We start from the raw sequence: 128,069 nt of genomic DNA, 5'->3' as shown, positions 1-128,069 counted from the left end.
ATGTTTACAATGCTTAAGTTTTATTGGTCTTGTTCTCTACTGTTTTGTTCAACTTTATAATATATAATGAGATAGACAACTCTTTTAAAGGAAACAAGAGACATTGTTGATAACCATTGTTGATAACCTTGTACTCTGTTTTACATCATGTGCTATGTCTATCCTTGGTTTGACTGACAGCTTTGTTTTGACATATTTGACTTTATTCTCCCCCCCCCAAAAAAAAGTAATAAGAACTAAGGAGTAATAAAACCCAAAATGTGTAAATATTGTTGTAAAAAAGAGAAGGAAAAAAAAAGAGTTCTAAATGATACAACAGCAAGAGTGTTTAGGGGTGTTAAATAGCTGACCATATTAATGTTTTTGGTTGGATCATTGAACACAACTGTTTGCAGTCTCACTGTTTGAGTGTCCACTTTGTATGCTTTGATACTGTGATTTGAGCAACTATCTCTAAGATGATAATATGTAATCTATTAACCGGTGATTTCTTACTGTTTTTTTTTTGTTTGTTTTGTTTTGTTTTGTTTTGTTTTTATAGTTCTGTATTACTTGTACCCTTACACTGCTTTGTTTTGTTTTGTTTTTTCTCTTTTTCCTTTTAAATAAAATTTTAAAAAAAAAGAATAGACTTTTTGGGGGCAGTACTAGGGAATGTTTAACCTAGAGATTTTGCACTGAGTTACATCCCCAAATGTTTTTAATTTTATTTTATATTTTTTTTATTTTGAGACAGGGTCTCACTAAGGCTGGGATTAAATTTGCAATCCCCCTGTCTCAGCCCTGTTTCCGCCTACCACAGTTTGGAAATTAGAGGCATGAGCCACTGGCCTAAGCTAAGAAGAGGGACTCTTGAAGAAAAGAAGATTTTCCACACAGGCTTTCTTTTCTCAAAAGACACTAAAACTGAGACACGAGACAGAGAGGTGATAGAACAGTCCAGGTTCAATTGCTGTTACAAAATTCTCCGCAATTATAATGGTCAGGTTCTCAGAGAATTTTAGAAGTGTAACACATTTAGTTCTATAAGAATAAAGAGAAAGGAAGTATTTCAGCTACATTAAATAGGAGGTGTTTAGTATTCTTTGCACATTAAAGAAATCTCATATTTTAATTGTGACTGTGTGCTGCATTGAGAAAAATCATAGTCTCACATAAGAAGTTAAATACTCCAACCATAAACTAATCTATCTACCTCAAAGATTCCAGGCTGAATAATTAATGCTCATAAAATGTTCTAAGAGCAAAATCACTTAAGAGCCCAGAGCATTACTGCCTCATTAATAATTTCCTGGACTTTACATGATTAGACAGCAAAGATGCAAAATTAATATACCGGGCATGAAACCAAACTTTTACTCTCAGCCCCAAACCCAGGAATGCACACAACGCGTGGTAAGCCTTCCAAATTCAGGCACCAAAGGTATTTTTTAAAGAATTTGAGTTATGGTACATTTCTACTCAAGTGGGTAGAGGATTCCCACAACAAACAATGCTCCAGTCCTCTGCCAAAATCACCTCGGTCACCTACAACTCAAGTCCATTCTGCCACAGTTGTCCTGGAGTTATCACTGGATCCCACATATTAAGACCTCAATCCCACAAGACTATGCCATGTCACAATTGGAAGTCCCAGGTTGCCGTCTGACCAAAAGCTGTAAGACAAAGATTCTGACCACCCCTTCCCTGTATCTAATAATTTGCCAGAACAGTTTTGCATTTGACCCTTTGGATGAACATTCTAAAATAATCCTATAAATTATGTGTCCTGTATGAAGCTGTTTCCCTTAGAAACCCTGACTACAGCAATATTCTACCTGCAAAGTGTATCCAGGACTGGAACAATTCTCCAAGAAGGGCCACTACATCCCAGGCATCATCATCTCTGAATAAACACAACAATCTCCTAACTGGCTTCCCTCAGAGCAGCCAGCAGGACCGCTTTAGAACCCTGTTAGACTACATCATTTCTTGGCTCAAAGCCCTGCAGTAGTAGCGCCCCAAATAATTCAAAGTAAAAGCCAAAATGTTGAGCGTGGCATGAAAGTTTGTAACCAGCAGCTCCCTGCCGGACCCTGCTCATGCCCTGAACCTGCTGCTCTCACTCCCGCCCCCCATTGTTACTCACTCCAGCCTTTGTATTGGTCTTTGCTGATCCCGAAACATCCAAGCCCTCTCCTCTGGTCCTTATCCTGATGCTCCCGCCAGGGCTGGCTTTCTCAGTGACCCCTCTTTGGCTGCCATTCAAGTGCACTCCATGTCCCCACCCGCACATCTTATTTTCCCACCCTGGGCTTTTCTCCATTCGATCTACCACTTTCTAAAATAGTGAGTAGCTTACTTTTTTGTGGTACTGGGGTTTGAACACAGGGCCTTCGCTACATCTCTTCCTTTTTTTTTTTTTAATAAGATAGGCTTTTGCTGGTGCTTTACTTACTTGGATAACTTTTGTTTTGTTTTGTGTTTAAAGCTTATTGGTAGAATTTAGGTATATAAAATGACCACACTCATTGTGGGGAATTTGTATCTGAGGATGATATATCTTGTTTCCTCTTTTGTTTTCCTATTTCCACCCCTTTCAAACCTCTCTCCCCTCCATTCACAAAAGTCAGTTTTCCTTTTATCCTTCTTTTCTCATTTTTTATTTCTCTTTCCTCTTTTCCCTCTCCCACTTCCATATTTCCCTTTTCCTTTTGAACAGTTTCTTCCTATTTCACAATATCTATTGTACATTTATGTTCTTGTTTACATCTTGAGCTTCTCATGCCAGAGAGTTAATGCAATATTTAAACATGTGAGTCTGATTTGTTTCACTTAAGATTATGGTCTCAAGGTTCATCCATTTAGCTATAAATGTCTTAACATATCTTTCTTTATGGCTGAGTAATACTCCATTATTTTAAAAAATATTGCTTTATCCATTCATTGATCAATGGGCATTTGGGTTGCTTCCAAGATTTAGCTTTTACAAGTGGTGCTGATATAAACATGAGTGCACGTATATAACTGTGATATGATGCTTTTAATTCTTCTAGGAAGATACCTAAAACGGGAATAGCTGGGTCAAATTGGACCTCCAATCCTAGTTTTTTGAACAATCTCCACACTGATTTCCACAGTGCTTGTACCATTCTACAGTCCCACCAACAATGGAGAAGTGTTTCTTTTTTCCCACAGCCTCTCCAGCACTTGTTATTGGTTGACTTCTTGATGGTAGCCATTCTTTCTGGGGTGAAATGGAATCCCAGTGTTGTTTTAATTTGCATTTCTCAAATGACCAGTGATGCTGGAGACTTTTTTTCTTTCCTTTTTTTTCGTTTGTACTTCTTCCCCTGAGAAATGTCTATTCATCTCAGATGTCCATTTTTGGATTAAGTCTTTCAATTTGGAGGGTCTAATTTGTGTTTTATTTTGTAGTTTCTCACTATGTGGTCCAGGCTGGCCTCAAACTCACTATGTAGCTCAGATTGGCACTGAATTTGCAGAGATCCTGCTGCCTCGGCTTCCCAAGAGCTGAAATTACAGGCATGTGCCACTATGCCTGGCTTCTTTCCTTATTTATTCTGTTCATTATCTGTCTCCCATATGAGATTATAAATTCCTTTCAGCAAGAATTTTTGCTGACTTTTCTCACTGTTTCATCCTCAGAGCTTATTATACAACATGAGAGATAGTAGTTTTCCCCAAAATGTTTTCATTAATTAATGAAACTGCTTAATTAATTAAATTAATTTCACCAAATAATTAACAGCCAATTGTGAAGACAGAAAGAAGAATGAAGTTGTTTGAAGTGACTGGAAGATGAGGAATATGCAGCTGATCATGAAAGCCAGTGCTTTTAAAAATCTTGGACGATAAAGGAGGTTCTGAAAATGTTGAAAGACCATTGCTTCTCAGCCTGTTGGCTAATATTGAGGGGAGAATGCAGGAAGAGTAAGGGAATGTTTTGTTTTGGTTTGGTTTGGTTTGGTTTGGTTTGGTTTTTTTTGAGCTATTATCATTGAACACTGGTGAAGGAAAGAGGTAACCAATGGAGACAGACTCTGAGGGCAGCAGGAAAGGCTGAATGATGGGAAGAAATGGGAGCAAACAAGATCAAAACAAGGCAGATAAGCCTTGATCATGTGAGATAATTGCTCCAGGTTCTAAGACAGGGATCAGCAGACTTTAACTTCAAAGGCCATATAGTAGATACTTTGACGTCTGAAGATTATAAACACATAATCTCTAACGACTCAACTTTGCCATTGTATTACAAAAGGAGCCACAGTCAGCACTCAAACAAATGGGTAGAGTTGTCTCCTCATAAAATTTTATTTGCAAAACCATGTGGCATGCCCAAGGGCTGTAGTTTGTCAACCCCAAATCTAGATTACAGAGATCGGACTGCTTTAAACCTACCTGAAAAGAGGTAAGAATTAGTGCAAGTGTAGACAAGTTTGTGAACATGATCGAGTGTAGAAATGGTACGGTTGAGTAATTACTTCTACTTTTTTTATACATCAGTGTTGCAATGACTGTACTGAAAAAAAGTGTGAGGAGTTTTGTGGAGAGCTACTCCCCGGGCCCTGAAATGCCAACAGAAAGGAATAGAGAAGTGAGAAAATACTTCCCAGCTGAGATTAAAACAGGTGCATGAGGCAGCAATCCATCAGCATTGGGAACAAAGAGGTCAGCAACCTGCAAAAGAAAGGAAGCACCTCGCTAGCATCTACTTTCTTCCTCCAACGGCCCCAAACTTTCCCTTTGAAACAGTTGTCGCTCAATCAGTTGTGTGACACCACTGACCTCACTGACCCCCAGCTCAGCTCTGGAAGTGGGCACCAGCAGTGTGGGAAGCCAGCAGGCCCTCTTTCTTCCCAGCTGTGATCACAGTGACCACTTTGGGGATCAAGAGGGAGCACAATTTGGGCTGAAGAGAGCATGAATCCCAAACTCTACCAGATGAACCACTCTCAGGTGGACAGGATGGGGAGAAAAGGCAACATCTAGAAATCTTGCCACCATTTTGCCATAAAGCAGAATCCAAAATAAAGCCAGTATGAAAGTCTGAGCAGTGATGGATAAAAACAGGACTCGGTGACATCCCTGTGTGAACCACTACATGACGGAAGAGCTAAGTTTTAATTTTGTGAGCCATGAAATTATTCTTTTCCTTTGAACTCATTTGAATTTTATTGTCTCCACTAGCTACATAAGAGTCTTAGTAGACATGGATTTCACTGTTTTAAACATGTTACCTGAAAATTATCCGCACGATTTTATCTGAGGGCCAGTGTCAGTAATTCACATTTTAAAACAAGTATTCCAGAGGATTCTTTTGCACATAACCTTTAAAATAAGAAAAGCCATGCCTGGCAGTATACACTACGGAGACTGAGGCAGGAAGATTGCAAGTTGGAGACTAGCTCACACAATACTATAAGACCTGCATCTCAAAAAACAAAGGAAGAAAGAGACAGAGGAAGAAGGAAGGAAGGAAAATATTATATAAGATAAAAGATCATTTAAGGGGCCACAAAGGTTGGGAATTCAAAGTTTAACTAATCCAGTATTTACACCAATATTTATTGAGCACCTTTGTACCAAGCATTGTTCTTAATGCTGGGAATACAGCAGTAAATCACACACACACACACACACACACACACACACACACACGGAGTCCTTCCTGTAAACAGTTTGCATTTGAGGTGGGGAAGATAAGGAGGAGGGAATGAACAGGTGTGATAGGACATGAACAAAACTGGCTTCCAAGATACAGGGCAAGAGGATGCTATTTGACACAGGGTAGTCAAAGAAATAACTCTAATAAGCAAAGAATTGAAGGAGACAAGAATGAGAGCTTTGCAGATACTGGAGAAAGTTTTTTCCAAGTAGTGGAAATGTCAAGTGCCAACCCATGAGCTGTGAATACTGTTGGAGATTTCAGGAAGATCAAGGTGGGTAGAGCAGAGTCTCAGGAGGAGAGAGTGGGAGGAAATGAGAGCAGGGACATAGCAGAGTAGGACAGAACCTAGAAAAGCTGACAGACTTTGATAAACTTGGGGGTTTAGTGATATCATAAAACTTGAATTTTAGCCAGGCATGGTGGTCCAGGTACATATTCCAGCACTCTAGAGGCTGAGGCAGGAGAGTGGTGATTTCAAGGCCAACCTGTGCTACACAGTAACTTCAAAGGCTTTCCAGACTACATGGACAGACCTTGTTTTAAGCAAAACAAAAAAACAGAAATCTCCTAGAAATGTAACAGAACATTTATACCACTGAGCTGAGGCCGGAGGAGTGTTGCAACACAAACCTGTACCTCCTGCTTTCTGGAAACTCCATCTGCAGCAAATAAGGCTAACAGTGTCTTGTAAAGCTATTAGTTGGTTGAGGTTGAAAAATAGAGCACTCAGATTTGCACAGAGGGCAAAAAATATGTTTGTACATTTTACCCTATTAGTCTAAAACTTCAATTCCATTGAGGCAAGTTGAAAAAGAATTTAGAGGCTGACTTGAGTCTAGGCTCTGTCACTAACTGTGTAATCTGTGCAAGTTTGCAAACCTCTCTAAACCTTGGCTTTATCATCTGTAAAATGGAGATATTACTCATTCCACACACTGGGCTAGAGGGATACAGTGACATCACGTGATTTGCACTCAGCGTTGGCCCTGGGTTGAAGGCTCAGTGAATGTCAGGCCTATGATGCAGGACAGACATTGAGTAACCTAGTCGCTAAGTCTACAGCCTTCTTTGGAGGTAAAAATCCTGCAGGTAGAATAGCTGACCCCAAAGCAGACAACAGAGCAAACTATGTTACATGCATGTCTGAAAATCCCACAAGGAAGCCAGTTTTAAAAAAAAAAGCAGGCCATATTTTTTAATTTTTCCTGTTGGCTTATGCAGCATGCAGATTGCAAACATTCTGGATAGAAGTTATAGTTCAACATATTGGGCAACTCTAAATTAAATAATTCTCATTAATTACAAGAAGTATGACTCTAATTAAATAATTAGTACACTGGCTAGCTTCCCAGCCCTATTTTTTATTTTAAAACAAGGTCTTACTGATTCACCAAGTCGCCAGATTGGGTTTGAACTTGAAATTCTCCCACCTCAGCCTCCCAGATTACAGGGCTCTGCCACCATTTCTGGTTCCTATTTGCTCCTAATAGGAAAAGGCCAGGACAGAAGTAAGCCTGAGATTTATCACACTAGAAAAATGTCTTCAACTGTGTGCCATTGGAAAATGTAGAACAGTGTGCTTCTTTTTAGAACAGCTGTGAAAAACAGAATCAGGACTTTACTGAGGAAAATTACAAATAAATAGATAATCAGCAGTATCCTGGAAGGAAATTTCATATTTAGAGTCACTCTTCTTGCATTTCATATCCCATTGCTCTTTAAAGGTCTACACATTTTTTCAGCTAAACCCTGATGCCAAGGACAGTCCTTGTTAGGACAGTGGAAAGTGTGGGTGATTTAGTATCAGCCGCCTGCATGCAGACCCAGGTACCTGCTTTCTTATCATTGTATGACCAACCTACATCATACACTGTAAACTACACTTGTCTCTTCTGTAAAATTGGCACAAATGAAAGAGCTGCTAGACAGATGAAGTGAGAGTGAATTTAAGGAGTCCAGCTCTGTGTCTGGCTCACCGCACATAAGTGATAGTTGTTATTATCACCATATCGTCATGCATTTGGACTAGAAGTACTTCAAGGATCAAGAAAGGCCTGCAGGCAGTGTGGAAGGACATTTCTGGAAGCAGGTTGAGTATCAGCAGATTCTCCACAAGCTTCAATTCTGAAGTTTCTAAAGTATGCAGCTACACTGCTGACCTAAACTAACCAGCCTTGGATTTTTGAAATATTTAACCTCTGTAATTCTTTCAAGACAGTGGAACTGTCACTGGAAATTGAATTCAGAGCCTTCTTGCTGAGCTGTGCATCCAATTTTCTTTTTTTGAGACAAGATCTATCCAGACTGGGCTTGAACTCATCATCCTCCTTTTTCAGCTTCCTTGAAGGCTGAGATTACACGAATGTGCTGCTATGCCCAGCTTCTTTGTGATTTATGAAGGCCAAGAAACACACACTCAGAGTCTCTACCGCTCCAGGGATTCGAAGAAGTTATGAGTGAAATAACAGCTGTGAGATGTACTGAATTATATGACAAAAAGTAACATATTAGTCTTAATGACAAGGATGTTTACCACCCAAAAAAACCTTCACCTGTCCATGTCCCCTCTAGATGAGAATCAAAAAAGAAAGAAAGTCAACATCCTTGACATTTAACCCACAGTTGTTACTGTCCTGCCATTAAAGGCGTCTTCACTCGCTATCAGCCAGCATTTCAGGTGGGATTGAAACACACTCACACTGACCTGTGATCTGTGGGGCCCATACCTCCTCTTCCTCATAAGGATATCCTCCTGGGCTACAAGGGTCCCACATATTCTGAGTTACCTTTTCATTCTTCTGGGTGGCACAGCCTGTCAGACTCAGGTGAGAAGACTGAAGAATTCTGCCCTGTCACATGGGCAGACACAGTGTTTGATTACCTTCTATCAGTTAGACTACCGGTGAAGGAACTGGATCAGATTATAGCCTGGAGGGTTCAGGCCCTGAAATGCAGGTAAAAGCATGGTGACAGGGGACTGCTGCTTTGCCTTCAGAATCACCAAGAGTTGCTGCACAGTGCAGTCTGATCCTGAAATCTTTCATCAGCTAAGAAGTGTAAAATAATGAAAGGTAAAATCAAAACAACAATGCACAAAATAATGAAAGCTGAGTGCATTAGCACCCATTAGCCTGCTCTGCTATTTATAATACTGTGGCTTTGTCTGTGTCAACACGGTGATAGCTGCATTAGATATGACTAACACTTTGAGCCCATTCTGTTTAATTGGATCAGATTAATGTGCCAGCTGTACAAGCATGTGGGTGAACCACTAATTAATTATATAAATTAGAAACATGTTTTAAAATGTAAAATTTTCTTTTCTCAAATTTAGGTGGCGCTACGCAATATAATGTCAACTCATCTTTTTCCTTAGGCTTCCAACAGAAACCTGTAACCTACCGAAGGACACTAAAGCAATTTCTGATGAGCTAAGGAACAACCATAAGGGAAGCCTGGTGTCCACACTCAGATGCTGCTTGTGGTGGTGAAGAGTGAGGCATTAGGCTGGCTTCAGAGGAATCGTTGCACCACCACTTGTTGGCAAAGAGATCTTTTGCAAGGTTTTTGTTTGTTTCTTTGGTTTCTGGGGATCAAACCCAAAGCCTCACACAAGCCGGACAAGTGTGCTACCACTGAGCTATATCCCTAATACTTGCACAAGTGTCTTAACCCATTAAACGTGTTTCTCCATCTTAAAATAGAGCCAACAATAACATAGTAAGCACTCAATAGATGTCAGTATTATTAACTATTAGGCTAAAGGAAACTTTCTTGATAGCAGCTCTTTTAGTTGGTTTGACATAGACAGCCAGAGATTCTCAGTCGTATTCTGTTGACATTTTGGACCCAATAATGCTTCAATATGGGAGACTTTCTTGTGCATTGTAGGATGATTAGCAGCAACCCTGACTTTTAGCTACTATGCAGCACCTGCATAGTTGTGACATCCAAAAACGTCTTTGAACATTACTATAGGGTCTCATAACAGGAAGAGGGCAACAGCAAAATGCAGTTTGAGAACCACTGTGGGGCTAACAGCTGCTGTTAAGGACACATCATCTTTGTCATATCACTCTTGCCTAAGTGACCAGTCAACTATTTCCACCATGTAACTGAATGATAAACCATGCATCAAAAAGAGCTGCCTTAAAATCATTTCTTCTCTTGTTATTAATTCAACAGTATCTAAAGACAGTGTCTGTCCTGTTTACTTCCCCATTCTTAGTGCCAGAGACATAATGAAAGAATGAGTACACCTCCAAGGTTTCATTTTGCTAGAAAACTGGGAGTTCCTCGCTCTTCAATTGCAGTCCCTATATGAAGGAGATAAAGAATGAGCCCACCCGGCTTCACATCTGTAAGGAACACAGCAAGCCAGCCCAGCCAAGCCCAAGTAGGAGGGAAGACATGAGCACCCTTTCACACAGCTACAGAGCACAGAGCAGGACCCCGACACAGTTCTCCAGCAAAGCACACCGAAGACCTGACCAGAGTCTCAGAACAGGATGTGGTCGTGAAAAACCCTACAATCAGACAGATACAGGTCTGGCTGTTTCAGATAACTTCCCTTATATGGTCAGGATGGTACAAGAGTGCATCCTGTCAACCATTTCTTGAATTAATCCCGCCAGTTTTGTGGCATTACAATTTTAATCTAAATACACTCTCTTTGTCTCAGACAATGATAAACATACTGAACAAAAGCTTTGCAATAGCCCATTAAATGAAAGCATTCAGTTATGTAGAGAACAATTTAAATATTGCTTTGAAATAACACAAGTTATAAAGTAACTTGTTAGCAAACAGAATAACCAAGTGAACATTACTTTAGCTATTTCCATATGAACCAAAACATGATGTAACTGTATCAGGTGATTGCAGTATTTCCAAAGCACACAAATGAGGGTTCTTAAATCCCTAGTTATTTGCTGCTGAGATATAAATTGGTAAACAAATACACAGTTTTGTAAGTTATGTCAGACACACAGTTATGTCACTGTTTCCTTCATAGCCATTGCACAAGTTAAGCTTTTACTCAACTTTGGTTACATTACAACTTACTTTCTTTTTGGTTTTGTATCCTTATGTAAATAGGATAGAATCAGTGGTGATAATAAAAGTTTATTGCCTCATGTAAGAAATTTCTTCCACGGTCATGTGTTTCCTCTCAGAAAACAGATGGCTTTGTCAAGGGTGACCCAGGCAGGGAGAGAATAACTAGTAACATATCATGTGTCCCTTTTCACTTTCACCAGGAATCCTAGACCAAAAGTTGAAACTCAATTCTAGTCATTCATTTGAGTTCTGCTTTTAGTCCTGGACATGACTTCCTCCTCTAGCTTTTATTTTTCTGGAGTTAATTTTTAAATTCTCAATTGTAGCATACTATTTTATGGCCTGTGTTTATTGTAAGTCATCTCAAATGAAATAATTATATAAATGACATTGTAAAGCAAGACACAATAAAAAAAACCAAAGTATTAGGAAGTTTGCAAAGCAATCTTGTCCGGGGGGTGGGGAATTGTGGGGTTTTGTTGTTTGTTTGTTTGTTTGTTTTCAGTGCTGAGGACTTTTTGATCTTTAGAATTCTGGAGAAAAACACAGAACTCTTGGGGAATTAACATTTAAGTGTTTTTTCCCCCTGCAGCTTGCTGAGTAGCAGCTGACATGCACAGGATTGTATATAGAAGATGCTGACAAGAAAAGACACAGAAAGGTAGGTAAGATAGTTTCAAGAATCAACCTCACTTTATTTGTATTTCTATTGTGGTACTGGGCACTGAACCTAGGTCTCCACCCTGAGCTACTTTCCCAGCCCTTTTTTATACTCTTATTTTAAGATAAAGTCTCAGTAAGTCACTAAATTGCCCAGAGTGGGATCAAACTTTTAGACCTCCTGCCTCAGACTTTTCAAGTGCTAGACTTAAAAGCAAGTGCTACAGTGCCAGGCTCTCACTTCTGAGTTTTGAAAGAGGGTTCCTGGGGGCTGGAGATTTAGCTCAGCGGCATAATGCCTTGCAAGCAGGCAGTCATGAGTTCGATCCCCGGTAACGATAAAAAAGAAAAAGACAAAAAAAAATTTACAAAAAAAAAGGGAGGGGGCTCCTGCAGTCACAAGGAGTAGCCAGAGAGTATTTTATCATTTTCTGTGTGCTATTCCAGACATGGCAATCCCTCTGATTGTCCACTCAACCTATTGCAGAAGCAACCCTGCTGTCGTGTTTTACCTCAGCAAGAGTCAGTCCTTGGCCCAAAGGCAATCAACATGCATGTCCATCCCTGCTTACAATAAATGAGAAAGATCTTCTATTTAGCCTAGTTCATCACTGATTCCCAAAATATAGGTGGAGTCATAGTTACAATTTTCTTGCCACCAAAGAACTTTTCCCTCATCAGGACAGCCACATATAAGCTAAATATAAACGTCTATTCTTTACCTTTTTTATTTTTTGAATGGATAATACATCAGAGAGGTCCAGAATTCTAAAGAGATAGTAGGAAGCATATTCCCTCCCTCTCTCTTCAAATCAGGACTGTTCAGGTCACTGAAGTCAGCACTGTTCCTAGCTTCTACTTACTCTTCCCAAACTTTTCTATTAATTTATAAAAACTTAGAGTTTACAAACCATAAAATCAAATAATCCCCAAGATTTTCCTCCCTTCAACCAACTGCATCCAGTTAATTTAAAAGTACCAAATTCAGCTTTAAAAGCTGGAGACCATTATAGGGGCTGGGGATTTAGCTCAGCGGCATAAGCGCCTGCCTTGCAAGCAAGCAGTCATGAGTTCGATCCCTGAACCAATAAAAAAGAAAAAGACCAAAAAAAAAAAAAAAAAAGCTGGTGACCATTATCACCTTTTTCTGTTTTTTCAATACTGTACCAATATCTTCATTAGCTCCTGACTCTGTAATCTACCCTTTTTACATAGCTACCAGAGTAATCCTTTCTGTTGTTGTAGAACATTTAGAAATATGTTATATAAATGTAAACATAAATATTTGTCCTTTCCAGCTACTCTAACAGATATTCCTTAAGCTAAGTAATTTTTTTAATTATGATTGAACTCAGGGACTTTACATTAAGCTATATCCCCCACCCATCTTTAATTTTTTATTTTGAGATAGTCTCACTAATTCACTAAATAGTTCAGGCTGGGTTTGAACTTGTGATCCTCTTGCCTCAGCCTACCAGAGTTCTATAGTTAGAGGCATGAGCTCTGTACTAGACAAGACAATTTACAAACAACAGAAACATATTGTTCAGACTCTGGAGACGAGAGTCCAAGAGCAAAGTGCCAACAACTTCGAAATCTGAGAAGGTTCATTTCTCATGGGTGGTGCCTTCCAGTTGTTCCTTCCTGATGGTAGGGGCAAAATAAGTTACTTCCCTCAAGTCTCTGTCTGTCTGTCTCTCTGTCTGTCTGTCTGTCTGTCTGTCTGTCACTCTCCCTCCTCTTCTCCTTTTCCCTCTCTCTGTCTCCCTCTCCCATGGGGAGAAGGGTGGTACTGGGACTTGAACCCAGGGCCTTCACACTGAGCCATATCCCCAGCCCTTTTTATTTTCTCTTTGGAGATAAGGTCTCACTGAGTAACTAAACAGTTGCCCAGGCTGGGCTGGAACTTCAGTTCTTCTGCCTTCTCATGGCAGGATTACAGGAGTGTGCCACTGTCTTAGTTACTTTTCTTTTGCTGAAACAAAATATATGATACCCAAAGTGAAAACAGAAAAGGTTTATTTAACTCATAGTTTGTTAGAGTCCATAATTGTTGGGCTCCAGGTTAAGGTGGCTTGGCAGAAGTTGCATTGGAGAGGAGAAACAGTTCATGGTGGGCAGGAAACAGCAAAAGCAACCAAATAAGAAACAAAGACAAGCCTTATGCTATGGGGTTAGGGCAGTGCCAAACCAATCAGCGGACTGATTTAACAGTCACACACCCTTAATCCCAGAATTGCACTATGAATCAGTCACACACTGTAGACCCAATCACCTCTGAAAAAAAACCACCTATGACCACATGAGGCTTTGGGGAGGGAACATCTAAACACAAACCATAACAGCTACTATACCTGATTGCTATTTCTAATAACTGACCTGTAAACAATATTATATTTGCACCCTCAGTGTACCTATACAATAATTCAAAGGTTGTATAATAAGCAGAGAAAATCTGGATTGTAGAACATGCACATCGTTTGTAATCCCATGGAAAAGTTATTGAAATTCTAGCAAATTAATTCTAATCTACCACTTCTGGTGCAACTCATGATGAGAATAAAGACCCTGAGGCATAGTTTGGAGGAGTTCTGAGTTCGGCCCAGATGAAGTTTCATTGGAAAAAAGGTTTCGACGCAGAGCCTAACCCAGAATTTATTAATTCATGAAGAGGGGAGAGGCTAGAGGATGAGTGACTGTGAGAATGGTGGGAATTATGTGAGTACTGTGAGCTGGGCTAGCTAAGAAGACAGAAAGTACCTCTGCAATATGAAGAGAGAAGCATATGCAGAAAGATTAACCTGCAGAATACAACTGAGGTAGCATTAAATATCTTGCAGGCTGGTGCTTTAGTTTCTGATGTGCAAACTTCTCTGCTCTGGGAAGTCATAGCCTCTTATTGCAAGGCTCAAATCCAGTCAACAGCCCTGGAGTGGTGGTTCTCACGCCGGCTCAACCATGATTAGGGAGACACTGGGGCAGGGAAACAGTGACTGTCGCCTAGCTTCAAAGAGTATGTGCCAGCAGCTCAGCCAGCCCTATTTACATTGCTTAGAGCCAATTGACGGGAAAAGGAAATGGCTCAGGCAGCTCTGTACATATCAGTGCATGGAGATACAGTTAGGTTTATCTAAAGAGGAAGTAATTGTTTTATGTTAAAAGAGAGTTGTCTAGGTGGTCTTCCACACATCATCAAACTTACTGAGTAATATTAACTTCCTTTCCAAAATAAGAGACTAATTTGCACTTCTACCAACAGCAGTATATGAGCATTCCTGTTGTTCCACATACTTGGTAAAATCTTCAGTGTTTGGAGTTTTTGCCAAACACTGTGATATGGTATCTCACTGGAATTTTCCTTTGTATTTCCATAATAATAGTGTGATCAAGCATTTTTTGGTAACTAAAAGAATTGAAAGCTTTATTTTCACATTTCACAAAACAAAAGAAAACAGCATCTTCCTCCACCCCCACTCTACTCCTTTTTCATAAAAAAAGAACTGAGCCTTCCTTGTCATGCTATTAGAAAACACCCAAAAAGCTGGATGTGGTGGCACACACCTGTGGTCCCAGGACTTGGAAGGGTGAGGCAGGAATTTGAGGTCAGCCTAGGCTCCATAAGCAAGTTCAAAGCTGAACTACATAGCAAGAACCTATGTTCAAAAAAAAAGTACAAAGGAGAAAGAAACAAAGGATGAAAGAAAAAAGATCCAAAGTCACAGCACCAAGAATTTTTGATGATGTGGAACAAGTAATATAAATCTGATCTATGGCAGCCTCCCCTCTAGATATACCAATTACCTGATCTGTACATTATGTACCATGCATACATACATTGAAATACCACAGTGTACTCCATAACTATGAACAGCTGCTACTTGTCAATTAAAAATAAAAACATTTTTTAAAAAGAGACCCCTTCCATCCCTACCTGTCTCATCAACTCACTACTGGGTATTAAGGGTGATACCCAGTAGTGGCGTCTTGTCATCGGGGAAGCAGAGATCGTTGATAAGTGATCTTCCATGGACTGCTTCATTCCAGGAGAGATACCATTGGCCTCATCCCAGGAAGAGGTGGGTTCATCACAAGCATCCTGGGAAGGACCCTCGTAGGGATGTCACCGTTATATCAAGGCAATGAGGTCCTGGGAAACAGGACATAAGAGAGATCATTGTCCCTGCAGGAAGAGGTACAGAGAGCAGAGTTGGAAGTGTATTTCCTGGTTGAGATGCAGTTGCTGCCTCGTCAATCAGGATCTGAGCCTGTTCTTCCACCCATTTCTGATAATAGTCTTTCAGGTTTTCTTTGCATTTACCAATGTTACAGGGTCTTTTTCATAGATAGAGAATCATAGGTGAGGCATGTCTGATAATAGTCACAATAAAAGAGGCTTGTTGCTCTACTGTTCATCAGCTACTGTGTTCTATGCTACCCACAAACCACCTCATCAAGCATCGTTCTGTGCCCCTTAAGTAGTGTTCTAGTTGCCTTCTACAAGTGTTTACTTGTAAACCATTATTAAGTTATAAGAAATTTTCTTATTTCTGTCATGATTTTTTTCTTTAAACTATGGATTAATTTCCAAACTTAGAACACTTTAAAAGTTCCCTTGTTACTGATTTCTAACTCAAATTCATTTAGTGAATGAACATATTCTATTTGGAAACAATTTTTAATTTTAAAGAATTTGTTGTATGGAAAAGATCATGGTTGATTTGCATACAGAACATGTCTATTTGAAGAGAATGAGTATGAGTATTCCCTAATAATTAATAGAATACAATAAACTGAAAACTTAATTTTCTCCCATTTCCAGATCTCTCCTAGCTAGAGTCAATCCCTTGATTCCTAAGGGCTCTTCAAACATCAGAAACACAAAAATGAGTGCTGCAGCTATACTCATCACTTGGCTGACGTCACCCTTAAAGTGAAACACCTGACAAAGAATGTCAGAATCAACAATGGGAGGAAAAAGGAGAGAGTGAGATTAAATAGAATTCAACATGTCAGAAAGGTGCTGAAAGGGGAAATGAGAAAAGGAAGCAAATTAATTTTTTCTATGTCACAAGTTCCTTTAGCTGTATCCCCCAGTCTTTCTGTTTTCTTATTTTTCCCAGGTAGCAACTAACTAACCTGAAAATTAAATAGAAAATCCTCAGAGATTGTACTGATTGGCTGATATGGCTTTACCCATTTGTCATTTACCTTTTAAACACAGCTTTTCTGCAGACTCAATGCCAATCTAATGTTATGACTAACCTTTACCAGTCACTTCAGTGTTTCCCTAATTACTGTTCACTTTTTCCCATAAAGTTGAAATTAAATACTCCTCTTCTATCCCAAACCCAAACCTGTCCTTGATTCTGTCCTCTGTGCCTTTGATTCTATCCTCTCTTGCTAGGCTGATGTAAGACCTTGACTGGTCTACTGCTAATTTAACTCTCCCATACCAAGAATCTCACATTTTTTACGGCATCTCTTCAGACTACAAACAAGCCAATCTCATAATCCACTACTTCAAAAATTTCTCCCCAAAGGGTGCCTCTTTTCTCAGAGGGATAATGAGGCCTTGTTCCCTCAAACTGCCCTTCAGAAAGAGATTTCCCTCGATGATTCCAGTACAGGGGAACCATGTGACAGAGACTCCCCAGAGATTCCAAGGCAAATCCTCCCCTGGCTTTGAGGAAGGGGGATCCCTTTTGAGATCCAAGGCAATTCACTGGTAATTTTTCTCCTTAATTAAAAAAAAGAAAACTTCTGACGGCCGCACCCTGAGCATTCACCTCCAGTACTTTGTGTTGTATGGAATTGTGAAACAGCAAAAAACAATGGAAATTGCTACAATTATAATTACTACTAGAAATAAGGTAGATAGCCTATCTATAATAAAACTAAAACACTGCTAAAATACTTTTCTAATGGGAAAATTAGATTTGATAGAAGAAAATAACCAGTTACCAGGACGCTGCATGAGAACTTTCCTACTTCCCAACCTTGGTTTTCCCTTGTATTCGGCGTATTTTATTATGCTTATCCTCAAACTGGACCCTCCCTGCAGACTTTCCCACATTATCACTTTGCATTGTTACCTGGAAAAAGATTTAGAGTGGGCTACTGTCTCTCCCATTGTGTCTATCTTGCTACTCTTAAAACACACACACACGCACACAAATAAGAGTTCTTTATTTGTAATTAGTAATTAGTAATTATTTGTAATTAATATTAGGGGAAATACCAAAACAAAAAAAAACCACAAGAGCAATACAAAGATTAAGAAATCTAGCTAAAGCTGAGTATGTTGGCAAATGTTTATAATCCCAACAATCAGAAGGCTGAGGTAGGATACGCAGAAAGAGTCTACAGAGAGAGAAAGAGACAGAGAGACAGAGAGAGAGAGAGATTCAAGAAATTCTCAACTACATGGTCCTTTCTGACTTTACTGCTGGAATGGAAGCTAGAATTTCTTTAATGAATCTACCAAATTTTCTTATCTCCTTTGTGCTCCTACCTAAAGGGGAAAAGTGTTTGGGTCCCTACCGTGTAATGCCCTTTTCCAAAATTCAATCAAGCTAACATAATAGATGATATTCTTTCTACTAAGCCTTCATATCTTTCCAGGATAATCAACTGCCATGGATGCCTACAACCTGACCACTCTGGAAAGATAAGGCAGGAGGATCACAAATTTGAGCCCACCCTCAGCAACTTGGTAAGTTAGCAAGAGTCTGTTTCAAACTACAAAACAATACAAAAGGGCTCAGGATGTAGCTTAGTGAGAAAGCCCTGGGTTCAATCCCCAGTTTTGTAAAATAATTAACTCATGTTAGCACTTGATAGCCTAGTCATGATCTGTAAGCAAAGCTCACAGAGGTAGGATGAGAGCATCTAAGCCAAGCCTCCTATTTCACAACTTAGTTTACCTCAGTGCTGTAAGTCACTTCTGGTCAGTACTTCTGCAGGTTTTTGGACAGCTTCTTTCAACTACATCTAATATAAGAGTTAGCCATATTAAAAAAGTATGCCTAAACATGAAAATCCTGGCTTTGCTTCTGAGCTCCTTCACTGCTCCTTCAATGCTATGGGTGATACATAAATTGTGCCTTGAGAGAATAAGAGAAATGTAGAGAGGTGAATTTGATCACCCTGATCTGTGGGTGCAGTTAAGTATTCAAGAGGGTGGGTTTTGGTGCCCCTCTGCTTGTGTGACCTTGAGCAAAGTACCTCTTCATTTCTTTATTTGTTAAATGGTTCATTGTGATGATTAGATGAATAAATATATGTAAACACTTCAAATAGTGATTGGAATATGGTAAGCACCATAAAGCATTTGATATTATTATTATTTACATTAGTATTAGCTTTATTTAATAACTACATTTTCTGAAACCCATTTTTTAATCTAAATGGATGTATTTCATGTGACAAAGAGACATTTTTTAATTAAAAATTTCTTTGAGTTTTTTGTTGAATAAGTGATCCTTATCAAATGAAATAAATTTTGCTTCATAGAAAATAAATGAAATAAGACATCTATCTTCAGAACTGTTTAACTTAAGCATCAATATCAATATTAAGAATGACTGAAATACAATACTTACTTTCTTATTTTGACAACCAAAATTCATTGGTTTACAACACAGGCATCTTTTCCTTGATTACTTACTATTCTTCACAGCCCTTCTTTCCAATGTATCTCTCTGTCTCTGTCTCTGTCTCTCTGTCTCTGTCTCTGTCTCTCTGTCTTTCTGTCTGTCTCTTCTGACAAGATGCAGAAGCAAAATGCAACCTCAGACCTCCAGCCCAGTTAGAACAAGTTCAGGAGACAATGAGATCAGGGGAAAAGGAAGAAACATACCTCACATTTCTGAAATGATAGCAACTGAAGTAAAGAAACAAATCCATGAGGCTACAGGGAAATCAGGTCAGAAATAATCTTTCAGGTTAAGAAATGTCAACATTTATAAAGGAATTGCTCAGCAAATCTAGAGTAGAGATAATTTTTTTAAAAAGAGATGATGATAGGAACAACGTGGAAATTGTGGATGGTCAATATAGGAAACAAATAGAATGTATGAAATGGTTTCAAATAGATATCGAGGAAATTAAAAACTCAGTTGGAAGCTGAAAAATCACTTAAATGAAAACAGACAGGATCTTGGCTAGCAATCATGAAAGGAAAGATTTCTTTAAAATAACCAAAGATCATGAAATAACAATCCAACAGTTGCAAGAGAATGCAAAGAAAAATAACATAAGAATAACTGATGTCTGAAAGAGTTTTGGCCCAAACAGGACACTGTAGCTGGTAAAGTCTCAGGTGGAACCAAGGAGCTCCATCTCCCCCACTCCTAGGAATCTACCTCTGGCACCAAACGATTGCCAATGGGCTACTTGTGCATCACTAATTCCCCTTAGGTTCCACCCCAAACCTAGGGTACTTATATGCCTCCACTCCACGTGTTCCACAGAGAGATTGCCAACCCCAGGGGAGATGCCACACCCCAGGGGATCAGGGGTGTCTCTCCCCACATTCTCAAAATAAAGGTCATTTATATTTCATACTTCTTATCTTTTCAGCCACCGCCGGTCCCCCACAGTTCTAGCATATGGTTCCCTGACTGGGAACGGCAGACGAGAGATTCTTGGGGCCCTCCCAGTTTGAGTCCCCTGCCATTCAGGACCAGGACTGGACTACATCCTGCATTAATTCCTCACTTCTACACTCCGGAGCTGTAAACTTGTTGCTGCTGGCTCGCAAACAACACCGACCCAATTTACCACAGGTGAGCAACCCCCGGAGATTGCTGCTGGGCCAGGCCCCAGGCAGGTTTTCTCCCCTTTCCCTGGGTTCCTGTGATGCTCTCATGTCCTTAGATAGCCCAAGGCAGAGTTTTTCTGGGCCAGCCTGTGTCCACACTGAAAGACTGTCATGTCCTTCAGAGCTTTTTAAGTTCTCATGGGCAGGGGCTGGGAATTTAGCTCAGCAGCATAAGCGCCTGCCTTGCAAGCAGTCGTGAGTTCGATCCCTGGTACTGATAAAAACGAAAAGACCAAAAAAAAAAAAAAAAAAAGTTCTCACAGGCAGAGCTGTTACTAAAACCCACGAGAAATCCACTCATATATACTGGTGACGATTATTACAATTATTACGAGCTTTGGAACCATATAATACCGATTGGTCCAAAATAAGTAAAAAGTGATGACTTACACTTAGTAAACCACGGTCTGTTGCCTCATCTGGCTATAACTCTGTGGGCCAGACCCCACACCAGATTTTATCTTGGGGACCACTTCCTGTCCCCCCCCCCCAAAAAAAATACCTATCTGTGGCTTATCACACTGATGACAAGTTTACAAAACTCTCTATCTTTAAGCCTTTAAGAATGTGTGTCCTTTCCCACCAGCATCCCTTTGTTTCCTCGATACTTTCTCTCCCCCCCGCCCACCACGCCAACCCATTCCCCGCTGAGATGGGAGGTACATCCAAACAGTGTTAGAGATAAGAGCGGCTGCTTTAAGCTTTCACGCCGCGCCGCAACTCCATGTGCTATCTCGCTCTCATGCCGTGCTCCGGGTCCGCGCAGGATCAGCTCTAACGCCGCGCCCTAATCCGCATGCCCCTCGAGCAGTTCCAGCTCCACACGGTGACTCAGCTCCATATCAGGCCGCCTCCCAGCTCTGCCCCCATGCGCCACCCCACCGCTGCTGCCGCCGCCACCACCACTCCCCCGCCCTGCACATTTCTGGGGCAGTCCCAGCCCGCCCCAAGCACTACCTCCTGGCGCTCGCCCTGCCTTCACTCTGTGTGCCCCACCCCCATGCTGGGCGTGCTCTGCCCGTGCGCTGGACCATAAATACAGATAAACAGCAGCTGGGCAGCTCAGCTCAGAGATGCTATTTTCTATATTGTCAAATCATTTAATCAAGGTTAAATAAGCTGGCAATAGACAAGACTTTGGCTGATAAACGGGGAAGTGGCCACCTGGTAATTTTACCAGCCTTGTTTATCAATTAAAGCCCTCAGTAATCTCCTAAACATTTAAAAACAAAAATTAAGAGGTATTTATAAATTCCTTTTGCTGTAAACCACCAATAAGGTTCTATGTTAAGCTTACTGCCTATATTATACTGTATTGTCACCAATCTCCTGTTTAACAACTAAAATTAAAAAATAATTATAATTTCCTTTTGCTGGGAACTACTGGCTGTTTTCCAAGACAAGGGTTATATGATATATGCAAAACAACAAGACCAACGCTGCGGCAGAAGCCAAACTTAAACCTTTCCCAGCCTATCTGCCTGCCCTGACTCAGCCCTTCACCGAGCCATAATTAACTATATTCAACTGATATTAAATGACACCATAGCTGATTTCTCTCTTAAATAAAAAGATAAAAAATTAAACAGGCCATTCTCCAAAAATCAGATGGCATTAGACATTTTAAAAACATAAAGAGATACTTATATATATGACATAAATAACATGTCAGTTCCTAAAATTCTCTGGACCTGTCCTCCTTATGAGAAGCCATTACTAAAATTATAAATACCCTGTTGATTATATTTAACTCCTGCCTACTTACTTAATTCTACAAATACCTTCTACTGTAGTCCAGATCCCAAACAAAAAGGCAAAACTTGACCTTCAAACCTCATAGAGACCTTAATATGGCTTTTCATGTTTTCAACAACAGAGATAACAATAACACTTGTGACACTTGGAGTTCTGAGACAGGTAAACCGACACAAGGTGGAGCTGCCAGGGCCCTCCTCCATGCACCATGCCTCAAATGCAGCAGAAGATATTGCAAGAGAGTGCCCCATCCTGGTGTTCCTTTGAGACCTTACCCCAGGGCTACTGGACTGTCCTAGCCACCAGAGAGTAGGTAAGCCATCCTAACTTCCAGCCCTCACAGGAAATGCCAATACTGCCAGATTCATTGCCGACAGATCTGCTTAAACTTGCTGCTGAAGACTGATGGGGCTCAGGGCCAACAGCAGCCCACTTTATGGGTGTCTGTCTCAGAGTCCAAGGCCCACTAAAAGTCTCAGGTAAGACATTCTGTATATTTGTGGACATAGAGGCCATATATACAGAGTTCTTCCTGAGTTTTCAGGCCGCTATAGTAAGTCCTCAATCTCTAGGGGGTATTAAATGTCAACCTATGCCATTTACAATCAGGGCCTATTTCGTGCAGGTCCCAGACTGCTTCTTTCCAATCTACCCATTGGTGCCAAATCTTCCCTCCACCACTCACTCTACAGTCCTAAATCTTAAAAATGCTTTTTATTCCCTTGTGTTTATACAGGCTGACCCAGACACTGAGGCCTCAACAGCTTACACCTGTTATCACTAGTAAACCTCTCCTCAGTGATATAAATAGCCCTCTTCCTTTCTTATTCACCAATTTCTCAGGCAACCCTGGTCAAGACTGACAGATAAATTTTGCCTTCTCACCTTTGTTTATACTTTTTCAGGATACATAAAAGCCTTTCACACAACCAGGGAGACTGCTGATATACTTACTAAAGCCCTGTTATAGCAAATCATTCCAAGGACTTCAACCAGGTTACAGTGACCCATACCTGATATTCTTGGCAACCTCAACAGGATCAAAGTTGCTGGACTGCATCCTGGCTTCACATCACTCAGGCTAAGTGGTGCCCTTCCAGCCCCAGATCTAACCATCCTTTTGCCTACTCATCTCCATTTCACCAAGGCCTCACAACCACAGCTCTCAGGCTGTCATGTTTTGTTATCCAGTTTGGTTTCTAATTTCTTATTCTTTTTACAGCAGGATTCTTAACAGTATTTCCTAAAGACTCCAATGTCATGCATACCAGAGACAAGCCTTACCTACCTACTGTCTTAACTTTTACCCTTCAGATGGGGGAGTAATCACCTCTCATAACTTCACTCCTCCTAACCTCACATTTATTTTTCAGAATTCTACCTTACTGTGGCAATAATTCTACCGCAACGTGGTCCTGATATAATGACATGTGTAAATCAAAGGCACCTTCCCTTCTACCTCACCTGGGTCCTTAAATATGACAGTGCCATGCCTCCTCATAACATCTTGTCTCTTTGTTTTTCCAGTCTAACATACGTGCATTCACCAGCAAAGTTGTCCTGGCTAGAACACCTGGCATCAGCTTTTACCTGGGCATCAACTGTCATCCCGTCAACTCCCCTAGACCCCAGTATAGCACCCTCTTCCAGCAGGAAGCAGTAAAGAAAGAAATCTTCATCCCTTCCTAATAATAATAGTCATAAGATGGATATGAAAGAGTTTTGGCCCAGACAGGACACTGTAGCCTGTAAAGCCTCAGGCGGAACCAAGGAGCTCCATCTCCCCCACCCCTAGGAATTTACCTATGGCACCAAAAGAATACCAATGGGCTACCTGTGCATCACTAATGCCCCTTAGGTTCCACCCCAAACCTAAGGTACTTATATGCCTCCACTCCACGTGTTCCACAGAGAGACTGCCGACCCCAGGGGAGATGCCACACCCCAGGGGATCGGGGGTGTCTCTCCCCACATTCTCAAAATAAAGGTCATTTATATTTCATACTTCTTATCTTTTCAGCTGCCACCAGGCCTCCACAGTTCTATCAATGTCAATGAAAAATCAGGAGTCAACACAAATGACAAAAAAAATTATTTACAGAGGTAGTAGCACAAAATTTCCCAAGCATGGGAAAAGAATCTGACATACAGATAAGTATAAGGCATATAGAACTCCAATTAGCCACAACCAAAATAAATCTACACCTAAACACATAATAATCAAGATCTCCAAAATTAAGCAGAAGAACAGAATATTAAAGGCTGTTAGAGAAAAGAAACAGATCATCTATAAAGGAAAGCCCATCAGAAGCATGGCAGACTTCTCAAACCCTCAAGTCAAGAAGAGTTTGGAATGAAGTATTTCAAATTCTGAAAGAAAACACCTTCCAACCCACAGTGATGTACCATGCTAAGCTATCTTTCAAAATTAATGAAGACATAAGATACTTCCTTGACAAAGAACAACTGAAGAAATTTCATGACCACCAAACCAACCCTTCAAAAGGTACTGAAAGGTATTCTAGACAGAGATAAAAATGACCATAACTCCAAGAATATCAACAGAAAGAAACTACAAGCAGAGCAAGCAATTAAACAGAGGGTAGAAACAGGGAGCAATAGGAAAATAACATGACAAAGGCAATCCATTACATATCAATTATAACCATCAGTGTAAATGGCCTCAATTCACCAATCAAAACAAACAGACAGGCAGGATGGGTCAAAAAGCAAAATCCAATAATATGCTTGTATACAAAACACATTTAACTTAAAAAGAAATTCACAAACTCAAAGTCAAAGGATGCAAAACAATAATCCATACAACAGGAATCCAGAAAAAAAGCAAGGATAGCTATGCTGTTTGTAGACAATGTGAATTTCAAACCAAAAATAATAAAAAGAGATAAAGAAGGTCACTACATACATTTAGAGGAAAAATTCTAGAGGAGGAAATAACAATCGTAAATATATATACACCAAATACAGAAGCACCCAACTATATAAAACAAATATTAATATACATGAAAAGTCAAATGAGCAATAACACAATTGTAATGAAGGACCTTAATACCCCACAGTTGCAAATATTTAGATTAACGAGACACAAAATCAGCAAACAAACACAAGAACTGAATTAAGCCTATGAACAAATGGACTTAGTAGACGTGTACAGTGTTCCACCCAAAAATATCAAGAATGCGCATTCTTCTCAGCTACCCATGTGATGTCCTCTAAAATAGACCATCTATTAGATCACAGAACATGCTTAAGTAAATGCAAAGAAACTGAAATTTTTCCATGCATATCTTCTGACCACAGTGCAATGAAATTGGAAATTAATGGCAAAATAAATCACAAAATCTCTGTAAATGCATGAAAATTAAATAACACCCTCCTGAGCAACCAATGGGTCACAGATGAAATTAAAGAAAAAATTAAACAATATTTAAAATTAAATGAAAATGCAAATACAACATACTGGAACCCATGGAACACCATGAAAGTAGTCCTAGGTGGGAAATTTTAAATGGTGAATTCTCACATCAGGAAAACAGAACAAGCACAAATAAACAACCTACAACTACAAACACACTTAGCCACCTTATCTTTGACAAAGAGGCCAAGTAGATTCACAGGAAGAAAGATAGACTTTTTAATAAATAGTGTTGAGGGCCAGGAATATAACTTAGTGTCACAAGTGCCTGCCTTACAAGCACAAGGTCCTAAGTAAAATTCCTGGTACCAAAAACAAATACATAAACAGTGTTGGAAAAGTTGGCTTTCCACATGCCAAGCCTAAAACTAGGCACATATCTATCATGATGCACTAAACTGAAGTAAAAAAGGATCAAGGATCTATTAAATCAGAAACACTAAATCTACTGGAAGGGAATATAAGTAGAAATCTTCAAGACATAGGTATAGATAGAGTGTTCATGACTAGAATCCAGACTACACAGGAATACTTCTAATAATCAACAACTGGGATCTCACCTTATTAAAAAGCTTTTGCACAGAAAAAAAAAAAAAACCAACAAAGTTATAAGACAACCTACAGAGGGGAAAAAAATTTTAGCCAATTATCCCTCAGATAAAGGACTTCTATCAGAAAACAAAGAATTGAAAAAAATCAGACACCTTAGATTCAAAGACCCAATCCAAAATGGGCATTTGAGATGAACACAAGTCTCAGATCAAGAGATACAAATGCAAATAAATATGTGAAAAAATGTTCTACATCACTGTTCACTCAAGAGATGAAAATTAAAACAACACTGAGATTCCATCTCACCCCAGAAAGAATGGCCACTATCAAGAACAAGCCATGGGGGAAAAGGAACACTTCTTCACTGTTGGTTGGAGTGTAGGCTGGTGCAACCATTGGGGAAATCAGTGTGGAGATTCCTCAAAAAAGTAGGACTAGAGGTCCCATTCAACTCAGCTACTTCTCTTCTGGGTATTTTCCCGAAGAATTAAAAGCAGCATACCATAGCAATATATGTGCACCCATATTTATAGCAGAACAATTTGTAATAGCTAAATCTGGGAAACAATCCAAATGCCTGTCAACTGAGATATGAATTAAAAAGTTGTGGCATTTTTATACAATGGAGTACTGCTCAGTCATAAAGGATAAACTGGAGACTTGTTATGAATTAAAAACTGGTGGTCAATTTAACACCCACTGAATTAAATCAGCATGGGGGTGAGTGTAGATTGCCCACCTGAGGAAAGTTGCCAGCATAAAAGAGACTTAGAAAAGAAGAGCAAGGCATTGTGCGTTTCCCTAAGTGTTGCTGTTTGAGCCATTGGTTTTCCTGGAGGAGCTTGTCATAATTAGCTTCCCCAATGTGAGTTCAACCATTGTCATTGAAGGAGCTTGGGACCGGGTTGGTGAGAGTGACTGTGGTTCACTTTGGGGGAACTCTGATCCTTACATTGAGCATCACTTCCTGGCTCCAGAGGGGAAGATATGTGCCATATAATCTCCAGAACAAACTCACCACACTGACTTCCTAGCATGTACATGATGTGCTTATCATTGGAGGAGCTCAGGACCTCTATTCTCAGGAGCTGAGGATGGCTGTGGTACTTTTTGATAGAATTGTGGGGCGGCAGCTAAAAAGATAAGAAGCATGAAACATAAATGAAATATAAGTGACCTTTATTTTAAGAATGCGGGGAGAGACCCCCGATGCCCTGGGGTATGGCACCCCCCCACCTCCATCCTCACCCCCTGGGCGATCTCTCTGTGAAACACGTGGAGTGGGGGCATACATGTAGCTTAGGTCTGGGGTGGAGCCTGAGGGGGCATTAGGGATGCACAGGTATCTCAATGGCACTCCTTTGGCACCAGGGACAAATTCCTAGGGATGGGGAAGATAGAGCCATAGGTAAATTCCTAGGGGTGGGGGAGATGGAGCTCCTTGGTTCCACCTGAGGCTTTATTGGCTATAGTGTCCTGTCTGAGCCAAAATCCTTTCACTTTTCAGGGAAACTTGGGTTCTTATTTGGAGCGTGACTTCTTGACTCCAGTGTAGAACCCTCAATGTACCAGCACAGCTCCTTCACACAGCTAGCATAGACTTTCTAGCTTCCACCACTGACCTTTCGGCCATACCAGCATGGATCTGTAAAACAGACTGGTGTGAGTTCTTGTTGTGGCTTCTAGACTTCCAGCTGGACTCATGGGAGGCACTGTCATGGGCTTTAGGTCTTCATCTGGACTCATGCAGGGCATTGCTGCAGGATCCAGGCCCTTGGCTGAATATTCTCAGTCTCTAGTATTGTGGATAGATTTCCTGCACTTTCTTGTGTTTAACTCTGGGTGACTATCATAAAGTGTTATAAATTCCGTGTCCTGATTCTAATTGCTCTCCTCACAACCCTTGACTACAGGACTTTTAAAGGTAAATGGATGCAACTTGAGACCATGCTCATAAGTAAAATAAATCAGGCTCACATGTGAAAACATCATATTGTCTCCTTTGTGTGAGAAACAGAAAGAGTAAATAAGGTCTAAAATGTACAATAGATACTTTGAAATGGAAAAAAAAGTGTTTAAAAGGAAAAAGTAACTAGAATGGGTGAAAGGGAAAAGGACAATAGGGATAAGGTAAAAAATGCTAGTCAATTATACTATCAGTGTCTATACTATCATTTCAATAAAAAGGAAGGTTTGTAATAATATTGATTGAAGAAATTTTTATGCCCATATCTTGTACCCTGAGCAACTACCTTAAAGATAACAACATGTAATGTATGAACTATTATTATTCTCCTGCTATTTTGTTATGAAATTTTTAAACTTTTTTCCCATTAAATAAAAATTGATTCTGGTTGTCCTAGGAAATGGGAACTATCTGAAAAGGCAGTGATAAAGGCAGAAATAGTCCAAGACAGAGAAATAATGAAAATAAAATCTTGAAGGCAGGAAAGAGAATGGTATTTTCTGGAGCAAAAAGAAACCACAATGACTTGACAGTTCTATGCAGATGTTAAGGAGGTTAAATAGTGAGGTTTCCAAGACCCAGGCGGAGAAACACAAACTCAAGTCATAGTCACTGAGTTCCCTGAGAATCATGTACAAGATTAAACTGTCACCAATGCTAGGATAAAATTAGAAGAAAACCTAGAGACAGAGGCACCAGAGAGGTCATGCTGTTATTCAGGCATGAAAGACCAGGGTTCAGTGTAGAATTCTGTCTAAAAAGTGGAGAGGAGGGGCTGGGGATTTAGCTCAGTGGCATAAGCGCCTGCCTTGCAAGCAGGCAGTCGTGAGTTCGACCCCCGGTACCAATAAAAAGGAAAAAGACCAAAAAAAAAAAAAAAAAAAAAAGTGGAGAGGGAGTTAATTTGTTAATTACATTTCGGACTTATGGATATTTTCTGTTCTCATAGCATAATTATATGTTATTGTACTTATTTGTAACCTGTCTCCTCTGGTACTCTCCAAGTCCTTCCAGTTCTGCTGTGAGTCCTCCAGGCCCACAGATCCTTAGCCCTTGTCTGGTACCCATCATCCAGCCAATCATGAGTCTTCCACACATGTTTTTAAATGAAAAAATAAAAATAAAGACCAGAATTTTGAATTTTAAATTTTTCATGGAGATAGAACAATGAATTTAATTCCAACTGAATTTGAGATGAAATGAACCAGAGTGGGTATTCTAGTGAATCTTGTCATCTTCAGTGTAGCTGCCTATACTCTCAGACTTGATACTATCATAACAGATTTGAATAAAATCAGTCAATACAAAACAGAAACCTAACAAGCCAGATTCAAATAAGATCAGTCATAATAAGACAGTGTAAGTTATACAGGGCTTCAGGTCGTTAATAAAAAATTAAGGATGATTACCATACTAGATCCTCCTGATCTACTCTGCCTGTGTTTCTTTCTTTCTTTTTTTTTTTTTTTTAGTATATCAAGGCTATCCATGTTAGAGATTATAACCAACCTTCTCTGCCTCATTTCTGCTATGCTAGTTTTCTGCCATTGGTCGTCTACTTTTCTCGTTCATTCCACTGTCTGCCCCATTCATTGAGGTCTCTGCTACTGTTCCTGAAATCCTGGGGGTTTTTTTCCTCTCTCTCTAGAATGTTCTTCAGTATTCTCGTAGGGTTGGGTTGGTGGTCATGAATTCCCCCAGTTCCTCTTTGTCATGGAAGCATCTTGTTTCTCCACTAATTTTGAGAGTCAGTTTTTCAGGGTACATCAATCTGGGCTGGAGGTTATTTTCTTTCAGGGCTTGGAATACTTCACTCCAAGCTCCTCTTCATTTGACTGTCTGTGTCAAGAAGTCTGCGGTGATTTTGATGGGTTTCCCTTTAGGGTGATCTGTTTCTTTTCTCTGACGGCTTTTAATATTCTGTCCTTATACTGAATTTCTGGGATCTTGATTATTATATGTCTGGGTGTAGCTCTGTTTTGGTTGTAGGTGGCTGGAGTCTCATACATCTGAGCATCATTTCCTTTTCCTATGCTTGGGAAGTTTTCCTTAATTATTTCTGTGAATAACCTTTGTATTTCCTTTGTTTTTACCCCTGCTTCTTCACTCACGTTTTTTATTCTTAAATTATAGATCCTATTATCATCTTCTAGCCTTTGTGCTACTGCCTATTTCCTTGTTATTTTTAAGAGATCTTTCCTTTCATGATCGTACATTGCAAACCTATCTTCAAGTTTTGATAGCCTATCCTTATTTTCTTTCAAGCAGTTTTGCCAGCTTTCAATGGACTTTTTAATTTCATAGTAATCCCTTTGAATCTGCTTCACATTTTCTAGGTTTTCTTTATATCTTCATTGAACATTTCTCTCCTTTTTTTGTGTTCCTCCATTCTTCCATCCATGTCTTCTTGAGAGGTGCTTAGCATTTTTTTGATTACTCTTCTTATATCTTGCCTTACTTGGATTAATATTTCAGTTTTGAGCTCATTTATGAGGTCACAAAGGTATTTCTTTATGTCCACTGATGCCATGTCTGATGTTGCATGTTTGCTGCCCTCAATGTCATCTGTATTTACCTCTCCTGGAATGATAATCACAGGGTTTGGAGCTGGGGGCTTTTTCTTATTTCTTTCTCTTGTCATGTTTTTGATTTCTTCCTTACAAATGCATAGTAGAGGTCCCAGTCACTTTCCTTGTTGGTTATGGTTCTTCTGAAGCATGCTGGCTAAGGATTTCTGCCCTCTCTAGTTTGCTGTCAGTCATTGAGATGCAAGCAGTGGTGATATACATTGCCCCCCCCCCTCCGGGCTAGTCAATCTACAGGGACCTTCACCACGTTAATGTGTGTCATGCGTACAGATCAGTTTGGGGCAACTTATTGGTTCCTGGCCAGGGGTGTGACCCAGGCCAAGCAGTTTCCACCAATCTGCTCAAGGTAGGGAGTAACTGACTGAAGTCACTTCTGTTTCTTTTTCATACCTGTCCTGTCTGATTCCAACATGTTGTCCAGTTGGTCGCCCCTTTCTTTGGGAGGGTCTTATTCCAAGCACTCACCGTGGATTAGTGCAGATCCCTCACTGGATCCGTTCTCTGTTGGGTTCGCTGACCCCTGACTCACTGACCCCAGACTTCAGCACAACCCCAGTTTCAGCAAGTCATGGAGGTGACTCCAGCCAGTCGCAGCGCCATGAGTTCTGGCGGATCTGGCAAGTCACAGTGGTACGAGTTCAGGCTGCTCTTGGTGAGTCAAGGCAGAACAAATTCTGGCCGCTCTGGTGTGTCGCATCATTGTGAGTTAGGTGGTTCCAGCAAGAGTGCCATGGCCACTCATCTTAGCTGGTCCAATGGTAGGGTCCAGACTGCATGTTTGATCACCTCTTTTCCTTTTCGTTTCTTCCTGGGTTGAGAGGATCCATCTCCCTCTGTCTGGACCTCTCCAGGATGTTTTATTTCGGCATCTGAGTTGTCTCTCTCAGGGAGGCTCTGTATCCTGCTGCTTACTGATCTGCCATCTTTAGCTCAAATCCTCAGAGTTTTTTTTTCAATGGTTTGAAAAGATCTGGGTATGTAGCTCATTCCTGAGTTTAAACCCCAGTGCCAAAAACAATCAAGCAAACAAACAAAAATCAAAAGCAGTTTAGATAATCTGAATCTGCAGTCTTTGAGTGTTTTAGAGTACTTGTTTATTTGTTTCATGCTGGGGATGGAACACAAGATCTCATGTATCCTAAGTACATCCACTGCCATTAAGCTAAACTGGCAGCTCTTTAGAATAATTGTTAAAGAACTTCTCAGCTATAAGTTGGCTAATCATAATCTCCATCTTTGTAAGTGTGGGCAGTAAAAATATTTAATTGGTGGAACCTCATAACAGAAATTTTAATTTCATACTGATCATATAGTCAAATTCCTTCAGGCTATCTATGCAAATTCTTTCAATAGAAAATTAATGAAAACAAGATGGAACTGGCTATAGTGGCACATACTTATAACTCCAACTACTAGAGAGGCAGAAGAATTGCAAGTTCAAGGCCAGTCTGAGCAATTTAGCAAGACCTTGTCTCAAAATTCAAACAAATAAATAGAAATGGGGCTGGGGATATAGTTCATTGTCCTGAGGTTCAATCCCAATGCCATTAAAGAAAGAAACAAAAAGCTATAAGGAACAAGAATTAGAAAAAATCAACACTGCTACAATTCACAGGTGATATAATTTTCTAAATAGAAAATACAGAACAATGTACAAAGAAATTATTATAATAATGGAATTACAAATTTGCTATCAGATCAATATACAATAACAACAATTAGCAGAAATTTTAAAAGATATGTTCAACCTCTACAGAACACTCAACATGCAAAGCAAACTTGCCCAAATTCTAATAAGGATGTGGAGCAACAGAAGCTTTGCCTTTGTTGTCCAGAATTGCCTTTGCTATTCTTCACTTGGACAATTTAGTGAAATGCTGTCTCAAAATAAAAAGGGCTGGAATGGTCAGTGATAGGGAGATACTGGGTTCAATTCCTAGTACTGAAAGAAAAATAAATATTAAACACACTCATATGATTCAGCAATTTACATTCCTTATTTACCCAAAAGAGTTGAAAACTTTATGTAGACATGAAAACATGCAGATGACTGTTTATAATAGCTCTGTTTATAATCACTAAATTTTAAAAGCAATCAAGATGTCCTTCCATAGGTGAATGGATAAATTGTAGGTTCATCCTGACAATGGAATCTTGTTGAGTACTAAAAAGAAATTTGCTATCAAAGCCATGAGAAGACAGAAGAAACTTAGCTATACATTACTAAATGAAAGAAACCAATATGAAAAACTTATGTATAATTCCAACTATGACATTCTAGAAAAGGCAAAACTACAGAACCAGAGAAATGGTCAGTGCTTGCCAGGGGTTGAGAGTCAGGGAGGGAAGAATAATTAGTGAGCACAGAGGAATTTTGGGCAGTGAAACTATTTGGTATGATATTGTCATGGTGAATGCATGCCATTGTGCATTTATTAAAGCTCATAGAATGTACAACTGGAACCTTAACATAAACAATGGACTTTGGATGATAGTGGTGTATAATTATAGGTTTACTGATTGTAACAAATATACCATTTTGGTACAGAATACTGATAATAGGGGAACGGATTAGAATGCTCTAGAGAACCTGTAGGAGATGACTGATGACAGATGATAGCTATAAAAGAGATTTATTATGGGGTTTGTCTTGTACAATTATGGAGGACAATATATCCAATGATATACATCTCTAACCTGGGGAATCAGAAAAGCTGATGGTATGATTCAGTCTCAGCCCAAACACTGGAGAAGCAGAGCAACTGAGGTCTAAAGAGAAGATAGATATTTCAGCTCAAAAAAAGAAAGAAAAAAAATTTGCTTTTCTTCTGCCTTCTTGGCGTATTCTAGACCTTGACAAATTAGATGATATCTACCCACATTGATGAGGGTGATGTTTTTTACTATACCAAATTATACACCTATCTCATCATAAAACACCCTCCACAAATAAACCCCAAAATAATATTTCACAAGCCGTCTGGGCATTCCTCAGTCTAGTCAAGTTGACATAGTAAAATTAGCACTCACAAGCATAATATGTGTATATGGGGGTAGAGAGTACACAACATATTTTATGTAGATTTATTATTATTTATTGAAAAATGAAGTAGTATTTTTTAAACTATCAATTTTAGTTTTTAGTATAATGAATAGATATAAGCACAAATAAACCAAAGCACTTTATGGTTCTCAATAGTTTTCAAGAATAAAAAGGGATCCTGAGGACAGAAAGTCTGAAAATTGCTGGTCTAGAACATAGTTGGTGTTCAAAAATAGTTGGTAAATGATGGAACTAATGACTCACTGTCAATTTCAATGTCATTTCAGTTTTCCTTATATGTATCTAACATTTTTAATCAATCAAAAGAAACCAGCATAAGTGATACAAGACTTCAAAGCCTTACAACATCAACAATAGTTACCATAATACCTTTTGTTGTCTTCAAAATAGCTGCAGATACCTTTGGACATGGCAAAAACTGAACAGAACAGAAAAGAATAGAAACAATAAAAATAAAACAATGAATACCTAAAGGACTTCAAAACAAGCCAATAGTAAATCCAAAATGGCTACCATAATAGTCTTGCTACCTATCAAATAGCTGCGTATGCCATCAGATTTAACATATCAAACAAAAAAAGAGAATAATACCCAACACAAAACAATGAAAATGATATGGCGGGCTGGGGATTTAGCTCAGCGGCATAAGTGCCTGCCTGGCAAACATGAGGTCCTAAGCTTGATCCTCGATACCAAAAAAAAGAAAATGATATGTTTTCCAGGCAGGGATCACCTCCTGGTGAGGCTTTGTTCTCTTCCTTCAAAGTCCGTGAATGGTGCTGACTCATGGAGAGAGGCTTGGGTCTGGCTGTCCCCACTCCTGCAGTGGCCTGAACATGGCACTGGTTTCCAGGTGGGGAATCACCTCCTTGTGAGGCCTGGTTCTCCTCTGCCCCCTGCAGTCTGCAAATGGCGCTGACTCATGGAGAAGGGCTTGGATCTCCACAGGATATTTTTTAATCTTCCACTCAATTATGCCCTGAACCTAAACCTGCTGTAAAAAATCAGTCTATTTTTCATAAAAGAGATTTTTGGTACTAATAAAAAATATAAAGTAAACAAGACTATCCAAAGAAGTATAAATCCTTTATAGAAAACAATGATAATACTTTATACTAAGAAGTACAAGTAAATGGAAAGACATACTATGTTCATGGAAACATTACAAATGAATCTGTAGATTTAATGTGATTCCATTCAAAATCTCAATATATTTTTGAGCAGCTTTATCAGACAAGGCACAAGCACAGAAGCAGAATCAATTATGGCATTTCACACATAGCGTACAAAATTCACTATAATACCTTCCCCCTTTAGTACTAGATATTGAACCCAGTGCCCATGCATGATAAAACCAAGTGCTCTATCCCCAGCCTTTTTAAAAATTTTATTTTGAGACAGACTCACACTAAATTGGCCAGGCTGGTTTCAAATTTGTGATTCTCCATCTCAGCCTTACCAGTAACTGGAATTTCAGCCAGGCACCACTGTGCCTAGAACTTCAATATATTCTAATGTTTCTCTTCCTTGTCTTTACGACACTGTGGTCATACAAATACAAATATAACAACTCCATGTCAGGCTGGGTGGCACCTGCTGTAATCCCAGCACCAAAATTAACAAGGAAAAACCACAAAACAACACAACAACAAAAAACCTCACACTGTATTGTTGGATATTTTTGTTTCAATCTTTGTTTTTCAGTACTAGGGACAGACTGGGCTTTGTACTGAGTTATATTCTCAGTCCTTTTTACTTTTTATTTTTTAAATTTTTGACATAGGGTCTAAGTTGTTAAAATGCCTGGGCTGGGCTCAAACTTTCAATCCTTCCTCTTCAGCATCACAAATGCCATTGTCTTTTTAAAGTCTCTATGAGATAATCGGGAAAGCCTATATTGATCATGGAGTTACATTTCTAGCACTCATCTTCTGTGAAGTTCTAGGTTTTCCTTGTATCATTTTCCTTCTATCTAAGGAAATTCTAATAATTTTTGTTACACAAGCCATTGAGTGGTTAATTCTCACTTTAGTCTGAAAATGCATTTTTTTTTTTTTTTTTGTCTTTTTCGGTACCAGGGATCGAACTCATGACTGCCTGCTTGCAAGGCAGGTGCTTATGCCACTGAGCTAAATCCCCAGCCCCTCTGAAAAAGCATTTAGCTTTCATTTTAGAAGATGTCTTTGTTGGCAATATTTTAAATTTCAGTGCACGAAAGATTTCCCTCTCTTGTTGCTTGCAATGTTTTAGAGCAAAATCTGTTGTCATTATCTTTGTTCCTCTGTATGTAACAAGTAGCCTTTTCTGGCTGTTTTTAAGATTTTCTTTTTGGCTGGGTATGGTGATAGATGCCTGTAATCCCAGCACTTGGAAGGCTGAGGTAGGAGTATCCCTATGAATCTGAAGCCAACCAATGCTACATAGTGAGATCCTGTCAAAAAAAATTTTTTTCCTTTTATCACTGGGCAAATGTTTGAAAAATTTGTATCTTAATGTAGTTTTCTTCTGACTTCTTCTATTTGGGGTTTGTGAGCTTATTAAATCTATTGGTTTATTTTAGAAAAATGCCAGGACTCAGGAGGCTAAGGCAGGAGGATTGTTGCAAATTCAAGACCAGCCTGGGCTAAAAAGTGAGCTCAAGACCGCCCTGAACTGCATAGTGAGACCCTGTCTCAGAACGACCAAAAAAAAGACAAAAAATGTCATTAATTCTTTAAACGCTTTGATAGTCTTTTTCCTGCAGGGACACAAAATACATATATATAAAAGCAATTCAAAATTTTCCACATCTTATTGATATTTTATTCACATTTTTCTTTTTCTGCATATTTCATTTTGTACTGTTTCTATTACTATTCTTCAAATTTATTACTTTATTCTTCTGTAATATCTAATTTGTCTTTAATGCTATATTTTCATGTTAAGTATCATTTTTTTTTTTTTTTTTTTTTTTGCACTGGGGATTGAACTCAAGTCCTTTGCACTGAGCTACATCCTCAGCTTTTAAAAAAAATTTTTGAGACAGTCTCACTAACTTACTAAATTATTCAAGGTGGGCTTGAAATTGTGATCTTCCTACCTCAGCCTCTCAGAGTGCTGAGATTATAGGTGTGCACCACTGCATTGGCTAAAATATCATAATTGCTATCCCTAAATTCTACTCTGGTCCCTTCTATGTCTTCTATATCTTTCTATATCTTCTATATCTTGTCTCTAATATGTTCAGTCTTTTCTTTAGCTTTATGAACATATAAAATAATTTTAATAACTTTTAATGTTTGCTAATACATCATTAGACCTGGTTGAATTTTTTATTATTATTTTAAAGGGAGTAAAACAGAACAGTAAAATGAAACAAAACAAAATAGTAATAGGACAGTAAGAAGTCCATCACTACTATATTATATATTGTTATCCTCTAAATAGTTGCCAAGACCACTGGCCCCCAGCCTGAAAAGTCAATCAAATAACATAAATGTCAGGTTGCTTCCCTACTTCAGTTATTATCATCTTAGCTTAGGTCGTGTCTAGTTGTTCAAGGTGGGGGAAGGGGCGAGGGGGAGGCAGAGGTGGCATGCTCTCCCCAGGGGCCAGCAGGGCCTCCCTGGCACACAGGGTGGGGTCGGGGGATGGAGGCTGCACTTCTTCCTTACTGCTTCTCCCCAGCAGCTGGCAGGTTCTGGCTGAATTTCTATTGATTTATTTTTCTTATAATTATGAATTGTATTTTCTTATATCATTGACTGCATGGTAACTTTCATGTTTGCGATGCAGGATGAACCCTGGGTTTCATGTCTGCTAAGCACATGCTCCATTGCCAAGCTATAACCACTCCACAATTTTTTTAAAAAAGATGTTATGTTTTTATCTTGTTGTTAGCTAAATGTTTTTGTATTCTAACAATAGCCCCCAAATTTATTCTGGGTAACAGTTACAGGAAAAAAGTTAAGCCCTTTTGGATCTATCTTTTGGCTGTTAGTTGAGATTAGCTCAGCATTTATTCCAGACCTAATAACTCTCCATTTATGAGATGCAAATTACAAAGTTTGCTAATTTAACTGGGGTACTACTGGCAGTAGATAATGCACATCTTCCAGTCCTGAGCACCAAGTGCTATTTCTTCTAATCTTTGATGATTTTTTTCACAGGTCCTTATCAATACTCTTCTTAACATTTGAGGGGAACCTTCTGCAGATTTCAAAAATGCTCTCTCTCTCTCTCTCACATACACACACACTCTTTCTCTCTCTCTCTCTCTCTCTCTCTCTCTCTCTCTCTCTCTCTCTCTCTCTCATCTCTCTATATTCTGTCCTGCAAACTCTAGTCTTTTGCATCTCTTCCAGGACTCAATCAATATCCTTAACTGAGTTCACCAAGCTCTATTCAGGTTTTCTCTCCTTTGTTGTATCTAGAAGCCTTATCTTAGAAGTCAGCAGGAGCAATCTGTGCTTGTTTTTCATGTCTCAGGGAAATACGCATTACTGGGCATTTAAACCAGAACCTTTGCACTGAGCTACAGCCCTTTTCTAAAAAAAAAAAAAAAAAAAAAAAAAAAATTCAGTTAGGGTTCCATTAAGTCACCAAGTTTCCCAGGGTGACCTTGAACTTTTGGTCCTCTTGCCTCAGCCTCCCAGACTGCCAGGATTATAGGTGTGCAGCACCGTGCCCTGCTAGGGAACACTACCTTTCTTTGCCTTATGCCTAATTTCTTGAAAATTATCATCCCATCTATTCTGTTCACGGTTAAATTGCATCAGACAGAAGGGTTGCTCTAAGCCTTTTCTTTCATCTTGGTTGGAAGCAGAAGCCTGGCAAATTGTATTATGATAATGTTATGTAAATATCTACAAATAGAAACACAGTTACGAAGCCCTTAGGCCTTTTACTCTCATATAACTAAAAAGGATTTTAAAATTTTATAAATTAGAAAATAAAAAAATTTAAGTTAATTACCTTAATGTAAGGTGACTAATGCTGTGATCTGGCTTAAACTACCCGTAGTACTTACTGCTCCAGTACAGGTCTGTTTATTTGGCAAGCTTTTTACTATTCGGGCTGCAATGATTCATTTCCCCTGCTAATTCTCTGTATCTGAAGCACTGAAAAGCATTCATCCACACAATGCACCATGATGTCATTCAGCCTCCACTTTTTGAGTTTATTCCTGCTTCCTGGTTGCCTGTGCATTATATGTGACTATAAAAAGACACATAGATGATCCTGAATATATTGTATTTGTTTTCAAATAATCATAGCATTAGAGAAAATGAGATTCTAAACATTTCTGTAGAAAACATGCTGCTTGATATACACTATTCCAGTACAAAAGTAGTAAAACTTCTCAGGTTGATCGCCATGTTGAGGAGGTATGGCTACCTATGAGCTAAGGGGATTGCTGAAAAAAAATATCTTTGTCTTAGAGTACTGACAATGGGGAGAAAGAAGGAATCCAATTGTGATGAGCTTAAAAATGAAAAATCCCTGCATGAAAAAGGAGGATAAAGAAATTCTTAATAACCCAAATAGATACACAGAGTAGAAAGTATCACAACAGATAAATTACTAAGGAGAAAAGAAGGGAGAGAGGACACCCAAGGGGGAAAATCCAAAAAATAGCCCTGTCTGATAGAAAAACTGAAAATAAAGATATGGAAGGAAAGTAGATGATCTAGGGTGTTTGTAAATTATACAGGAGTGACACAACAGGCAATATTTTCAGGAAAGGGAAGAAAGTGCACCAGTCAAATGCATGAGGGCAGATCAGTGCAGCTTTGCACAAACAGGACAAAAGCACGGTCTCCACAGTGAACCCCTGCACTGGGCCAGCCTGTCTGAGTCAGGCGCCTGGGTTCCTCATAATTACAAGAATTTAGCAAGACAGCAAAGTGAGCACTGTGGTGCTTCCTTTCTGCAGTGAAATTCAGCTCAGTTTCAAAGTCTCTTCTGTGGGGCTCTGTGTCCACTCTGGTTTCTAAGTGGCCTCCTACTTGGACCTGTTCTCTCTCGATGACCTCTTTCACGAGCTTTATCTACCATGTGACTTGAGAGTAACCCTTCCATTTTCTTTTATAGTTCATTCTTGGCTTTTAAAAACTTGCTTTACCTGCTGTTTTCTTCTCCCTGCTTCAGTGATGCTATGTGCTTCTATCAGGATGAGGGAAAAACGTCCACCAAGAAACAGAAAGTTCCCCAACATGGAATGAGGAACAAGGGCTAGTTATAGTTATAGCTAACTATAATCCCAATGGTGAGGTCCTAATAAAGACCTAAGAATAATATGAAATGCCCAAAAGAGTGTATGTTTAGGATTTCAGCCTCCCAGTTATTTTGGCAGGTATACATAGGTTGATACTTTAGTAACTATGTAAAGCCAACTGAATAATCTGAAGTCTACTGGAGAAAAAAGTCTCTGTACCTTGGGACAGTTGTCTATACAAACTACACAACATGTGTTGAAATGGACAAGGGAAGTGACAGAAAAACAAGAGAAAGTGGGAAACGGTAGGAATCCAGACTCCTGGGCTTAGACACAAAAATCTCTCCCCTGTGTACTTTCTCTCATGTTGGCAGAGAACAGGGAAATCTGAGACACACCAGGAGGGAGACAGACGCCGTGCCCCACTTCAGCTCAAAGGCTCATTAGGAATTTAGCGTCATTCATTCTTCATACACCTAACTTTGGGGACATAAACTTCAGGGTCAGTGTGACAGTTTGTCATCCCTGGATCCTTCTTCCATGACAGAATGTCACTACAGCTGTTCACAGCACTTGCCTGATAAGGCACTACTCCCTCATCTGGTGCAAAGAGCACCCTTAGTTTGGGGACCCTAATGTTACTATGGAGACTCGTTTCACTCAAAGCAATTACTTCTCCATCCATCATTATTCACTTTAGGAACACAATGATCATTAAAGTATTTTTTGCCCAAGGAAGTAGTTAGCTTAATGACCTTTTATTCTCAACATTGCGATTTTATATTTTCTGGAAGTATCTGAATGTTTTTTAGTTGGCTTATAATAAAACAGGAACCTTACATAACATATGAAAAATTTTACATTGGGAAAGAATACTAGAGATTTCAGTCTTTATTTTATGAAGAACTGAAGTCTAAAATGGTTAAACATTTTAATTTGAATTCATGACCATGCACTTTCAAGGTAGGCGCTTAGGCTGCTGAGCTAAAACCCCAGCCCCTTTAACAGCTAAAAAATATTATCCCATCAAAAAAAAATCCAACGCTCAGCTAATTCACCTCGAGCAGTCATCTAAAAAGTGGTGCTGCTGGTATTCAAACTCAGGCAGCTGTGACACTGTGAAAGCGCAATCTGATACCAGCCCTCATTTCGCTGTGTGGCCTTTCTCATGCAGATGCGAAATTGTTCTGCATACCTAGCTTGGTAAATTGAGTGCAGTGACGCGCTATGTTTTGAATCAAAGGCAGAAAAGATTTGGTTGTTTTTCTACTTGTGTTTCTGGAATCTGAATCTATTTACAACAGAACAACTTGCACCTGTTTTTTCCCAAGCCTTGCTGAAATTCTTCCTCCATTTTCCCCAGCATTGGAGCTCCCAGTTAAATACACAGTGCTGCTCCTTAAAGAATGGTATATGGACTACTTAAACAGGAGTACTTAGATGTCTATGTTTATCTCTCTCTCTCTCTCTCTCTCTCTCTCTCTCTCTCTCTCTCTCTCTCTCTCTCTCTCGTGTGTGTGTGTGTGTGTTTAGTGCTGAGGATTCAACTCAGGGCCTCATGCTTGCAAAGCAGGCATTCTGTCAGAGCTACATCCCAACCATTGAGGGTCTTCTTAAAAATATACAGATAGCTTAGTCCCACACAGAATTACCTACGAGAGGAGTGGGCTGAGATCTTATATCTCTCTGAAAATGTTTATCACACTGAAGTTTGAGAATCACTTGAGATTATAGACAAATATAATTGGTAAAACTGCAACAGTCAGTGCCTAAGTGCTTTGAAAGTAATAGAACTGAAATCATGACTAAAATCAGAGTAGCAACTGATCAGGAGTATAGCTTTAAAAGTATCTTCAAAGTTTACTTTAACATGCTTTTCCAGGTACATGATAATTTGGAGAACAGAAACACTGAAATAGTACATCATATATATTATCCTAACGCATTAATAGAAATGTACCCTATACCTTAGATAGAAAATATCAACATTTTGTACTTTTTTTTTCTAAGAAACCTATATTGGGCTGGAGGTTTAGCTTGGCTGCATAAGCACCTGTCTGGCAAGCACGAGGTTGTGAGTTTGATCCCCGGTACTAAAAGAAAAAAAAACAAAAAAACCCTATCTTTTCCACATATTACTATGATTTGAGCTTGATCAGAAGCAGTATTGTGTCAACCAACCATTACAACAAGGATAGTCATACTGGCAGAAGCACTGTAGTTGAGGCAGATAAATCCATCCTAAAAGAGTTGTATACACCCTCTTCCATTGTTATAAGCAGTCAGGAGGCAGTTTTCTGGTCTTGCCTAGGGCAGAGAGCCATGCAGACAGCTCAGTGTCATCCTCCACCACTGGTAGTTAGGCACTCGGCAATGGAGACACCCAGACCAGCCTTGGTAAGCACAGGCAGTTGAGCCCAGGCACCACCTTTATCCTTGCCACTGTGAACACTGAGCAAGCACCAAGATACCTGCAAAAAGAGCAGGTGATGACATTGAGAACTGATCATTTTATTCACCTAATTGCTGAAGTCATCTCTAAACATATTCCTTTCACTGAGTATCCATGTGGAGTGCCAAATTTTTTCACACTGCTCAGGAAAATTTTATCTGCGTGTCTCTTCCCTTATCCTCTTTGTCATCAATCTAAGATTTTTTTTTGAGTTCCCTACATTTCAGCCAAAGTGCCAGTAGCTATCTGTGAATAAGAATACTTGCACTTTGAAATATCTCTAACTCCAAAGTGGTCAACTTAATGTGTTGCGTGATGATGTTCTGAGCTCTGGGAGGTTTTCCCTCGCTACTGGCTTGCTAGGCCATCCCTTAATGGGGTTGTAACACTGTAGATATCTGGTACTGATGCCCACACATTGTGAAACCATCTGCAAACTACCCGTCATTTCTCAGTGAAATGTACCTTCATGTTCAGGACCTGCCTGCACCTATCTCATTATCCCATTTTCACTTGCCAGATTGCTGATACCTAAAACCAGTCTTATGTACTGGTGGATCAGAAAACATCCAGTTCATTATGGACAGCTCAGGTAATATGGTCATCAGACGTCCCATGATCATTAGTTCAGTCTTTGCCAGGGGCCAGTAGGAGGCAAAATCTGTTTCTGAACAGAATAATCTATTCCAAAGCCAGTGGTCTGTGCTTCTGCCAGTATGATGGTTGTAAGCAATGTCTAAAATGGCCAATATTCTCTGTTCCTATTCTTCATGCCCTTGAGTAATCCTGTCCTCTTAGGTATGATTTGGGCTACAAGCTTGCTTCTAATTAATAGAAAATGGAAATTATGGGAAATCACTTCAGACTAAGTTATCAAACAGGCTCACTTCCATTTTAGGACTCTCTTTGTCTCTTAGATACTCACACTGGAGCAATTGAGCTGCCTTGTGAGAAGCTCTGTGTAAAGACTCATGTAGCATGGCAAGCCATGTATTGTTTCAAGTTCATCAGCCTGTCAAGTATGCCTGTGTTCATGTGAGTGAGGAAAGAAGTGGATCCTCTGACCCTATTTAAGCTTCAAAATGACTACAGCTTTACCCAAAGATTTCATTGCAACCTCATAAGACACCATTAGTCAAAAGCCACTGGGGAAAGCTTCTGGAGTTCAGAACAGGAAATAATAAATGTTGTGAAACAATGTGTGCTATCTTTAAGGTGCTAAGCTTTAGGGTAACTTGTTATGCAGCAACAGATGAATATAACAACTATCTATGGACTTATGTTCTACACGATTGCTTCTGATCAAGGTACTTATTTCTCAGCTAAAAATGGGTACCATGGGCTACAGAAGCTGATGAAATAGACCTTTGCTAACAAAGCTTCAGGTGTAATCCTAGCTTGGAAGCAATACCCTGAAAGTTTAGGGCAACTAAATAAGGTACTCTTTCTTCCATGGCTAGAATATCTAAGAGGGTGAACATAGGAATGGCTCCTGTACTATTATTGTAATTATCAACCTGCAAAACTTTGTTTCCTACCCTGCAATTCTAACTGCTTTTGGCTTACTGGTGTAGTTTCCCAAGGTAACTTCCACAAGAGGTCACAACAATGGCTCTACTTGATTGGAAGATATGACTTCCAATGGGCATAAAGAGTTCTCCATGCTTTGACCAGCAAACAAAGAAGAGATCATTTTTGCTGGATTAATTGCTGCCAATTACTAAGGGTAAACTGAATGGCTGCTATGACGATAGAGGCAAGGAAGGCTACAGGCAGGGTCGAAGAGTGCAGCAATTACACAGGATTTCTCCTTTGCTTGGTAAGTATATATTGATATGATTACTTACTTTCTCCCTCCCGTACATTTCCCCCCTTATTTTGGATAAGAATTATTAGTGGTTATTTTTAAAACTTAGTCTATAATTTTAGAATATTCAGGTGGGGTTATGTAAAACAGACACCACACAAACATGCCTACGGTGACTGTTGGAACTTAGAACAACTCGTTTAAGGAAGAAACAATCTTTGTAAGGAAGATGATTGTATCTTGTTAGGCAATAATATGATACCAATCATTTAAAGAAACCTGTAAATGGATGCTGTGTTGTAGATTCTGCCGGCTACTTACTGTCTCCAGCCCCAAGCAGAGCTTTCAAAATTCCATGCCCTGATGTTTGGAGTACAAACTGTAATTTCCAGACTTTCTTATAACTATTTGGTTTACAGATAACAGTTCTGCAAACGGGAAAACCTGCATAGAGCTTGGGAAGAGACAAAGAGAGAAAGGACTTTTCCTTCTTCCCGGTCTGTCGTATGGGGACTTTTCCTGGAGCACCAAACCACACCTCTGAGCTTCTTTCTGCACTACCACAGGCCTTGCCACAGTTGTTGTGCCCCTTGGAATACTGTGTTTCTCCCGTAGGCCAAGCAACGTGAACCATGGAGGCACCCGCCAGGCTGCATTTTGCCTTACTGAGTTCCAGGTAGAAAACTGTGAGGTCTGAACTGTGAAGATGGAAGAAAAGTCCTGTCTCCTTCCCGACAGAGCTGATCGTTAGTCCCAAAGTGTCTTTCGGACCCTTACGTTCTGCTAATAACACCACAGAAACATAAATAAGTAAATAAACAAAAATACAATATCATAGTAAAAAGATGGATCCACATATGCATTTGAGATGACTACCTCAGAGGTTCTACTCCCTGAACTCCCAGTTTCTCTAAACTCTTACAGACTAATATATGTGTTTTGCATATAGTTGACCAACAATGGCTTCAAGTCTTGGCAGTTTTACTTGGCAGTCAAGGAGGCTCTATCTCCGCAGTAGTATCATGTGCAGTTGCTATATACTACCTGATGCTGGATATTTTGAGTGGACTCACATTGCTTTCCACTTAGTAAGTGCAACATACACTCAGAATAGGAAAGAGGTGGTATTTATTGCTTAAAAACAAAAACAAATGATTTGAAAATTCCCAGTAGGTAACGGGGTGGTTTGTTATCACTCTGCCCTACCCTGTTAATATCTACAAAGAACACATATTACTCTTTTCCTTTCACTGTTGTTAATGTTCCTCTGGCTTGACTTGGATTTTCCTTTAACTTTGCAATACAGCAAAGTTAAGTATTTTCCCTCTACTCCTCCACGTTACAGTTTAGATTTAAAATGTCCCTGAAAAGTTTCATGGAAGGTGACTGGCTCATGGGGGCACTGTATTAACCAATGGATTCATCCATTGATGAGTTGAAGGCTGAATGTGCTAGGAGGTGAGGCTTGGCTGGAGGTGAGTCACTGAGGGCATAACCTGGAAGGGTGTGTTCATCTATGGCTCCTCCTTCCTCTCTGCTTTCTGGTTGCCATGGGTTGAACAATTTCCCCCTGCCATTATGTTTCTACCCAATAACCAGCCAACTATGGACTGAAACTGTGAGTGAAAATAAACCTCTCCTCCTTTAAGTCGTGGGTGCTGAGTATTTTGCCCCAGCAATGGGAATGTGACTAATCTACCCACTCTCCTTTAGGAAATGTCTGCCTGCCCAGAGCAATGATGGCTAAGAAATACATGCACACCTACCTATCAATCAGCTCTATTTATTCTACTGGAACAGCACACTCTAAACAGGCAAAAACTAAATGTCACACTTATTTTCTTATTTAAAGAACAAGCCGCAAGAAATCAGCAACCATCACAATCACCACCATCACTATCATCACTGCAAAAAGCATGATTAGTAATCAATAAACAATGTGTTCAGTTATTTCCCTTTAAAAAAACACTGCATTAGCAGTAAAGCCCTCTCTGCCCTCCCATGTTTTAATTAAAAAGAACAAAAAGATAATCAGGAGGCCCCATAAACTTCCAAAACAAAGGTTCTATGGTAAAGCTGAAGTGGGGAGTAAACAGCTGAGACCTGAGGTCAAAGCTGAGCCAACTTCTCTGGTCCCTTAAAATCAAGGTTAACACGTGTCTAAGGAGGATTTTCATGGCAGACGCAGTGCAAATTTGTACCTGAAGCACCACAGTTATGTGTGAAAAATTCAGTTGTTCAGTGGCATCTTTCCACAAGGGAGCAGCACAGAGGGCAGCAAGTCAAGCCCTTTTAACCTCTTCACTGTAGGCAGTGCAGCAGCTGAGAGTGCAGCGGCCATGGAGTGGAACAGCTATCCCACGACGGAAATCAGCTCCTCAATCAGATTAACAACCCTTCCTTTAAAGATGTAGAGATTCTGGAAATGTTCACAGCCATCCCACTTTCTGCTGTGCAGTGTGAGACCATCATGGAAATGGACTGCTCCCCAACTAGCTCCAAAGGATTTTCCTAAAATACTCAATACTTACTAGGAGATGATGATACAAATTTCAAAGATAACATCAAGGTAAAGATCTGTAATAATTTCTACACCTGCACTGTCCAATACGGTAGCCAACAGCCACAAGCGGCTATTAAACTAGCCAAATACAGGATTCGTATTTCCTCAGTGAGATGGACACTTTTTAAGGCTTTTCAACTACATGGCTAGTGCATTTCTTACTGCATGGTGAAATATAGCATGTTCCCAATCTTGAAAAGAATCTAGTGGACAGCGCTATACTAAGTATAGAAAAGCAGAACATGAATAATAGTTTTACTTTCCTTGCCAACATTTGATGCAGTTGACCTCAAACACTGTGGTTACAAAAATTCTGAAAAGAATGTTAAAACATTACTATCGTTATACTTTCAAGTTGACTTTTTTTTTTTTTTTTGGTACCAGGAATCAAATTCATGACCTTGCACTTGCCAGGCAAGGGCTGTGTCACTGAGCTATATCCCTGGCCCCAACATAAAACTTTTTTATCATAAATATCAAGTTATAATAAAAGACTTTTTTCTGTCTTTTTTGAGACAGGGTCCTGCTATGCAGTCCAGACTGACCTAAAATTTCCCAGCAATCCTCCTGGCTCTGCCTCCTGAGTGTTAGGGTTACAGTGTGCACCACCATGACTGGCAAGACTTGATTTTAATGTTTTATTTCCATTTTAAAATGAAACGATTCCACTCTCAAATTTATCCACTGGAATCTAAATATTTTAACTGTCTGATATTCATTTTCTGAACTAAAAAATACATTTCACAGCTCCCATTTTATCTGAATATATTTTTAATATTAACAGTTCAATTTGTCGTCTTTACCATAAAAATATGCACATTTGTAATATTTAAAAATTTTCAGTGAACAGATTTAAAAATTTTCAGTGAACAGAAAGTTAAAACAATTTTTCTGATTTGATTATGCATAAAAATTTACATTTTTGAAACATTACACATGAAAAGCAAATTTTTTTGCATGCAAACAAATCACCTCAATCTTCTCATTTATTATATTAGTTATTTTCTTGTCTCCCTCATGAGAATGAGAGCACCATAAAAGGAAGAATTGGGGGCTGGAGATTTAGCTCAGCGGCATAAGCGCCTGCCTTGCAAGCAGGCAGTCGTGAGTTCGATCCCTGGTACCAATAAAAAGGAAAAAGACAAAAAAAGAAAAGAAAAAAAAAAGGAAGAGTTTTATGTTTTGCTTACCAATGTATCTTAACCATTTGGAAGAGTAGCCAACACATAGTAGGTGCTCAGTAAATATCCAGTGAATTGAAAAAAAGGTAAAATTTTATCAGAAATGTACCTTAATAAAGTATTTTTGAAAATTACATAATGTACTATGCATGAATACTATTAACTGCTGGAATGAGACAAAGTTCAAAAAGGAATCAACAGCAAAAAGGTGATCAAGCATGGGATATGCTTATTTTTTATTTGTGTATGTTTATATAGTAACAATATAAATCATAGAATCTATAACTTACTCCACATGGTAGGTATGAATAAAAAGCAAAGAAGTAGTTATACTAAGTAGTAAATTTCCAAACTTTAAAAAAAAAAAAAAAAGGATTTAAATGTTCTACTAGCTTTTTGGCAAAATTAATGAAAATGCTTCTCTTAGTAGTCAGGAAAAAGTATAATTCAAAGATGCAGTACTGATCCTGTTGAAAGTTAACACTGAAGTGTTCCCTTATTTAAAATAATGCAAAATACAAAAATAAGATGAAAGCTGGAATCATTAAATAGGCTTTCAGAGACTAATATGTTAAACTGCCCCCTTATTTAATAGTACTCTAGAACTTTTCCTATATTTTGGAAAAATGCACCATAACAAAGCTAGAACAAGTGAAAAACAAACTCTCCTTCTGTAGAAGAAAAACTATAAAAAAGCAACTAAAATCTGAGACCTCTGAAGCCTCACCTTGACTTTGGAGAACTCAATGTGAGCAAGAAGTATATTTTTAAGCAGAAAAATTTATAAATCAGTTCTCTAAATTAGACTGCTAATGCCTGCAAACTGAGATGCACAGAAAGGCTCTGTGAAACTCAAGTTATGATACTCGGTAAGGAACTGGTTTAAAAAATATTCTTACTCTGTGGTACAACAGTGTCAAATAAACACAACTGTTTGCATTTTTTTTGGCCTAGAATAAACAAACCTATGAAATAGAATTTTGTATATATATATATATATATATATATAGAAAATAAATAGGCTGGGGATATAGCTCAGTGGTGCAAGCACATGCTTGGCAAGTGCAAGATCCTGGTACAGAAATAAATAAATAGAAACTGAATTGCTTTTAAAAACAGAAATTTAAGTCACTTGTAGAACTTACAAAATTGTCTTTGCTGTTATCTTTGTTTTACCTAAACTGAGACCCACAAGCAGTGACTGCCAAGATGAACTGTAAACTCACTGTACATAGTCAAACTTCTGTCTCTCACTCAATTCCCCGATCTCTATGTTACAGATGACCTCTTTAACACTGCCAGCACAATCTACCAGAAACAGCAACAGCTGAAGGAGACCCTCAAATTATCACAATCCCTCCAACAACATTAAAAGTGTAGTAAAAGATGTGCTAAAACTCTATCATATTTAAAAGTAAAGAATTTATAAAACTTATCACTTTGTAAAAATCTAAATAACAAGTAATACTCCATCTTTATATTTAAAGCCAAATGAACTTTACAAGGCCACGCAAATCATAAACAAAGAATAGTGTAAATGGATTAATTATTTTCACTAGCCTACTCTATACAGACAAATTCAGGACTTTCTGAATGTGTTATAATACTACCCTCTGGATCTAATCTTAGACTGTTTTAATTTCATCAGATAAGGGCCAAGACAGACCTGAGTTTTAATGAATTCCTCCTGCATTATAGTACAGCATAGTGATACACCAAACAGGTTTCATCTGAATCACCAATGGGTCACCAGAAAGTAATATAAATGTGCAAGTAAGTTAGTTGTAAATTACAGAGTAATGAAACCACTCTGTTCAAAAAGCAATTCCTTTTTAATGCTAAAAGCCCAACACGTAATGGGGGCTGAATCTGACCAAACCTACTATGATTAAAATTTTGCAATTCTTAATTATTGGTTTTCAAAATATATTCAACAGACTGAATTTCAGTATTTACCACATTCCCAATAGGTACAAAGTACATATAATTAGAATGAAACATCATCTATTAAGTGTTATTACTGACACAACCAGGTACATTTTGTATAAAGTTGTCTCATATTTTCCATGCAGTTTCAGCAGACATGATAACTATAGACTCCTCTTATCCACGAGGAGTATGTTCTGTGGCTCCCAGTGGATGCCTGAAACTGCAGACAGTACCAAACCCAGTATGTATTTTTTTCCTATGCATATACACCTATGATAAAATTTAGCATGATAAAAAATGAGAATGATTTAACAATCAATCATGTACCAGATGTTTTTATCAATGACAGACTACATATACAACAGAGGTCCCACAAGATTATACCAAATCTGAAAAATTCCAATTGCCTAGTGAGTGACAGTGAATCCCTCATCACATCAAGCATCAAACAACCTCAAATCTGGGGTGATGCTAGTGCAAACGGACACTGTGTTGTGTCCATCATGTAAAAACACAGCACACAGTTATATACAGCATGTCATACTTGAAAATGGAACTGGGGATGTCGATAAGGGGTAAAGCACTTGTCTACATGTTCAAGGTCCTGAGTTCAATCTGTAGGATGGCAAACAAACCAAAAGCCCAAAAACTTGAAAATGATAATAAAAATCAACTGTGTGCTGGTTTGTATATTATACTATCCTTTTTTCATTAGAGTACACCACTTGTAAAAAAAAAAGTTTACTGTAAAACAGTACACTGTGTTATGCCAAAGGGAGCCTCATACACCTTGTTTGCAGTATCTCTTTACTACATCAAGAAGCCGGCAAATGATTAACCCATACTACCTTGTCTGTGAAGGATACTCCTCAATATCAGCACAATGGTGAAAGAGCCCTTGGGCCAGTGATTTAGCTCAGTGGCATAAGCGCCTGCCTGACAAGCACTAGGTTGAGTTTGATCCCCATAACAAAAAAAAAAAGAGCCCAATGATACATTTTCCAAAGTGTATCTCTACTGTTAAGCCAAGTGCACATATATACTCTAATAAAGTATGTGAATATGGTTTCTCATTTCTGAGTATCTGAGAGCATACCCACCCTTCTTGTAACGATATGAGATGATACCTAAAGGAAGCTCTTTACATTTGACATCTTTGAACTGACCACTACTCATGCACACTGGGGTCATTCATGTTACTTGAGGCTGAGGATTTAGCTCAGTGGCATAAGCGCCTGCTTGCAAGCAGGCAGTCATGAGTTCGATCCCCGGTACCAATAAAAAGGAAAAAGAAAAAAAAAAAAAGAAAAAAGAAAAACAAACATGTTACTTGAACACAAGCGCTACTGTACTCCAACAGTTGATTTGATTCCCAAGACAGCTACTAAGACATTAATGGGCGGGTGATGTATACTATATGGGTGACATTGGAAAAAGATAACTCACATCCTAAACGAGACAAAATGGAAGGTGTGAGAGGTCATCATATTGCTCAGAATGGAATGCCATTTAAATTACTTCTGAATTACTTAGGTTTGGAATTTTTCATTTAATATTTTCAGACCACAGTTGATTCCAGGCAACTGAAACCTCAGAAAGCCAAACCGTGGATAGATCTAATCTATATCTTGACTTAACTATATCTGTAACACATAAAAAAGAAAACCACCATTACCTTCAAGTAAAAAGAGTATTTTATTCAATACCTTAATATTGAAATCAGCTATCATACATATACATTGACTCTTATTGTCTGCCTTGCAGCAGATATTCAAAGTGTGATTACTTTGATGCAGCATCCTTACAAATCTAGAGCATCATTTCTCAACTCCAAATTTAGCAAGGTCCTTTAGTAAGTTACCTCTTATTCACTGTGTTATGCTATGTATGAAATAAATTAGTGCAATTAAGAGTGAAATACCCTATAGATTTGGATTTGTCATCCCAATTCCTTGGCACTCAATAATGTAAGTGTCTTTAGAGGCATCTTCTTCATCTTCTGATTTCTTCACAGTAAATTTAGCCTGAAAGCAGAAGAATATTTACTATAAAGACAGAAGAGCGAGCCTTTAACTCCTACTTATGTAGGCAGTGATAGTACCAAACACATTTGCTGAAGAAACTAGACACAAAAATCAAATGATTCATAGAAAATTCAATAGCTAGAGATAACATGTAGTTCCAGAACTGCCGTTCTTTCTCGTTTTTGTGGAGTTCTGTCAGAATAAATATGCCTAGGTCCCACTCTATATCCACTGAATCAGAAGCCCCAGGAGGGTAATCAAGGCAAGTTCAATTTTGAAATCTGAACTTATGGTTATAAGATACCTCTCTGTGTTCCCTAAAATTTCTGTGAAATGTAGAACTGAAACATTTAACATTTATCTTGCCAAGTATAAAATTATCATTAAATGTCACTAAATTTGTCCTGCCAATTTAATTCCCTAAACACATTATTCAAACAGACCTAGTTCAGAGATGGGAGGGAAGAAGGCAGTGTGATGGTATAAGCAGCATTTTCATTTTCTTTCTCTCTTTTTTTTTTTTTTTTTTTTTTTTTGAGATAGAGTCTCCTTGAACTCACAGCAATCCTCCTGCCTCAGCCTCCCAAGTACTGGGATTATAGACATGTACCACCACACTGGGCCATCATTTTTGTGCATGTTGATCAAATCCAGGCCCTTGCACCAACCACTCTACTACTGAGCCACATCTCAAGCCTTTTCTCTGATATTTATTGGAATTAACACTGTATTTTCACTTGTTGAGGCTGCTTTGAAATATCTGATGTCTGTATTTAGGAAACATGATCATTTTTAAATCATACTGCTCATTTTAGTTTTTGTTTTGTTTTGTTGAGACAGGTCTTCAGGCATGTACTTCAAGCTGGCCTCAAACTCACTATATAGCTTAGGCTAGCCCTGAACTCAAGGCAATCCTCCTACTTCAGCCTCCTGAGTGCTGGGACTGATTACAGATGTGCGCCACCATGCCCAGATTTGAAACATTTAATAAAATCGAATTAAAGAAATTCAAAATTTAATCAAATTGAATTAAAATCAAAACAACTATGTAGACTGTGGCAAAGAAACTGCAAGTATGATTAAAATCTTATGATTCTTTGAATTTAAAAACGATCATTCTGGGGCCATACCGAATAGTAATGTTCACAAATTCTTTTAGTTTTAGTATTATGTGATAGCATACTGACACACAGTGGACATCTGAAATTACTGTAGAATAAATGAACATTGAATACTGAGCTAGATAACCAATTTTTTTATGTAGTTATAACATGTGTGTTCACTAGTTATAACATGTGTGTTTACTTTTTCTCATATTGCCTACACTGTGAAATACCACCAACAGTTATGGAAATCATTTCTAGTCTACATTTAAATCTACTTAAGCGCCTTAAGAAACTGACTAGATCAAGTGTCTGAGTTTACAAATGTACTACTGCATTGAGGCACAGAAAAATAACTTGCTTCAACCCAGTGAAAATACAACAAAACTGAATAAAGCTAAGTGAGAACTTCACAGAACTTGCCTTAATGTAGTCACATCAAATAACATGAAGCAAACTGTACTAGAGATGTGGAAGTGCCTACTACAGTACATGCAAAGTGCTGTAAAATGTGAATAAAATTTGCTCCTTGCTATAGAGATCAGTCTACAAGAGACAGACAAGTAGTTGCTATAAACACAGGATAAGCATTTTAAAATTGTTAACTTTTCATCACCAGACATGATTTACCTTCAACTGTCATCAGACTTTTCCTACAGTTTAACTAAAACCTACTTTTCTTTATGGCAACAAATACTCTCAATATTATTAAGAACCATACTAAACGCAACAGTAGGGCAATGGTTTTGCACTTAGTATACATCTGTGCTGCTTCTCTTTTTAACTAGTGTACATTACTTGTAAATTTTTAAAAATGCTTCAGCACCCTCCTATCTAAAACTGAGTCATAAATTTTATGACTTTACAAAGATATATTATACAGACAATACCAAAACAAAAAAATGCTACATATTATAGAAAAAAGCAAGAAATGAAGATGCACATAGTAAAAAATGGAGAGAGACAATTTAAGTAGAAAACACTTAAATTTTAAAAGTGATTTTACTGGCAAGGGAAAATTACTGTGTATTTTCTATAAGGAAATTAGTATTAGTTTTGTGATGACACTAATTACTCTTTTGTTAAAATTAAAAACAGTACCAAAAAGGTACAAATGAGATTAAATGTCAAATTGTAAATCTACTCTTCTAAATTTAAAAGGATTAATAAGTATTAGTATCTCAGCAAATATTCCACAACAGAATCAGAAGAAAAAGGTCTTTAAATTTTATATAAATATTGAATCCTTTGTGACATCACCTTTCTATCCACACACACTTTCTTATTCTGTCACATAGTACCACGGGGCTTTTAACACGGGCCTTGAAGTATGCTTCCCCAGGTTTGCTCAAAGCCCAGCTCTGCCACTAAGAAATGACATGGGATCAGACAATTTAACTTCCCTAATTTACTTAACGCATACATAAAATGGGAATAACAACAAATAGTCACCTATGCTTCAGATAATTCAGATAAGATGCTTCAAATAATCGCTGAGTTACCAAGTGCCTGCCACATGCAAGCACTAAGGTGACAGCAGTTCTGATCATTACTGAATTTCTTGCTTATTAAAATACGACCAAATTACTCCTTCTAATAGAATACTCACCTTTGCTAGTTGTTCAGCAAAATGTATAGCTGTCTGTGTATGTAGTGTAACTGGTCCTGTTTTTATTCTGGAAACTCCATTGGCTAATGCCATGAAAACAATCAGCTATTGAAAAAAGAAAGAAGAAGAAAATTCTCATACATTTATTAGTATTTAGATTATAATTTTACTGTTGTCTGTAATGAAAATACTAGAAATCAAAACAGCTAAAAAAATTTCTATTTCTTCAGATTTCCACAAATTCTTAGAAGAAGACAGAAAATCTGTGTTATCCAAAATTAGGTGTGTGGAATAGAAATGCTTACCAGCAGCTGTCAATACAGAATGGGGGCAGGTGGGATGGCAGTTTACTGCGGATGGAACCTAGGGCCTTCACACTGAGCTCTTCTTCAGCCCTTTTTAAAAATTATTTTGAGACATAGTCACACTAAGTCCCTAAATTGCCCAGGTGGGACTTGAACTTCTTTTTTTTTTTTTTTTGTCTTTTTCATTTTTATCGGTACCAGGGATCGAACTCACGACCGCCTGCTTGCAAGGCAGGTGCTTATGCCGCTGAGCTAAATCCCCAGCCCCGGGACTTGAACTTCTAATCTTCCTGCCTCTGTCTCCCAAAATACTAGATTACATGTTTATGTCAACACACACACTTCAATATTGAAGTTTTAAAGTTAATGTTAAGAATAAAATATGGAGTTGAAAGTTGATATGGAATTAGACCAACTATCTCTGCAATTGGTATATGTAAAATATAAGTTTCTCCTACCTAGTCTTTAAAATTTTTTGAATGGCAATAGACTAATACAGAATTACTAGGATACAGAATAAATCTGAGCAAGAACGAAATAACTGGACATTAAAAACAGTGGTTATAAGAAAATGGTTACTGAAAACAAACCCAGACCTCATGCACCTTAGACGAAAAAGAGCTCCACCACTGAGCTGCATCTACAGACCAAAGAATACATTTCTCCCATCCAAGTACTAACCAGGCCCAACCCTGCTTAGCTTCCAAGATCAGACAAGATCGGGCGTGTTCAGGGTGGTATGGCCGTAGACAAAGAATACATTTCTAAATGTAGACTGCTGATTTGAGGGTAAAGAGGGAAAAGTTATGCTGGGAAGGAAAATACACGAAGAGAACAAAGGATCTTATTTAGAAACATTTAATAACACTCCCAAAATGAGCAAATGTCTTAAATTTGAGAAGTGGATAAGATTTGCAGGTGGAGATACTGGCAAGCATGGGGACATAATGAATAAGGAGTTAAGAAGAAAGGTCTAAGCAGGGACACAAACTTAGGAGCTGTCAGCATCCAAATGGTATTTCAGCCTGGACAAAATAAGGGAGTGAATATAGATAACAGAAAGAGGCACGAGGCCTCTCTAAAATTCAGAAGTTGACAAGGAAACAATCTAGCAAAGAAGACCAGGATAAGGAGGCCGGTTAAGGGGAAAGATAACATTATTTCCGACCAAGTGAAGCCAGAATTTCAAGAATAAAGTAACTGCCAAATGCTATGAATAGATCAAGTAAGACATAGATACAAATATGAGAATATAAATTCCAAGGGGATACTTATAAATAATTTAAGTAGGATTCCCTCATCAGTGTCTGAAGACCAATACAGTAAAGTACCTGACTTACAACATTTGAGTCATGAACTTTCACAAGTACCCTGTGTAAGACTCTTTCTATCAGCTTACAAATGAATTGAACTTACAAACATTCTCCTGGAATGGAACTCAATCATAAGTCAGGAACTTAATGTAATTTAATTTATACTCGATCTAATTTCTGAATGTACAAGTCTCACAGGCTGGCAGGTTTTCATCCTCAAAGTGTCATTACCTGATCTTGCAGGTACTCATCCACAGTTCCACCATGTCTAAGATTTGCTAATAGCATTTCGGCAGCTTCAATCCCAACCTTGTCTGCATTAACACCTAAGAGAGGAATAATGTGAAAAAAAAAAAAAAAACCTAAGTTAATTACTGCAAGTCAACAGGTTTGACAAATCCCACTTAGCACTGGTACATTTTTTTAGGTGTCTAAATTTATAAGATGCAAATTTTAGGATAAGCCCTTCTGCGGACTTGGCATATGCAAACAGGTTCTATCTTTAAATACACAGGTAGAAAAAAGAAACAGGCTGCTTTGGCCTGTTTAAAAGTACTAATTATAAAGCCAGTTTATAACTAAGTTATGACCCTCTAATGGTGTGCCTCAATTTCAAACTTTAAAAGTCAAGATTATACAAGTTAGAATTCGCCAGGCATCAGAATTAAAAGATTTTTAATACTCAGGGAATTAATTTCAACTAAAGAAAAGCAAATAACATTCTCAGGTCAACTATTTTAAGGTTCTATTCCCTTTAAGATTTAAACAGATGTAACAAATGAACATCAGAATATTTACCCCTTCTACTTCCTATCTCTTCACACATACACCAAACCCTCGAGTAAAAATAAGCCTATCAGAAGTAATATAATTTTTCAAATTAACTCGCTTAAGGTTATTCTTCACTACAAATGTGGCAGTCTTGTTCCCACAAGTATTTTAATTTGCAACTTTATTTAACTCTTTTTTATAGCAGGTATTACAATAATAAAGTTTTTCATTACCAATTGGTCAAATATTAATATGGCTGTACGAAATGGTTTAAAATATGTTGTGCTATACAAATCTTGATCTTCCTGCCTTTCTGGTGCTGAGGCGACAATCTAAGGCCGTACGCATACTACACACATGTATGTTCTACCAGAGGTATGTGAGCTGCACTCTCTGCCCCAGCATTTTTTTTTAAATTTACAATTCATTTAATGACAACTGGTAACTGCAGAATTTCCTGACTTAGGTCACACATTCTTTAGACAAATCTGAAAATTCACCCTATTTAGACCTGATTTATCAGCAGCATTTATAAAACCAGACCTAGGGAAAGATCAAGGTCTGGGGACACATGCATGGTCTTACTATAGCAAATGTTTAGCCTGCCCTGATTATGACACAATCAGAACAGCGAGAATATTTGCAGACCCCTAGCATTCTTAAATAAGCTGCTGAGCCTCTTCTAGTTCTTTTAGATGAAGATGATAATAGCTGTCACAAAAATAGAGACAATATTTATAAAGAATCTTTTCCCAAGATCAATCCATAATAAGCTATTAATGATAACAGTAGTACTGCGTACTCAGTATTACTTGTTCCTTTGTTAAGGAAGTATAAAACATACTCATGTTTCCCTAAAAATAAAATCTAACTGGGAAAAAAAAAAAAAGCCAGCCCCAGGCTCAGTGGCTCAAGTGTTTGCCTGGTAAGCACAAGGTTGTGAGTTTGATCCCTGACCTTCTAGGGCTGGTTCTGGTTAGGCTGGTCATTAGGTCTTATTTTCAGGAAACATGTTAGTCATGTGTTAAAGAATTAGAGGATAGTGAAGTGTTAAACTCTTCAATATAAATCATATATACAACAGGAGTTTAGAGAAGGAAAAGCCAGTTAGGTTCTAGAATTATTTCAGAAGGTTTTATAGAGCATGAAGGACTTAAGCAGGTTCTTGAAAGATGACTAAAATTGGGATGAAGGACGTGAGAGAAGTCTTGGCTTTATAACATAGGTTAAACATCCTTAATCTGAAAATCTGAAACTCAAAATGCTCCAAAGTTTCAAACTTTTTGAAGACTGACTTAACACAGGAAGTGGAAACTTCACACTATGAAACTGTTTCAACCCACAAAATTATTTAAAATACTATATAAAATTATCATTACATTATGCGTATGAAATGCATATGAAACAAGTTAACTTCATGTTTGGACTTAGGCTCATTCCAAGATATTTCACTATTATATGCAAATATTCCAAATCTAAATAAATTAAAAAATCAAACACTCTGTTACCACGCATTTCAGTTAAAATATTCCAAACTGGATTGTACAGTCCAAAGAACACTAAAGTTTTCTGTCAAGAGGCAAAATATTTCTCAGAGCCATTCATATTCCTTCCTACTCAACAGTGAATGATGAAAGGGAGGATCTACATTATTATCAGTTATTATTACTTCTAGCAGACTGTGGTAACTGAACAAATGATGAACATGTGAGAATTCTGCTTATCAGTATAATGCTTTCCTCTCTTCCCAAAGGAACAAAATTTTAAATGTCAATGCTTTTTGAATTGACAAATAATCTGATATTTTCAGTGCTTCTTTAAAAAGCAGTGTCTTTAATTTTAATGTGTGTTTGTTTTCTTTTCTTTCATTTTACTTTGTAGTACTGGGCACTGATCCCAGGACCTTCTCACTGAGCTCTATCCCCACCTCTTTTTTTTAATCTTTTGAGACAGGGTCTCACTAAATTGCCAAGTTGCCCAAGCTGGGCTTGAATTTATAATCCTTCTGCTTCAGCCTCCTATAACATTAATGTTTTACAATACAGGATATTAAAATGAATGCTCACTGATGTGGGTATCTACTAGCTTGTTAAAAGGACAAAAAATACAAAATGGCTATCAGATTGAACAGAAAACATGAAGAAACTTACTTTAGGATATCAGAAATATATATGAATTAATCATATAAAGTACTTCCTATGAGCCAAGAAACAAGACTGATTAGTTAGAGGCATAATTCATCTTAGCAGATTGCTATGCTCTAATACTAAACAACATAATAAACTGAAAGACAAGAATAAACAAGCAAGAATGGGGCTATAGTTAGGTGGTAAAGTGCTAGTCAAGCATACAGGAGACCTAGCACTTCAAGGGGGAAAAACAAAGAATAATCAAACAGGGGGCTGGGGGTTTAGCTCAGCGGCATAAGCACCTGCCTTGCAAGCAGGCGGTCGTGAGTTCGATCCCCGGTACCGATAAAAATGAAAAAGACAAAAAAAAAGGAATAATCAAACAATGAACAGATATTTAGTAACAGAAAGACAAAATATATTCTTTCCTTTTCTTTTTTTTCCCCCCAAGGGGCCAGACATTGAACCCAGGGATTCTCATATACTCAGTAACCACTGTATGCTCCAACCAATCAAGTTATATCCCTAGCTCTACACTGTGTTCATAATGTAATTATATAAAGTTGGGAAGTATCCTAGGTAATCATTATTTAATCTCATTTTTCAGTTAAGAAAATCCCAAAATACATAGGATAATTTAGACAGAGAACTAAAATTTAAGTCTTCCTGCTATTAGTTTTCTATTATAACATACTGCTTCAATTCAAAACATCAAGATTTAAATAAAATGTCACCATTTTTACAGATTTGAAGAATGTTACAGCTGGAAAGCCAGGTGTGATGGCACACATCTGTAATCTCAGCACGCATAAGGCTGAGTCAGGAGGATTACCACAAATTCCAGGCCAGCCTGGGCTGCACAGAGTTCAAGGCCATCCTGAGCAACATAGCAAGATCCTCCCTCAAAAAAAACAAAAAAAACAAACCTACAGCCAAAAGGATTCTAGGGATACTTCCAGGTAACTGTCTAATCAAAATAGTTTTAGTAACTAAGACAATGATAAAAACATGACTAGTTCCAACTTCCTGTGGCTACCGTATATGCTGTAATAACCAGCTAATGTTGCATTTGGTAAAAACTCTTAAACATCAGGATTCAGTGCCCAGTACCTTTCCAGTTAATTTAAATCAGAAATGAGAGAGGACTTAGATAATGAAGGTTATGATATTATCTCTGAGATCATTAATATACAGATGACCTCCATTTAGAAAAAAGATCCCAAACTGCCTTTCCATTTACTAACAACATTCCCCTTGGCTGACACATCTAACAGGAAACAAGAGAAAGTACCAGAAGAAACCAATAATCTCAGCAAGTCTGTTGCTTTTTTTTCACTGCTGTAAGTCTAAGAATAAGTAATACACACTCTACATGTGTACTATCCAAAAACAACTTCAAAGTAAATGTTATTTTCTCACAAAATGAGAAAGAAAATATTGATAGAATATCAGGAAAAATTTTCAGGGCTGCTCAACAAATTCCATGTAAAAGAACTACAGAATAATGGTCCTTTACAATGTCAATGAGACACAGCTAAAATTATCATGTACCCTGGCAAAATACCTCTTACATACACAAGCTGCAAATATGCATCCATTACTAAGACATTTACAAGGTCACTCTTCACATTTCTTCCTGACCTCCCGCATCCAATGGGAACAAACTGTCTATTAACCTTTCTAAATAAACTACTACTAGTCAGTACTCACTTCTCTAGTGGTAGTTACATTCTGTGATGCATAACCTCCCCATTAGGGGGCTGAGTTGTAATAGACTCTGGTCTTTCAACCTTCAGCATGGCTTTCTTTTAATTCTTTATACAGCATAAAGTATGAGAACTAATTTCCAAAATATCTCTCATCCCTCCTTAAAATTTTTATATTCTTAGGATGAAACATAAAACTTCTTTTCAGATGTCAACAGCCTTTCGGACTCTGGCCTTTGTTAATCCCATCTCATCATTCTCTATCAATATATCCAGACCCTGTACTCAAGCGTACTTAAAGTTGCCTAAACACAGAACATGCTTTTGTGTCAGCATTTGCCTTTGTCCCTCATTTTCCTCAGTTCTCTTTTAAAAAATATAGATATATCTAAGATATAAATATAATGCTAAGGACACTTCTATAGTAACACAGTTACTTTAGTGAAACTAATTAACATCACCACCATCTTGCACGGTCACTCAGTTTTCCTCCAATGGCAAGAACTACAAGCTACTTATCTAGCAAAAATCCTGACTGTAATATTTTATCCAGGCTCTTGTACATGGTAGGCAAGTGCTCTACCAGCGAGCTAAGCCACTGAGAATTAACAATAGGTCTAGGATAAGTCCCAAAATTTGTATTTCTAAAAATTTCAAATGATACTGACACAATACCTATCTACTAGCTACACAAAAAAGCAGAGTTTTAAACAGAATTCATTCATGGTGAGGTCAACTAGAAATGTTAATTTTATTTATTCAGTCACTGATGCATAACTAGTATCTAGTCTACACACTGACCAAACTAAGACAATACACTTTTATACTTAGTGGTAATAATGAGATCAGACAGCACAGCTATGTTAAACATTTTTAAAGATAATAGTACAAAGTACAAATAAAGTAATCAGCTATTACAAACAACTAGAAATTCTCTGACTGGTTAAAAGTAACTGTAAATATTAACAAACAAATATATGGAATTATTTTTTCTCCTTAAAATGCAAATCTTTAACATTTCCCTTTCCCAAAAATATTTAGTATTTTCTAATCACCAGTGTAATAACTGGCACAGGAAAGAATCACAGTAACTGTCAGAACCACTGGCTTGAATTGTATGGAAATAAGATAATCCGAATACTTCAAGGTATTGTCCCACACTACTTATTAATTGTGAAGGGAAAAGGAATCTTTATGGCATAGCAAACATTTCAATGAGCCCTCCCTTAATCATGTGATCAGCCTTGCCAATAAAGGACAAACTGACTGTATGGGTCCCATGATGCAGTGCAGGGACATGTACACAAAATTACTTACAAAATATTCTCACTTAAAATGTTTAATCAGAATAATCTGATTATGAGATAATTATGCAAATCCAAATCGTGGGATATTCTGTGAGAAAATGGCTTAGAGTTTTCAAAATGTCATTTACACCATGCAAGGAAAAAAAAAAAATAGTAAAGAGAATATTCTGTACTAAAAGACAGACTAAACAGACATGACTACCAAATGCTCTGTGTGCTTTAAAAACGCAGAAAGCCAGACACGGCAGAGCACTACTTTTACTCTAGTACCTGAGAGGCTGAGACAGGGGAATCAGGAGGTCAAGGCCAGCATAGGTTAGAGCCTGTCTCAAAAAACTAAAAACCAGGGGCTAGGGATTTAGCTCAGTGGCATAAGCGCCTGCCTTGCAAGTGTGTGGTTGTGAGTTTGATCCCCAGTACTGATAAAAAAGAAAAAGACAAAAAAAAAAAAAACTAAAAACCAAACTGACCAGACCCCCACAAAAAATCCACACATGGCTCTATGGCTCTAAACACCATTTTGGAGACGGCTTGTGAAGTCCAGGTATATCTGGTATAAATACACACAATGAACAAATTCTTCAGGTGGAAGAGTATTGGGATTAGACAGGCAGCATCCTTTGGACATACGTATAATGCTGCAGTACTCAGGAGTGAGTAGTGTCTGTAACTCACACTGAAATGATTCAGAAATATAAACAGTACATAGCCAGATGTTCAAGACTGATGAATCCAGGAGATGTGTTGATGACTAGCTGAAGTAGGCATATAACTTTTCTATAGGTGTGAAAAAAAATTTTCTGTTTGTTTTTTTAAGACAGAATCTCAATTATGTAGCCCAACCTGGACTTGAACTCATGGTAATCCTTCTGCCTCAGCCTTGGAAGTGCTGGGATTACAGGCACGTGCCACCACACCTAAATAGATGTGAAAAATTTCCAAGTATAAAGTTAGAAGAAAGATTTAAAAGTTTAATTGACTCAAAAACAGAATTAATTATCCATATCTTCTTAAACCTGTCATCAATCATTCTCTATAACACAACAATCCTGACAAAGAACTTTACATCAGTCTTATCATTTATATATACCTCGTTTACCAAGCGATGATCCAGCAAACAAACAGCCAGTGGATGTCTCAGCAATAATACTATTAAAAAAAAGTAAAATATTATTACTTTTGCTTACACATATCATAAAATAACATGAAAACACCACACAAGTAATTAATTACTATTAAACAGCAAAAATACATCTAACCAGTACATTCTACTAGAGAAATTCTTTCTAGAGTGTACTATGATTAAATTTAGACTCTTCCCAACAAGCTCATTGTTTGAAAGCTGGAGATTTTGAAAGGTGATTGGACCCTGAGGTGCCATACTCATTGGTGGACTGATCCATGGATGAGTTTATAGCTGCACGTGCTCGTAGGAGCTGGGTCTGGTTGAAAGCAGCCTGTATTTGGGTCCTGACCTTGGAGGGTTTATCTCTTCCCCAGCTTGTCCCTTCTCTCTCTGCATGAGCTAAGCACTTTTTTCTGCCATGCGCTTCCATCATGCTGTTTCTGCCTTGGAGCCAGGAAACCACAGACTAAAACCCTAACCCATGAGCCAAATTAAACCTTTCCTCCTATATGGATGTGAGGTCATTTTGTCCCAGGACACGAAAACTCTCTAATATACAGAGTAATATGATTAACTTTCTCCATCAGCCTTAACCAGGCCATTAATATCTTTCACCACTTAATGGAGAGAAGTTATATCAGATTCTAACCCACTTACAGGTAAAACGATTACCCTTTCCACCCTAAGTCACTGTGTTATCACACTAAGTGGTACCACATCAGAGACATGTAGTACTATAAATTTCTTATCTTATACAGAAAAGTTTTTATGAAGAGACTTTGGCTTTGTTTCACCGTTTTTACATTGTTTTATCAAAACTAGGGCAAGCATTTACTTTAAGCACTTTAATGGAATCTCTAAATAAAAAGGTTTGAAATTTGAATATCCACAAAGAACACAGTACTTTTAGACTTCCAAAGATATAAGGAATTTTTATAATATTAAATCCAAGTAATCTTAATTAGATTAGTGGAACAGTTATGTTTCTTTTTGAAAGAAATCTTTATCATATCATTGATTTATGAATTAATTTCACATTTAAGGTATTTTAAGCAACTGGAAATATTTGAGGATCACCTTCAAAGTCCAATTTCTGATTAGCTTAAAAACTTCACTATAAACCAGGTGTGGTGTACACCTCTAATTTCAGCACTTGGAAGGCTGATGGACGATCACTGCAAGTTTGAGACCAGCCTATGATACTCAGTGAGTTAAAGGCCAGCTTGGACTCCATGGCAATATTCTGTATCAAAAAAACTTCACTATGGTTATTCCTTTTTACCCAGAGAAATTGGTTCCAAGACCTCCATGTGGATATCAAAATCCAGGAATGTTCAAGTCCTAATATAAAACAGCATAATGTTTAACCTATACACATCCTCTTGTATACTTTAAGTCATCCTTGCATTACTTATAATATCTAATACAATGTGTAAGATTATGTAAATACATGTTATACAGTACTGCTTAGGAAATGACAAAAAAAAAAAAAAAAAAAAAAAAAAGCCTGTACATGTTTAGTACAAAATAACTTCATTTTTCAGTATTTCTGGTCAGCAGTTGTTTGTATCCAAAGATGCCAAATCCACGAATGTGTACAGCTGACTGTAAGACCAAAAAGAACCTTACAAAGTAATAAAAGGCAAGCAATCCTCAGAAAAGAAAATTAGAATAACCATCTTACTTCATCATACTGCTTTTTAGGTAAGAATACTCTTAAAAATATACCCTCTTAAAATTATAAATTTAACAAAACAAAACTTATATATAATAATTTTATGGCTTGATTTATAAAGATCCTCCAAAGGCTCACATGTTGAAGTAGCTGGGGTCCAGTGGAGAGATGGGAGATCAGCAGAGAGGGTGCCGCTAGGGAAGACTGGAAGCCCAGGCACTGCCTCTGTCTCTGCTTCCCTGTCGATAGATGAGCAGCTGTGCCCACCAAATGCTCCCTGCCTCACTATCAAGCAAAGCCAACCATCCACTTCCAAAATCTCTGAAACCCTAAACTAAAATAAATCTTTTCTCCTTTTATTTTAAAACAAAAAATAATAATAATACACAACTTAAAAACAAAATAATAGATTAACTGGTTAATATATTGTATATTGTTATCTTCAAAGCAGTTGCTCAGATTATAAGATACAGGCATGAAAAAATGATCAAACAATACAAGAACTGCTCTTTTTGCTGCACTGAGATTACTAGTATAATTATTTACCATGTGTGTATGTGTATCTTTTCCCTTCTTTTTTCTGTTCTCCCATCCCAATTGTTTTTTCATTTTGAGCAATTTCTTCCCCTTTCTCCTTTACAATATCTGTTGTGCATTTTGGGCCTTAATTACTCTATCAATTTTTTACAATAGAGAGACAATATGATGCTTACACATGCAAGTCTAATTTATTTCACTTTTAAGTATGGCCTCAGGTTGCATCCATTTACCTATGAAAGCCTCAAGTTTATCCTTCTTTATAGTTGAGTGATACTCCCTCATATAAAAATATCACATCTTTCTTAACTACTCTTCAGGTAAGGGGCAATGGGTTGTTTCCAAGATTTTTTTTTTTTTTTTTTTTTTGTCTTTTTCATTTTTATCGGTACCGGGGATCGAACTCACAACCGCCTGCTTGCAAGCAGGTACTTATGCCACTGAGCTAAATCCCCAGCCCCTGTTTCCAAGATTTAGCTATTACAAATTGTGCTGATATAAACATGGATGCACATATATTGCTGTGGCATGATGTTTTCAATTCTTCTGGAAAAATACCCACAAGGAGAATAACTGGATCAAATAGGACCTCCAATCCTAGTTTTTTGAGGAATTTCCACACTGATTTCCACAGTGGTTTACCAGTGTACACTCCCGCCAACAGTGGAAAAGGGTACCTTTTTCCCCACATCCCTGACAGCATTTGTTACTGCTTGATTTCATGATGCTAGCCATCTTTCTGGAGATAGAATCTCAGTGTTTTTTAATTTAAATTGTTTATCTTGAAAGTATTTTGTCACAAATACAGAAAACTGGCTAGTAATAATTATTTCAGGGCTCTTATCCAATGTCTAAAAAATGTACATTTTCTCACATTATTCCATTTCCATTGCCAAATGCTTGGTCCTTGGGTTCCTGAACAGGCTGAATGTTCACATACAGGTCTCTGATCTCCTTTCTGATGCATCGTACAGCTGCCGCCGCCATATCTTTTGCTACCTATTTTCACAATAAACAATGGAAAACAATGCAGCAATTATTATTTGGACAACTGTTTTCAAACGTAAAGACATATCAAATAATTACCTTTATACTTAATATTTAAAATTTTGATTTTCAAGAATCTAGACATCATTACCTTTTTAAAAATCGTATTGAAAAGATGGATTAAAAGCTGATTATAAATTTTAGATGACATAATAGATAAGTACATACATCTAAGAACATTTAAACAACTTACTTTAAATGGCAAAACACCAGCAACAAAAGCTCTTCCGTATATCTTAGTCACAGAGCCACGATCAGTTAAATTTATTGGGTTCAACTGTTTAATGGGTGACATTCGAAGGATCACTTCTCCGCCCCCTTTTGGGTAATAGCCCCTACAAAAAGCATAACAAATACCTCCATAAACCAACTGCAAAAGAAAATGAAGCTCATTATTACATTAAAATAATGTGATTAATATTGAGACAAGAAATGTATGAAAGTTCTAAATAATATTTTAGGTCTGGTCTGTCCAAAATAGCTAAACAACTATTAAAATGAAGTTTATGACTAGAGGTGCAGCTCAATGGTAGAGAGAATCCTTATCATATGCGAAACCCTAAATTCAACCTCAGCACCAACACAAATGTGGTGGTACTCCCTGCAGCTCCAGTTACTTGGGAAGCTGAAGCAAGAGATCTCTGGAATCCAGAAGTTGAAGGCCAGCCTGAGTCACATAACAAGACTCTGCCTTCACAAAACTAACTAAATCAAAGTCCCAATTTTTTGAATACAAAATAAAATTTAGAAATCAATTCATTAGTTATATTAGCCATCTTTTAACTGCTCAACAGTACATTTGGCTAATGGGATATTTCCCATTAGATAGCAGAGACATAAACTATTTTCCTCAGTGTAAAAAGCTCTACTTGACAGTGATGTCAGGGGAGTCTGTATAAGTTCCTTCATCTGGAACTGTTCTCTTTCTGCTATTTGTCAGGGCCTAAGATAAGATCTGGCAATGGTAGGAATTCAAATCAGTACATGATGGATATTTAAGTAACTGAACACTAATAAAATTTTAATTCAAACATTTACCGTCATTTACTCTATCACAGATGCTAAAACAACAGTGCTTCTATTCTGAAGGAATTCTCTATCAGGGTGATGGTCCCACAGCCTACTAGAAAATAAGTTGGGATGTGACAGGGGAATACAGCAGAAGTGCAAATACGAATTCCAACGAAGGTATGAGCAGTTCAATTAAAAAATTGTAATTTACTTTTAAATAAAAAAGTACTTCCAATATCGAGGAGAACAGGTAAAGAATAACATGTTCAAAGAGGTGAGATGCAAAGCACAAAGTATGTTCAGAGCAACCAGCAACCATGTAGTTAGAATGTATAACAAACTAAAATCAGGGGCAGGAAGACAAATTTGGGATTTACCTTTCTAGGTAAACTGGGGCAAGTTTGCAAAGCACTGAAATGCCATTTCAATCTTGTTATAGTGTAACAAAAGGTAACCCTTTAAGAGAAATTATCTGAATGATGTGTTTCTTAGGAAACTAATTGTGATTACACTACAGAGAAGAATCTCTTACCACCCTGTAGTACATACTCCAGTATCTACACATAGTAAATCATTTGATATGTTCAGGTGAGTAGTAACACTAGATGTGAAGGAATTTCCATGCTGAAATTCCTTGAAAATACTTCTCCCAAGAAACATACGAGTATCACATGTAGCTGATCTTAAGACTTCACATCCCTACAGCTTACTGTTGACAAAATACATTTCGTATAAGAAATGTAAAGCACAATGTACTAAGTATATAAGAATGAAAGTTCTCTAAAGTTAAACTTCTCCACTATTTTTAAAAGCCCAAGTAATGGATCAAAAGGACAAGAAGTAACTTACCTCATTTTAATGTCACAATTAAAACTGAAACCAAATTTTTCAACGATTGGCTTGAAGACCTGAAAAATCAATTGTTACTTTAGCCACCAATATTCACTGTTACAACAATTATTAAATGAAAAGTGCTCTGTACTAAGGTGCTACAGGTAAATAAGACATCAGGGATATGTAAGCTAGATCCATTTTTCAAATGAAAAAATTGGTATGTAGCTAAATTTAAAGGTTTAACATTAATCAGAGCTGTTCAAGACAATCCAATAAAAAAAATTGGAACTCAGGATACTTGTTCCCAGTGGTTATTTGATTCCAGAGGTCAGTATTTACTAAGCCTTCTCAATGTTCTCTACATTAGAAGAAATTAGGGGGGCTGGAGGTTTAGCTCAGCGGCATAAGCGCCTGCCTTGCAAGCAGGCAGTTGTGAGTTTGATCCCCGGTACTGATAAAAAGGAAAAACACAAAAAACAAGAAGAAGAAGAAATTAGGGGAAACTGATGAACATTATTATATTTTGTTTTCTCAGTTTTTAAATACAATTGAAATCTCACTGTACATACAATATTTTATCCTTGTTTTTTCAATTATTATAAACACAAGAATCTTCCTAACATCATAAAATCATTAATTATTTGGATGATTACATGACAACCAAGCATAATGTAATTATTTAACCTTTTCTAAGTTAAATAATGATACATATTACCTAATACTAATTATAATTTATATAATGCCCTGTTCAAATACTTTTTGAACATTTAACCTTTGCTTCATTTTGTAATATTTAATTAGGGTAGTTTCTTTGAAGTGGAATTACTAAAGAGAAAATAACTTTCATTATATATTCTATCACACTGACCTTAAAAAAAGACTCTACTATAAATTACAATGCCTATGTTTCACAAAAAGACAGAATTTAAGACTAAAGTCTAAGGCAACTCTTGAGATCTGTTAGAGATTTACTCAGTTCTCTGGGTTATCTCTCATGTATGCAGGCTACTGAACTTGTGCTTTAAAAAACAAAGTAGGCCTGGGGATACAGCTCAGTATTAGAGCACTTGCCTAGCATATATGAACACCAGGGAAAGTAAAAACAAAAAATTTAAAAATAAAAACCTGAGGAGCTGTGTATGATGATGTACTACTGTAATTCTAGCACTCAAGAGGCAGGAGACTAAGGCAAGAGGATCATCACGAAGTTGAGACCAGCCTAGGCTACACAATGAGCTCAAGACCAGTCTGGACTACATAGTGAGACCTATCTCCAACAAAACAAAACAAAACAAAAACAACAATGACAAAAAACCCTGAGGATATGTGGTGCTGAGTAAGTTTTAGAACACCTGGAACTTTCATGAGATGAGCTGCAAATGGAAATATAAAACCATGTGTGGATGCCAGTTTCTAAAAATTAGGCATCCACACATTATAACAAACCAAAAACCTTACACTATTTCCCCAAGAGAAATGAAAATTTCTCTTGGGTAAAAACCTGCACATAAATGGCAGTAGGAGCAAATATGATAATAGGGAAAAAATGGCAGTAGGGACTTAATTCATAATTGCCAAAAACCCAAAAAGCAACCCAAAAGCTCTTCAACAAATCAACAGATAAACAAACGGATACATTCATAAAATAGAGATGACATAAGTAACAGTATGAGTCTCAAATTTATTGTGGTAGTTAAAAAAACAAGGTTCAAATGGTAAATATAGTACCATTCCTTTACATGACATTCTAAAAAAATAATAAAGACAGCACTACAGTATGATGGCAAACATATTAATGGACTGGAGGGCAGGATTAACTACATAGGGTCTAAAGAAAATTTTTAGAGTAATGAGACTACTCCGCAACTTAATTATGGCTGCTAGTTCACAGATGTATATGTTTGTCCAAAAATCAGGAAAATTATAGTGCACATTAAAAAGGGGAAACAAATTGTAAAGAATTATGCCATAGAAGCTGGGGATGTAGTTCAGTGCCTTCCTAGCAGGTAGCAAGGCTGTAGGTTTAATCCTCAGCACAAGCATCACATCACGAGAAAAAAAAAATCACATCACAATAAACCTGGTGAAGAAAAAGATCATACAGGGGACTGGGGAATTTCAGATTTTCACGTTAGGAATGCTCCACCCTTCTTGTTTGAGATGCCAATATTGAATTTTTAAAATTTTAAAAATAAAAACCTGAGGAGTCAGTCATGGTGGTACATTACTGTAATCCCAGCACTCAAAAGGTAGGAGACTAAGGCAAGAGAAATCACAAGTTCAAGGCAGCCTGGGCTACAGTGTGAGACCCTGTCTCACAAAAACAGAACAAAACAAAAACAACAACAAAAAACCCTAAGAATATTTTAACATTTAAAAGATGTTAAATTTCCTTCCAAATCTTACTTCCTGTATTTACAAAATAATTTAGATATAGTAACTGATATATAACTTACATAATTGTACTTCACACTTCTAAAAAATTCACTATAAACAGTAATATACAACACAAAACCTAGATACCATGAAAAAATAAACAGAAACATACACAAAAGTACTCAAGATATATTTAGCTAGAGAATGAGGACACAGAAGAGTATGAGATTATCTGAAGCTATCATTAACCTACCATCACGGTATAGTCGATCTGCGGTGCCATCTCAGCATTAGTTCCACCTTTCAGACGAAGCTCTGATGGAGCAGCAGCAAACAGAACACAGGGCATTGAAACCTGCATCAAGAGGCACACACTCCTAAGGAAAAGGCAGAACAAGCTTAACTGTACTGTCTTTTCAAGAATCTCAAAAAAAAAAAAAGCTGTACTACTTATTATACGTCAGTGTCTGCATGACAAAATCCTGAATCTTAAAGAAAATATTTCATAGCGAAAATATTTCTGATAACCCAACGAGGCTGGGAGTATGACACTCAGTGACAGAACATTTCCCTATTATGCGTATGGCTCTAATTTGGTACCTAACACCACAAAAAAACAAAACAAAACTCCAAGCCAAAAAAAAGCGTCAAGACTGAACACACTGGGTAAGTCTTAGCTAACTTCTGACACTTTTCCTTATATTATAAATCAGTATATAAATAAATAAAGGTAAAGCATTCTTCAAATGTTTTTAATAAATTCTTGAAAGCAGCCATTTATGAATATTGTATTTAAAATAGTCACAATCTAAAATACTCAACAGCTTCCATCTGAGTTGCTACCATAAACAAGGCCCTGTTTTAAGACACAGTTCCTAACATCAAGTTGATGATAGGGTAGAATATTTTACAAAGTCTGAAAGTTAAATATCTCATGATGAAAAGTTTCATTCCTACTATCAAAAATGTGAAAAATCACAACAAACAACCACAGAACACTAAGTATTTTATAAAATGAAACATTTGGTCAGATTGAGCAATTATACCCCTTCTCCAAAATCACAAGAAACAAACACATTCAGAAGTAGACTGCAGTTTGAAAGGGAATTTAATTAGCTCTCACATGCTGAAATACAGATCTTAACCTTCTTTTGATAAAAACACACACATTCTGAACAAGAAAATATCACCAATAAAGAATTTTGGGCTGGGGATACTGTTTAGTGGCATAAGCACCTACCTGGCAAGCGCAAGGTTCTGAGTTCAAGGTACCAAAAAAAAATTAATTTTTTCAATAAATATTTATTGATTGAAATGTGTTTGGTATTGGAAGCAAAAAAGGTAGGTAATATAATCCTTTTTCTCAGCGAGTTGGGCCAAGGAGCAAATGAAAAGGAATTGGAAATGTTTGTCTAACTATAAGCCAGAGCTTTATAACTACAAATAATCTCTTTGGTTATTCCCTCTGAGTATGCCAATATACAAAGTATCTCCTCTCTCTGTCTGTCTCTCTCTATCTCTGTCTCTTTTGGAGACAGGGTCCACAACAAAGTGGTTCAGGCTAGCCTTGGCCTCATTATGTAGTCCAAGCTATCCTCCTACTTGAGGTGATCCCCTAGATCTCAGTCTCCTGAGTGCTGGAATTACACATATGCACCACTATGCCCAGCTAAAATATTTATTTTCTCACCAATAAAATCAGATTCTAAAAATAGTAAATGCTGACCTATATTTCCAGCACTCTGATGGCTGAGGCAAGAGATTGAAAGTTTGAGCCCAGCACTGCAAATTTAGGGACAGCGAGACCCCTCTCTCCACAAACGAATGAATCAATGAATGAGTGAATGAATGAATGAAGAAAGAAAGATCAACCAACCTCAAGCTGGGCATGGTGGTACACTCCTGTTATCCTAGCTACCGGAGAGGTTTACACAGGAAGAATGAAAAGCCAGCATGGCAATTTAGTAAGACTCTTTCAAAATAACATGGGCTGGACATGTAGTTTATTAGAAAAGCACTTGAGTAGAAAGAGCAAGACTCTGGGTTCAATCCCCAAAAAGGGACAGGGGAAGGGGCCTCATACTACATACATGATGAAATGTCAGAGACTGTTAACAGCTACAATGGCATTACTAGACAGACAAACTTTTATATTCATTATCTTTAACCTTCAAAACTATATTACACTTTTAAATTCAGGAAAACTAAGACAGAAAAAAGGTTAAGCAATTTTCCCACTAAGTGGTAGAAACCAGATTTGAATCTAATTCTAAAACTCGTACTTTAATGACATGTGATACATACCCCGCTGTCTTGGTATCTGCAGTGTGGATTCCACCTTTGATCTTCTCTGGTGTAAAAGTTATTTCTGTTGAGCCAATTTCTGCCCCTTCCAGTTGCCCATCACACAAATCACGAATCATTTCCAGTCCAGATAAATGTTGAGGCCTTCAGGTCATAATACTGCATCAAGACGTGTGCATTAAGATTGCCTACATCCCCACATTTTATGATATATTTACACAACTGTGATGTCAAGCAAACAACAAGGTCAAACCATAGTAGGTGCTACATCTCCAGTGTCAGGGCTGCCTTTTGGGTTTTTATACACTTAGACTACCAGTAGGCATCATTTAGAGAGTTCCTTTGAGACCAGTTATTTTGGCTATAAACACATACACTGATGTAGCACTGTGAATTCTAAGTGTACAAAGGAATAAAAAAATAAAAGAATAAAAATAGGAGCCACCAAAATTGCTTACATTTCACTGTATAATCTATGGCATCTGTTATGGTCCAGACTGGGTTTCCCAAAATTCATGTTGAAGCCCTAATCCCCATATATTACACTATGAGTGCAATTTGAAACAGACATAACAAAAAGGTAAAAGGATGCCATTTGAGCCAGTCTCCATTCAGTCTTACTGGCATCCTGTAAAAAGGGATTAGGACATAAAGAAGATATCAGTGGCAGGGTTCATACAGAAACCACCTTGTCCAAAGGCAGCAAGAGAGATCACCTCCAAGTCAAAGGAAAAGGCCCAGAACAGATGCTGCCCTTGTGGCTCTCAGAGGAAACCAATGTTGCCAGCACCCTAACCTTGGACTCAATTTCTAGAACTGTGAAAAAAATATTTCAGTTGTTTAAACCCATCCTATCTATGGTATTCTGTTATGGCAACGCTAGCAAACCAGTAAGTACCTAACACAGCCTTAATGAGTTGGGTTCCTCTACTTAGGTATTTGACTTCCTGCCATCAACTATTTGCTCAAAGTGAATTTAGGATCTAGCATATCAATAAATTGCCTTTTTTTTGGGGGGGGGGTGGTACTGGGGATCGAACTCATGACCTCATTTGCCAGGCAGGCACTTACACTGCTGAGCTAAATCCCCAGCTCAAATAAATTGCCTTTTAACAATTTCAAATTGTGGATAAAAAACTACGAACTAGCTCATATAATAGAATATATATCGAATACATAAAAAGGTATCCACTTTGGCATCAACCTAAGTCTCCTTTAACAGATGCTACTGAAATTTATCTAGTATCATGCCCAGCTTCCCCGACAAGAGTCAAGGGTCCCGGCTTTCCCTTAATTCTGGATGTATTCACATCTTTCTGGAGATCTGAATAAAAGCTGGAAAAAAGCCTCTCAGAGTCCTCTCCTGTTCTGTGACTTAAAACTATGCGGCAGCAGATTGCACACGAAGTCTCCTCTGGCCTTAGAGGCAGTTCTGCCCTTACCTATCTTCTCCACAGGGATGCACCTGGAATATCCTAGGACGTGGGAGAACATTTTGAGAAGTTTTTTGGCTAATAAACAAATAAAGAAAACTCTCTGGCCTCTTTCCGAATTTGCTCCTCGGCGCTTCTAAGACCGCATCATCAGGCCACCAACCGGGCAGAGTCCGGGCACTGAGAAGGCTTGAGAGCCACTCTCGACCGCGGCCCTGAGACCCCACCACTGCGGACAGCGCCGGCTGAGACCTCCAGGACTGCACCGCCAGGACTGGCTGATACTGAGCCCTGCAGCCGCCCCTGCTCCTGGGCTCAGTACCTCCAGGCCCAGCCCCGCGGCCCGCGCCCCCCAACTCCGCGCCTGGCTCCTCAGCCGATCCGCTTACCTCAGGCCAGGGGTGCTGCGGCCCGCACGGATCTTCTGCACCCGCAAGGGAAGCCCCAGGAGACAGCTCAGGGCCGTGGAAACCCTGAGGATCTGGCCGCCCTGGGGAAGGTGGGACGCAGGCAGAAGAGACTTGAGAATGTCCGCCACGAAGGCCCTACCCACCCCCAGCTGCGCGGCCCCGGCCCTGACTCAGCCCCGCGCTCACCCCTTCCAGGATCCCGCCGTCCACCTCCACCCGCGGCCCCGCCATGGGGGCGTCCTGTGGCCCTGGCCCGCAGGGACAACGTCTCTTCAGCAGCGCGCGAAGAAAGATATGTTTGCTCCCGCCCCACAGCTCTGAAATCTCGGGTCACAGTTAGCCAGCGGGGCTTAAGGGAATGGGGAAAATCAAGGGTCCCCGAAACACTCCAATGCAGAAGCAATGAACCCAAGCCTGCAGGGTCGAGCGGCCCGTGCGCATGCGCGTCGCTGTGCGCGTAAAGAGGCGGTGCCTTAAGAGTTGGCAGCTGACCCGGAAGTGAGTGGCGGGCGCGGGGATACAGGGGACTAAAGCCCTGAGCTCGCTGGTTGCTCTTTCTTTCCCTATCAAACAGAATCTTCCTGTTGTGGCGCAGGCTTGTGCTTTCTCGTTTTATCAAGATTTTGCTGCTGTAAGAAAAGCTCAGGTTAGCAAAGAAGAGTAAGGCAGTCGTACATGAACAGTATTGAAGTTATGGTAGAATGACAGATGAATTACAATGTCATCCACAGTAACAATAATATATACTGATGCTTTTATTGAGATAGCAGTTACAATATGATAAACTATAACATTAACAGCTGATGTGTACTGAGCACTTAGCTGCTTCGCACCATTCACCACATTCACACCCTGATGAAGTGTTTTACTGTTTTTTAAGTATTTTATAGATTTTTATGTTGAAGTCACACAGTTGTTAACTAGAAGACTGTGAAAGGAACCTGAATAGTCTGGTGTAAACACCGTGTCTTTTTATCTTAGAACTTTTCTGACAGACTGTTCTGGGAACACAGACTATGTACTTAAACCAATCTACGACTTGGTGTAAGATTCTAAGCCGTGAGGTAATCCTGTTTATATTTTAGAGTTATGACTTTGGCAGCATGAGAATGGTGAATAGAAGCCAGAGAGCCTGAAGGGAGAAATGCCAGTGATGCAACTGTCTAGGCTGAAGATGATGAGAAACAGAAGTAAGGCAGTGTCAGTAGGGTTGAAATACAAAAACTATATCTCACATTTTAGATTTATATTAAAGAAAATCTCCTCTGAAGAAGGCCTGTCTATTTATTTATTTTGCAGCTGGTTATTGGACCCAGGGCATTGCACATGCTAGACAAGCACTTTACCTCTGAGAGGGCAAGCCTGGCTTGCCCTTTTTAATTTCTGGCTCTCATGAATTCCTGGCTCTGACTCTTTCCCTGCTTTCCACCTACTTCCAGTGGGTAGCAAGAGGGGAACAAACAGGCAATATGATATAAAGACTAGCCAAGAGGGTAGGTCGTAATCAGTATTGTATAATGCTACGTTAAAACCGTGGACTTGATGTTCTTGTCTTTTTGGCCAATAAGAAAACAATGTCTTGAGAATTGAAGTGACATTCTAAGCTGAAGGAACAAGTGACAGAGTTGGGCTAAATCCTGGCTCTTCAATTATCTACAAAGAAACAAATGGTTTCTGATATCAGATTCTTCAACTGAACATGGAAGTCAGAAAAACAGTGGATTTATACAGTATTTTCAAAATCATGCATAACTGACAATAACCATTAACTTAGAATTAGATATCAGGAAGAATTATCTGTCAAGAATGACAGTGAAGTACAGAAAACAAAATTTTCACATGTATAGAAACTGAATTTAACATCTACATATATTTTTAAAAGGACTTATGCTTTGCAGAATAAAAAGCAGCCTAGAAATAAAATCTAAAACAAGAAAAAATGATGAACTAAGAGGTTGTAAACATGTAAATGAACCTAAACAAAGGATACATAACACCAAATAACAAAAGTATGTAAGAGGTAGGTGACAAAAGTTAAAGATTTCTAAGTTAGGGGCTGGGGATTTAGCTCAACGGCATAAGCGCCTGCCTTGCAAGCAGGCAGTCGTGAGTTCGATCCGCGGTACCGATAAATAGAAAAAAGACAAAAAAAAAAAAAAAAAAAAAAAAAAAAAAGGATTTCTGAGTTTTCTCTTGAGAGTTAAGATAATTTAAGACTAAGATAAGCATGCAAAGCAAAGTTTCAAGGGGGATTACTAAAATAATTGTATAATTTCCAGTGTAGCTGTAGGAGGAAAATAGACAAAAAAGAAAATATAATGTCATTAATCCCAATGACTCAGGGGGCTGAGGTGGGATGGTCACTTGAGCCCAAAAGATCAAGGTCAGCCAGGACAACATAGTGAGACACTGTCTCTTCCTGGTTTGTGTCACATTCTCAAGTCTCCTCAGCACTTGTGGCTTCACTCTCAGTTTCATGCGTTACTTTCTCAGAGACACATTGTCCTGCTGCTTAAGTCTTCTGAAACCTGAACACAAGCCTCCCTGACCCAACTCTTGCATTCTGCGTGTCTGTAAAACCAGCACCATGTGGGTGATGCTACGGTGTGCTGCAGGTTTGAGCAATAGCTGGACCATTAAGGTTACATTACATAATGATTACATTCCTTGCGGGGAGTTAGTAGATGTACACATTTTAATTTCTTTTTTCATCTCCTTCCCTTCCTCTCCTCCTCTCCCTCCATCTCTTGCTCCCTTTCCCATGTGAGAAAGATCTGTAGCTCCCTTCCTCTCCAACTTTGCCTTGTCCTTCCTTACTGTGGAAATGAAAAGTTTTTCAAATAGGCTTTTTTGATCTCGATTTTTTAGTATAAAATCTGACTAAAAGCAGCAGGTCGTTTCCATAACACATACGTCCTGAATGTTAAGCTGTTCTCTTGAAGAAAAAAAAAAAAAATTGATGGTGGTTAGCTGGATCGTGATTTAAACAAATTGTAATCAGACTTATGGAGACTGTTGAGCTTTTGTAAGACTAAAAATTAAAATAAAAGAGGGAGAAGTAACAGCCCTGTTTGTACTATAACCATTAAAGAAATCTAATGAACCAAAAGTTAAGGGGTAGGAAATGTGGTCCGAGGTTGTCACTGGCTAATTGTACCAAATTTTGTGGGAAGAGACCATTTATTCTGCACTCAATAAACTCCCAGCTCTGAAACAAGTAATGGTGCAGAGCCTTGCCACAAAGTATAAGAACGTTCCACTTTTCTGTAATCACGGTAGTTACTGTACAACTCCGAGAACGATGTTTTCCTCCTTACCCCTCATGTCTCCAAGTGAGTGACCTTTCTCTGTACTCTTATTCCTATTCCTGTACTCTTATTCTTATTTCTCTTAACTCTCTATTCCTTCCTACCCCCACCCCACCCCACCCCCACCCCCACGCCCACCCCCATTAAGTGAACTAAAAAGACCTGGGTTGGTGCATAGGTACCGAGGGCCAACCGTGCCCCCAGAAATTGGATCCCAACTATCCCGCTCCACCCCGCCTTGGCTCGCGGGCGCCCTTCCCCAACCGGGTTGCCCCGCCCCGTCCCAGCCGGCCGCGTCCCGTCCCGCTCGCTGATTGGCTGCGGGGTGGGCGGCGCGCTCCTGTGCTCCGCATTGGCCCCCAAAGAGGCGCGTCAGTCCCCGCCCGGATCGCTGTTCTGCGCTGAGGTCTCGTCCAGCTGCGGTGCTGCTGTAATTTCCGGAGGAAAATGGCTGCAGCGAGAGTCCTGAGGACGTGGGGCCGGAGTGCTGGGCGGCTGGTAAGCAGGTCGGGATGGACTTGAGATGCGAGGAGCGCTGTGTTCAGAGTTGTGTAGGAGCGGCGTCTTGCTTTCTTCTGCGAACGCCTAGCAAGGCATGATGGAGAGGTGCACTGATGCGTTGCCGCCGGCCGAGAAGCTGGCGAGGACACCCGGCTGGAAACCCTACTTTCCCTTCCCTGGCACATTTCCTTCTGCAGTGACTCGGTCGTCCCCTTCTCTGTGTATATCCCGAGATCAACTGGCCCTTCACTTGTGGGCCTTTCACTAAGCACCTTCCAGATGCCACACGTGGTGATGAAGGCTGAGGAAACAAAGGTGTATTCGCTCACTCGGTATTTCCTGAGCATCCAAGGTGCACCAGGTACTTGTAATAAGAGTTCTGATCTCGTTTACCTTTTCGAAAAGACAGGTCAAGCAAAGAGCGTATCACGGTACCTTCTTACCCAGAGGCACTGCGAGTTTGAACTTCACCTGTTTTGAGGGACAAGGTTTCTCTGTTTTCCAGGTTGGCCTTTAACTCACTACTACATTAGCTCAAACTGGCCTCAAACTCGCAGCAACCTTCCTTCTTCTGCCTCCCATTGCTGGGATTTCAGGAATACACCACACATCTAGTTAACATCACTTTTTGTTCCCATGTCATACCTCGTAGTATTTGAACACTTTATCACCCACCCCCTCTCCCCATTTCACCTGCAGTCCCCCCGCCGCCCCTTTTTTACAGTCTTTTAACACCAAGAGCAAACACATTCCAGGAGTAACGTTTCTTTGCGCATCTTCTTTTTCATCACAGCCCCTCGCCTCCGTTTCTCTAGATGTTCTTGCAGTAGTCAGCTCCAAGTCCCAAAAACTTCAAAAGCCTGCTGTGAATCAGATACTAGGGATGCAAATATCACACAGATAGGCGCCATCCCTTCCTGCCCAGAGACTGCAATCTTTCAGTGAAACCAGAGAAAAGAGCGGCAGCAATAGGCGGAAGCAGTGGTATAATGGGACAAGAGCACAAGCTATAGTAGGGACATCTATGGGGGATTTAAGGTCAGACAGAAGGAATACTGATTAGCTCGAGGTTTGTGGGGGATCGGTAGGAGGAAACCAAAAGAGAGCTGTCAGTAGCACTGTACTGGGTATTGGCTACCCTTCTGTAGGCTATCCTGACACTGGCTGCCTAGTATTCTTCTTCCTATATCTTTGGCCTCTTTCCCTACACAACTTTTTTTTGTTTGTTTTTTTACTTTTTATTTTGTAGGTACATTTTAGATATACAATATACACAATGATAACATTCGTCATAGGGAGTTTGTACCTATATGTGATATGTCTTGTTCTTTTTTTCCCATTCCCCTCCCTTCCCTTCAATCCCTCTTCTTTATTTATGAAAGCTTTGTTTCCATTTTTGCCTTCTATTTTTTTTTCTTGTCCCTTCTCTCCATTATCCACCCCCTCCCTTATTCTGCTTCTCATTTGAACATTTTCTGCTTATTTCACAATACCTATTACACATTTTGGTCCTTATTTGCACTTGTGGTTTCTCACACCAGAGAAACCATGCTATATTTGAACATATATGTCCAATTTATTGCACTTAAGATTATGGTCTCCAAGTGATCTATTTAGCTAGAAACATCTCCAGCTTATTCTTCTTTATGTAATACTCCATTGTATTTAAAAAAAAAACACATCTTCTTTATCCATTCATCAATTTATGGGCATTTGGACTGTTTCTAAGATTTGGCTATTACAATCTGTGCCACTATAAACATGAGTGTGCACATATGTCTGTGGTGTGATGCTTTTAATCCTTTTGGGAAGCTACCAAGATGGGAGAATATCTGGGTTAGAACCTCTAGTTTTAATTTTTTGAGGAATCTCCACTCCCTATACAACTTTCCAAAACAGCCATGTGCTCCATCCATAGGGACATTTCAGTCAACCATAACATATAAATTATAATGGAGCTGAAAAATTCCTATCCTGTAACATTTTTACTCTACCGTTTGTGTTAAGATGTGTGGCTACACAAGTGCCACTGTGTGTTATGGTTGTCTGCAGTGTTCAGCACATTAACTTGGTGTATAGGTCTGTACCCAGGAGCAATAGCCTGTACCACATAGCCTAAGATGTGGTAGGCTATGCCGTTGGGTTTGGTCTGCGTATTAGAGGCTGGCACAGATAAAGCCACCTAAGGATACATTTCGCAAAACATATACTTGTCATTAAGTGATGTCCTCTGCACTTTTCCCACTTTCTGAGTTGTCTCATCCACTTTGAATGTAGTTAACAGCCCTAAAGTTCCCCAAGCTTCCACCTAGGTCTGTTCCAGACCCACTATATCATACTGCCTGAGGAATCTTCACTTGCATGTGAAGGTGTTTTTCAGCTGCAAAAATAAAAATCTAACCAATAAATAAGAAGTTAAGTATCTGTGGATGGAGCATCCCTAAATTTGATGACAGCTGGCATTGATAGAGTGGCACATTATCATCAGGCAGAGACTTCACTTGACCTTTCCCTCCTGACCAGAAAAGGGCTAGGACAGCTGCTGCTTCTTTTTTCTTTTCTTCTGAGACAGTGTTTCACCACGCAGTTCAGGCTAGCCTTGAACTCTACAGAGCCCAGACTAGCCTCACAGACTTGAGATGATCCTCTTGCCTCAACCTCCCAAGTGCTGGGATTATAGGCATGATAGCTTCTTACTAAATAGTCAAAGTAGGAGAGAAAAAGAGGTGAATCAAGCTGATTTGCTGGCTAGAGTAGGGTTACATAGCCTAGTGCCACTCGGTGCTATTGCAAGGGAGCTTGGAAAAGTCAACTGTCAGCCATTCCTGCACGTTATCTGTGAAGCCTTAAAGACACGCCAGCCCTCTGGGCTCCAAAACTGAACCTGAAAACCTGTTTCTCTTGATTGTAGCCTGTAACTTTCTCTGAAGAATCTAAGCACCATCCTCCACTCTGCTCTCAATTGCAAAATCCTGATCTTTCCTAACTGGGCCCTCTGCCTCAGATTTGTGCCTTTCTCTATCACATAGCCAGGGCAATCTTACCAAGTGAGACTCACGCTGGGTAATGTCATTTTCTTGGTGAAGACTGCCTTCAACAAAAATGTCTGAAACTGAGAATATTTATGATCTGTGCTTTTCCAATTGCTCAGGCATCATTCTGTATTATAAACTTGTTTGTCTCAAATCTGACTGATACTGCCACACTTTGTTCCACACCAAAGTAGACTGGAATTATATTAAACAACTTGAGTAAATGAAACATCGTCACCTACCTGTCGTGACTCAGTTGCCAGACCTTTGCGTATGTATTTCCTTTGTTTTGAAGACTCTTGCCTTGTTTCCTAAGGCCATGTATGCAATGTGGCTCTGCTCCTGGGTTCCTCCCACTTCTCCTTCAGGTTTTACTTCAACATAAGTTTCTAGGTTCTCTTCCCTTGGATTTCCTTGACATGTTTTTTTTTCTGTTGTAATACTGTGTTAGTCACCTTTTCCTTGTCTTTGTCTTGTATCTGCTTTTCCACAGAGGTAAGATTATGTCCATTTTGTTCCATCTATAATCCCAAGTGCCTGGCACATAGGTGCTCATAAATATTTGTTGAATGATTCAGTTAAAAAAAACAAGAGTTTTGTTTTGTTTGCAGGAGTAATGGGGTACACCTGTAATCCCACTTCGGAGGCTGAGGCCGCAGTATAACTGAGTTTGAGGCCACCCTGGGGTACATGGCAAATTCAAGTCCAGCCTGAACTACATAGTGAGACTATCTCAAAAAAACAAAAACAAAAAATGTTCTCCCTTGTCTTCTTTTTAAAATTATTTTAGAGAAGGTAAAACTAAGAACAAAACAGAACAAAGCAGATCAGGAGAAAACAATATGACATAGATTTCAAAGCAAGACAACAGGAGATCTACAGTAGCTACCATAATGTCTCTTGTTTTCTTCTAAATAGTTGTGCATACCTTCATACACAATAAATTCATACAAGACAAACTAGTTTTAAACTGATCAGAACAAAGTGATGAAGGTATGATAGGCCTTCAAACCCAGACAGTAGGGAAATCAACAATGGCTGCCATAATGTCTCTAGTTCTCTTCAAAATAGCTGTCCATACCTTCATGTATGTTGAAATTAAACAAAACAAAACAGACTAAAACCACTCTAAACAAAGAATAATAACATTACTGGTTTTCACAGCATCGTAGGAAATCAGAAATGGATACCATAATATCTCTTTTTCTTCAAGGTACCTATGCATTTGATCATGCAAATAATATAATCAATTCTTTTAAACTGTTCAGAAGAAGTTCTATGCATATATAAACCTCTACATGTATACCTATCCTTTCTGTATTAGAGGGAAAAATAAAACAAAACAAAACAGATTACTACAAAAGCACGAAACAAAGACAAATAAGTAACAATAGCAAAGAGGCCAAAACAATGACCATATAGGCCTTCAAAACAAGATGGTAGGAACATAACTAGGGTTGTTATTTTATATAATGATCTTCAGGAGTTCCTCAGATCACCATACACTAACATGCACAATTGTTCCAGTCCTATGAATGTTAACTGTTTTGTTCTAAGAACTTGTAGAATTTGTAGCACAATCATCTTAGCTATCCTAAGTGTTTATTTAATTTTAGATATTTTTTCTTTTCCCCTCCTTTTTCTTTTTCCTCCTTTTCCCTGAGATATTTTTTTTCCTTTGAGCAGATTTTTATCTTTTCACTGTATTTATTAAAGATTTTTTATCTTATGTACTCTTACTATTTCTTAGACGAGGGAGACGATGTGCTATTTACACATGTGAGTTTATTTCACTTATGAGTATGGTCTCAAGTTGCATCCATTTATTTATAAATATCTCAGTGTGATCATCCTTTATTGCTGAGTAATACTATATTGTATAAAAATGCCACATCTTTTTGATCCCTTCCTCAGTTGATGGGCATTTAGGTTATTTCCAAGACCTGACTATTACAAATTGTGCTGCTATAAATATGGGTGCACATGTGTCACTGTGATGTGATATTTTCAATTCTTCTGGGAATATGCCTAGAAGTGGAACAGCTGGGTAAAATGGGACTTCCAATCCCAGCTTTTTGAGGGACCTCCAGCCTGACCTACACAGTGGTTGCACCAGTCTGCGCTGCCACCAACAGTGCAGGAGAGTTCCTTTTTCCTCAAAGCTTCTCCAGCATTTGTTGTTGGTAGTTTTCTTTATCTTGGCCATTCTTTCTGGAGTGAGATGGAATCTCAGTGTGGTTTTAATTTGCATTTCTCTAATGTTCAATGATGCTGAACATTTTTTCATGTGTTTATTTGCCATTTGTGTTTCTTCATCTGAGAACTGTGTATTCATGTCAGATGCCCATTTTTGGATTGGGTCTTTGAATTTTGGGGGTCTCACTTTTTTTTAATCCTTTATATGTTCTAGACAGAAGACCTTTGTCTGAGGGACAGTTGATTAACCTTTTTTCCCAATTTGTGAGTTTTCTTTTCACTATGCTGGAGATTTTTTTTGACATGTAAAAACTTTTTAATAAGATATGATCCCAGTTATTGATTCTGGGAATTATTTCCCATGCAGTTTGATTGGTTCATGAATTCTCTACCAACACCTATGTCTTCAAGATTTCTACCTACTTTGTCTTCCAGCAGATTTAGTGTTTCTATTTTAATATTTAAATCTTTGATCCATTTTGACTTTAGTTTAGTACATGGTGATAGACATGGGTGTAGTTTTAGTTTTTGGCATATGGAAGGCCAATTTTTCCATTATCATATATTAAAGAGGCTATCCTTCTACCAATGAATGTGTTTGGACCCTTTGTCAAAGATAAGGTGGCTGAGTATGTTTGTAGTTATAGTTGTATCTTGTATTCCATTGATCTTCAGGTCTGTTTTTATTCCAGTACCATGCTGATTTTATTACAGTAGCTTTGTGGTATAACTTCAAGTCAAGGGATTGTGATGCCTCTTGCCTTACCTTTGCTGCTTACAATTACCATTGCCATTCTAGGTCTCTTCTGGTTCCAGATGAATTTTAGGAATGATTTCTCTAGATCTTTGGGGTATGCTAGTGGTATTTTGATTGGAATTGCATTAAATCTGTATAATAATTTTGGGGGAACAGCCATTTTTGCAATATTTGTTCTTCCTATCCATGAACAAGGGATGTCTTTCCATTTTGTGAGAGCCTCTTCGATTTCTTTTCTCAAGGTATTATAATTTTCCCTGAATAGATCTTTTACTTCTTTTGTTAGATTGATTCCTAAGTATTTCTTTTTTTTTTTTTTTTTTTTTTTTTGGATGCTATTGTGAAGGATGTGGCTTCTCTTATTTCTCTTTCAGTGATTTTGTTTTTTTGTATAGGAATGCTATTGATTTTTGAGTGTTGACTTTGATCCAGCTACCTTACTAAATTTAGTTATTATACCTAGGAGTCTTTCAGTGGAGTTTTGGGGGTCTTCTATGTAGAGTATCATGTCATCTGCAAGTAATGATAATTTAGTTTCTTCTTTTCCTATCCTTACTCCTTTTATTTCTCTCTCTTGTCTAATTGCTCTGGCTACTAGTTCCAGCACTATATTGAGTAGGAGTGGTAATAATGGACATCTTTGTCTTGTTCCTGATTTTAGGGTAAAGGATTTTCAGTTGTTGGCTATTTAATATGATGCTGGCTGTTGGTTTGTCATAGATGGCTTTTATCATATTGAGGTAAAGACCACCTATTCCAATTCTCTGTAAGGTTCTTATCATGAAGAAGTGTTGGACCTTATCAAAAGCTTTTTCTGCTTCTATAGAAATGATCCTGTGGTTCTTATTTTTGGCTCTATTGATATGGTAGATTACATTTATTGATTTGTGTATGTTGACCCATCCCTGCATTTCTGGAATGAATCCCACTTGGTCATGGTGTATAATCTTCTTGATGGTTTGCTGCATTCTGTTTGCCAATATGTTAATGAGAATTTTTGCATCTATGTTCATTAGGGAGATTGGCCTACAGTTCTAGTTTTTGGTTGGATCTTTCTCTGGTTTTGGGACTAGAGTAATACTTGCTTCCAGGAATGAGTTAGAGAGAATTGCTTCCCTTTCAATTTCATGGAAGAGTTTGAGGAGTGTAGGCAGTAAGTCTTCTTTGTATTTCTTGTAGAATTTCGCAGTGAATCTGTCTGGACCTGGGCTTTTCTTTGTTGGTAAGGATTTAATTACATTTTCAATATTGTTAATTGAAATTGGGTTATTCAGCAGTTTTACATCTTGATCCAGCTCTGGTAATTCGTATGTTTCTAGGAATCTGCCCATTTCTTCTGTGTTATCAAGCCTATGAGAGTAGAGGTTTTCAAAACAGGTATTGATGATCTTCTGTATTTCCACAGAAAATCTGTATTGATTTCACCCTTTTCACTCCTTTTTGCATGAATTTGAGTTTTTCTTTCCTTTTTTTAAATAAGGTTAGCTAGGGGCTTATCAATTTTATTTATTTTTTCGAAGAACCAACTCTTTGTTTCATTGATTCTTTGTATTGTTTCTTAACCTCTATTGCATTGATTTCTGCTCTGATCTTTATAATTTCCTCCCTTCTTTTGCCTTTGGGCTTGACTTGCTCTTCTTTTTTTAGATGTTTGAGGTGTAGCATCAGGTGGTTTATTTGTGTTCACTCTGTTTTCCTGATATGGGAATTTACTGCAATAAATCTTCCTCTGAGGACTGCTTTCATTGCATCCCACAGGTTCCAATAAGTTGTATTTGTATTTTCATTTGCCTGTAGATAGTTTAATTTCTTCTGTGACCCGCTGGTTGCTCAGGAGTGTATTATTCAATTTCCATGTGTTTGTGGGGTTTTGCAGTTTCTTTTATCATTAATTTCTAGTTTCATGGCACTTTGATCTAATAATTTCAATTCTTTTGCATTTACGTAAGCATGTTCTATGAGCTAGTATATGGTCTAATTTAGAGAATGTTATATGTACTGCTGAGAAGAATGTATATTCTGATATTGTTGAGTGGAACACTCTGTATATGTCCACCAAGTCCATTTGTTCACAGATGTGATCAGTTCTGGTATTTCTTTGCTGATTTTCTGTCTAGGTGATCTGTCCCTTTGTGTCAATGACATGTTAAGGTCTTCTGTTATAATTGTGTTATTGCTTATTTGATCTTTCATTTCTGTTAATATTTGTTTTGTATAGCTGGGTGCTCCTGAATTTGGTGCATAGATATTTAAGATTGTTATCTCTTCCCCTTGAAGTTTTCCTCTAACTAGTATTAGTGACCTTCTATATCTCTTATAATCATTCTTGGTTTGAAGTTCACATTGTCTGCAAACAGTGCTACCTCTGCTTTTTGGGGAGGGTTCCTGTTGCATGAAGTATTGTTTTCCATCCTTTGACTTTCAGTCTGAGTTTCCTTACCTTTCCACTCTGCTTAATTGTTTGCCTTGTTTAGTGGTTTTTTCCTATGTCTATTTAGAAAGTATTTCAGTATTCTTTGCAGGGTTGGTTTTGTGGGCATGAAGTTCCTTAGCTGTTCTTTGTTATTGAAGTATCTTATTTCTCCATCCATTTTGAAGGACGGTTTTTCAGGGTACATCAATCTGGGTTGGAAGTCATTTTCCTTTAGGATCTAAATACTTCACTCCATGCTCTTGTTGACTTAATTGTTTGTGTTGAGAAGTCTGCTGTAATTCTGATAGGTTTTCCTTTATAGGTGATCTGTCTCTTGTCTATAACAGCTTTTAATAGTCTATACTTAAGTTGGATTTCTGGGATGTTGGTTATTATATGTAGTTTTACATGCTTCATTTATCTGTATTCCAGTTTCCATTCTCATGTTTGGGAAATTTTCAGCTATTATTCCTGTAAATAGCCTTTTTTTTTTTTTAATTTTATTTAAGGAGAAAAGAAAAAAAACAGTAAAAGGGTACAAGTTATACAGATTTACAGAAAAAAATGAACAGTAAGAAATCACTAGTTAATGAATTACATATTGCCATCTTAGAAATAATTGTTCAAGTCACAAAATTAAAGCTTGTAGAGTGGACATTCCAACAGTGATACTGCAAACAGTTCTGTTCAATGATCCAATAAAACTCTGTGATATCATTTTCTATCTTATACACTTAAATATACATGCAGTTATATAGTTTAGAGCACTTTCTTTTCCTCTCTTTTGTACAATGACTATTACACATTTTGGGTTTCATTGCTCCCACGGTTCTTATTGCTTTTTTGGAAGAGAGTAAAACCAAATGTGACATAACGGAACAGAATCGGTCAAGTCAAAAGAGTGGACATAATAGATAATGTAAAAACATAATACAATGTGATCAACAATGGTTACCATAATGCCTCCCGCTATCTCTAATAGAATTGCCTATATCATTAGTTATAATACAATTGAACAAAACAGTAAAGAAAAAAACCGACAAAACCAAAACATTGGAGACATTGTAGGTCTTCAAAAGTAGATAAAAGTCAACGAGAATGGGCGTTATAATGAATCTCATTATCTTCACAGTTGATGCCTAAACTTTTGAACCTGATGCTATCCAGCAAAACAGAATAGGGGAATATCAGTCAAAAACAAGATGGTGAGAGTAATACAGGGCTTCAAATCGAGATAATAGAAAGTCAAAGTGGGTTACTATAATATATCCTGCTATTTTTTTCCCTTTAATTAAACGGATAGAAATGAAAAGTAAATAATGGAGTGGAGATTGAGATAAAAGAGGGCATAACAGCGAAACAGCACAGATCAAAACATAACCATTTAAGCAGAATAGTGTTTCACCACCAGATAATCCCGACCCAAAAGTAGTTACCATATTGACTCTTTCCTTGAAATCCTTGAGTACAACTTCATATACTGTAGCATTAAGTATATCAAAACAATGTAAAACCATTTAAGAGAATGACAGCATTACAGAGTATTTAGAATCGACTAACAGAAAATGAGCAATGGTTTCTGTATAATCTCCTTGTCTTTAAAAGGTTTTTGCTTATACTATCGTACATAATAAAATCCAGTAAGATACAACCTATTTGGACCATTGGAGACAGAAGAACAAAAGCTTAATGAGACTTCAAAACAAGATGATACTAAATCAGTATTACCTATTAAGATGTCATTTTCTCCAAAATAGCTGTTCCTATCATCCAATCTTCTCTGTCTCATTTCTGTTGAGCTCTTTTTATGTCAGTAGCTGTCACTTTGCTCCATTCGTTGTGGCCTCCCCGCCACTATTTCTGGGTTCTTTGTATTTTTCTTTTTTTAGAATATCCTGCAATACTTTCTGTAGAGTTGAATTGGTGGTTGCAAATTCCCCCAGTTCCTCTTTATCCTGGAAGCACCTTGTTTTTCCATCAATTTCCAGGGACAGTTGTGCAGGATATCTCAATCTTGGCTGGAGATTATTATCTTTCAAAGCTTGAATTATTTCCCCCCACGCTCTTTGTGATTTGATGGTTTGTGCTGAGAAATCTGCTGTAATTCTGATGGGTGTTCCCTTGTAAGTGGTCTGTTTCTTGTCTCTGACAGCTTTTAATATTCTGTTCTTGTATTGAATTTCTGGAATTTTTATTATTATATGCTGGGTGTTGCTCTGTTTGGGTTGTAGGTAGCTGGGGTCCTGTATGCCTCATACATCTGAGTATCTTTACCTTTTGCTAAATTAGGAAAATTCTCCTGGATTATTTCTGTGAGTAGCTTTTGTAGTTCACTTGTTTGTGTCCCTACTTCTTCTTTTATGTTCTTAATCCTTAAGTTATGGATCCTCTTAGCATCTTCTTGTCTTTGTATTATTGCTGTTTGTTTCTTTGTTATTTTTAAGAAGTTTTTCATTTCATTCTCCCATATTGCAAGTCTGCCCTCCAGTTCAGATAGTCTGTCCTTAGTTTCTTTCAAGCTGTTATGCCAGTCTTGGATAGACTTCTTAGTTTCTTGGTAGTCCCTTTGAACCTGCTTCACGTACTCTATGCTTTCTCTGTTTTCTCCATCAAACAATTCTCCCCTCTTTTTCTGTTCTTCCATTCCACCATCTGTTTTTTCCTGGGTGGTGCTTAGCATTTCTCTAACTATTCTGCATACTTCTAGCTTCAGGTCGTTGATAACTTCATTCCTGAATTGGTCTATGAGGCTCTCTATATGGCGCTTTATGTCTATTGGTGCGGTATCCGCTATTGCCTGTTTCTCAGAATTGGGGGCCGAGGAGCCCTTCTTGTTGCTGCCTCTTCCCATATTCTCCTTTCCTTATATATGCAAGCTTACATAGGAGACCCAGCTTCTCTCCCTGTCAGCCACAGCCTGATCGAATTGCTCCGGTTAGGTGTTCTCACCCACTGCAGCACACCAGGAAGTTGCAGATCAGGCAGCCTACGCGGGGCCCGCCCCTCCCGGCCACCGTCAGGCTCTGGGATCTGGGTTGGGCCAGCCTACCGGGTCCGCCAGCAGCGTCACGCAGGCCAGGCACTTTTCACCAATCCCGTCCGAGAGGGGGATGTGTGGCTGAAGTTGCCACCGCGCCCTGCTCCCGCAGGACTGCCCCGGCCCAGAAAGTACTCCGCTGGAGTTAAACTGTGGTAGAGTGTCAGTTTCTCTCACTCACCTCACCACAAGTCAGTGTACGCCTCCCTGTCCATCCTGTTTTCGACTCCGTTCGCAGACTCCCGTTCTCAGAGCTTCCGTGCGTCTCTCTCCTTGCCGAGCCAATGTAGAGGCAGCCAGCCGCCGCATGGCAGGAAACCCAAATCGCGGCTTCCAATGGCGCGGGGTCCAGGCTCCACACCGAGGCTTTTCTGTTCCTGTTTTAGTGCCAGGACTGCATTCCAAGTTGGTTTCTCTCAGCCCAGTTTGTTCCTGAGTCAGCAGAGCATATCTCCACTGTCTTATGTCTCCTTAGTCCGCACCATTCCTGACTTCTGAACCAAGCCTTTCAGAGAGCCTCCGTAGTATCTGCTATCTGTCCGCCATGTTCTCCCGGAAGTAAATAGCCTTTTGATATCATTTGTGTTGTCCCTTTCTTTTTCATTTATCCCTATCAATCTTATGGGTTTGTTTTTTTTTTTTTTGCATCATCTTGCAGCTGTTGAATTATTTCCTGATTCCTTGTGATTTTTTTTTTCTTTTTCCTTTCCCTTTCCTTCCCTTCTTCCCTGGTACCGATAAATCAGTACCAGGGATCGAACTCACGACTGCCTGCTTGCAAGGCAGGCACTTATGCCACTGAGCTAAATCTCTAGCCCCTTCTTGTGATTTTTAAAAGATCTTTCCTTTCCTGGTCTTTAGCTGCAATCTTGTTTCAAGGTTTGAAAGTTTATCTTCACTTTCATTGAGGAGGTTTTGCCAACTTTCAATGGAAATTTTGATTTCCTGTATATTTCTTTGAATCTGCTTCATGCATTCTGTTTGTTTCTTACAATTTTCGTTCAAGATTTCCATCTTTTTGCATTTAACTATTTCTTCTTTAGATGTGTTCACATTTCTTTCATTACATTTATCATTTCTTCTTTTACCTGGGACGTTATTTTTGATCTCAGTTCTTTTATAGCTTTCCAGAGTTGTTTCTTTACTTCATTTGCTCTCATTTCAGGAGTTTCAGGTATATGGCTTACATTTGCTTCTATGACCATGTTGCCTAGGCTTGCTTGGGATAGGCTGGAGGTTTGAGATTATATTTTGCTCTTTCGTTTTATCATTTTCCTATATTTTTGGGCTCGGAGCAATGCTTCCCAGTGGGCTAGAAATTACCTCATGCACTTTTGGCTTAAGAGGTGGAATGTAGGCAACTGCTGGAAGCCAGGGGATTGTTGGATGTGGCCTATATAGACCCACAGGGACCTTTGGTGAGTCCTGGGGTGGTTTGGGATGATGGGTGGGGCCTTACTGGTTCCAAGCAATGTTCTAAAGCTTCCCCGTTGGCTGGAAATCACCTCAGGCACTTCCGGCTCCCAAGGTGGAATCTTCTCCTTTATCTTTTTAAAAAAGTTGCAAACAGCAACAGCTTTTATCAATTAGAGTAAATTATTCCAGTGCAGATGTCCTTGGGATGTCATGTTTTACACTTACCTAGGATATCATTCAGATGGCTTTTTGATAATTTAACTATGGCAGACTGGATTTTTCTGTGATTTCTCTTTTCCTATAGAAGAGTAAATAATTTAAACTCAGACTGCCTCATAACTAGCTTTTAGATTCTGATTCCAGTACAATATCTAACTTTAAAGTGTTCAAAAATTACCTTTTGAGTTATTATTTCCTTCTTATGCTAATCTGTTTAATGCTCTCATTTTCCTTTTTTTGTATTGTGATCACAGATGTTGAATTATTAGTAATTATATTGTGTCACTTGTGAAAGGAGAGTGCCCCAGACAAGTTGGGACAGGTAGCCTCCATAGAATTAGGTGTCTTTAAGTATTATTTATAGATGAATTTAGAATTGCCTGAAATATAAAATATATAACTAGAGTTACAACCACCTGTTTCTAGATATTCCCACCCCCAAAGCCTCAGGTGCTCATAGGTGGGGCTTTTCAGAGGTGACTTCATCTAGGCTGTGTGATACTGGATTAAGGGTAGGTGATAACTGGATTAGTTCACTGACTGGATTGGCAAAGTTCTGGGTATAGCTGAATAGCTTCACTGAAGAATTCTATGCCCTGGGTACAAGTAGAGCCAACTAGTGGGCTTGTAGTTTGGGTAGAATATGAAGGCAGAGAGGAAAGGCAGGCCAGGTGCTTGATGCTTTTTGCCTGCCCTGCTATGGACTGTTTGTCCTCTGCCATGCCTTTCTGCCATGCTGCCTTGCCTTGGACTGACACCTCTGTATACTGGGCACTAAAATAACTTTTTGTCCTTTAACTATGGATGTTAGATATTTTGTCCCAGCAATGAGGAAATAATTAAGATAAGTGGTAAGCCTCTAAGTGTGACTTTTCAAATTGGAGGTTTAAAATTTCATGGTTATTTACTACTCTTCCAACTTTGTTGGTCTAATAGTCTAATTCTAAAAAACGGTCTTCTAACTTAAAAATTATTTTTCCTATTTCCTAGTGCTTTGTAACCCATCTCTTCAGCATCTTCAGTTATATTTTATCAAGATTTCATAATGTTTTTTTGTGTATGTGTGTTATCTTACTGAGACTATAAACTTTTTGTTTGTTTGTTTGTACCAGGAGTTGAACTCACAATATTGCACTGAAGACTATAAACTTTGGAAGTAGAGATAGTTTATCTACTTCTGGCAATATGATACATGCATAGTGATTCTTTCTGGACAGAGAGAGAATCTCAGTGTTGTTTTTAATTAGCATTTCCACAATGGTCAGTGATAGAACAATAGACATTTCCAGTTTAGTTCCACCCCTTCCTGGACCCTGATTTCTCCCTTCGTTGGAAAATGAAATTGGGCTTGATTTCCTGGTGTCAGGATGTGCATATTCTGTCTTTGCTGGGGAGTCATTTATACCCTAAGCCTGAGGAAGTATGAAAGCCATTTGACTCCAAAGGAGAAAAAACAACTTTTACATTTCTATTTTGCAGTTATAGTAGGACCTTTTAGAAGTTTAATTTTCTTTGAAAGTTTAAAAAAAATTAACTGTTGTATTTCAATCAAAATGTTTTACTATCCCTACATATTTTAGCTAGAGAAGGAAGCAGAGATCGGTTTACTTGTTTGATTTTGTTGTTGCCCAGGAGCCAGGATTATGGGAGTTGAAGGTGAAAGGAAGAACAAACAAAAAGGAGGTGTTGGGGATAAAGAATTATTTCCCTGTCTGCTCAATGTTAATCTAACAATTTTAATTATTTTAATTAGGTCTCATGGTTCTTGAATGTTATTGTTAACAAAAATAAAGTACAGCTGGTTGATTAACTGTAAAGATTAGTTGATGTAGGATGAAGTTTTTGTTTACTTATTTATTTTTGTCTTTTGGAGACAGGCTGGTCTTGGGCTCACTTTGTAGCCCTGACTGGTCTCCAATTTGCAGTGATCCTCTTGCCTTAGCCTTCCACATGCTGGGATTACAAGTGTGTACCACCACACCCAGTTTAAGATGAGATCTCTGCAGTAAAGCTAGGATGCATAATTTAAGGTGATTCTTGTTTTGAGAAATGGATCTTCTTTAGTTTTCTTTGCCCTCAGAAACCAGTAACAGCTTAAAAATCAAAGTGAAAAAATCACTTACAAATTTAAGTGTATTTTTCCTATTAGTAAACCACACTTTTGATTTTGTTTTCATAAAAAAGAATAAATTTTTTTTATAAATACACGCTAAAACATGAATTAAAATATGCTTTCTACAAGCTAAACATGGTGATACACACCTGTAGTTCCAACTACTGAGGAGGCTGGGCTGGGAGTATCTCTCACATCCAAGAGTTTGAGACTAGCCTGGGCAACAGAGGGAGACTTCATCTCACAAGCAAAATGAGCTAGAAGGCTATAATACATAACCTAATACATGTTGTAACATAGCTTTCAAATTGTAAGGCCTAGGTGTCACTTATATACACGATTTTTTAAGTAAAAGTAATGTTCTCCTACATAAGTGAAAAATTTTAAATATGTACCAGTAGTCTCAGAAACAATAAAGTGGTTAGAAATTATGATAGTTTATGTTTAAAATGTGATGTAGTTATCAGGGATTTTATTAATAATATTGAAATGCTAACTTTTGGATAAAGCATTGTACTTTTTTTTTAAAAACACCTAGATTTTATATATCAAACTGAATACATCCAAGCCTAACATACTGTCTTGCATTATACTAAGGTGTTATATAAAGCATATGCTAAGTCCTGCGTTTGATTCCTGGCAGAAAGTTGGAGAAGAGGACTTTTGGGGATAATACTGTACATATTTTTCAATGTTTTAGGTGCTAACAATAACTTTAGAATTCTTTAATAGCTTTATTTCAGGAAGTCTGATGACTTGTATCTATAACCTGATACGTAAGGAATTTTGGGCATGGATTATAAGTATATGACCAAATATGATTTTATACATATGATTACTAAACAGAGTAACAGTAGAACATCATCTTCTTTGTGCCAGAGATTGAGTTCTTTTGATTTCTTGAACAGAAGTACATAAGAAAATATCCAGTATCCATTAACTTGATTGTTTCAGCTGCCAAGTATACTGGTTTCTGTTTAGGTAATTTTTAATTGATGTCATGATAGTGTTTGTTTTCAGAAGAACTGAAATTCAATATACATAAAGAAAGAGGCTGTTACAATAATTTATAAACTCTTATTTTCTCTGTAGGTTTGTGTTCGTCATTTTCAAGCATGTAGTACTGGTCATATTTTGAAACCAAAATGTCTGTGCTTGTTGGGTTTTCCTGCCCTCAAGTATAATCATCCACATCACTTGCTGAAAACAACAGCAGGTAAGTATGGATCTTCAAATAGCATATATAAAAAAATGCTTTTTATCCTTTTTTAAAATGTAACTAAAGACTTACCAAAGTTAAAAAAAAAGTGGACTATATTTCTAGACTAGTTTTCCCCACATCTATCCGATTCCACTTTCTCTTGCCTTCTCCTCCCTGCCCCATACTTTCCTTATTGCTCACGTCATCACTGTCAAGAGTTGTGTTGGGCTGTTCTTTATTATCTGTTTCATCTAAGTGCAGTATTTAGCATGGGTATGACCTTCTTAGTCAAGATAAATTATTGGCTTAATATAAATATTTTTGTCTCTTTCCACACATTATTTTATTTCTTGACTGAAGCACTAACTCTGGGATATTACAAGGGTGCATTAAAACAAGCCTGATGTGCTCCTCAATGGAAAGTTCCCTGCTTCTTCCACTTAGTTACCTTTTTCTACTCTCTGAAAAAAAACACTTGAAGGTTTACATATTAGATTTCCCCCTGATGTTCTGTTGAGAATCCTGATTGTGGAAAAAAAAAATGCTAAACTTTTGTTCAATAATGAAGCTTTGACAAATGCATGAGCCCTTAATGCCGTAAGCAATGAAAGCTGGGGGACTCCAGGCGGGTGCTGTTCTTCCATGCATTTTGTGTGTCATCCTCTGCCACAGCTTACAATATGCAAACATTACCTTCACCACTTTTTTTGTGTGTGCTGGGAGTCAAATTTGGGGCTTTGAATATTCTAAGTATGCATTCCTTTAGCCAAAGCAAGTCACGGCTCAGCATAGATGTAAGAAGTGGTACAACAGATTCTACCTCTTGATGGAAGCAACTACAAAGAATTTACAACCATACTATTAATTTATCACATTAATGTATGACCATGTTCATTTATTACTAGCTTCTGATGGCCTTTAGGAGACACACACAAAGTCTTTGTTGCCCAGCGTGGTGGCTCACGCCTGTAATCCCAGCACTCAGGAGGCTGAGATAGGAGGATTGTTGCGAGTTCAAGACCAGCCTGTGCTGCAAAGTGAGCTCAAGGCCAGCCTGAACTGCATAGCGAAACTCTGTCTCAAAAAAAAAAAAAAGAAAACAAAAATAGTCTTTTTATCTCTGACATAATTTCATGCCACATACCCTGTTATTAATTGTATAGAGCTGTTTGTCATTATCAAGTTTTATTTTGTGTTTTTTTAATCTTTTGGTGGTCACTCTTGAGCATAAATCTTTGTATACCTTTTTAATTGTTTCTTAGGGAAAAACAATCATAGAGGAAAGGGCTGAGACAGGATCTCACTATGTAGTTCAGAATGGCTTTGAACTCACTTATGTAACCCAGGTTGGCTTCAAACTTATGGCAATCCTGACAGCCTTCTGAGTGCTAGACTTACAGTTTTGTGCCACCATGCCCATCAGGAAAAACAGCCTTAAAGTGAGATGATTATTTTTTTTTTTTTGTACTGGGAATTGAACTCATGACCTCAGGCTTGCCTGGCGGGCACTTGTGTCACTCAGCTAAATCCCAGACTCTAATATGGGACTATTAATTGAGTTAAAGATATAGATTTTTTTTTTTTTTTTTTGGTCTTTTTATCGGTACCGGGGATCAAACTCACGACTGCCTGCTTGCAAGGCAGGCGCTTACGCCGCTGAGCTAAACCCCCAGCCCATAGATTTATTTTAAAAATCTTTTTTAGAAAGCCGAAGTTTCCTTACAAAGGAAACAAGAGATAACACCTCCATATCAAAAACGTATTTTAAACTTCTTTCCTGTATTTATTAAAGAAAAAATAAAAATCTAATTAACTTGGTACTGGGGATCGAACTCACAACCTTGCACTTACCAGGCAAGCATTTGGCCACTAAGCTAAATCCCCAGCCCAACTTGTTATATATTTTATAAGCAAGTATTGTGAATGGTCTAAAGATAGAAGAGTATTCCAGAGTAGGTCCAGAGCCATTTGTAACCTGGAAAAGTGAGTGTCCCAAATGCTTTCTATGACTAGAAGTCTTCTGTCTTTGGGAATGATTAATTATACAGTATCACTAATATAGTACTGTTAAGAGGGGGAGCAATTTGAAAAGGGACAGAAAGTAGAAAGAGGGAAAAAGTCTTAGGGATAAGCTGGCAAAAGATATGTTGAACATATCAAGAGTTTGTCTATCAAGTATGCTAGATATACAGCTGCCTGATTTCTTTTTCAAATCCATTTTATTTCAAGTAAAAAAGAAGAAGAAAAAAACTAAAAATTTCAAAACACATCAGTGAGGGGACAATGGTACATACACTGCATGTTGCCATCCCTGAAACATTCACCCAGAGCACAAGACATCTAGCTGCCTGATTTTTAGCCATAAAGAGTAAGAACAGTTATATGAAGTCAAAAGAAATTGAGAATAGGTATTAATGATTATTAGTTTCATAATATAAAACAGAGACCTAGCTGGGTCCCTCTTTACATAATATTTTTGTTCCACTTTGTCTTCACTACTATTGTTTCAAAATTTCACTAATTTGTTAATAGGACCTTCTATTGCTCCATAAAAGAATATTATTTTCGCACTTTCCTTTGAAATTTTCTAAAATTGGACTTAAAGTTAAAAGAAATATGGGAGTACTGATTTCAAAATTGGAAAAAGTATTATTATAATTTATTAATTATATTGCTGGGAAAAACCATTTCTGAGGAAGTTGGAAAATGCAGTTTCTATTGCAAGTTAGCAAGTGTCACGGAATAACATTCCCACTTTTAATGGTTATGAATAGTGGTTTTGCTTTTAAAATTACAAAATGGTGTTTTTATCAGGAAATGTAAGATGGAACATTTCCTGCCTCTCCTGGAGAACATTTTTTAATTTTAGATATAAAAAAACTATTAATAATATATGTTTAATGCGATTATTTCTCATTTGTGTTTGAAGCTCTATGTGGACAGGTTGTTCAGTTCAAACTCTCGGACATTGGAGAAGGAATTAGGGAAGTAACTGTTAAAGAATGGTAAGTTAACCTGAAAAAAATCTAAGTAGCTATAAAACTAATTTGAATACAAATAAATAGGATTGAATTTGAATAATGCCTTTTTGGTAAGTAGTAAAGTATGACTTTGTATTGATAGTATACCAGTGACAAAATTTATTAAACCAAAGCATTTTATTTAATGTGACTTAATAGTGATTATTTGTTCTTTTCTTTTAAAAAAAATTCTTTTGCTGATTATCCCTTACTTCAGCTGGAAAAGAGAAAATTGACTTCTAAATGATTATAAATTGATGTAAGGTCACACACGCGCGCATGCGTATGTGTGTGTGTGTGTGTATGTGTGTGTGTGTGTGTGTGTAACACACATTTTGGGGGATGATGCTGGGAATCAAACCCAGTGGCTTGCACGTGTGTAGCATTTACCACTGAACTACACCCTCAGTCCACCATGTATTTAGAAGTATTTAATGGATGACCTCATAATTTCCTTCCAAACCATTTTAAAAATCATACTACAGCGTAAGCTGTCTTCATTATACTGAAAGTTACTTCTGTTAGAATGTAAATTTGAGTTGCAATTGCATGACAGTGTGCCTATATGTTCAGAGAATATTTTTGCGAAGGAAATACATAAAAAATAATTTGTGAAAACGTTTTAAAAATTTATTTACATTTATAGCTGAACCAAAAGTCAGAAACTGTCTTCTTCCTTAGCCACCTTTTATTCTTTTTCTTTTTTTTTACCTTCTGGAAAAAAGAAATCATTCCTGGATACTGAACCAATTTTTTTAGAGGTTTTTAGAAATATTGGTTAAAATGAATAAATAGATTTTTTTCCCACCATACTTTTATACTGTTAAAGATCTGATTCAGCCAACTGAGTTTTCTTTTTCTGTATTTCTTATTATTATTACTTTGTAAGTTAAAGGAGAACTGTAATACATAAACAACCCTTATCATTATATTTGTAGTGACATTATAGAAGTGTGAGATGAAAAAATAGACTTCAAATCAGAAGAGACTGACTTTAAAATATACTGGCAATCTTAGCTATGACTCGCGTTTTCTTGTACATAAGCTTATTAGAGCATTCTTAAAATGATGAAGGCATTGATACACAAGGACAGGCTGAAATAATTCTAGAAAGAGTGAAAGAACTCAGATTTAAAATTCATGAAATTGTAGAGGATATACATTGAGGATATCATGTTTATTTTTGAAGTTTTATTTTTTATTTTATTTTTTAGAATTCTTGCATAGACTTCATAATTGAGCATTTAAAATCTAAAATGCTCCAGAATCTAAAACCTTTTAAAGCATTATATCAATGCTGAAAACTTAAGGTTTAGATTTTCAAGTTAGGGATGTTCAGCCTACATAAGACCATGAAAGGAAGTACCTTTTTTTAAAAAGCATTTTATAAATTTCTTTTCCTGAGAAAGAGATCCAGCAGAAAACATACAAGTACAATTATATATTTAGATCTATGAATAGCCTTTAATATTTTAGAGTTTCTTTTCTATTTGTTTTTGTTGTTCAAGACAGGGTCTCACTATATAGTTCAGGCTGGCCTTGAACTCACTATAGAGCCCAGGCTGGCCTCAAACTCAGAGCAGTCCTCCTGTCTCAGCCTCCTCTATGGTAGAATTACACGCAAGCACCACCATGTCTAGCCCAAAGTTTTAGTGTTTCTTGAAGATATATTGAAAAGACTCTGGATGCCACTATCATCTCTGAAGCATTCTTTGGTGCACTGTCTGGAATAAACATGGTGCTGGATAGATAGTGATGTAAGCTAGTATAGCATTTACCGTGTTAGGATGATTGGTAAGCAAGATTGTTCCTGTAAAAATGTTTCATGTTAGAGACTGGGGATTTAGCTCAGCGGCATAAGTGCCTGCCTTGCAAGCAGGCAGTCATGAGTTCAATCCCTGGTACCGATAAAAAGGAAAAAGACAAAAAAAAAAAAAAGAGTTACAAAAAAAATGTTTCATGTGTTTCTTTTAGGTATGTAAAAGAAGGAGATACGGTGTCTCAATTTGATAGCATCTGTGAAGTTCAGAGTGATAAAGCTTCTGTTACCATCACTAGTCGCTATGATGGAGTCATTAAAAAACTCTATTATAATCTAGATGATATTGCCTATGTGGGGAAGCCATTAGTAGACATAGAGACGGAAGCTTTGAAAGGTACTGTAAATGCGCTCATCTGTTTTACCAAAATGATTACTGCTGTCCTTTTGTCACTGGGTCCTAACAAAAAATGATTTTTACTTTTAACGATTTTACAGGATTAGACATTAGGATTTAGATGACAAAATTAGGAAAACAGAAGATTCCTGTGATGTGTGATCTTTTCTTTTCTTTTTTTTTTTTTAAGACAAGATCTCACTATGAAATTCAGGTTGGCCTTGAACTCACTAGATAGGCCATGTGGCCTTAAACTCACAGCTTTCCTCCAAAGTGCTAGGACTACATGCATGTGCCTCAATGCCCAGCTACATGATTATTTTTGATCAGTTACCAAATTAAAAATACATGAAGTAAGATTTCATTTTTATGCAGTGCTGCCATCTAGAAACCTTAGTGTTCAAAGAATAAGCACACAGGAATTAAAAGATTCATGTCCTGAGCACTAAGGTCACTAAGAATAAATGGGGTGTAAGAAAATCAAAATAATAGGATTGTTCTGTTTGACACTTGTATTGGTCATCTTTTCATTACTGTAACAAAATGCCTAACATAGGCTACTTACAGAGTAAAGAAGTAGCCTCAGAGTTGAGGACTGAGCTCATTAGTTTGGTATTTGGTGAAGATAGCAGGAGGCAACACATTGTGGCAGGAGTATTTGTGTGAACAAGTGGTCACATCATGAACCAGAAGAGAGAGATTCAAGGGTAGCAAGAGAACTACCTTCTGAGTGTGTCACTCCCCCCACCCAGTGTCCTAAGGACGAGGCCCCAGTCCTTAGGCCCCACTGCATGTCTCCGTATTGCAACCATGCCTCTAATCACAGTGGACCCTTAGAGAACACTCAAATCACACCAAACCATAGCAGCTACTGGCATCTATCTATCTATCTGTCTGTCTATTTATCTGGAAAATAATCAGTGACGGTTATGAAAGCCAAACTTCTTCAAGAAAAGTAGAAGCTAAAAGAAGGAAAATCAGTGAACATGAAGAAGCCAGCATTCAGAAAGAGCAGCAACTATGTACCTTACAAGCTGTAGATGTCATGACACAGAGGAATTCATTGTGAGGCCGTTGCGGAGGAGAGGTAAAACAGTGAGCAGTCTCGTTGGAGGAGTAGCTGGTTCTCTAGCTCACAGTTCATCAAGGTTATGTGCTCTGGAATAGCTTCCATACCAGGAGCTGGAAGAGGAGCAAGGTCTGTGGTAGGACTCCTACGCTAGTATCCATAACACATGAAATATTTTACGCTATTATTTTGCTTTATTGTTCCCTGTGAGGAATTCTAGCTCCACAGAAAAAGGAATAGACTCAACTAGAAAGTTGGGACTATTTGCTCAATGGTAAGTGGCAGAGCTGTATTAATTTAAGTACTCATTTCTTTTTGTTAGTGCTGGAGACTGAACCCAGAGCTTCATGTATGTTAGGCAAGTGCTCTGCTCCTGAGCTACACCCCAGGCCTAACTAACGGGGTTGAATTTAGGATTTAGATATCCTAAGCAACATAGAATATTTTTCAGTGTAATGTTGCCTCTAAAAGTTAGAAAATAGCTTATTGAAAGTTTTAATGATTTAACTTTTATTATATTAAAGCAGGATATGTTACTATAAAAAATTATAAAATACATACAAAACAAAAACCAGAAAATAGAAACATACGTTCTTCTACCCAGAAATCACTACTGCTTAACAAATAAGTCTGTGTCATTTTCTAGGACATATCTACATATAGGCTTTTTTTAAAAACAAAAATAATATGTTGTACATGCCATAACCCGTTGTTTGCTTAGTTAATGATCTATGTGTTTTCATGACAGTACATCCTTATTTTGTTGTATGCCACAGTATATTTTCAGTTTCCCCAATTGTCCCCAAATCTCCTTGAAATTTCAGTTGTTTTTTTTCAAATTAGGATCCAGTGTATGAATGTGTATTGCACCCAGTTACTACAATGCATGTTTCTTTTATCCTAGGCCATTCTCCTGTATGTTATTTTTTAAAAATGTAGAACATAAGAACTTTATTTTGTTAATAAATCTGTCTTAATAAAGCATTTCAGTGGTGAGCATTCTGTTTCCTTGCATTGAAAAAATGCAGCTACCAAACCTCACATTTTTACATTTCCTGTAAATTGGAAATGGGTTTAAAAACTGGATTCAAGATAAATATTGTGTCTAGAATATATTCTGATATTGTATACTTCGTCTTGCTTTCCATCAGATACACATGACACCAGATGGTGGACCATTGTGAGACTAAGTTTAAACACTGACGTAGGCAAGGGTCCCCCTCCACTATACAGGTATCTTTTTTCCCCTTTGCAGCCTGAAAGTTATCTATGTGGCGTTACTTGTCAGTAAATAGGTAATCTATAATACCATTTTTGAAAATCCTTCCTAAATCAACAATTGCTTTAGTGGTTGTAGAATGATAAATTTTGGATTCTTTGTTTCCTTTAAAGTTTGTAGCTGGACTTATCAATTGGAGATATAGTTACTCTGAAGTACAATTTCTACAGGAAAGGCAACAAATATTTAAGTCTTTTCCTTTATCAATGTTCAAAGTAAGGAGTTGGAATAGTAACCAATTCCAATTGTAATACTAATCTGTCTTTATTAATGGCCTGTGTTTGATACAATCATTAAGCTTTGTAGTGTTCAAGTGGTTGTGATGGTGATTCCTTCAAGCCAGCTCCCCTGTGTTCTTTTAACATGGCCCTGTTAACTTTAGAAATTCACTCGATTTGGACTGAAGTTCCAGGACTTGCGTTATGTTTTCCTGTCCCAGTGTTGGACTCCTCCATTTCTTCAGTTCTTCCTTAGTGTGAAATGCATATGAGACTATAATGTAGGCACTAAGGATACTTCCCACCATCTTGATTCTACATTAATATTTTTATTCCTCCCTCCTGTTCTTGCTCCTTTACTCCCTATTGTTTCTCTCCTCCTCCTTCCTTGTCTTCCTTCTCCTTTCTCCTTTTAAGAGATTTGAATAGCCTTGTGTTGTAGCTGTGGGAAGTCCAGGAATCCATCCCCATGAATACTGAGACAACTGTAGGTGCAAAGAAGAGAAAATACAATCTGAGTGAGAGCCTCAATAACTTCTTTGGAAGAAAGTGTGTAGCTTTCATGTTAAGGCTATGTGGCAGCTATTTTCAGTGGTCAGCTCCTGAGGCTGTGTACAGGGTTAAATTGCTTGGACACTGCACACTAGGGAAGAGTAGAGTTATTCTAGCTAAGTGAGGGGTCTTAGTGCCACCCATCAGTGCCGAGGGAAGAGATGCAGGTACATCGGTGTTAGAATTCTCCACGAAACTGTATTATTCTGCTTTATATTGCATTTGTCCCTTCACATCAGTTGTGTCCTTTGGAGTGCTTTCTCTGAGCTGTGTTCAGATTATTTCCTTTACTTATAGAGATTATAATTCACATATGACTCAAGCAACATTGAGATTAAATGGTAAATAACCCGCTTTTTAAAAAATTTTTTTTAAAAATACAAGGTCTTGTGTTGTGGTCAGGCTGGTCTTGAACTCACAGTGATCTTGCCTGTCTTCATCTTCTGAGTGCTAAGATCATGAGCGTGCACCACCATGCCTGGCTACTGTTTTAATAAATTGAAGTAAGAAAGAAAATGCAATGAAATTTCATTACTTTGTATGTCATTAATTCACAGTTTATGATCATTTTGACAGGCACAAACTAAAGTTTATATTTGTGCTATGAAGAAAGAACTTCCAAACATACACGTATGCTGTAGAATTTCAAAACATTCCTGCCCCCTCACCCCAAATTTCCCCCAGGTAATTAAATTAACAAGACTACTTAATATAGTTTTTAGAAATAATTTTTGAAATGCCAAGGCATGTTGCATTTACACAGTTTTATATTTGTACAAATTCAGTTACTCTTTTACTGAATTAATCTGAAATAATGTGGTTTTATTATACATTTGCTTTAAATCAGGATTTTTATCCACTAAAGTTATATGAGAGTTCATAAGAAAAAGTGCTTACTTAACCAAAGTTCTTTTGTTCTCTTATAAGATATTTTTAAAAACTTTTTAAAGTGTACTCTGATTTATCAACTAAAGATCAGCCATAAAAGATTAAATCTCATGTACTAGAGTTGTACTGCTATAGCCTTTTAAACCACATCAATGAGAAAATGATGAAATACAAGTTTAGTTTTAACTCTATACCCTTGGTGTGTGTTTCTATGTTGGTTAACATCTTACCTTTTTATAACTTTTTTTTTTATTCATCAAAGAGGAAAATATGTATAAAAATACTTTAAAACTTACTTGAAGTGCTATGCAGTAAAGTGGCATTTTATTAAGAGAACTTTCTTCCAACAACTACATCTAACTACAAATAATTACTGAATGACCTCTCATAAGTGAGTTACTCTACAAGGCACTCCTCTATAAGTGCTATATCAAAATGTTTTCCAAGAAGGTAAATAGCAGTAAAGTGCTTAATCTTTCTGAAATGTATATACTGATTTTGCAGCATATTATATTTTAGTATGTATGCATTTCTCTGATTTCAGCAAGTATGCATTATCCATTCTAATGTTGAGGTCCTTTGATTTTCCTTTGGATTTTAGTTCTTAAGGCCAATTTTTCTTACTAGTATCTGCAATAATTTTTTTCCAGATATGGAAAATATATAGGGACTTTGAAAGGTAAATAAAATTCTTTAAATAATAGGAGTTCAATTTTACTTTGAAAATATCAGAAGAACAATTTTCTAGGGCCATGAAGAGTGAAAACAACACAGTCTGAGTCAGCCCTAGAATTTCAGCTCTTTAATTTATTAAGTATGTGGGACTGGGGATTTAGCTCAGCGGCATATGCGCCTGCCTTGCAAGCACGTGGTTGTGAGTTCGATTCCTGGTACCGGTAAAAATACAAAAATACAAAAAAAAAAAAGAAAAAAAATTTATTAAGTATGTGACCTTTGACCAATTCCTATATCTCTCAAGTCTTTTTTCTTGGTACCAGGAATCAAACTCACGACCTCATGCTTGCCAGGCAGGGGCACATGCCATTCAACTAAATCCCCGGCCTAAGCCTCATTTGTTTTAACTCTATAACATGCGAATAATAATGTCTATCTTTCACAATTGTATTGGAGAGTAAATTGTGATATTTTATAAGTAATGCAAAACTTAGTGCCCAATAAATTTTTTTAAAACTTTGTCACCCTTTAGAAAACTTTGAGAGTACCACCAGGCCAATTTATAGACTAGTGGAGAGGAATAGACTATCATTTTACAGTTGCAGCGTGGAAGATTTTTATTTTCTTAAAATTGAATGTCACCAATCATGGTGTCACATAACCTGTGATCCTACCCAGCATGTTGGGGGACCATGACCAGAGGATCACAAGTTTGACCCTAGCCTGGGCAACTATTTGTAGCAAGACCTTATCTCAAAATTAAAAATAAAAAGGGCTCAGAATATAATTCTTGTGAAGGCCCTATGTTCAATCCCTAGCACCACCAAATATAATAATAGCTGAATGTCAAAATAGACCAGGTTATCTCCTGAATTTTAGAAGCTAAGTTTTTAATTTTTCAATTTATACAGAAAATTCTGCTATGTCATTGATTTTTCTAGTGACAAACTTAATACTCTCAAATATATTTTTTTCTTCCAAAACTACATGTTATTAGCTTGATAATTCTTCTTGTAACAGAATTTTAGAGCTAACGAATCAACCAACCAAATTAGCATTGGCTGTACCTCATTCCTTAAGCCACATTCACAGCACAACAAATATTTAAGTGCTACATCACAGAAGAATTTTTAAGACAGTCACAAATTGTGTAGAATTATTTCATATAATTTATATCACATTGGATTCTTATTTTACATGTGTATAAATGTAAACAAGAATCTTATCAGGGAACTATTTTAACATTTATGGAAGAGGTTGGTGTGGTGGCACATGCCTGTAATCCTAGCATCCAGGAGGATGAGGCAGGAAAATTGCTGTAATTTGATGGCCAGCCTGAGTTACAGAGTGAGTTCAAGGCCAGCCTGAACTACATAGTGAGACCTGAGTCAAAAAGAGAACAAAATGAAAGTGTATGGAAGAAATTCTCAAATTAACTTATGGCTTCCATGTGTTTCCAGGAGATGGGAAACATACCCTAGGTACAAATACTTAACCAATACCACGTATTGCCACACGTTCCCACACCAACCACTATGGAAGTTGTGTTTTCCCATTCTAAAGGAGCCAAACATATTTTGGCTATAATCTTTAAATTTTAGATTTTGTCTTAGTTATAGGCCATTAAGCTCTCTAAACAGATATTTTTCAACTGATGTTAAGTTTTACCTTATTACCAGATTCAGAAGAAGATGTTGTTGAAACTCCTGCAGTATCCCATGATGAACACACACACCAAGAGATAAAGGGCCAGAAAACACTAGCAACTCCTGCAGTCCGTCGCCTAGCAATGGAAAACAATGTAAGTTTGCTTGATATTTAAATCTGAGATTGCAATAGAAAGTATAGGTTTGAATCGCTAAAAAAAAATGGTCAACTGTCCTGTGACGAAATGGCGTACACTGGTATTAACAAAAATATGAAAAAAATCTCCTAGTGAAAACTGATAGTGATATAAAAGCTGTATCACTATCTACTGGGAGATGTAGGAAGATATGAGAAGACATTATGAATATGTTATTAGTTTACCATGAATTGAGTATGTTATTTTATTCTTCCTCAGAACCAAGTAATATAGTCAGAGCTACTTTTTACTGAGCATTGTAAATACCAGTGTCATAAGTCAGATGATATAGAAGCACAGTAAGACAGTAATTTAGCTTTCTGTGATTGATTTGTAGAAGTGAAGCCCTATACAGCAAATCAGAAAAGCAGGTAGGGAAACCAAAGAAGGGGACTGGTCCAGGCATACATGTGGTATCAAAGATTTACACTGATCCAGAAGAAGAGGGAGAACCACAGAGCTGTACTGCCTTTAGGTAAAGAAGCCTATCATTTGTTTTCCCGTTGTCACCCAGTGTTAGCTTCCTGTTGCTATAACAAAATAGATACCCAAATTAAAGAGGAAATGGTTCACAGTGTCAGAGCTTTTAGTCCAATTAACCATTTGAACCTGTGACAGTACATTACAGTAGTATGTAGCAGAGGAAGCTTAGTTACCCCATAGGAACTAAAAGAGAAAAAGAAAGAAACTAGCATCTCACAGTTACTTTTGAGGGAACATTTATAATAACCACAAGATCGGGCGCTGGGGATTTAGCTCAACGACATAAGCACTTGCCTTGCAAGCAGGCAGTCATGAGTTTGATCACCGGTACCGATAAAAAAATAATCACAAGATCTCCTGCAAAGTCCTACTTCCTAAAGCTTTCCCCAGTTCCCAATAGTGCTTTTAACACATGGGACATTCCAGATCCAAATCATAGCGCAATCGTTAACTGAATAGAGGGTAGAATACCAAGCAAGATGGTTCCTTGTCACTGTGGCAAGTATTTACATATTATTTCATTTAACCCGCTGAGATACAGAAGCATTCTAAGATTTGCAGAAGTAAAGTAATATGCCCGAGGTTACACAGCTTATACAGCTGTGGAGCCAGAGTTTAACAGTGAGTTGAGCTGGGCATGATGGCACATGCCTATAATCCCAGCACATGGAAAGCTGAGGCAAGGAGGATTGCTGGGATTTCAAGGCCAGCCTAGGGTACATAGTGAATCTAAGGCTAGCCTGAACTGTATAGCGAAACTATCTCAACAAGCAAAAACATAAACAATACTCCACTTAACAAAAAAGAACTTAACAGCGAGTCTGAGTCACTTCAAAAAAATTTTTCTCAGTCATATATTTCCTAAACAATCATTGCCTCTGTTATTGGAGCACACGTGTGCCCAACATTATACACATATTTTCAATTCTCACAATCACAGAGTGGTTTGAATTATTACCATTTTACTGATGAAAAAGATCAGTGTGATGGTTAAGCTTAATTGTCAGCTTGATTAGTTCCTTTAAATTTTAGGTGTCAGGTATTTGCTTGCAGTGACAGGAAAACTGACTAATACAGAAAATTGATACCAAGAGGGAGCCATTGCTGTGAATGCACCTAGAAATGAAGTTTGGAAATATTTGGAGTTGGTTTAGGACAGGAGTTTGGAAAAAGTTGGAGAATTAGGCTTGCAAAATCCTAAAAGGCTGTAATCAAAGCCTGATGTCAGAGGTAAGGGGGACAGGATGCTGATAGGAATGAGGACAGTAAAAGCCAAGCTCAGGAGGTTTAAATTAGGAACACAGACTTCACTGGCAATTTGATTAGAGGGCACGTGTATTACACTTTGGCAAAAATTTTGTCTACATTTTGTCCCTTTCCTAAGACCACGAAGGAGAATGAGATTAAGGGTAGTGAACTAATTGATCAGGCTGAAGAAATTTCAGAGCAACCCAATGTTTTAGTCAGACTTGTAGTGAGAATCTGTCAAAAAGTAGAGCAGAAAATTGTTTGAAAGAATTTTGACTGCAAAAGAACAATATATGAAGTTGGTGCTGAAAAAGGTGTGGATGTCAAAGAGATTAGCAACATTAAAAAGGACCAAGACCCACTGAAGTGCTTGCTGAAGGCCAAGAACTAAGTAAAGATACAGTGGTTCCTTGGTTCACAAATTTAATTTCTTCCACAATTCTGGAAAAGATGGTCATGTTCATGTACATGGAGGAAAGATGGCCGTGATTGTGTTCATCACCTAATGCAAAGTTTGCAAACGAAAATGTAATTTTTCACAAACAGAAGTATTTATGAACTGAAATACCATTGTACTAGCCCCACTCTTGTGACCAATGATAAAAGTGAGGATTTTAATTGTCATAAATATTTCTTTCCTATTTTGTTAATGTGCTTTTGCATATATACACACATATATTCAGGAGATGTCTTTGAATTTTTTCTTTGTATTCTTACACCAAGTAACATAACATTGATTGACTTTATAGGTACTAATGTTTTGTTAAATCTGTATTATAAATTATACAATATCAGAAGGCTCACAGAAAACCTTTGCCTCCTATTCTATGTAAAAAATTAGTGCATTTTTGAATGTAGACAAGATAGCTGTGTTAAGTAGAATTATTGACTTGGTATTGTGTTCTTTTGGAGATTAAGTACAATTTAGGGAGATGTCCAGTTGACATAGCGGGAGATGTGATGGTTAAGCTAGATTGTTTTGGGAGCTGTCTAGAGAATTAGTAAAGAAAAGACACTCCTGGGTGTGTCTGGCTGGGTCGTATAGGTGCTACATGTCTACTCCCTGACCGACACCTCTCTGCCACTTCCCTACCCTGCTTCTCTGTCACTGTGAACTAAGCAGCTTTATTCTGCCATCATTTTCCACCATAATGATCCTGTCTTTACCTGAATCTTCTGAAACCATAAGCTGAAGGAGTCTCTCCTTTATGTTGTGGGTGTTGGGTATTTGGTTCCATTGCTAAGAAGCTGACTAATACAGTCCAGGGAAGTTAATAAACTTGCATAAAGTTAAGTGAGTAACTGAACTGAGGATTTGAATGCAAATCTGTCTGGTTTCAAAGCCTGAGTTCTTTCTACTGTGCCCCCAAATGCAGACTTTTTGTCTGTTTTTGAGAAAAATAGTTGTTATAATGACAATAAAAAGTGTACATCTGGAAAGTCCACAATAGCCTCATTAAAAATTTTGTATTCATTCAGGTAGTTACCTTGTCCTTGGTATACCAGCCCGAGAAAACAATCTAGGTTATATTTTTCCACATGTTTTTTTGTTTGCTTTTGCTGTACTTAGGATTGAATCCAGGGCCTCACATGTCTGGCGAGTTGCTCTACCACATCCTCAGCTATTTTTATTTCTTATTTTGAGATAGAGTCACACTGTGTTGCCCAGGGTGGCCTGAAGCTTGTGATCCTCCTGCCTTAGTTTCCTGAGTAGCAGAAAATACAGGTGTATACCACCATGCATTGCACTTCTTATGTTATAGAGCCAAAAATTAGGCTATATAACATATACAAATCAGGGAAAAGTTATATACAAAATCAGGGAAAAGTTAATGTAAATTATGTTTTATATCCTAAATTAAACTTTACGTACCATTAAGTACATCAAATATGGAAACCAAACCAGGAACTGACTTTAAGCTATTTTGTGTTTACCTGGGAGGCAACATCATAAAGCTTGGTTTAAATTTGTTACAGGGTTCAGGAGGACTGCTACTAATTCATGGCTAGACTGGGATACGTAATGAGTTCCAAGCCAGCCTAGAATGCATAACAAAACACTGTATCAAAAATAGAATGATTGTATTCCATTTGTAAACTGTAATACAGATTTATTCTTAAATAGTTGTAGTTTTAGTATAAACTGTGTTATTTTTTAGATTAAGCTGAGTGAAGTTGTTGGCTCAGGAAAAGATGGCAGAGTACTTAAAGAAGATATTCTCAACTATTTGGAAAAGCAAACAGGAGCCATATTACCTCCTTCACCAAAGGCTGAAATTATACCACCTCCAGCACAACCAAAAGACAGAACTGTTCCCATCCCAATATCAAAACCTCCAGTATTCATAGGCAAAGACAAAACAGAACCTATAACAGGTAATAAATAATAATAGTAGTGTGTATTGGGGGGGGGGAAGCTACTATAAATGCATATTTATAATACAATGCTTTCACATCTTACTAAAGGGAAAGTACAAATTCAGCACATATTTTTTATTGTGAAATAACAGTTTTCCAAGGAAACAGTTCACTTTGTATGCACTGTTAAATTCTGTATTGTAATACATTAACAGATTTGTAAATTATGATTGGATGTTTTCCAGGCTTTCAAAAAGCAATGGTCAAGACCATGTCTGCAGCTCTGAAGATACCACACTTTGGGTATTGTGATGAGGTTGATCTTACTGAACTGCTTAAGCTACGAGAAGAATTAAAACCCATTGCTTTGGCTCGTGGAATTAAACTCTCCTACATGCCTTTTTTCATAAAGGTGAGATTTCATTCATTTCAAACAAGGCTTGAATAGGAGAACATTTACATCTTTTTCCACAAAGATTCAATGTGTTAATTAGATTGAATAAAAATATTACTTCTTACCACATTGTATAGTTAGAAAAATGTGGACCCCCCCCCACTTCTTTATTTCTTTGGGGTTTATAAAGTTTAAATCTCTGTGCCATATTTTTATCTGCTTACTTCCTTGAACTACATAGGGATTGTCCTGACAAGTAAGTAACACCTTTAATTCTGAAAGGATCACCAAAAAATCCTGGTTTGTTCTAAAATGAGATTTAGTACTAAATTTACATATTACAAACATCTATTTGTTTTCATTCACTTATCAGATCCACACGGTGGCCTTGAAGCCGGTATAAAATAGAATTAGACCATCAGCAGACCTTAAGCAATTTACAACTTAGTCCACATAATGAGTATTAAGTAGCAGCTACTGTGTGCTGGGACCTGCAGTAAGCACGCTGTGTACCATATCTCATCATTCTCAGAGTAACCCTGACATGTAACTCTTACTGTCCATACTTTATTTAGAGAAACTCGTCAGGAACACATAGCTAACAAATGGAAAAGCAAATTTCTGATTCTGGTCTGTTTTATTCAAAAGCTCATATTGATGTCTTAAACTCCAGTGTGGTGCCACTCCTGCCTTTTCTTCGTTCTGCACCAAGGATAATGTTCCATGAATCAAATTATTGTGTCACTATTTGATTCTTTGGAATGGTTCACTTTCATTTCCTTTTGGGCAGCTTCCAAATCCCACACCGTGACATTCAAATGATTTTGTAAGTCTCTGCTGCCTACCTCTCTATTCTTCTCTGTCTCATAGTGACTCCCTCTGTTTTAGCTACATTAAACTACACAGAGTGGCTGGACTGTCCACTTCTACCTGAAATGCCCCATCCTCTTTCCACCTGAAATACCCTGTCCTCTCTTGATCTACCACCTGCATATCCTGAATACCAAATTGTGCTCGGATACAAACATCCAGTGGCTTCTGTGACTGTCACTGTTTGAGTCAAAAGCTCTTTTGTTTCCCATTGTTGCCAGCATTTACTTTTTTTGTCTCTTCACTGGATTCTGAGCTGTATGAAAACGAAAGCACTTTCCTTTAGCAACCACTCTGACAAGTGGATGCTCTGTAAACATGAGTGGTGGTAATGTCTCCATATAAAAGGAGAACATTTTGACTTGAGATGAGGCAACTGAAACAAATGAATGGTGTCACCCAAATTGTGCATGAATGGGAATGCAGCTAAGAGTTTCACAAGTGGAAGCAGAAGTTGAGCTGACAAAAACAACGAAGGAGGGTGAGACGAGGCTGGAGGCAGTGATGTGTCCATAGGAGAACAGGAAAGAGTCACTTAGAAGCCAAGTAAGTGATGTTAATGTAATGGTTTAAACAACAGCTACAAAAAGTTAATAAAATAAAATAAACAGCTACTTTTGACTTACAAGTTTATAGGCAAGCATGCTGATCTGCTGACATTGGCTGAGCTCTCCCATGTCTGCAGTCAGCTCGCAGGTTGGCAGGGGGTTACTGGTACGGGACAATCTGGGTAGGCTGACCCCGATTCTCTCCCAGACATCTCCTTCATCTCCCCAGCCTCTCGCCTCAGCGTGGTATCCTCGTGCTGACAGAGAGGGATGAAGAGATGGAACAGAAATGCTCAATTAGCAAGAGCAAACTTGATGGAGCAGAGCCTGGAAGAGAGAGTTCAGTGCTGATCTCACAGGTAGTGAAGTCAAGCCCTTTTACTGCAAGCTTTTCTCCATCAATATTTGTTCTGTTTCACTGGCCAAAAAGCAGGTCACCTACCTGAGTTCAGCACTCGAGAGCACTGTTAAGGGATATGAATGCAGGCTGTGTTTGTATAGGAATGGAGCCATTGATTCAGCCTCTCAGACTCAGACAGAGGGGAGTAGGTGGCGGTCATAGGCTTACAAAGTCGCATAGCATAAGGCTATTGGAGTAGAACTTACAGGTCACAGTGTCCTCTGCCAGAACTGACTGAGTGAGATGTTGAAGTGGAAGCTTGATTGCCATATATTAGAGAATGAGTGGGAGCTGAGGGAAAAAGAAATGCTAAAGAAACATGGTGGAAGGCAGATAGGGCAGAGGGTACTAACTGAGGGCAGTTAAAGTGGCTGTTTGTAGACAAGGAAAGATTCCCCCCTCACACACACACACACACATCCTCAAGGAAAAGCTGAGCAGATTTGTAGGCTGAGGAAAAAAATAAGAGATGCAAAGTTAAAAAATGTGTTTGAAGGGTTATTGGAGCAAGGCCCTGTTCTTGGGGAAGAACAGCATAGCTTCCCCATGGCTACACCGGGCATGGTGCCACATGCTGGTGACCCCAGCAGTCAAGCTGAAGCAGAAGGATCATCTCAAGTCCAAGGCTATCCTGAGCTAGCAGTGAATTCAAGGCCAGCCTGGAACTACACAGAAACCGTTTCAACACACATACACCGTGGGAGTCTTAATTTCATCTTAATGAGCAAGAGAGCCCCACTAGATTTTGGGCCAGGTCCCTGTTCTCACCTCAATGAGGGCAAATCTGTTTACATATTGACTCTCTTATTGCCATTTTTCTCCATTATTGCAATTTAAATGAAATACCTATAGCTCAAAAATAAAATGTAGTGTACTTTGTTTTAAACTGGCATAGAAGTTTCAGAACATTTGTAAGTATAGTACTACCAAATTGTTTGCGGGTTTAAATTCAGTCTATCACTACAATTATCTGTTTGTGTCTGGATTATTTTAATTCAATCACACTATAACAGAACTTTATTGTCCATCATGACTTCCAAATTTATTTTTATCTGTTCTTTTATTGTCTTACTTTACACCAGCAAGCTATATTGCATGTAAACAAAAACTGATAAAAGAGTATTAAGTTATATTTCCTTCTTGATTTCTTATTTTAAAAAATCTTAATGTTATATTAATTCTCAAACAAAATACAATACTATAATTACATCATCTTTAAATGCATTTATTTTCAAGAGTACAAATTTAACTTAGAAAAAAGAGAAACTATTACAGAATATTACATGGAAGAAAAAAAGGACACATAGCTTGTATTTCCTTTTATAAAATTTGGATTATACTCAAAGCACTGTTTTTATGTGTAACTCTTTAGATTAACCTCAGTTGCATGAAGAACATTAAAGTTATTAAGTCAAATACTTGCTGAAATTTTCAAGTCATAAGGACTATGGACTTTATAGCAAATGTTTTTTGTTATATTTGTGTTTCACTGAGCTACTTTCTTTACCTATCTTAAAACTAAACTAATAACTGTGAAACCCCACTCTATATATTTAAACTCTTCCCTTAACTGTCTAATTCAAAGATTATTTTATTTTATTTTATTTTTACTGTGGAGACCAACAATCCACAGATAAAAATAACACAACACAGAGAAAATACAAGGTAATAGAGAGAGGGAATTCTTCTTAAGAACAATCGTAAGCATTTTTATTTTGCTCTCTTTAAACTCAATGCAAAGTGTGGGCACCAAATGCAGTGTGTGCTCTTTGAGTTCTAGTTCCTGGATGGGCCGAAACACTTTTAAGTATCAAGAACGTTTTGGGAACCAGTAGGGAAATATGAATTTAGACAAGGAAGGAACGGTCTTAGAGACCAAAGAAGGCTTCAGACGAAGGGGAAGGCAGAAGAGAGATTAACATGGTTTAGTAAGACTTGGGCTCTCCTGTAAGAACTGGAGCCAGCTCTGACCTTCGCTTGGCAAGGACACCAGGTGGAACACTTGGGCCTTGTAGTGGGTGCATATCGAATCCTTATCACCTGTTCTTTCTACACAGGGAAATAGCTTATCTACTTTTTTGCATTTTGATTCCTACTGTAGTTTTGAACTACTGGTTTGCTTCTCAGAGAAAACTTAAGATACTGCATGAAAATGAGAAAGTCAGAACTGAGACATTTTCTTTGGGACTTTGTTCAGTCTGTATAGTTATTTTCAAAATCCCCTTGATATTTACAAACTATTTCCTGTATTTACCTATTTATAATTTTTCACTTTTTCATGATACTGGTGAAACTACAGTATTTAATGTGCCTCAGTATATGTAGATTTGAAATTAAAACTCAGCATAAATAAGAGTCTCTCTCTCCCTCCTCCCCCTTCCCTCGTTTCTGCCCTCCTTCTCTCTGTCCCTCCCTCTCCTTTTATGTCTCTCACTGCGTTCAGTTCTCTGGTTTTTCAGAGTTAAAAATGTTGCATTCTCTTTCTGTTTAAACAGGCTGCTTCTTTGGGATTGCTACAGTTTCCGATCCTTAATTCTTCGGTGGATGAAAACTGCCAGACTATAACGTACAAGGTTGGCTATGCATTGTAAAAATATTCATTATAAGTAGAAAATTGTGCAAATATGCTTGTAAGTTAGAGAGACTTGTATCAAACCTCACGTAGTGAAGTTTTTTGAAGGCTAGATTTAAAGGCATAAAAGTTTGAGAATGCCACAAAGCCCTCGATTTTATTCCTAGCATCACACAAAAAATTAAGTATAATTAAATGAGTAAAATTAAGTATAATTTTATTCATGTTTTCACTGGTTGATGATACTCTTTAGATTTTTAAATTTTCATAGGTCATTTATGGCAAACCTACTGCCAATATCATATTAAATGGAGAAAAACGCAAAGTTTTCTTTCTAAAATCAGAAACAAGAATGTCCACTATCCTGTTCAAAATAACCATTGAAACATTAGCCAAAGCAATCAGACAAGAGATATAAAAAGACTATATTTATATAGGAAAGGACAAAGTCAAAATATCATTAATTGCAAGAATCCCCCAAAAAACTTCATGAAAATACTCCTAGAATTGCAGTTACTAACCAAGTTCAGCAATATAGCAGGATATAAACTGAATACACAAAAATCAATAGCATTCCTGTGGAATAATAACTCACTGAGAAAGAAGTTAGAAAAACAGGACCATTCTCACCAATATCAAGAAAAATTAAATTTCTAAGAATTTACCTAATCAAGAAACTGAAAGACCTCTCTAACAAAAATTATATCACTCTGAAAAAGGAGCTCAAAGAATGCATTAGAAGAGAGGTCAGGCTTTGTGGCACATGCTTGTAATCCCAGTGCTTAGGAGGCTGATGCAGGAGGATTGCTGTGAGTTCCTGGCCAACCTGGGCTACAAAGTAGTTCAAGTCAGACTGAGCTACATGGCAAAACTCTGCCTCAAAAAGACGAAGAAAATAGAAAGATGTTCTGTTCCTGGATAGGCAAAGCAGTCAAAATGACCATGCTTCCCAAAGTGATTTAAACAAATACCAATCAAAATACCAATAGCATTTCTCCCATATCTATAGTAAATAATCCTAAAATTTATGCAGAACCAGAAGAGAAGGATAGTGAAAGAAATCCTGGGTAATGGAAAGCAGGAGAAAAAAAAAAGCAGGAGGCATCACAATTTCAGATTTGAAATTACATTGCAAAGCTATAGTGACTACAAACAGCATGGCACTGGCATGTGGATCAGTGGGACAGCAGGCAGAAAGGATGCAGGAGCAACCCCAGGCACATTCAGCTCTTTGATCTTTGACAAAGGGGCCAAAAACTTACACTAGAAGGAAGTTAACTTCTTTATTAGAAAGTTGTTTTGTTGTTGTTGTTATTGTTGTTTTTACCGTACTAGGGATCAAACTCACAACTTTGTACTTGCCAAGCAGGCACTTATGCCGCTGAGCTAAACCCCTGGCCCTAAGGTAACTTCTTTAATAAATGGTGCGGGAAATATTGGATATTGATGTGCAGAAGACTGAAGCTAGACCTGTATCACTTACCATGTACTAAACTAAAATCGAAATACATCAGTGATCTAAACAGTTAAACAGAAATACTTGATTTGCTAACAAGATAAAATAGGCAAAACTCATGAAGACATAGGTGTAGGTTAGGACTTTTTAGATAGAACTGCAGAAAGCACAAGAAATGAAATACCAAGAACCAGCAAATGGGATCACATCAAATTAAAAGGCTTCTGCACAGCAAGAGAAACAACCAACAGAATGAAGAGACAACATATAGAATGTGAAAAAAATTTTGCCAGCTATGCTTTGGGCAGAGGACTAACATCTAAAATATGTAAAGAACTAAAAAAAATTAGACCCCCTCAAAATAAAAGATCCAGTCAAGAACTGGGTACCTGAATTGAAGAGACACTGCTTAGAAGAAATACAAATGGGCAATAAATACATGAAAAAATGTTTAACATTATTAGAGCAATGCAAATTAAAATAGTACTAACATACCATCTTACTCCAAAGAGAATGGCTATCATCAAGAAATCAATAAATGCAGGAGAGGCTGTAGGGGAAGAAGAAACCCTTCTTCATTGTTGGTGGGAATGTAAACTAGCACACCCACTATGAAAAACAGTATGGAGATTTCCCAAAAAAAAGTAGAAATTTCATTTGACCTAGCTATTCCTCTTATATGTGTGTTTTCAAAAGAGTTAAAGTCAATAGTGTTAATATTACAGTGATGCATGCATATCCATGTTTATAGCAGCAGAATTAATGACAGCTAAATCTTGAAAATAGTCTATATGCTCAAGAACAGATGGATAATGAAAATGTGGTATTTATGCACAATGGAGTATAACTCTGTCATAAAGAATGATAAAGTTGAGGCATTTGTAAGTAAATGGACGCACCTTGAGACCATATTTGGTAGGGGGATACTAAGGATTGAACTCATGACCTTGTGCTTGCCAGGCAGGCACTATGCCTCTGAGCTATGTCCTTGGCTCTAGAGACCATATTTTTTTGTTTTTGTTTTTTGAGACAGGGTCTCGTTGTCTAGTTCAGGCTGTTCCTGAACTCACTATGTGGACCAGGATGGCCTTGAACTCATGGCGATCCTCCTGCCTCCGCCTCCTGAGTGCTGGGATTAGAGGCAAGTGCCACCATTCCTGGTCCTGAGACCATAATATTAATTGGAATAAATCTAACACATGTACTTAAATGACACATAGTTTCTTCTATACAAGGAACTGCAAATACAGATTAAAAAGCAAAATAAGTGCTTACTTCAGCAGCAAATACTCTAAAAAACACAATAAAAGGTAGTAATAGGAAGTAGGGAGATATTTTTCAAATGGGAAGGGGAAGAAGGGAGGGAGTGGGAAGAAGAGAGGATGCAAAAGAAAATAACTGAAGAATAAAAAACAGATACCGAGCTTCTGCAGATAGGAAGGGAACCAAAAGTTGGAAGGATGGGAAGGGCAGGGGGTGAAAAATATTAAGATGTATTATTGTCAAGTACCAGCTCCCCATGATAAATGTAATCATTATATATTGCAAACAAGTACTAATACAAAAAAATGTTCAATTGCCATTTTTAAACCCTTTTGTTTTTCCGATTAAAAAAATGGAATAAACAGAAATAGGATTGTGAATTATGTAACCCACTCTAATTACCGTCTCCTTTGAGAGAGAGCAGCTTTCTCAAAACTCAATTCCTGGAATTTTTAAAATGAGAGGGCTGGGGATTTAGCTCAGTGGCACAAGCACCTGCCTGACAAGTGTGAGGTCTTGAGTGGATCCCCAGTACAAAAACAAAAAGAGAATGAGAATAATTTGAACAAGGAAAGCAGTAAAAATTGAATTCAGTTTGAGTGAACTCTTCTGTTTGTAGTGAAAATTTCTTAAGACTGAGAACCGTCTGGGATGTGGATCCTTACATCCATTTCTCACTAGAAATCTGCAATTAGAGTGAGCTTAGATACTCCGGGGAAGTCAAGTCCAAAATGTTCCCATGTGATTACTACAGCCAGCTGTCTGTGGCTTCATTTTACTACTTTCTGATTAAGTACTAACTGCAAAAATTCAGACAGGAAAATAATGATGCTTAAAAGACAGTAAGTGCACAAAAGATACAGATAGGAAAAAATGGCTATTTATATTTTCCACTATGCTATTTTAAAATATGCTATGCCTAGAATTTTATGCCATAGGATGTATTATATATTTTTTAAATAAAGAAAATTTTCTATATTAAAAAAGAAAATAGTAATATTTACCTTCAATCCATGGCCCTAATATAATTCACTATTCTGAGATGTATATCGTGCCTATAGACTTGAAATTTTCTCTGGATAAATAAGATCTCTCAGTCTCTCTTTCTTTCTCTCCCCCTTTGCTGAGTTAAAAATACTAACATTGCAGGTCCTGCAGAATTTCATTTTATATACTTTTTTAAAGTATATGAAATTTTACATATTTTTCCTTAACTTGCTTTTGTTCTTTTTCATTTGCTACACTGCGAACATCATTATGTCTATAAGTATAACTTGATGACCTACCAATAAAACTTTTGTTTATATTTTCTCAAATTCATAAACAATCTGTGTCTGACTGCCTGTGTGTCCCTATAAAGTTCTACAGTTATCTCCTTAGCATAAACTCTTGTAAGTGTTGGTACATATCGTCAAACATCTTGCAGAAAGTCTGTAACATTCAACACTCCTGCTGACAATACACAACTAATCTGTATTCCTATCAACAAAAAGTTATTTTTGTCAAAAAGAATCCTAAAAATATTTTTTAAAGTATATCGTTTGAATCATTGCCAATCTGATGAAAAGTTTTTCATAGTTGTTTTTTTCCTTAGGCTTCTCATAACATTGGAATAGCAATGGATACTAAGCAGGGTTTGGTTGTCCCTAATGTGAAGAATGTTCAGATCTGCTCCATATTTGAGATTGCTGCTGAATTGAACCGCCTCCAAAATCTTGGTGCTGTGGGTCAGCTCAGCACCACTGACCTTGCTGGGGGCACATTTACTCTTTCCAACATTGGATCGGTGAGTATGGATGCTCAAATTCATAAGTGATATCATAAATTTCAGATCATATGCTCAATTGAAAATGTAAAATGTCACTTATTACCTCTGAAAGCTTAATTTGTCTACTCTGTTTTGTTTTTTGTTTTTTTTTTTTAGATTGGTGGCACTTATGCCAAAGCAGTGATATTGCCACCTGAAGTAGCAATTGGGGCCCTTGGATCAATCAGGGTATGTGTATTAAATAATTGAAAAACAAATAAATGGGAGAAGGGACACATAAAAGAGTACTCATTCCTAATGTTTACCCCTCACCTTGTAGGTCTGAGTTTGTGAAATTCGGCTAGTAAGTTAGTGATTTCTTCATAAAGGTGGTGATCTGAATTTGTTTCTGTGTGGACAGTTGTGAGTCTTTATGGATAGTCACAAATACATTCAGTCAATTTCTATCAAAATATCTTTATTGCAAAATACCAAAGAAATAATAAACCAGTCTTATTCATAACAATGTGAGGTACCTCTTTTAGAGCATTTCTCTAAAATTTATGCTCAAAGATTCACTGGGAGAGCTAGTTAAAATACAGATTTCTTGCCTTAGATACAGAATCCCCAAGCTTGTATTTTAAACAAGATCCCAGGTGGTTCCAACACAAGTGATCTGTGGTCATGGTTCAGGAGATGCTGACTGAGAATAAGGTTGCAGTGATTTTTAACCATAATTGAATATTAAAACCATCTGAAATTTTAAAAAAAACTATGCCCATGCAGACTCAATACAAACTGATCAGAATTTAAGGGGATGGGGCTTGGATAAACTTGGTAACTCATGGTTGAAAACTTCATAGGTACTACTTCAGAATGATCATTGATGAATGTCATTGTTGTTCTGTTAACTTCGTTCGCTGTTTACTCTTCATGTTTTAAGAAAATTTTTTCTCTACAGTATTTATAATGCTTCCACATTGAATATCTCTGGGACTTGTCTTTCATGACTTTATTACTTTATTATGGCATCCAAACCTAGTAGGTAGTTTGTTAGCTGCTAAATTACTTCCACTTTATTACAATGTCCATTTTACCCTCAGGCAAACAAGGAAGAGGAAAACACACACACACACACACACACACACACACACACACACACGCACATGCACATGCATGCACACGCACCATGATACTTTTCTTTCCAAAGAGGAGTTTGTTTGTATAATAATAACTTCTTTATTATCACTCTCTGCCCAATAACTTTTATTCTTCCAAAAGTTTGACTTTCTACAGTTCCCAGATCATCATACCTGTTTGACAAAGTTTTGTTTTTCCTTTTCATTAAAGAGATTTATTTTCTTCTAAAATATATATATGTGTATATATAAAATATATGTGTATAATTATGCTAAAAGATACATAACATTAAAATTGCCATCTTAACCTCTCATATATATAGTTGTGCAGCAGTGAGTACAATATTGTGTGACCGTTACCACTGACCATCTCTAGAAATTTTTTCATCTACAAAGCTGAAACTCTGAACACTTTGATCAATATTCCCAATTCCCGTATTTTCCCATCCCCTGGCAGCTGTCATCCTACTTTGTGTCTGAATTTCGAGCATTCTGATACTTCATATAAGTGGAAGCATTTGTCTTTTTATATCTATCTTATTTCATTTAGCATAATATTTTGAGAATTCATCCATTTTATAGCCAAATTTCATGTTTTTAGGGCTGAATAAAAACAAATTATATATAATGTTTTGTTTATTATCCATTTACGTGTTGATGAATGTTTTGGGTTTTTTTCCATTTTTAGCTATTGTGAATAATGCTGTATGAACATTAATATATTATATGTGCATATATATAAATAAACATATATATATATATGTTCAGCAAGTATATTTTAAAGAATTCTTTTGCCCAAGATATGAAACATAATTGTTAGAATACCAGTCTTCTTCATATTTTGAGACGAGTTCTCACTGTGCTGCTCTGGCTGGTCTTGAACTCCTCCTAGTCTCAAGCAGTCTTCCTGCTTCAGCCTCCTGTGTAGCTAGAAATATAGGCATGTACCACCATACCCAATTTAGACTATAAATCCTAGCTGTGACTTAATGTGATCTTTTTTTGATAAGAACAAGTAGTATTTAATCCATTTCTGCCTCTATTTGATCTCTCCTTTGCTATTTTGTTTTCACCATAAATTTTAAAGTCTCTGCTAAATTGTCTGATTCATCTGAACTTTCTTTGTGCTCACTCCCAACCCTGTCTTTCTTCACCTGCCAGCTGCACTTGACACAGTTTACCTCCTAGAACTTTCTTCACTATAACTTGCAAAAGTCTTGCTAGACTGGTTTTCCTCCCAAGTCCCCTTCACCATGCCCTCTGTCTCCCCAGTCTCTAGACACTAGAGCACCCCAGGGCACAGTGTGACTCTTTCCATTATCTGGGCCAATCTGATACTTCAATTTTCTTCTACCCTGATGACTCGCACGTTCACGTCTGTGGACAGAACTTCACTTTTCAACTCCAAACACGTAACCTGCTTGTGTGAGTAACAGGCCTCTCAGGTTTTAAAAAGTCTTTTCCCCACCAACCCCTACCTCCCAGCCTGCTCATCTGAAGCCTTCCCTCTGCAGAGAAAGCCCGTTCGGCTTAGACACCTTGCGTGGCTTCTCCTCTCACTCAGCACCAAAGGCGAGGCCGCTGCAGTGAGCAACACAGACTCACCCAGATGCTGCTCTGTGCGATCAGGGACCCGCGTCCAGCTATAATTACTGTACCCCATGAGGCGATAAGGACAGATACAGAGAGTAAGACTTAGAAACTTCTTAGCTTGACAGAGTGATTTTGTCATCAAGTCTACTAAGAAGTTGGGCTTCTAGTTTCCTATTTTGTAATAGTTCACTTTTAATATATTTTTTTAAAATAACCCAACATACATTCAAATTGTTTTTTTAAAAAGGTCCCTTACCAGAGATAGATTGAGAAGCACTGTGCTCCAAGACCTGCCTTGCCCCAGCCACATTGTTCTGCTCTGGCCATGACCTCACCTCCTGCCCGCCAGGGCAGCCACCCCGCTTGCTTTGCTGTTCCCCAACATCCAGTCATGTCTGCCTTCCATCTCCTTCTCCAAATCCACGTGGTGTGTTTCCTCATTGTCTCCTAAGGAGCCTTCATTTCTTAGTGGTATTACTTGTTAAGCCCCGTATGAGTACCGTGGAAATAGTGCAGCTAACTGAATAATTGTTTAATATTTGACATCAGAGTTGAAATTTAATGAAGGTATAGAACCTGTATTGGGGCCAGGAAATTCCTTAAGGAAAACTGAAAGCTTGAAGCATGTCCTCTCAAAGGCAGGGGAAGGAGGAGCTAGCATTTTCCAAAGTCATTTGGGATGCCCACTTGCAGTCTACCATCAGGAGGAGGGTCGGCTTGCTCTTACACCACAGTCACCAGAGTCCGAGCTTCGAGCAACTGAAAAGTTACTCTGTGTTTGTCTTCCTTGTTTCTAGGCCCTTCCTCGATTTAACCTGAACGGAGAAGTTTATAAAGCACAGATAATGAATGTGAGCTGGTCAGCCGATCATAGGATCATTGATGGAGCTACGATGTCACGCTTCTCTAATTTGTGGAAATCCTACTTAGAAAACCCAGCTTTTATGCTACTAGATCTGAAATGAAGAGAAATAAGATATTCTTGAACTTTGGAATTTCCAAGGAGTATGTGAAACCTGGCTGTAGCGCACATATTCTGACAACTTGCATTGTAAATGGTGTGTATTATATGATTAAGGTCCTAAGGCACAGTAGTCACCACTATTCTGTTAGATTTTTTAGTGAAAATGATGGTGGAGTGGTTCTCCTGGGGCTGTCACATGTTGTGACTCAGAGTGTGGCTTCTTTACATGGTGCTTTGGTCTTTGTGGTAATGGGCTGAAACTGGCAAGAAAGCAAAGTTAACTAATTGCTAAAAGATAGATAGCCATATATACTGTCTCTGTCTGTCTGTCTGTCTGTCTTCCTTCCTTCCTTTCTTTCTAACTAATCTTTAGTGAAACTTTTATAATTTAATGAGAAAAAGAGATTTGTTTTTGAGACAGGGTCTCCCTGTGTGGTCCAGGCTGGCCTTGGACTCATTACGTAGCCCAAATCATCCTCAAACGCACAACAATCCTTGTGCCTCAGCCTCCTGAGTGCTGGGGTTACAGACATGAAACCACACCCAGCTGAGAAGAGGAATTTGTATACAAACATATTTTCCTTTTCTCTACAATCATGCTAATTGTTACATAAAATAAGTGCAATTATGCTTACCTGGTAAGATGCCCAAGGAGTATGCTCGTGCTCCATTTAGAGTCTATGCTCTATAAATGTCTTACTCATGTGTTTTAAAAGGGAAAATGGTTCTTAATTATAGTTTTATAACCAGTAAGGATACTAAATGTGTATGTTTGAGGTGGATATACATTTAGAATTTTGGTAATGCTTTGGCATTTTCTTGGGAACAGCTTCACTTTTGCAAACTTACTTCATGTGAGGGAAATATTTTAAATGCATCAGCCACTGACTATTTAGAAGTCAACTGTCCTTTAATTTTCTTGATCTTTTGCTCAGAATAGGATAAGAAAAGATACGAGTCAATTCCATTCTCCATATCCTGAATAGGAGCATAAAAAGAGAAGAATAATGGTTAATTATAGACATAAAATTAAATAATAAATTTTATACGGAAATGAGGGCTTTATGATGGTCATTTTTTAAAAAGGCCACTTTAATCAGCAACAGTATCACAATGAATTTAATCCAGCATTTAAATTTGAATTTAGAAATCTCTATTGTTTCTAATATTGTCCTATTTATGCCAAAGTTAATTTTTCAAGGGATGGTTTGTGAGTTTTAAAAAAAGGTCATTTTGCTATCTACTTGCTTGTTTGCTGAAATAATTTTTAAATCAAAGTAATAAATCAAATAAATGTTATTTTAAAGATTCAGATTACATGGAGAGTTACAAGGTATACTCCATGATCCTACCACTATTATTTTGATGTATGTAGCTATAAACATATTCTTTTTATAAAAATGAAATCATAGTATAACTATTATTTTATAATTTGATTTTTAAAAATGTGTCATATTATGGGTAACTTAATATCAATAAATGATTCCACATATCATACTTTTAATGACTTGGTAATATTCCATAGTATGTATTTATTATATATTCTAATATTAAATATCTACAGGTTACTAAGCATGGTCCTAAGCATGGGTACACGTGTGCCTGACCTCATAGTCCCTACCTCTTGGGCTTAGAATCTCATGGAAGAGGCATATTTTAAATAATCATAAAAATAAAAATATAATTATACTTCTGTATAGAAAAAAACCAGTGTCATGAGCTATCTAATAGAGGTTGCTGATGCTGGGAGAATCAGAGGTTATATATCCCATAATTTAATTAATTGCTTATTGATAGGCATTTGTTAAATTTTATACTATTGCTAGGGATATAGCTCAGTGGTATAAGTGCCTGCCTGGCAAATACAAGGTCCAGAGTTCAATTCCCAATATCAAAACAATAAAATAAGTTTTATATTATGTTATATTTTTAATTTTTACTGTTACATAATGATTACATTTACCGTGGGGACTTGGTACATGTACATAACACACCTTCTTTTTTTTAAAATTCACTTCTTTCCCCCTCTTTCCTCAGTCTCTTGGTCCTCTTCCCATTTGCAAAAGATCTGTCTCTGTTTCCTATGATCTTTTATATTTTGCTCTTGTATTTATACTTTCTCATAGGAGAGAAACCAAGTGATGTTTAACTTTCTGTGTCCAATTTATTTCACTTAACATGAGAGTCTCAGTTACATCCTACAAATGACTCAAATTATCCTTTTTATAGCAGAGTAGTACCCCCATGTGTGAAAACACCACATTTTCTTTATCTATGCGCCGGCTGATGCTCATGTGGGGTCACTTCTAAGATTTAGCTATTTTGCTGCTATAAAGGTAGATATGCATGTGTCACTATAATGCGATATCTTTAAATCTTTTGGCAAATAACATAGAAGGGAAATAGGTGAGATGAATGGAATTTCTGTTTTAGTTTTTTAAGGAATCTCCATTCTGATTTCCATAATGCTTGTACTAGTTTACACTTCCACTTATGTAGGAAGGTTCCTTTTAACCCATAGCCCATCTAGTGTTGTTATTATCTGATTTCTTGATGATGGCCTTTCTTTCTGGAATAAGATGGAATCTCGGTGTTATTTTAATTTGTATTGCTCTAATGCCCAGAAATTTTGAACTTTTTAAAAAAATATTTATGGGGACTGGGGATTTAGCTCAGTGGCGTAAGCGCCTGCCTTGTAAAGCAGGCAGTTGTGAATTCGATCCCCGGTACCAATAAAAAGGAAAAAGACAAAAAAAAAAATTTTTTATGGTTCATTTCTAGTTCTAAAAAATGTTTGTTTATTTCAGTTTCTGATTTTTTTTTTTTTTTTTTTTTGTCTTTTTCCTTTTTATCGGTACCAGGGATCGAACTCACGACTGCCTGCTTGCAAGGCAGGCGCTTATGCCACTGAGCTAAATCTCCAGTCCCCAGTTTCTGATTTTTGTACTGGGTCTTTTATTTGAGAGGACTAACTTATTTTGAGTTCTTTAAATATTATAGATGTTAGTCTTCTATATGAAGAGAAGCAAACAAAAATTTTTTCCACTGTGTATGTTGTCTCTTTATTCTGCTGGTTGTTTCTTCTGCTATGCAAAAACTTACTGTTGATTCTTGATGTTATTTCATGTACAATTGCAGTTCTATACAGAACATCCTTGCCTACACCTATGTTTTCAAGAGTTTTGCCTATTTTATCTTCCAGCAGATAAAATGTTTCTGTTTTACTATTTATGTCTTGGATCCATTTTGATTTTAGTTTACTATATGGTGAGCGCTGTGGATCTAGATTCAATCTTTACATGTGAAATGCCAGTTTCCCCAGCACCATTTATGAATGAGGCTATCTTTCCTCCACTGGTGCTTTTGACCCCTTTGTCTAATATCACATAAGCATATTAAATGTGCATGGGGTTGTTTCTGCCTTCTCTATTCTGTCCAATTGACCCACATGTCTTTGTGTCAGTACCATGCTGCTTTTATCACTGTAACTTTGTAATATAACTTAAAGTCTGGAACTATGATGTTTCCTATTTTTCTCTTGTTGCCCAGATTTCCTTGTGCTATTCTGAGTCTCTTCTGGTTCCCTATGACTTTTAGGATTTTCTCTGGTTGTCTGATGAGTATTTGGTCATATTTTGATTGGAGTTGCATTAAATCTGTATATCAGTTTTGAAAGTAGGGACATTTCAGCAATATTGGTTCTACCTATCCGGAAACAGGGGTTGTCTTTCCACTTTCTGATATCCTCTTCAGTCACCTTTTTAACATTTCCGTTGTAGGGGCCTTTCCCTTCCTTGGTTAGGTAAATCCCTAAGAGTTTAATTTTTCTTGATGTTCTGAGAGGTATTATTTTCCTAATTTCTTTCTCAGTGAGTTCATTGTTGATGTACAGGAATGCTATTAGATTTTTCTGTGTTGATTTTTCTATCCTGCTACACTACTGAGTTCAGTTATTCTAGGAGTTTTTTGGTGGGTTTGGTGGATTGAGGTTTTTTCTACACAGAAGATCATGTCATCTGTAGATAATGATAATTTGACTTCTTTGCCTCCTATATGTATTCTTTTATTTCTTTCTCTTTCCTGATTGCTCTGGCTATTGTTTCAAGTACTGTATTGAACATGAGTGGTGGGAGTGGGCATCCTAGTTTTGTTCTTGATTTTAGAGGGAAATAGTTCCATGTTTTGCCACTTAATATGATGTTGGCATTAGGTTTGTTAATATCTATTATCAGATTGTGATAAGTTATTTCTATACCTATTTTTTAGGGTTTTTAAAAAAATCATGAATAGATGTTGGATTTTGTCAAAGGCTTTTTCTGCCTCTATTTAGATAATCATAGGACTTTTGTCCTTGATTCTTTTTATTGATTTGTGTTTGTTGAACTATCCTTGCATCTCTGCAGTGAAGCCTACTTGGTCGTG

The 128,069-nt window shown here is 37.7% G+C and overlaps 2 protein-coding genes, 1 long non-coding RNA gene and 1 other non-coding gene across 5 annotated transcripts; 2 read left to right on the top strand and 2 right to left on the bottom strand.

The window, feature by feature from the left end:
* The first annotated feature begins 8,929 nt into the window (after nucleotides 1-8,929).
* Nucleotides 8,930-18,095, top strand: LOC134472699 (uncharacterized). The gene is made up of 3 exons (XR_010042636.1): nucleotides 8,930-9,234; nucleotides 11,322-11,390; nucleotides 18,011-18,095. It is a non-coding gene; the product is annotated as an uncharacterized LOC134472699 (long non-coding RNA).
* A 33,280-nt stretch (nucleotides 18,096-51,375) lies between these two features.
* Nucleotides 51,376-75,168, bottom strand: Rtca (RNA 3'-terminal phosphate cyclase). Of its 2 annotated transcripts, none has more exons than XM_063254883.1 (11): nucleotides 74,906-75,168; nucleotides 74,699-74,799; nucleotides 72,877-73,020; nucleotides 70,826-70,949; nucleotides 68,212-68,270; nucleotides 66,545-66,686; nucleotides 66,179-66,303; nucleotides 63,057-63,115; nucleotides 56,285-56,379; nucleotides 54,436-54,540; nucleotides 51,376-51,723 (listed from the first exon to the last, which is right to left on the bottom strand). In XM_063254883.1, exons 1-11 carry the CDS (start codon nucleotides 74,948-74,950, stop codon nucleotides 51,622-51,624), a joined length of 1,101 nt encoding a protein of 366 aa, XP_063110953.1. In that variant the 5' UTR covers nucleotides 74,951-75,168; the 3' UTR covers nucleotides 51,376-51,621. The 2 variants fall into 2 exon arrangements, with proteins under 2 accessions (XP_063110953.1, XP_063110958.1); XM_063254888.1 differs by having other exon boundaries at nucleotides 72,877-73,035; nucleotides 74,906-74,990.
* LOC111754313 (small nucleolar RNA SNORA72) lies at nucleotides 57,339-57,470 on the bottom strand. Its single transcript, XR_002789017.1, has one exon. It is a non-coding gene; the product is annotated as a small nucleolar RNA SNORA72 (small nucleolar RNA).
* Nucleotides 75,169-78,392: 3,224 nt separating the features above from the next.
* Nucleotides 78,393-125,571, top strand: Dbt (dihydrolipoamide branched chain transacylase E2). The gene is made up of 11 exons (XM_003478963.5): nucleotides 78,393-78,525; nucleotides 94,804-94,927; nucleotides 97,842-97,917; nucleotides 99,907-100,088; nucleotides 106,449-106,570; nucleotides 110,503-110,719; nucleotides 110,947-111,113; nucleotides 115,409-115,486; nucleotides 119,799-119,990; nucleotides 120,129-120,200; nucleotides 123,481-125,571. Exons 1-11 carry the CDS (start codon nucleotides 78,475-78,477, stop codon nucleotides 123,646-123,648), a joined length of 1,449 nt encoding a protein of 482 aa, XP_003479011.2. The 5' UTR covers nucleotides 78,393-78,474; the 3' UTR covers nucleotides 123,649-125,571.
* The last annotated feature ends 2,498 nt before the right edge of the window (nucleotides 125,572-128,069 follow it).

This window comes from Cavia porcellus, unplaced genomic scaffold (genome assembly GCF_034190915.1).
Source record: "Cavia porcellus strain 051 isolate PalLab524CR breed Dunkin Hartley unplaced genomic scaffold, mCavPor4.1 scaffold_1, whole genome shotgun sequence".
In the NCBI taxonomy this organism is placed as follows: Eukaryota; Metazoa; Chordata; class Mammalia; order Rodentia; family Caviidae; genus Cavia; species Cavia porcellus.
This window is presented reverse-complemented; position numbering and strand designations above follow the sequence as displayed.

What these genes read in the sequence shown, in the direction of transcription:
- Rtca (XM_063254883.1), bottom strand. Translation starts at nt 74,950, where the DNA reads ATGGCGGGGCCGCGGGTGGAGGTGGACGGCGGGATCCTGGAAGGG. An exon ending in AGATCGACTATACCGTGATG is followed by an intron (nt 68,271 to 70,825) that starts GTAGGTTAATGA and finishes TTGATTTTTCAG; the next exon opens with GTCTTCAAGCCAATCGTTGA. An exon ending in TTGCTGAACAACTAGCAAAG is followed by an intron (nt 51,724 to 54,435) that starts GTGAGTATTCTA and finishes TTCTGCTTTCAG; the next exon opens with GCTAAATTTACTGTGAAGAA.
- Dbt (XM_003478963.5), top strand. Translation starts at nt 78,475, where the DNA reads ATGGCTGCAGCGAGAGTCCTGAGGACGTGGGGCCGGAGTGCTGGGCGG. An exon ending in CAAAACAGAACCTATAACAG is followed by an intron (nt 110,720 to 110,946) that starts GTAATAAATAAT and finishes GATGTTTTCCAG; the next exon opens with GCTTTCAAAAAGCAATGGTC. An exon ending in ACATGCCTTTTTTCATAAAG is followed by an intron (nt 111,114 to 115,408) that starts GTGAGATTTCAT and finishes CTGTTTAAACAG; the next exon opens with GCTGCTTCTTTGGGATTGCT.